Genomic DNA, 137,491 nt, shown 5'->3' with positions numbered 1-137,491 from the left:
GTAATGATTTTTAAATTTATTTATTTATTTAAGATTTTATTTATTTATTTGACAGAGAGAGACACAGTGAGAGAGGGAACACAAGCAGGGGGAGTGGGAGAGGGAGAAGCAGGCTTCCCAGGGAGCAGGGAGCCCAATGCGGGGCTTGATCCCAGGACCCTGGGATCATGACCTGAGCCAAAGGCAGATGCTTAACGACTGAGCCACCCAGGCGCCCCTAAAATTTTTTATTTTTAACATGCAATACAGGGGCAGGGCGCCTGGGTGGCTCAGATGGTTAAGCATCTGCCTTCAGCTCAGGTCATGATCCCAGGGTCCTGGGATCGAGTCCCGCATCGGGCTCCCTGCTCCTTGGGAGCCTGCTTCTCCCTCTGCTTCTCTCTCTCTCTCCCCCTCTGTCTCTCATGAATAAATAAAATCTTTAAAAAAAAAAAAACATGCAATACAGGGGCACGTGGAAATCAGAGGAACACATGGCTCTTGATCTCAGGTTCATGAATTCAAGTCCCATGTTGGGTATAGAGATTACTTAAAAAAATAAATGAACTTTAAACATATGATACACATATAAAGTAGCAAATTCAGGTAGTACAAATAAAAATAAGTCTCCTACCTCAGCCTCTCAGTTCTCCCTATAGGTAACCAGTATTACCACTTTCTTGTATCCTTCCAGAAGTAGTTTATATGTGTGCATGTTACAGTTTAATTCTGTACTGATTTTTTTCCGTGGTTCCCCTCTCACTTCTCATGTGTTTTCAGCTCTTCTTTGAAATTTTTATCCTCTTTGAATTTTTTTTTGATGTTTTTTAAAATCCATGTTTTCTTTGATTTCTTTGAAAATGTAGGTAATTATTACTTGTTACCTCTTCTCCGGGTATATCTTTGCAAAAGTTTTCAATTGGGAGCAATTCTGTCTGAAATCACTATTTGTTTAAAAATAATGGATGGAAAGAGAGGTGGTAGGAGCTCATGTTGGGAGCTTTTAAATCAAATATTTTATCTCCAAATATTTTCCATCCCATTTACCAGTCTGGTAGATGTTTGTTAGGGAGGTATTTATACCTCTGTATTCATTTTTCTGCTTAAACACATAAAAGGTAAGTGACGTGTGGATCTATGTGCATGTTTTTCCTCTCTCATTTCTTCCCTAATTTTAGGGAGTTTTGTTAATTTCAGTGGATTTCTGGGACAAGATCAGAATGGATACAACTGTACTCTGTCATCTTACATTAGTGGTTGCCTATAAATAGGTTTTCAAGTTGGCTTCTTGTGGACGGGGTAGAAAAAGACCGCTTTCTTTTGTTACATCTCTCCCTTTTTCAGGAACTCCATTCTAATGATCCCTCCCCTACTTACATTCTTTGTGTATTACTTGAGTTAATCCATTCTGAATGCATACAGGTTCCCATTAGCTTGCTTATATGGCATATCCTGTTTGGTGTGATGACTAGCTCCTGGCTACCTTCCTTTGCTCCATGTAAGCAGAAACCTTACCACATTTGCTTTTTATGTACAATATGTAGTCTAACACCTTACTGTAATAGGTACTCAGTAAAGCAGAGGGTCTCAACCTGTGAAGTGGTTTTTGTTTTTATTTTTTGAGGGGAGGATGGGTGTGCGGGCGGGGGGTGGGGGGGGAGCCGAGGGAAAGAATCTTAAGCAGTCTCCATGCCCAGTGCAGAGCTCAACTCGGGGCTTGATCTCACAAACCTGAGATCATGACCTGAGCTGAAATCAAGAGTCAGACACTCAACTGTCTGAGCCCCCCAGGCGCCCCAGTGAAGTGTTTTAAAAATGGAGATGCCCAGGCCCCATCTCTGACCTCCTGAATCATTCTCTGTGATGGTAAAGTCTGGACATTGGTGTTTTTTAAAAAGTCCCCCTAGGTGAGTGTATGGTATAACTATTTTGGAGACTATTTGGCAGTATCCACTATCAACATAATCCTGCGCTGTGACCCAGCAGTCCCACTCTTGGATATATCCAAGAGAAATGAGTTCTTGTGTCCATCACAGTATGTATAAGAATGTTTATAGTAGCCTTATTCATAAAAGATAAATTATAGTATAGCCACAAAATAAATTCCACAGTAATTAGGAAGAATACTGATATATAGGCAACATAAATGAGTTCTTGTGTCCATCACAGTATGTATAAGAATGTTTATAGTAGCCTTATTCATAAAAGATAAATTATAGTATAGCCACAAAATAAATTCCACAGTAATTAGGAAGAATACTGATATATAGGCAACATAGATGATGCTCAGAGGGATTATATTGAGCAAAAGAAGCCAGCACATACATGAATTCATACTGTATGATTCCATTTATGTGAAAGTCAAGAATAGGCAAAACCAATTAGTGGGGGTAAGTCTGAATAATATTTACTTCTCAGGGAAGGGTTTTTTTTTTTTTTTTAAGATTTATTTATTTGAGAGACAGCATGCACAAGCAGGGGGAGGGACAGAGGGAGAGAGAAACAGACTCCCCACTCAGCACAGAACCTGATGTGGGGCTCGATCCCAGAACCCTGAGATCATGACCTGAGCCAAAGTTGGACACTTAACCTACTGAGCGCTCTAGGCACCCCGCTCAGGGAAGGGTATTGACTGAGAAAAGGCACAACGGAATCTCCTGGAGTGCTGGAAATCTTTTATATTTTAATCTGGTTGTGGTTCATAAATGTGTATATAGGTAAAAATGTATATGCACTATACACATTTTACTGTGTATATTTCCTCTTGCTCCCATAACAAATACCACAAACTTGGTGGCTTAAAACAACACAAATATATTTTCTTAGAGTTCTGCAACTTAGAAATTGTAAATCAGTTTCACCAAGCTAAAGTCAGAGTGTTGGTAGGGCAACATTCCTTCTGGAGCCTCTAGGAGCATCCCTTTTTAGCTTTTTCCAGCTTCAAGAATTACATTCTTTGGCTCATGATCCCCTCTTCCATCTTCAAAGCCAGCAGTGTAACATGTTCAAATCTCTGTGCTCTGTCATATCGCCTTTTCCTATGTGGTCAAATCTCCCTCCACCTCTCTCTTATCAGGACACTTGTAATTACATTTAAGGCCCTCCTGGATAATCCAGAATGATTCATCTCCCCAAGATCTTTTTTTTTTTTTTAATTTGAAGTAATCTCTACGCCGAACATGGGACTTGAACTCACAACCCTGGGATCAAGAGTCATGTGCTCTTCCAACTGAGCCAGCCCGGCACCCTTGTCCCCAAGATCCTTAACCACATTTGCAGAGTCCCTTTTGCCATAGGAGGTAGCATTCACATACTTTGGTTACTGGGGCCTGGATATCTTTGGGGGCCATTATTTAGCCCAACCACAATTTTATACCCAAGTAAAATAGTAAAATAAAATAAATAATTGCCACAGTTGGTTCTAATGAGCAGCCAAGGAAGGGAATCATTAAAATAATTGTTTGACTTGAATTAAACTAGTATTTTTTAGTCCCTTCTGTGCAAGAGTTAATGAGTTTAAATTGAGGTATTCTTTACTATTGCTGAAATAGTGTTAGAAGGGAGGCTTCAAAATCTTAATTATTAAAGATCTTTTAAGAGTGGGAAAAGCTTGGGGCACCTGGGTGGCTCAGTCAGTTAAGCAACTGTCTCTTGATCTCAGTTCAGGTCTTGATCTCAGAGTCATGAGTTCGGGCCCTGCATTGGGCTCCATACTGGGCATGGAGCCCACTTTAAAAAAAAGTAGGTGTGAATAAATTGTACACACATACACAACACGAATAGGAAAAGCTTTACTTACCTCATTGGGAAGAGATGAGGCACAGCTAAATTTCTAAACTCATGGCCCATGGAAAAGAAAAAAAGCTCTGTATTCAGAGTAGGTTTGGATCTCAACTCCACGACTTAGAGGCTTTGTCACTTGGGACCTTAACCTGACAAGTTATTGATTAGCAGTTATGCCTGGCACATAGTCGGGGTTCGATAACTGAAAAAGTACCTACATTTTTAAGAATCTGATAATTACCCAGAACCTACCCTTTTATGTAAAAAGAGAGTAACAGTGGTACCTACCTCATAGGTTTATTGTGAATATAAAGTGGGGCAGCTGGGTAGCTTAGTCAGTTAAGCGTCTGCCTTCGGCTCAGGTCATGATCCCAGGGTCCTGGGATCGAGCCCCACATCGGGCACCCTGCTCCGCAGGTAGCCTGCTTCTCCCTCTCCTGCTCCCCCTGCTTATGTTCCCTCTCTCACTGTTTCTCGCTGTCAAAGAAATAAAATCTTGAAGAAAAAAAAAAGAAAAGAAGAAAAAGCATGTTATGCCTTTAGGAAATATTTTGGCACATATTAAGTATTCACTGTGGTAATGCTTATTATTATTTTGATTAAGCTGTAAGTGCATATCTTGTTGACTAAGTTGTGCATATTGTCAGGGTCTCTGCTTCATTTTCTGATTCACAATTCTTCCTGGAAGATGAATTGATCATTGGAAGACAAGTCTGAGCAACATTTTGGACTCCATTTTTGTTTTTACTCCAGGTTGCCACATTCATCCTCCAGAAGATCCTCTTAGATGACACAGGTTTGGCATATATATGTCAGACATACGAGCGTTTCTCCCACGTTGCCATGATCTTGGTGAGTTCTTTTGTCTACTCGCATTATAGTTACTTCTGATCACACAGCTTAGTCCCTTTGCAGCTGACACTGAACAGCTTCCTGGAACCTTGTATAATGATTCTTAAAATATCTGATCTCTGATGTCAACTGGGATTATTTTGTGTTTGTGTGTTTTTTTTCCTACCCCAACCCATTTTGGGGGAAAACAGGGTAAGATGGTCCTGCAGCTATCCAAAGAGCCTTCCGCCCGTCTGCTGAAGCACGTAGTGAGGTGTTACCTTCGACTCTCAGATAATCCCAGGTAAACATTTACAGGATTTATAGGACTTTGGGGAAATACTCTGGTGAATAGTTGCCCCATTTCATGGCATAACTCCTGTATCTTTAGGGTAGAGAAGGGATATAACGGTAATTAGTCTGACAGAACTTGATTAAATCCTTTTAAAATCTGAAGTGCTAAGTTTTAAAATCCATCAGAGTTTTGGGGGCGCCTGGCTGTCTCAGTCAGTAGAGCATGTGACTCTTGATCTCAGAATCATGAGTTCAAGCCCCACATCGGGCATAGAGCTTACTTAAAAAAAATCCATCAGAGTTTTATCTCTGTAACTCTGTACCCTCCTCTGGAATTCCAGGGAGTCCAGACAGTTCCCAGGGAACCTTATGATACATTACTCCTGTGGTTTGAGCTTTCTGTTGCTACCCCAGGTGGTGAGAAAGAGAAGTATATTTTCAAAGATCTCTTAAGAAAGGAATGGATCCCAGAGGGTGCTTGAATTATATTTTCAGTTCTCTGATTCCTCTAAAGTCCTTGAGCTAATTATCTTATCTCCCTATGTTCATAATCTTTCTGTTAGAAATCATATATTGTAGATATAATGCATTTTAGAAATGTTTGACCTTTTGCTTTGTAAATCCATAATTCATGCTGAAAGCCACTTGCTCGGGTTCTGCTAAACCACATAATGGGGCAATTTCTGTGTTCCTAGGAATGGGGATAACTCGATTTAATGTGAACGCAGCCTTCTGCCACTGAGGTTATTCAAGCCCTAGCTATTTCTTCAACCATTTTGTCCTGTTCTTCAGTGGTTCCTGTTTTCATCAGTTTGAAAATATATTTCTTTAAACTAGTCTGAGTACAAAAGCTGTAACAAAAGCTGTAACTTTATTTAAAACAGCTTTATAAACCATTAACATTTACTGTTTTGAGGTTTTCAGATTTGACTTTCCACTGGTCATCTTTTAAAGAAAGAACTTATTCTTTTAAAGAACCGTGGGGAGGAATGGGAGGCAGGAGAAGGGTAAAGCCAAAGCCAACTTTCAAATGAACATTTGAAAGTTCACTTGATAATGTTGCTACCATAGTTTTGTTTTTACTTCTCATCTCTTACTAAGAATTTTAACTATAAAACTGAAGCAGGAGCGTCTGGTGGACTCAGTCAGTAGAGCATGTGACTTGATTTCAGAGTCATGCGTTTGAGCCTCACGTCGGGCATAGAGCTTACTTTAAAAAAAAAAAAAGGAAATAAAAAAACTGAGGTAGTTTTTGGAAAGATTCAAATTTATATTAATTTAGAATTAAAGTTCACTAATTTATCATACTGTGAGTCAGGTTGTCTTTCCCTGTTCATGTACTGATTTTGGAAATGTTCCGTTTACTATAACCCATCTATTTTTACCATGAGCATATTGACAGTATTGACTGTAATAAATCAGAAAGCAGTTTGAATTCAACTATTGCACCATTTCATTCCATTTTGCGGTGTCTTGGAATTCCACATTGAGACATCGTCCTGAAAATGTTCACAGATGACAGATCATGGAGATCTCTGAGCCCATGCCTAAGACAAGTTTTAAAGAATTGTTATGGATTCTTAAGATAACTTGACTGAACCTCATATTCCCGGGATTCTGTATATTTATGTCTAAGAAAGGGCCTTTTCCCTGTCTCCCAAATGTGGGTTTATTTGCTGGTCTCCCCGGTTGGCTTGTTTGTCTCTGACGTAGGGCACGTGAAGCGCTCAGGCAGTGCCTCCCTGACCAGCTGAAGGACACGACCTTCGCCCAGGTGCTAAAAGATGACACCACCACGAAACGCTGGCTTGCACAACTGGTGAAGAACCTGCAAGAGGGCCAGGTCACCGATCCCCGGGGGATCCCCCTGCCCCCTCAGTGATCCTCCCCTGCCCCCTTCTACCACTCCCCCGAGTTGGGGGAGGGAGGGGAAATCCTCGAGGAAAACAGCTCAGGTTTTACCGCCGACCAGGAATAGACAACCTCAATGCTGAAGTGCACTGGAGAACAGGGGCAAGGTCGCCCCGCTGGGGTGAACGGGCTGCCTCTGGGACCTGGGCTCCCTCCGCTCCTCCCAGGAGATGGGCTCCTGACACAGCAGCCTGCCACCACAGCTCCAGGAGGGTGTCCACACCAGCAAATGCTGTGTTTGCAGCGTGCCTGCGATGGCCCTTCTCCCCAACCCGGACCACCTGCGGGCAGGGCGGGGCCGTGGCTGTGGCTGTGGCCATGGCCGTGACCGTGGTAGCACGCGAGGCATGCGCAACACCTGGGACCAAGCCGGGTGGCGGTCTTTTATTTTGCCTTCCTGGAAGACTCAAGACGTGTCTCTTCGTCCTCTCTCTCAGTATTTGTTTACTTGGGTCTTTTGTTTTTGATGTCAGAGAGAGGTGTGTTTAGTGGACACCAGCTGTAATACTCAGCAAAACTTTGTCAATTGGCACTGTTTACAAGTCTGTTAGCTGCATAAGCTTAATAAAAAGTTGGTCTGGGCATTGCATCCCCTCTAGCAGGCCAGTAGCTGCATGAACTGTGGGGAGGAATGGGAGGCAGGGGAAGGGTAAAGCCAAAGGACGACAGGACCCTGCTGCCTCTCTCCCTTCCCTTTCCGTCCTTCTGCCCCCAGTTCTGGATGCCACAAGGACCCTCACCTTGTTTCTGGCTCTAGCTGCTAGCTCTGCCAAATCTCAATGCTTTTCCCTTTTTCACGTCCCTCTTATTAAACTTCAACAGACGTCTTATTAATTCATCAGGCTGTCCTGGAAGGGTATTGTATTGGGGGAGGTAAGGCGGCATGGACTTCACCTTCAACTCCAGTCCTCACATTTTCTGGATGACTTTTAAAGGTGCCTGGGATCAAGATGACAGGCTACTTGATCCCATTCTTTAGTATGAATTTCCGCAGCGCCATCTGTGTTCACGATTGTACTGGAAGTGGTATTAGCTGAATGAGTTCGTTTTATTCAGATTTAAGATAGAGGGTTTGACTCTGCTTCTTTGCTGTCTCTTTTTTTTTTTTTTTTTTTGACACATTCCCTATTGGTCTATGGGAATTACAGGGTAGCCACTAAAATACTTCCACTTGTTCATATTGAGTCAGTGAATCCCCCTGCCTTCTTTGGCACTATCCAGAGACTCGAATCTGTAACACAGTGTAAACTGCCTTGCTTTCCCCCAATCCTTCCCCCTGCCAACACCTGCTCGCTCTCTCTCTCATCCCCATCTCCAAAGATGGGATTATTAATCCAATGCTAGAGAGAGACAGAGTTTCCTGTCCACATCTCACATAAATGAAGGTATCTCCGAGCAAGTCTGGGGAGGCTCTGTCTGTAAGGAGCAAGCTCAGAGAAACCTTCGCAGAGGCAAATTTGCCAACCAAGGGCTCTTTCAAGCCCACTTTCACAAAGGGGGCCGGCATTGTTAGTTGGCTTCTGTCTCTAGAGCCGAGAAAATAGTAATGAAGTAGCCTAGATGTAGGAAGGGTAGAATAAAGCACTTACTCCCCTGCCTTCATCCTCAAGATGAAGAGGAGAACCAGGTGAGCTCTCAGTCTCAAGCCTGAAGAGAAGAGGTCTTGGAGAAAGCAGAGAACAGCATGGACTGGATAGGCGTCTGGACTTCCCTCAGCCCGTAGTTTTGTGATCTGGAGAGTCCAGCTGAGGGGTCTCTGATTTCTGCCCACTGCCTTCCTGCTGAGCCGAAGTTTTCTCATTCCCCCTCCGCTGGGGAAGCAGCTGAGACCCAGGGCCTTGCTCCCTGGGGAATTCTCTTCTCCATCTTTTGGTGTGCTGGCCACGTCACTGTGCCAATAGTGTCTTAATTCCTGTTCCATCTATTCTCAGCTGTCCTTGGACCCCACCTAGGAGTTGGGGGAGGGATGAAAATGGGTATTATTCCTTGTAGTTGATCCTGATGTCATGTGTGTATAAAGAGACCCCTCCCTTCATTTTTTTGTTTTCCATCCCTCTCACTCCCTAACAGGATTGAAATAAAACCTGTTTCTGTTTTTATAAAAACAATTTTTCCTTTAAACTGGAGATTTGATTTTGTCAATATGGAGATCTCGAGGCACTCTGGTCACATGATCCTTGTCACTCCTGCCTCTACCATCTGTTGGACACAAACACACCGTTCTGCCAAGAGGGCATTGACGGTTCCCCTATGGCTAGGTCCTTTGGGAAGAGTCCTGCTGCTGGATAAGAGCTGTTAGGGAGGCTGGGGTGGTACCCTTTATCTGATAAAATGTCTTTTGCTGAAACAACCTCACTCCTGGCTGTCATGGCCAGAATTTAGTATGGTGTGGGAGAGACTTGAAGTGAAGAGGTAGTGCTGGAAACATTTAATCACAGACTTTAATATTCATTTCCTCCCGAGGTTCAAGACTTAGCACACATCCCCAGAGTTTCTGTGCCTGTTTCTGGCACTCAGCGGGACAGAGCCAATCTCTGCTTCCAGCTTTTTTCCAAGGCATCAGAGGGTCTATGACTGAGTGGTGGAACGGGGCAAGGAGAGGCACTGGTAGACTTCAGACCATGCCTTCCTTACTGTCTATATATAGCATTCCTTTGCTCACTACTCCTGTTGCTCAAAGGCTGGGGGTGGGGGTGGGGGGCGATATACACAGGTATTGCTGTCAAAAGCCCAAAGAAAACATTTAGAATAGGAAAGCATAGAATGAAATGAAATTCCTGAATGCTGTGGAATTTAATTTTTAAAAAAATATTTTAATACATTTATTTCAAAAGCCAATATGACATAAGTTGAACAACACAAGTAACAAACCTAACTTAATTGACAAAAAGAGTAATGTACTCTAAATCAGCGTGCATAACCTCTTTAATTACGCCAGAAGCATTTACAGAAATTGGTCATAGTGGACCATCAGTCCTCAAAAAATTTTTAAAAAGTAAAATAATGGTTCTGTGAACATGGGGATTAAGTTAGGAAAAAGAACTGGAAATCCCTAGCTAAAAATAAACAGACAATACAGTTCTGAATAACCCATGGGTCACAGAAGAAATCACAAAGCTAAAAAAATTGATAATGAAGATAATACCATATCAAAACCTTTGGTATACAGGTAAAGTAATAATATAGCTTTAATTCACATGTTACAAAAGAAAGGCTGAAGTCTGTGATCTAAGTTTTTATGTCCAGAAACAGGATAGCAGATTCAAAAAAATAGAGGAAAATACAAAAAAAAGCGAAAGTCAATGAAATAGAAAACAAATGTCCAAGAAAGAAAATCAGTGAAGTAGGAAGTCATTCCCTTGAAAGCATCAATAAAATTGATAAAACCTTAGTAGACCTTAGATCAGACCAAAAAAATGTTAGAAAAAGGGACATCACTCATATTTTACTAATCTTCCATGAAGTTCTGGAGACTCTGGAATGAGGGAACAGGTCCCTATTCACTTTTGAAGCCACCAAAACCCATTAAGGATATCACAGAGGAAAACCAGGGGCTGAACTCTCCTTTGAAAGCAGATGTAAAATTCCTGGAAAAAATAGGCAAATCAGATCTAGCAAAAAAAAAAAAAAAAAAAAATGACTATGCACCATACCTAATCTGGGTTTACTGTAAAAAACCAAGATTGATTCAATACATGAAAAGTGATCAAATCTAGGTAGATACACAAAAGAACACTACAAAATTCAATACCTATTCATGATTAAAAGAAAAAAAAAACTTCGAAAACCAGAAATAGGAGGGCACATCCTTAATCTAACAAAAGGTATCAACAAAACGCTATAGTAAACCTCTCAATGAAAAACTGAAATCCTCCTCCATTAAATGAGGATCGAGCCAAAGATGTCCACTGCCACACCTCCATGTATTATTATACTGGTCCAAGCCTGTGTGATAAACCAAGAAAATAAAAGGATTATAAAGGAAAACAATTTTTGCTGACAACATGACTGTGTACATTGATAATCCAAAAGAATATGCAGACTTAGAATGAAATGGATTTAGCAAGGTACCAGAATACAAAGTCAACATGCAAAAAAATCAATTACGTGTTTCTAAATACAAAAAAAAAAAAAAGGAATTTCAAAAATACAACGGGGTACCTGGCTAGCTCTTTCGGAAGAATGTGTGACTTTGATCTCGGGGTCGTGAGTTTGAGCCCCATGGTCGATGTAGAAATTACTTAAATTGAAAATAAACTTTTAAAAAATGTAGCATAAGTAGCTCAAAATAGATAATATTGAAAGATATGCAGAACCTTTACATTGACAACAACAAAACATTCTTGAAAGAAATGAATGGAAAGATATATCTTCTCCGTGGATTAGAAAGTAATATTGTAAGGATGCCAATGTTCTCAAATTGATCTGCAGGTTAGACTCAATTCTAAGTAAGATCCCAGCAGGTTTATTTCTATGAAATTGGCAAGCGGAGGATTCCAAAATCTATATGGAAATGCAAAGTGCCAAAACAGCCAAGGCAATTTTGAATAAGGACAAAAGTGGAGTCTCTGTTCCCAGATATGTTCCTTTAACTTTCCACCTTTTTGTTAAGATTTATGCAGCAGTTTATTTTTTTAACGCCTTTCTGTAGACATGCTTCTTACAAATAGCACATACTTGTATTTTGTTTTATGACCTTTTCTGAAGGTTTTGTCTCAGTATGGAATATTACACCATTTGTATTTTTTATTCTAATTCCATCATCTTGTTCTTTGATGTTATACCTCCTTTTCCCCTTCCCCTTAGTTTTCTGTTTCTAATGTTAAGAATTGAGGAATGGCTATATATTCTCTGGTCTTCTGAAGTTAGGTATCCTGTCTTTTAATTCCACAAGTGATCTCATGTTGATGATTTTTTAAGTGGAATTTAATATTTTGAGCTGCATTTTTGACCACGAAGAAGATGGGCTGTATTTCAGAAGTTTGAGTAGTTTAGCTGGATGGACTGGAAGCTGGTCTCTGACTCTAGTCCCGAGAAGGAAGATATTTAGGGCACCTCCACTGTGTATAAGGAGGAAGGTCTAGGTTTGCGTGGCAGTGGACAAGGACAGTGTTTAGGTCTCCCTCCTTGCCAGCTGCCCCTTCATTTCAATGTAGGGCTTCTGGGCCTTTCCTGGGCATGGTTCCCTGAAAATCCCTCTGCTGCTGCTGCCCTGATCAAGTTTCTGGATCTGTTAATAATAGACAACAGTGGGGGAGGGCCAGGATCATTATGGAAATAGGAACAACCAAAACCACATGGACAGTTCCTGTACCACCCCCCACCCCCCCATCTGTCTGCTCCCTCCCTGGATCTAAAGATCGCCCTGCAGCAGGGATGTCTTCTAAGCCACTCTTTGGAGCCATTCTGACCTTGTGAAGGTCTCCCTAGTGCCTGCCCACAAAAATCAGAACGCATGATCTGGGGAGGATTGGTATGTTTATGAAAACACTGAAAAAGAATATTTAAGATCTGAACTCTCCCAGAATCCAGGAGGAATAATACCCCCACTGAACCCCCCAGAAGGGAAGGAAGTTTGGCAGCAATTAGGTGAGGCAGCAGAGGCAAAGCGTACATAATCCTGGAGTGTAGAAGGAGGGAGGAATGTAAGGGGGAAGCATGGAAAACCAAGGACATGTTGATGTTAGGGGAGTAGAAATGGGAGAGGAAAACAGGGGCTCTATTAAATAAAATGTGAAGTCAGCACCATTTAAATTTTGATGCCCCCTTAATCTTTCTATTCCCCATGAATGGCCTCCCTCTTCAGCCTCCCCTCCCTGCATATTCCTCTTTCTTTCTTTTTTTTTTTTTTTTTAAGATTTTATTTACCTATTTGACAGAGACACAGTGAGAGAGGGAACACAAGCAGGGGGAGATGGGAGAGGGAGAAGCAGGCCTCCTGCGGAGCAGAGAGCCCGATGCGGGGCTCGATCCCAGGACCCCGGGATCACGACCCGAGCCGAAGGCAGACGCCCAATGACTGAGCCACCCAGGCGCCCCCATATTCCTCTTTCTTTATCCAAACCTGCTCTCAGGGACGTCTGGCTGTCTCAGTCAAAAGAGCATGGGACTCTTGATCTCAGGGTTGCAGGTTCAAGCTCCACATTGAGTATAGCAATTACTTAAATAAGTAAATTTAAACAAACAAAAAACTCTGCTCTCAGGAGAATATGGAAACTCAACCAATGAATTGTGGAAAACCAATAAAGCTTCAGAAATTACCAGTTGCAAAAATCAGAAACCCTCTTGTTGTAAAATATAACACAGATAGAGAAAAATACATAAAATGTATAGTTAGGGGTACCTGGCTGGCTCAGTCGGTGGAGCATGCAATTCTTGATCGCGGGGTTGCAGGTTCGAGTCCCACGTTCGGTGTAGAGATTACCTAAAGTACTGGAGCATTTGGGTGGCTCAGTTGGTTGGGCTGTCGACTCTTGATTTCAGCCTGGGTCATGATCTCAGGGTCTCGAGATCGAGCCCTGCATCAGGCTCCACGCTGAGCATGGGGTCTGCTTGAGTTTCTCTCTCTCTCTCTCTCCTTCTGCCCCTCCCCCTGCTCCTGTGTGCTCTCTCTCTAAATAAATGAATAAATAAAATCTTTTTTAAAATTACTTAAAAGGGGGCACCTGGGTGGCTCAGTCGTTAAGCGTCTGCCTTCGACTCAGGTCATGATCCCAGGGTCCTGGAAATGAGTCCCGCATCGGGCTCCCTGCTCAGCGGGAAGCTTGCTTCTCCCTCTGCCACTCCCCCTGCTTGTGTTTCCTCTCTCTCTGTGTCTCTCTCTGTCAAATAAATAAATAACATCTTTAAAAATAAAATAAAATTACTTTAAAAAAAAGAAAGGAAAATGTATAGTTGAATAAGTTATAAAGGGAAGACCCTCGTTAGCACCCAGGACTAGAAATTAGAACTTGGCCAGCTGTTTCAGAAGCCAGCTACGTGCCCGATCCTATCACAACTCTCCCTCCTCCCCAAAGTAACCACAATCCTGACATTTATGGTAATCACTTAGGAGGATTTTATTTTAATGGGACTAAAGGTTTAGCTATAAATAATCACTAATGGTAGAATATTAGGCACTCAAAGTGTGTTTGGGGGAGCCATGAGAGGTAGCCAGACCTCAGCACACTTAAAATCGCATCATTTCATATAGTTAGTTCCCCCTATGCCTAGATTAAAACACACCTCATTGGAGAGGATCCACGGAAGTCCAAGTCCAGGGCTGTGCCCTGTGCCCTCAGCTGCCTGACTCCCACTGACTGGGCCAGAAAGCTCCAAAACCCACAATCTTTCCAAGGCAGAGCAAAAGTAGGTCCCAGCTCACAGTGTTTGGGAGAGCGCCAGGGACTATTCGTCTCTGCTGCTAACATGTGAGCCCAGGACATTGCCAAGACTTCCCTGGGTCTTGGTCTCAGTGTGTAGTATGGGGCCATAATGAGGCCTTTTACAATCCCCTATATTCCTCTCCTAACTTGGTCCCCTTTTCCTCAGTCTCGGTTTCTATTACAGCCACCTGTTCATTCACCTTGCGAGAAGCTCATCACCTTTCTCTCCCCCTGGGTGTCTTTCCAATCTTGTGCTCCACTCTTTGCCCTTGATTCTTAAAATACCGTGAGTCCGCATCATCTCTACACACATCTTTATAAACACACACACGTGTCCTTGCATATTGGAGGAAGAAACGTTCCTAGAACGCATACATGTAAAGAAAAGAAGAAATGAATTATTTCATGCATTTATGTATGCATTCCTTCAATATTTAGTGAGTGCCCAAAATATACAGAGATACTAACTAACCCGTCCCTCTACCCTCTAGGGTCATTCCTCTCCTCTCTTTCTCCTCATCTTCCTCCTCCCCGCCCTGGTTCTTTTTTCCTTACCCTGTGCCACAGAGCTAGACTGAGTGCCCTGCAAGGCAGGACGCAGAGAGAAGCAGAAGCCGGCCAGTGGAACCGACACCCTGGAAAGGAGCCAGATGAAATCAGGGCAAAGACAGCTGTGTGACATGCAGGGAGAAACCGTGCGGAATGAAAAGCAGTGATTCACGGAGCACCGCAACTCAGACACTCCTTGGGTTTCACCGGGAGAGCTACTGCAGGATTGGGGTCAATGAGGGCTGGCATCAAGATGAAGAGCAGCTGGGCTCCTCCTCCTTTAATCCTTGTCTCACCCCCGCCTCCCGCAAAACTCCCTCCCTTTGACCCGTGTCCTGGGCCTTTAAGAGTTGGAAGAGCTCACACCTCTCCCCTCCCTACTCCTTCCCTTTGGCTGCAAGTCTGCCAGTCACAGCAGCAAACTGCGGTAGAAAAGGGGAGGAAGCCAGTGAGCGAGCGAGCGAGAGAGGAGAGAAAGAGCCCAACTGGGTTTCCTCGTCCCACAGGAGCGAGCATCGCACAAGCTCAGACACCGGACCGCTATCCTGCCCACGGTAAGGGCCCGGAGGCTCTGACCAGCCTCTGCCCCAAGCTCTGCCCTGCCTGAGTCCCTAACTCTGTCCGCCACATGTTTATCCCCCCTGATTAAACTGTACCCCGGACTCCTTAGCCCTAACACGTCTGCAAGGCTCCCACCTCCTGGTTCTCTCTAGCCCTTTGATTTGCAGCTTTCCTCCTGGCTGTGGCAGTCACCCCTTACATGGGGACCTCTTAGCTACCACTCAGAAGTGAGCCCCATCCTAGTAAGGGAAGAGAGAGAATTGGAGTAGAATAGATTCATTAGCAGAATGTTGAGGATTACCGAAGACCCAGGGAAGATCATACAAACAGTAGAGTTATGAGATTTTCTTAGAAAGAGCCCGGGTTTGAGCTCTATACTTGTTCTTAGCCTGCTCCATGGGCTAGGGCAGTTTGTTGGCATGCGCAAGTGCTGTGCTGGGAAGAGCACCTGCTTCTAGTCCTGATTTTGCCGCTAACCAGCTATGTGACTTTGGACAGCAGCTTCCTGATCTGTGGTAAGAATTTAGGGTTTCAAAAAAAAAAAAAAAAAAAGGAATTTAGGGTTTCCCAGACTTGCTTGTGTAGTAGGGGTTCTTTTTTAAAATAAATATTCCTGAGCTCCGTCCTTTTGGGTGGCGCTAAGGAATCACTATTTGACCTAGGGATATCAGTATAGCCAGGAACCTCTGGATCGGCTGAGTTATGAAAGAGTCTTGAAGCTTTAACATTTGGAAGGCTACCTATGACCAGAGCCATTCTGCCCTCTTTCTATGAATGAAGTCACCCAATAATCCTGCTCAGAAGCAAGAGAGTAGACATAACGATTCTCTTTCTTCCTGCCCCTCAGCCCTGAGACACGCCGAATTTCACTGTAATGCCATTGGCACCTTTGGCAACTCTGCCAAAGTCCATCTCTTACAGCCACCTGTAAGTTGAGGACCAAATCTTACCGGGCAGCCCTGGCCACTTCCCACCTCATTTTATGTCTTTATTCTCTCACCTATATTATAGAGGTAATTATCTGTGTCCTTGAGGATCTCCACATTCACGCCCAGGAGAGAACAGTGAGGACTCAATCTCTTAGTCTCAGGCTTCATCCTCTGCTCCTCACCTCTTGCTCTTGCTCCCACTCCCAATCCTTGGTTCCTTCTCTCCTCACTGCACTGCATCAGCTGTGATGTCCTTCCCATCCTACCTTCAGACGCCAGAGGCCACACCAAGACCTAGAACACCTGGGTTCCAAGTCGCATTCTCTGAGCAGTGTGTTCAGTCTCCTAGGATACGGGGGAAGCGAGGCTGAGTGGAGGGGTGTGCTCCTGAGTGTCCTCCGCCCTCCTGGACCCCAGGGTCAAAACCCCCACAGGGGACGAGAACCCGACCTACTGGGAATTAGAGGAGAAAGAAAAGGAGGAAGAGGTGAGGGGAGAAGGGGTGGGGAGAAGGAAAAGGAGAGGAGAGCACAGAGAGGTTGGCGGGTGAGCAAGTAGGGAGGCAGATGGGCTGGGGAGAGAAGAGTGAGCTGGGCCAAAGGAAAAGGAAGGCACCAGGTTGGGGAGAGGAGAGAAATAGGAAGAAAGGAAAGAAAGGCTATTAAGTGGGACATGGTGGGGGCAGAGAATGACAAAAGTGGGGAGACAAAGCATCCATGTCCCTTGTTGCTTCTTAGCCCTGCTCTAACCTGCTTCCAGAGTTTCCTTTTAGAAAGAAAGGGTTTTCCCTTTCTTTTTTTTTTAAGATTTATTATTTATTTTAGAAAGAGAGAGCAGGGGGAGGGGCAGAGGGGGAGAGAGAGAGAGAGAGAGAGAGAGGATCTCAAGCGGACTCTGTGCTGAGTGTGGAGCCTGATGCTGGGCTCAATCCCACAACTCTGAGACCATGACCTGAGCCAAAACCAAGAGTCGGATATGCAATGAACTGAGCCACCCAGGCACCCCCAGAGAAAACCCTTTCTAAGGGCAGAGCCTTGGTGAGATCTCTGAGCTGGTCACAAGGAACCATGGTTCTGGTCCCACTTCTGCCACGTAATTCATTCGATGACTCTGGCAGTTCAGCTAATCTTTCTAGCCTTTCTCCATAAAATGAAGTCCAGCTCTGACATTCTGTGGCTCCTCGAGTTGAAATCGGCCCTCATATGGCCACATGTCACCTGGATATAAGTTTAAAATAGTGAGTCAGGAATGGGAGCAGGATTGGAAGAGCATGCCAAACCCTGGGGTTGGAAGAGTTTGACCAAAATGCATAAAATGATTTTCTAAGGCTTTCTTGAGAGGAGATAGGCTCCAAAATAGGGGTGTCCCAGCACGTTTCAGGACATGATTGTGAGGCTCCTGGACACAGGTGTAAGGAAAGGGCATTCTGTCGTCTCCCAGGGCCGAGATCCACCCCATCCCAAGGTCCCTATGCTCCAAACATGGGAGCTGAAATTCAAAGAGGAGGTAAGGAAGGATATTGGCAAGGGGGATCAGAACCCCAGGCTTCCCCCTTCCCCTGGAGTCTGGGGACCTGAGACATTTAGGAGGGACCTGTTACTTCACTCTTCATTCAGTTTTTGCGAGCCTTAGATTCCAAGCGGGGCTGCTTTTCTGCCGCTCATGAAGCACCCTAGGTCCCTTCTTCCATCCAGAGGCTTCTTCTGATCTCACCCAGGCTCACTATATTCAGCCTCAGCCAGCAAAACCTTTGCTTTTTGGAACTGTCGCAGGATTCTGTCTCTCCTGAGGGCTGCCTTGAGTTATCTTTCCCACTTAGGTACAGTCTGGCTCCCCAACCTTCCCCTCTCCCTCTGGGCCCCTGCATATTGCTACTCCTTTAAAAAGCCTTCTCTAGGTCCTCCAGTCAGGGGAGCTGTATTTTCAGTGACCTCTGCATTTTTCCTAAAGATTTAGTCACCCTTGGGTGACTTGATAGGCTCTTCCAGCTAAAGAGAAAGAAGGCACTGAGATGCCATGTGACCTCAGACAAGTCACAAATCATTTCTGGACTTCTGCTTTTCGTTGATGAGATCTAGCGAGTGGAACTGCACCATGTTCTAATGGAGCACCAACTGAATGATTGCTTTAGAGACGCTTTTCGTGTTTTAGATGCTCACCATTGTCAAAAATTTAAACTTATCAATTAAAAAACATAGCATTTCTATTCAAGGGCAGTTCCTTTGCTTTCGCAAAGCATTGAGCTCTATGTTTCTTGCGCTTTGCCAGTTCCAGAATGATTTGGTCAAGAGTTGAGAATTTCTTAGAGGGGCTGAGCTAGAATCAATGTGGCTGCATATCAAGTCTTCTGGCTCTCTCTCTTTTTTTTAAGTTATTTATTTATTTATTTATGAGAGAGAGTGAGCGAGAGAGAGAGAGAGAGAGCACACAGAAGCAGGGGGAGGGGCAGGCAGAGGGAGAGGGAGAAGCAGACTCCCCACTGAGCAAGGAGCCCAACCCGGGTCTCAGTCCCAGGACTCCGGGATCATGACCTGAGGCGAAGGCAGACACTTAACCGACTAAGCCACCCAGGCGCCCCTCTTCTGGTTCTTTTCAAGAGGAGTTTGTTCTTACCTACTAGGACAACTTAACCAGATCCTAAATTAGCATGCATCTTAAAGAGGGCTCTCTTTTTCAGGAGGCAAAGGAAACTTGAAAATGCATTTCTAAGACACGTAACTCACCTGGTCTGTTAAGCTGTTGGGAGTAACTGTTATGAAGAGTAAAGTGTGCTTTACCATGGGAAGGCAGAAGAATGTGGCTTATGTAACAAGCATGGTACTAAGTGTCACCGAAGAGGCAAAAGTAGCTTTCTGCCCAACACCCCAGAGTCACACCCTTCAGCTCATTATTAAGGACCACCATCTTGCTGGCTGCCCCCTTGCAGAACCTGGAATCTCTCTATATCCTAGCCTTCTCTTCTCCAGGGGGAATCACCTCAGCTGCTCTATCTTGGGAGCCCTCTCCATGGTCCCGTGCAGACCCCCCAGTTCCCAAGGGGCCAAGGCAGAATGCTAGTAGTCCTCTCTGGTGATGGCTATGGGAAACAGCAGACGCTGTGGAATCAGACATATTTGGCTCTAAATTCTGAATCCTTATGTGATTTGATGCAAGTTTCTTAGCCTCTCTAAGCCTCAAAGTCATCAAACTCAAGCGAAAAGTAAAAAAGAGCTAAAGACTATGTAGATGAAGTGCCTGGCACACTGTGGGCCGTCAGGACGCACGGGTTTCCTTCTCTTCCTCCTTTGATCTGTTATTCTAAGATCACCAGTATTAACCCAGAGCCTTTTGGTCCTCTGTGCTCCTCCAGGTGACTCTGGCACCAGCTGGCGGAGCAGTGGGTAATGATGTCTCTGATGCAAGGCCGTGAGTACCCCAGTAGGAGAGGAGGGTTTCGGGAGACAGCCCAGGGATGGGGAGGAGGGGAGGAGTCTGGACCCCTGTTCAAGAGCTCCTCCTGGGCCCTCCACCCTTCCCGCCAGCTACCCAGCCAGCCCCTTCTTCTCCTGGCCCAGGGCTGCCCATCAATCCAGATTTGCTGCTGATGCAGAAGGGCATGCTGATGCGCAAGGTGAGGTCCAAAAGCTGGAAGAAACTGAGATACTTCAGACTTCAGGATGATGGCATGACAGTCTGGCATGCCCGGCAGGCAGGAGGCACTGCCAAGCCCACCTGTGAGTCACGTGGATGGCTAGGCGTGGGTGTGGTGGGGGGATCAGACTCTGAAGAGCCCAGGTGCTTGAGAGCAGGGGAGGGACCAGGGTCCTACAGTGTGTCCTTGCGCATCTACCTCGGAGGCTGGAAAGTGGGAATTATAACAGTACTTGCCTCTTAAGGCTATTTATGAGGATTCAATCAGTTACTGCATGTAAAAGGCTTAGGAGTGCCCTGGCACATAATAAGGCTCAATAAATCCTAGGTTTTATTTATTATTATTATAGTGAGAGCATGATCTCACGCATCAGACTGCCCAGATCAAAGCCCTGGCTCTGCTACTTTCTAGCTGAGTGGCTTTGGACAAGTTACATTAAACTTCAGTTTCCTCATCTGCAAAATGGGGATTGAATAGTCCCTGCTAGAAGGTTACGGAGACTCAGTAAGTTAATGTACAAGCACCTGGCGTGGCCCCTGAAGCCAGGATGCATTTCACCAATTAGCCACTATGAGGAATATTTTTAAATATCACAAATGCAGCACAACAATGTGCATCCTGTTGACCAGACGCTTTATGACCCCTCTAAAAACGTGATCACAGGACACATCTGAGAGAGCCTGCTTTAGAGACATAATCAAAGCTCACGATCCACAGCAACCCCAGCTGAGGAAAGGGGGTGGAAGAATTTCTCTGGTGCTTTCTTAGACATCTGGAAAGAGGAGGCCCTCAAACCTGGAACGGGGAAATTGAACTTGGACATATCATGCTTTGGTGTAACCGCTTCTACCTTTAAGTGTGTTTCCATCCCATCAGCCCCGCAGTGGTCACCATGTGGACTGGCCATAGAAGGGACCATCCCCTATTTCAGACGAGGGTACTGAGGGGTTAAGTCATTTTGGTCTGTGTCACACTGCCAGCCAGTGGCCTGAAGCCAGGTCTTGCCACTCCCAGCACGGGCCCCTTGGCATGCTGCCTCTGAACATGGCAGCGACTCATGGGGAATCCTGAATCCCAGGGGTCTGCATCTCCCTGTACCCAGTCTTTGGGGGTTTCATCCTGCGGAGGGAGGTTGGGTTTCCTCCTCCCTATGGCTCCTTAAAGGGTCCCTAACCCTTCACCCCTGCAACTCGGCGGACTCTCTTCCCCCCCCCCCCCACCGCGCCCCCTTGTTTCCTCTCTGGTAGTCTCCATCTCTGATGTGGAGACGGTGCGTGAGGGCCACGAGTCCGAGCTGCTGCGGAGCCTGGCCGAGGAGCTCCCCCTGGAGCAGGGCTTCACCATCGTCTTCCACGGCCGCCGCTCCAACCTGGACCTGGTGGCCAACAGCATCGAGGAGGCCAAGATATGGATGCAGGGGCTCCAGCTTTTGGTGGAATTTGTTACCGGCATGGACCAACAGGAGCGGCTGGATCAGTATCAGCAGGATGGAGTCGGAAGGGCTGGGGGGGGGCGGGTGGTGGTGCCAGGGGTCACTGAAGGAGCCAGATGCTGCAGGGCTAGAGATGGGGCCGGGGGTGGGGTGGGGGTTGGCATGCTGTGCTAGGGAGGCCTAAGAGTCCAGATGGGGTGGGCAAGGACAGCTCAGGCCACTGTGAGGCAGAGGATATTGAAGGTGTAATGGAGGCTTGGGATGACAAAGACATAACCAGGCAGAGGGTAGGCAGAAATCAGGCCCTTCAGGACTGGTGGGAGGGATGGTGAGAGACAAAGGACCAAACAAGGTGCTGATCTTGAGAGCCGATCAGAAGATCCCAGTGGCATTAGCTACCGTAGGACTGGGAAGCAGAACTTTGTGGTGTTGACTCATTCAGGTTTCCTAGATTGTATTCACCTTCCATGCCAGGCCGTTTATTCATTTGTTCGTTCGTTCATTCATTCATTCATTCACCATCTATTGAGCAGAAGGTATCAGGCACTGTGCCAGGCTTTAGAGGTACAAATATTAATGAGACTCAGGCATTGTTTTAGTCAGTGGAGAAAATGGAATTGTGTAAATCATCGAAGTACCCTAGAAGTGTTATGGGACTGAAATTATTTGTGGGTGTTCAAAGGAAGGAGAAATATTTAATTCTAGCTGAGAGAGTTCTGAGAAAAACATCAGGGAGGAAGTTGAGTTTGAGCTGAGCCTTGAAAAAGAGTAGAACTTGAACATAAAGAAAGGAGGGGGAAGGCTCTGCTGCCTGAGGGAACAGCATGAGAAAAGTCTCAGAGATAGGACATTGAAGAGCAGGAGGGAGAGTCTGGCTAAAGTACGGGGAGGACAGAGGTCTGTTGAGAAGGCTGCGTGGGGGCCAGATTGTGGGGGTGAAGACCTTCAATCTACGTTAAAAAATTTGGGTTTCTTTCTGCAAGCAACAGGGAGGACCCTGCAGGCACCTGAGCCATGCAGGGACAAGACAGATTGGTGCTCGGGGGAGATTATTCTGGAAGCTAATATGGAAAATGCATTGGCATGGAGGAGAGACTTGTAGCAAAGCTAGGGGAGGCGATGTCAGTGGATGAACATGCACACACATCTGCACACACAAACACACACAGTGCTTTTGCCTTGACTCACACCTGGATGGCTGAGTGACTGGTTCCAGCGTGGAGACAGGAACCAGGATGGTAGGATGAGTTTCCACGAAGTCCAGCGGTTACTGCACCTGATGAATGTGGAAATGGACCAAGAATATGCCTTCCAGCTTTTCCAAGTGAGTCTTTTAGGGAAGGATTTTCAGAAGCCAGCCAAGGCCGTGTTCTCACGTGGCCAGATGTACCTGGCCCTATTCAGCATCACTCTTTGTTGAATCTCTCCTATGTGCCCTACCACTATGCCAGGCTCGATGGAAAGTGTAGGGCATGGTTCTCACCCTTCAGTCTTCTTAGAAAGACAATTCATAGTCTTATGAAGGGTAAACAACCATACGTTACTGTGTCAGACCTCAAGGACCTCTCTGTCCATGGCCAGAACTTCCCAGGTGCCTAGTAACAATGGAAAAGTCCAACTGGAATGTGAATAAAATAGGAGGAGGGATTTTTAAACTCTTAGGCACTTGTTGGGGCATTTAACCCTTTCTGATTGAAAGTTTTCTCTACCAGCAAATGGTACGGCTGCCATGTTGCTTTTTACTTACCGAAGCGGCTTCTATGAACACAAAGTGTCAGGAGTTCTGGGAGAATTTTGCAGAAAGATGTTTGTATCCACCTGTCAGCAAGATTGCTCTTACAGGACAGGTCAAAGCCACACAATGTGCTCTTAAAAGGATTTTTTCACCATCCTCTAAACCCTTGCTTGCAGGCAGCAGACACATCCGAGTCTGGGACTCTGGAGGGAGAAGAGTTTGTAGAGTTCTATAAGGCGCTGACTAAACGTACTGAGGTGTACGAGCTGTTTGAAAACTTTTCGGCTGATGGGCAGAAGTTGACCCTGCTGGAATTTGTGGATTTCCTCCAAGAGGAGCAGAAAGAAGGAGAGCGAGCTTCTGACCTTGCTCTGGACCTCATCGACCGCTACGAGCCCTCAGATAGTGGTAAGAGGGCCAGGGTGGAGAGGCACTGGGCATGGGCGAGGAGGGGGGACCTTAGAAAGGTCCAGAGACAAGCCACCTTCTGCCTAACTCAGGGAAGGCTGAGCCCACACCTGCCCCAGCCCCTGTGCAAGCATCTTCATCTCATTCAACTACTCCCTGGGAAGGAGAGCAGCAGTTTCCTGCCCAGATAAGACAGGAGTCTCCTCTGTAATGCTGTATCTCTCAGGAGGAAGAACATTCCACAAGTCTCCTTTCCTCCACTATGCTCATGCTTCACTTTCAGAATCAGTTCGTCCTGATGTCAGCATTTGTCCCCAGCGGAAAAGGGAGATCCTTGGTCCTCTACTCTTGGCTTCTTCTCTTCTAGCGCCTAATTCCTTTCTTCCAGCTCTCTTCATGGTTCCTGTTTGCTGTCTCTTTAAATGCTGGCTCTCTGCCCCTTCCTGGGCTTTCTCCAAATTCTCCAAGTGGTTCTTGAGTGGCTAAGCCTCTGGGCCAGGAAGCTAGTCAGTCCCCGGCTGAGGGGGTGAGGAGGAGGCTTTCTTTCAGCAAAAGCACAGCTCAAATACGCCCTTTCTCCTTGCCCCTTCAATAGACATCGCCCTGCCCTCCATTCCCTTCAGAATATGAGGAATTTACATTAATAATAAATGATTTACAAGTTACTTTCACATCACTTACTTCCTCTAACCTTCACTACAATCTTGTAAATCAGGAGAATAATCCTTATTCAGCCTCTGCTAAGTATCACATTAATGTGCTAACATCTCTACATGTCTTTTCTCATCATTCCAATGACCAGTTGAAGTGGCTTCTGTTATTAAGTCAGTTGTGCAAAAGAGGAAAACTCGGATTTAGAAAGATCAAATGACTTGCTCAAAGCCAAAGCCTAATGAGAGGAGGAATTGGGATTCAAACCCGGGCCACCTGACCCTTACCTAATACCTCTGTTGAGCATGAGGATTAGAGATGAGATGGATGAGAGGCGCCTGGGTGGTTCAGTTGGTTAAGCGCCTGCCTTCAGCTCAGGCCATGATCCCGGGGCCCTGGGATCTGAGTTCTGGATCAGGCTCCTTGCTTAGCGGGGAGTCTCTATCTCCCTCCCTCTCCCTCCGCTCTTCTCCCTCTGCTCCTCGCCCCTGCTCTTGTACTTGTGCACTTGCTCGCACACACTCTCTCTCTCTCAAATAAATAAAATCTTAAAAAAAAGAGAGAGATGAGATGAATGAGAGCTGGATAAATGACCCACATTTCCTAGGTCTCAACTCCCACTCCTTTTATTCATTCATTCACTCACTACTTCAGCTAACGCTTATTAAACCCCTGTAATGGGCCAGGACTTTTGCTCAGCCCCAGAGATACAGCAGAAGGTCCGACAAGAACGCTGCCCTCATGGAACTGAGACTCAAACAGAAAGGGTTGGAATCCCTGATTCCAGATTCATGTCTGTGCTCAGAGAAGAAAGGGGGCTGTAAAGCAATCATTTCGGAAAAATGAATAGAATAAGAATGCCTGAGGATTAAGAAATAGGATCTTCTTTTTTTTTTTTTTTTAAGGATTTTATTTATTTATTTGACACAGAGAGAGAGAGAGGAATCACAAGTAGAGCGGCAGGCAGAGGGAGAGGGAGAAGCGGGCTCCCTGTTGAGCAGGGAGCCTGATGCGGGGCTCAATTCCAGGACCCTGGGATCATGACCTGAGCCAAAGGCAGACACTTAACTGACTGAGCCACCTAGGCCCCCCAAGAAATAGGAACTTCTATCTCCAGTGCAGGATCCAGTAGACATCAGTTACATTTATTCTACCACCTGCCCCTCTGGGTGGTGTTCCCTCCCCTGCACTCAACCGTCAGGTACAATATTCTGGCTGCAGAGGATAGTCTGTGCCAGGAAACCCGGGCTCAAGGCCCCACTCTGCTGCTTACTAACTGAGTCACCCTGGGCAAGCTGCTTAATCTAGCAGGGGCTCGATTTTCTCATTTGTAAAATAATTGGTGATCGAATGAAATGACATACACGAAAAGTATCTGGCAACTGTGGATTTTCTCTCACAATTTAAGTTCTTACTGTTAAGAATAAAACCTCCTGCCTGACTTCCTGCCGCTCTCCACCATCTGTAGCCTTGTCAAAGCGGGAGCAACGAAGCTGGTCATTAGAGTCGAGTTGCTCCACCTCCCACGGGAGCCCCCCTGCAGCAATGTTGCCCTCAGTGAGACTGCACGGCCTGGTGGGACTGGCGTGGCTCAGACACCTGACGTCCGGGGTTCAAATCCCAGCTCCTTCACTTACTAGTTATGTTACCTAACCTCTCAGGGCAGATTATATTCTATCTACCTCATCACGTTGGCGAGAACACTAAGAGAGATGCTGCACGGGACGTCCTGGGCACAGAGCAAGTGCTCAGTACTAGTCATTGTTGTTGGTATTGTATGAAGCCCATGCTGACATGGGTGAGGGCTGTGGCAGGAGTGACAGGGCCCTGCCCTCAAACAGAGGGTGTGTTGTAGTCCAGGGGTATATTGGATGACCACTCTGCAGAACACCATATGGGAACTGGTGAGAGGAAGAAACCCTCAGGTCATAGTTGGCATCAGCCTCACAGGCCAGGGAATAAAACACAGGTACCTTGGTCGTGTCGCTCAAGAGTCTTCGACTTTGTTCCTCTCTGGGCTCAGTTTCCCCATATATAAAATTAACCCTTTATACCGAATACTATGCTGTCCTTTATGGTAACCATGAGCTCTTTGTGACTATTTTTTTAAAGTTTTTTTTTTTTTTTTTACGATTTTTATTTATTTGAGAGAGAGAGAGAGAGAGAGATAAAGAGCTTGAGTGCGGGTGCTCACATGAGCAGGGGGAAGAGCAGAGGGGGACGGAGAGGGACAAGCGGACTCCAGGCTGAGTGCAGAACACCGAGCCCGATATGGCGCTCAATCCCACAACCCCAAGATCATGACGTGAGCTGGAACCAAGAATGGATGCTCAATTGACTGAGCCGCCCCACTGTGTGACTATTTAAATTTAAATTAACAGGGTCCTTGTGTGACTATCAGTTAAGCTTCGGACTCTTGATTTTGGCTCAGGTCATGATCTCAGGGTTGTGAGATTGAGCCCCGTATTGGGCTCTGTGCTCAGCAGAGTCTGCTTGGGATTCTCTCTCTCCCTCACCTTCTGCTCCTGGCCCCCCGCTCTTGCGCACACGCACATGCATACATGCTCTATCTAAAAAAAACAAATAAAATCTTAAAAATAACATAAATTTAAATTAACTAAAATTGGGGTGCCTGGCTGGCTCAGTTGGAAAAGCATGCGACTCTTGATCTCACTTTAGGTGTAGGGATTACTTAAATGAATAAATAAATAAAAAGTTGCAATTAATTAATTAAAATCAAAACTTTAAATTCAGTTCTTCAGTCACACAGCCACATCTCAAGTGCTCAGTAGCCATATGTGCCTAGAGGCTGCCACACTGGACCGCACAGGACAGAACATTTCCATCATGGCGGAAGGTTCTGTTGGATCTGGTGAACTAGAATGATCTTAATGCCTCTCCTCGTAGCTTTAACTCTCTCTGAGGGTGGGGATGATTGAAATGACAGACAGTGGGTGGGGCACGTTTGGGATCTGGAGGCTGAGAATGGACACCATCTGAAAGGCAGGACCCTGGAGAGGGGCGAGGTGCAGGATGGGCTAGAGGTGTGCTGGGCTGCCCTCGCTCAGAGCTTCTCACTCTAGCCTTCCCCTACTCCACACCTTAGGCAAATTGCGACATGTGCTGAGCATGGATGGCTTCCTCAGCTATCTCTGCTCGAAGGATGGAGATATCTTCAACCCGACCTGCCTCCCCATCTACCAGGATATGACTCAACCCCTGAACCACTACTACATCAACTCCTCTCACAACACCTACCTCGTGGGGGACCAGCTTTGTGGCCAGAGCAGCGTCGAGGGATATATACGGTGCAGTGGGAAAGAAGGGGAAAGGGCTCCAGTTCATGAGAAGTGGCCGTCTGTTCTATCAGTGGATAACAGGGAATGAAAAGATGTTGTGGGGGGCTTGGGGCTGAGGACCCCTGGATACGTGAGAGACTTGGAAGAGATGTTGAAGACTGACAGGAGAGTAGTATTGAAACTCTGTGGGCAAATGGAGCTTCTCTCTCTTTCATAGGCTGTGAAACTCTCTTGGAACTCAGAGGTCCTGGAAGATTTATTTTGAACAAATAAACTAAACGTTACATGGAAGGCGGTATAGAGCATAGAAGTTAGAAACATAGGTTCTGGAGTCAGACCATATGAGCTCAAATCCTAGCTCTCTCACTGGTACTCTGGTTCTAAGTATTTAACTTCTCTGTGCCTCAGTATCCCCATCTATGAAATATGATAACATTGCCTATTCTGTCTGAGTTGTTTTGAGGATTAAATGAGATAATCCATGTGTTAATAGCTAATAAGTGATATCTGCTTTTATCGTGATTAATCGTGGATTGGATCAAAGAGTCAAGATATCTTTGCAGTGGCAGCAACTGAACTAGTAGCTTCAGGGTATAAAAGATGAGTGGAACATATTGCTTCTGCCCTAGGAAGTCTAGTAGAGAAAATAAAGTATAAATTTACTGAGAGTTTGAGGGGCGCCTGGCTGGCTCAGTCGGTAGAGCATGCAACTCTTGATCTCGGGGCAACTCTTGATCTCGGGGCAACTCTTGATCTCGGGGTCCTGAGTTCAAGCCCCATGTTGGGCATAGAGCTTACTTTAAAAACAAACAAACAAACAAACAAACAAACAAACAAAATTACTGAGAGTTTGACTAAGTCAGGTGTTGCAGAATGATATACAACCAGAACACCAGAAGCATCATGAGGCAGTATGTGATGACTTGCTGAAGGAAGATTGTGAGTTGGGGAGGGTGGGGGGTGGAGGTAGTGAGCCATAGCAGTATCTTGGTGGACAGAGAAGGGTCTGCGGAGATGTAGCTTGAGGGGGCCTTGACAACTAAATGCCAGTGAGCACTGCTCTCTCCAGAGTAGGGAGAGAGTCCCTAGACGGAAGATAAGAGCTTGACCTCTCTGTCCCTGGGGGCTTGGGGTTCTTGCAGGGCCCTGAAGAGGGGGTGCCGCTGCGTGGAGGTGGATATATGGGATGGACCTAGCGGGGAACCTATCGTTTACCATGGACACACCCTGACCTCCCGCATCCCATTCAAAGATGTCGTGGCCACTGTAGCCCAGTACGCCTTCCAGGTAGGAGTCCCGGGATGGGCGTACTGGTGAGGGAAGATGATCTGAGGGAAGAGTGGCTGGCTCTGCATCTGGGGAAGGTAGATGGATGCAAGGGAGGTTATGTCAAATGGCAGAGATGTTCAAGAGATTTTAACTGTGAAGCATCAGGCAAATATTAAGGGATTATGAATAAGGGTTGGATGTGTCACTAGTAATTAGTAGTCCTAGAGGTAATTGCTAGAGCTCAGTGACTATTACTTCTAACAACTGTCACCCATCTCGGAGAGGGTGGTTAAGGAAACCGAGAAAGTGGTGGGTAGGGCTGGGGGAAAACAGGAGTCTGGAGAGGAGAGTGTAACATGAACACATAATCAGGGGAATGGCCTAGCTGTCCCACACTGAGCCTAAAAACTCAAAGGTCCCAGAGGGACCTGGGTCACACCTGGTATAGGTCTGAGATTTGGGATCCCAACAGTGACTTTGAGATGTGAGGTGGGCCCCAGACCCAGCAAGACCTCCTTGATGTCCCGAATCGGGTCAGAGAGGGGTTTAGCAATCAGGGTACTCTGAGTGAGTCACCGGGGAGGGGGGGGTCCGGAGAAGCAGGGAGGTTGCATGCTTTAGACCTCTGGCTCTAGCGTTCCTTCCCTTCCCCATCAGACCTCAGACTATCCAGTCATCTTGTCCCTGGAGAACCACTGCAGCTGGGAGCAGCAGCAGGTCATGGCCTGCCATCTGACCGAGATCTTGGGGGAGCAACTGCTGAGCACTACCTTGGATGGGCTTCTGCCCACTCAGCTGCCCTCACCTGAGGTAGGCGCCCTGTTCCCCCAGCCCGGGCTCTGCTGTGGCTTGCATTCCCTCCCTACTGTGCCCCTCCGTGCCCCTCCTGTTCCCTTATTCTCACCCTTACATGGACCATCTTGCTCTTTAATATCCTTGGAGACAACTCTAATTTTCCAAAAGTCCAATAAAATGCAGAATTGTTTATCGTTTTCTAAATTTGAAATCAATTGTTTACTTCTTATTTCTTTTTTCAATGGAAATATCTTGATTTTTTTCCCCAGATAGTTCATAGTTGTTGTAGAACGTACAGACAATAGAGAGAAAAGGAAATCCCCCCACCATAATCTCAACCTCTCCCATAACAGGTGTTAAGAGATTTTTGTAAATGCTTATATAAACATATATGTGTATATATATTCACACTTTAAAAAATGCTTGGGGTCATTTTCTATATCCCTTTTATATCTCACATACAATATATATCATGGATGTCTTTTCACGTATAATTTTTTTCCTTTTAATAGCTCTGTGGTATTCCATTTTCTTTTATGAACCATTATCTATTCAACCAGTAAATGGTAAACATTCAGGTTGTTGGTAATTGTTCACTTGTACATACAGCTTTGTCCATCTACTCTTTCTTTCTTTAAAAAGATTTATTTATTTGAGAGAAAGAGGGATAGAGAGTGCAAGTGTGCGGGGGTGGGTGGGGAGGGGCAGGGGGAGAGAATCTCAAACAGACTCCCCGCTGAGCACGGAGCCTGACACGGGGCTCAATCCCACGACCCTGAGATCATGACCTGAGCCAAAATCAAGAGTCGGATGCTTAACCAACTGAGCCACCCTGGCGCCCCATTTACTCTTTCTTTGAGATGGACTCCTAGAAGTAAATTGCTGGGTTGAAGAGTTTGCATGTTGATATTTTGGTTGTTACTGCCAAGTTGCCCTCTGGAAAAAAATAGCAAATTGCACTCTGACCAACAGTGTAAGAGACGGGCCACACATATCTCCAGTAGTAAGATGATTCATAGTGGCAAATGTGGAAAGAAAAAAGTCAAGTTTTTAAAAAAGAAAAGTCTATATTTTCTTCTTTTGAATTAATTGATATTATTTACCCACTTTTATTGGAGTTTATAATCTTTATTGGTATATAACAAGTTTTTAAATGTTAAAGACATTGATGCTTTGGGAAATTTGTTTTTGCATTCTTTGCTTTTGTCTTATAGCATCTTCTGCCCTATAGAGGATTTTAAGCTTTATGTAGTCAAATTGGCCAGTGCTTTTTATGCCTTCTGAGTTATCATCTCCTGTTTCTTTTCTTTTCTTTTCTTTTCTTTTCTTTCCTTTTTTGAGAGAGAGAGAGCGGGGGGGGGGGGTTGGGGGCGGACAGAGGGAGAGGGAGAGAATCTCAAGCAGACTCCTTGCCGAACGCAGAACCCAACACAGGGCTTGATCTCAGGACCCTGAGGTCATGATCTGAGCCAAAACCAAGAGTAGGATGCTTAACCGACTGAGCCACCCACACACCCCTCATCTCCTGTTTCTAAAGGCTTTTCCCACTTTAAGATTATTCAAAAAGATTCTCTATTTTTTTTTAAAGATTTTATTTATTTATTTGACAGAGAGAGACACAGCAAGAGAGGGAACACAAGCAGGGGGAGTGGCAGAGGGAGAAGCAGGCTTCCCACGGAGCAGGGAGCCCGATGCGGGGCTCGATCCCAGGACCCTGGGATCACGACCTGAGCCGAAGGCAGACGCTTAACGACTGAGCCACCCAGGCGCCCCAAAAAGATTCTCTATTTTCTTCTAATACTCTTGTGTCCATTATATTTACATGTAAATCTTTAATCTGGGAGGAATCTCTCTGTGTCAAGAGTGAGATATTTTTTGTTTTGTATTGTTTTCCAATTGGATGGAGATGTGACAAGTTGGCTTAACAATAGGGAATCCCTACTGTGTGTATCAAGCGGCCCTACTGTATCAAGCGGCCCTACTGTGTATATCAAGCGGCCCTCCTGTGGGGACTTCTGGCCCCTCACTTCCTCTGCCTGTGAGAACAGTGGGAGGTGCATGGCCCCCAGAGCAGACAGGTAAAGGAGTCCCTTCATTTCTGTCTCCAGGAGCTTCGGGGGAAGATCTTGGTGAAGGGGAAGAAGTTAAGGACACTTGAGGAGGATCTTGAGGAAGAGGAAGAGGAGGAAGAGCTAGAGTCTGAACTGGAGAGAGAGCAGGAAGCTGACCCGGAGCTGGAGGCCCAGCTGGAGGCTGAGCCCCAGGAGTTGAGCCCACGCAGTAAGGACAAAAAGAAGGAGAAGGTGGGCCAGGAGAGTGGTCTTTCTGCTCTAGCATTTGGTCAGTCTGTACTATAAGCTGAGTTCATGTGTGGAGAGACTAGAGCCAGGCAGGGTGGAGGGCCGAGGAGCAAAATGCCCCTTGCCCCCAATAAAAGAGGTGTAAGGATGCGTGCATGACATCACGACATATTGTCATATGTAGATAGATTACAGTGGCTTTCCAACTTCTTTGGGCCATGGAATCGTTTTTGAATGAAATCTTATATGAGAGCTCTGTATACAAAAGAGATCAATGCGGAGCCATCCTAGTTGAAGCACCCATTTGGCTCTCTCGGGTCCCCTGTCGACTCCTGAGACATCTTTGTACTTCTTCTCAGTCTCTTTAAATTAAGGCCAGTTTGAAAAACACTGCTGTGTGTGTGTGTGTGTGACAGAGAGAGAGAGTGTGTACACCCTGCACTGTTGTATTGGGGACGTAGGGCTCCTGAAGTGACTGCTGTGACCTCACCTGAAATGGGCTTAGAGAAAGCTTCTTGGAAAAGGTGAGTCTGAGAAGGGGCCAGAAGTAGCCAAAAAGGAGGAGCAGAAAGAGTTGGGGAAGGTGAAGGCTCTACGAAGACTGTGCCGAAGTGGTCTGGTTCATCTCCCTGTGGGGAAGGGGTGCCATTGGTGGGGCCGCCAAGATCCTGGTTAGAAGTCTGCCTTTCTCCTCGTGCACTTCCCTGACTTAGCTGACTAACTTCTAGCTTACCCTCTCCTCTCCGGGGCTGTGGTGTCTAACCTGCTACCATGTCCAGGGAAGGAAATGGGAATGCAGAAGATTATAACGATATTACCCTGGGACCCTCACATCCTTCTGGCACGACTTTCCTGGCCATTTGCATACCTCGACATATCTGTCTGGGTCCGTGTACATTTTGACCAAACTATACTATTAAATTGTTTTAAAAGATGAGAGGTAGAGAGGAGGACACCTCTCTGCTTAAAAGTAATCATTAAGAACCTGTTACCCAGAAAGTAACAGTAGGGCAGACCCTTTAAGCCCAGAGGATGAAACCGATCCCATGAGGGTATGTAGACTGCCTTTATTCCCATTCCCATCCCCAGGTTGTGATGTGTCCGCTGTTTTGTCCGCCTGTCTGTTGTGAGGTTGTGGTTCAGGCTCCTATTTCCAAGCCTGGGCCCCTTCTCTTTCCCAAGCAGGTGAGGCAGGAGGGAGAACGCAAAGGGGAGGCAGCGGGCAGAGGCTTAGGTTGGACGGGGAAATTCAGATCCTGGCCATCGCTTCTTTCCTTCTCAGACCCCTGAGGGTTCAATGCCGTCTTCCTCTCTACTTTCTCTTTTTCCAGAGATCCAAACCCATCTTGTGTCCATCCCTCTCTGCCCTGGTTGTCTACTTGAAGTCTGTCTCATTCCACAGCTTCACTCATTCAAGGGAACACTACCGCTTCTATGAGACCTCATCTTTCTCTGAAACTAAGGCCAGAAGCCTCATCAAGGAGGCTGGTCAGGACCAAAATGGAGGGCCAGGGAGGGAAGTAGGATGGGTAGGGTCAGGCTGCTGGGCAGGCACATGAGTCCCAAGAAAGAGGACCAAGGGGCTGAGGGGGGATGAGGGAGCTAAGCGACTCCTCAGAGCAGGTACAGGGTCAGGAGCTCTGAGCAGGGGGCCCAAGGCTCCAGGGGGGAGGAGAGCTGGGGGAGACGGTCAGCATGGAACAGACAGGCCCAGTGAAGCTTTCTGGGCCTGGCCTCAGGAGATGCTGGAGACAAGAGTCAAGTGGGTAGGTGGTGAACCTGAGGCCAGGGAAGTGGGGGGGGGGTCATCTCCCCACTACGCCCTTTATACAGGCAATGAGTTTGTGCAGCACAACGCCTGGCAGCTAAGCCGTGTGTATCCCAGTGGCCTGAGGACAGATTCGTCCAACTACAACCCCCAGGAACTCTGGAACGCAGGCTGCCAGATGGGTGAGGGGGTGGCGGGGACAGGGAAGAGGGAGTGGAAGGGCAACAGGGGGGGTTACCTGCCCCGGTGGCAGGAGGGCCAGGGAATGCTTTGAAGGGTGCTAGGCGAAGAAAGATGCAATCTGGGGGGGGGGGGTTGTTCCCAGCGGGCCCTTTGATACCCAATCCATCTCCTTCATTCCCTGAAAGAGGGGCTAGAGGGCTCCTGAGATGTATGCTTCCCTTCCTCTCTCCTGGGGCCCTCAGTGGCCATGAATGTGCAGACCGCGGGGCTTGAGATGGACATCTATGATGGGCTCTTCCGCCAGAACGGTGCCTGCGGCTACGTGCTGAAGCCTGACTTCCTGCGTGATGTCCAAAGCTCCTTCCACCCCGAGTGGCCCATCAGCCCTTTCAAAGCCCAGACCCTCCTAATCCAGGTACCACGGAGAGAGAAACCACAGGACGAACCTAGGGTAGCCAGGATGGGTAGCCGGGGGCAGGGCGGGGGGGGGGGGGGCGGCGGTAGCTGGCAGGAACGTAGTGGGTGAAGAATTCCTCAAGAGAGGCAGGATAGCCTGACTGTGAACCGTGGGGATCTGGGAGCCAGCTGCCTAGGTTTGAACCCATTCACTAGTCGTGTTAACTCTGGGCAAGTTCCGGAACCTTGGGCTCCTCACCTGCAAAATGGGAGGAATGCCACTCCCCAGCCTACAGGGTTGCTGTGATCATGAGTCTAGAGGTGCCCACAACAATGCCTGGGGCAGAGTCAGGGCTGTAAAGGGTTTGCTGAACATACCTACTTTCAAACCTCGTGCAATTTCTACTCGGGTGCATCTTAAATTGCAGCTAGGTTACTAGAAGAGAATATATTACTCAAAGCCAGAAGCTATAGCGCCAGGTCCTGAGACACCAGCCCCCGCCACCCCCCTCCCCGCGGGGCTGGGATGAACAGGGACTAGTGAGGTCCCAGAGTCCTGCTTGCAGGTGATCAGCGGGCAGCAACTCCCCAAGGACGACATGAGTAAAGAGAGGTCCATTGTGGATCCACTGGTGAGAGTGGAGATCTTTGGCGTCCGCCCTGACACAACCAGGCAAGAGACCAGCTACGTGGAGAACAATGGTGAGGCTGGGCGCTGCTGGGCAGGGTGGAGGGGCGGGGGGAGGAGCGTGGCTGCTTCCCTACCCAGCTGCCCTCCATGAAGCACAGTCCCTGTCCCCACCCCCTCTCCCACCTCCATGGGAGGCAGTGTGGAACGGGACAAAGAATGAGGGCTTGGACATCTTGGATCTGAATCCTGGCCCCTCACTTACGTGCTCCGGTGACCTGGGCAAATTGCTTACCCACTCTGCACCGCAGTCCCCTCACCTGTAACATGCCGATCGCTGTGAAAATTGTGGGACACAAGGATGCGCCTAAAGCAGCCAACAAGGTCTATTCCTTCACTCCCTCTCTCCCTCACCCCCACCTCAGGTTTTAATCCATATTGGGGGCAGACGCTAAGCTTCCGGGTCCTGGTGCCCGAACTGGCCCTGCTGCGTTTTGTGGTCAAGGATTACAACCGGAAATCCCGAAATGAATTTATCGGGCAGTACACAGTGCCTTGGACCTGCATGCAGCAAGGTGGGCCAGTCCTTCGACCCCTGGCCAACGCCACCCGGGCTCTGGCTGTCCTTCTAATGCCCTCCTCCTGTCCCTCTCCAGGCTACCGCCACATACACCTGCTCTCCAAGGACGGCATCAGCCTCCATCCAGCTTCCATCTTCGTGCATATCAGCATCCGGGAAGGGTTGGAGGGGGATGAATCCTAAGGTGGGCACTTCCTGGGAAGGGTGGGTGCACTGGCCTGAGGTGGTAAGAACAACCTGGAAGGATGCTCCAGAAAGCAAACCGGGGTGGTAAGAATCAAGTTTTGGATTGTGCATTCCTAAGCACAAAATTACCTCACCCTTCCTAACAAGCCAATCTAGGACCTGATTTTTCACTCTCTCTCTTCCCCTTCTTCGTTTTTACAAGTCTGTGGTATCATTTCTACCCCCTTCCTTCACATACTCTATACTGGACTTCCTTCCTTTCTCTTGCCATAGGCTCAATCCCCTACACAGATCTAGGACTAATCTCTCTCATCAACCCTGGCTCAAAGGCTGGCTGCAACCCAGAGAGGGGCTTGGAGCAGAAGGACACAAAGAGGCATTATCCCCTCCACCCTAACTTCCTCTAAGCCCAGAGCCAAGGAAAAGATCAATCAAGCCTCAAGGCTCCCCAGGCAAAGGGTGGGGAAGGACACCGTACCCTAAGACCATACTGTGACATTCAGGAGAATACTGCATAACCCTGAGTCCCCACTGGATTGCTCTCTTTTGGCGCCACCTGTATAAATAGAGCTTTTCTACCCAGTTTGGCTTGAGTATGGTCTGTTGCTGGGCAAGAAAAGGACATATGAAGGTTGGGGGACATTTGAGGAAGACAGGTGGGGCAGGGAAAGGGTAGAAAAATAAGTTTCCAGCACCCCCCCCCACATGTGCTACATAGAAGGGTACAGAAATATGGCTCTAAGGGCAAAAGGAGGAGACAAAGGGTTATGTGATCCAAGCCCTCCCGAGAGTTCGCCTGGAATAGTCCTGGTTTATGTCTACTGTCCCGATATAATGATTAAAAGTACCCTTCTTCATTTTCCCAGTGTGTCCCAGTTTCAGTGATTAAGCATACGGTCACCGTGAGGTACTCACAGAATTCTGGATTAGAGGTTCTCCCTGGACCCCCCGTCTCCCCCAAGTCCCATGCCTTTCACACTGTCTTGTGCTTTAACTCCCGTGCAGCTGCCGAGCCAGGCTGAGGATAGAGGCTGAATTAAAGCTGCTTCCAGGGGCAGGGAGGGCTTCTTGGGTCTACAGGTAGACCAAGGGGCTCAGAAATAAGGAGCAGGGAAAGGGCCAAGACAGGCTCAAGGACAGAGAGAGAAGGCAGACCCGGGAACGTTTCGGAATCCCTCAGCGAAGATGAAAGGAGACCAAGGGGAGGCAGAGGTCTGAGAAGGAACCAGGGCGGACCGGCAGGACAGCCTGGCCGTGTTCAGTCACGGACGTGGACGCGTCGCTAAGCCAGGAACCATTCTGTTTAACATGCTTTAGAGAGTGGGAGGCGCAACAGCACATGCAGTTAGCTGCAACTGTGTGGACTTGACAGAGCAAGGGGGAAGGGGAAGAGAGAACAGGTAAAACCGAGGTCGCAGAGCCAGGGACTCTGGGGGAGCGATGAAGGACTTGGGCACTCACGGGTTAGAAACACAGTGTGCCCCAACCAGAAATCAATTTGTGGTCCGTGTCACTCTTGTATATGGCCATCAACGTCACAGTACTACAGCCTGAGTCCCTGGAGGCCTCCGGCCACCCGGGCACCTCGAAGCCAGCCCTTCCTTAGGCCCCTGAGCCGCAGGCGAGCTCTGCTTCCAGTTGGCACGTCTCGGACCACGCCCTCCAAGAGGTCGGGCAGGCTCTCAGCCCTCGGGCCCGGTTGGGGGCGCGGCGGGAGCAGGAGGGCTGGGCTCCTCCAGCTGCACATCATGCAGGTGCACTGTGGGGGTGGTGGGGTCTTTGCCCACTCCTTGGTTGGGGTCGGCCTGGTCGGGGTGGTGCCGGCGCACGTGCTTCACCACCTGGAACTTCTGCTTGGCCTTGTAGCTGCAGAGGCGGCAGAAGAAGGGGTGGCGGTCGGTGTGGGTGAGGGCGTGATGGCGCAGGCCGGCGGCCCAGCGGAAAGCACGGTGGCACACATTGCACACGTAGGGTTTGGCCTCGCTGTGCTTGCGGAGGTGGGTGCGCAGCAGGAAGCGTGTCTTGAAGGCCTTGCCGCACTGCTCACACATGAAGGCCCGCGCCTCCCGGTGCCGTGTCTCCTGGTGCACGCGCAGCGCGTCGGCCCGGTTGGTACAGTACTCACACTCGGGACACTGGTATGGCTTCAGTCCTACAGGATGGGGCGGGGCCAACGAACAAAATTACTGCCGAAGGTAGGGCGGAGCAACGTTTAGTGGGCCCAGGAGTCACTGAGATCCTGGGACGTGACACAGGCAGCAAGCTGACTCAGGACTGCATCTATGGAACGCTCCAGCCCCGTCTGACGTTTCTGTGCCCTCCTCCCAACACAGCCCCTTGTGTACAATGAGTGCCCCATGGACGCTGATAACTAACTGGACCCCTGAGTAGCCACCTGATAGCAATGAATACTCACTCAGATATCATAGGGTTTCCAAACGGGAAACTCCAACCCCCCCTTTGATCATGGGGTACTCATGGAATTTGGGAATCCATTTAAATAGAACTCTTTGTTCAACTCAAGAAGTAAAAGAAAATGCTTAAGAAGGAAGGGGTAGAGGCAAGAGGGTGGCCCTCACAGATGCAGAGTGCCCTGAAATGCATCTGGTTATTTCCTTGACACGAGGGCATCCTATGCATAATACAGGCACACCATCATTAGCCGTTTTCTGAGCACCTAAAATTCATGGACTCCACACCCAAGAGAAAAAAAGAAGTTAACACAGGTGAACCTTCCATGTTCTCCTCATTACTCCAAATAGTTCCATCGTGTCTGCCAGAACTAAGCAGACCTCTGTCAGTCACATGTTTAAGTTGGGGGGTTCTCACTGGGGGGTGGGTGGCCTAGAGCCACGGTCAGCAGGGAAGCTTTTACAAAGTACACATGTCCAGGCCCTCAGGCTCACCTCTCTCCTGATTCTCATAGGTCTTCAGTGCGTTGGGAAGCTATTCTGGCCAGTCAGCCTCCCCTCTACCCCTAATGTGTGCCCTGAATCTGAGTAAGGGCATCCGCCACCTCAGGGAGGTTGGGTGTGCCAGGGAGTGGGGGCTGGGGGGGCCCCCTTGGGCCCGTCGACAAGTGCCCCACAGACTCACCTGTGTGCTTGGTCATGTGGTACTTGAGCTGGTTGACCCACTTGCACTTGTAGCCACAGTCAGGGCACAGATACTTCCGTTCTTCCTTATGGATCCGCATGTGGTACTGGAAGGGGGGAGAGCAGAGTATGCCCAGAAAATGCGCACCCTTGGTCCTCAACGGAGGTGCTCCCGTCACCTAGCGGGCTGCCTGGTCTGGCCACTCTGACGCCACCCTAACCCACTGGGCCTACCTCTCGCTCTACCCTATCTCAGCTCTCCACTTACGCCCTGTGCCTTTGGGTGCTTACCCCCTAACTCTCAGTCTATTAATCTATAAAATAAGAAAGAGCAAAGGTAACTAGATCTCCTGTTTTGTGAGAATTAAAATTACAGCGTCCAGCGTGCAGTAAGTGCTCAATAAATGCTAGCCGTGATCATCTAGATCACCACCGAACTACTACATGCCTTTGTCACAGGCCAAGCACGCATACTGGAATTTCACCTTCACAACCACCCCAGGAAACCCCCCACCCCCTGCCCCGCTGTCACAGGGGAGGAATCTGAGGCTTGGTGGCATTAAGGGGCTTGCCGGAGGTCCCAGAACGAATTAATAACCGGGAGTCGGGATCAGAGAACCCAGGGAGTGCCCTCGGCGGCCCCCGGCCTTACCTTGAGGCGGGAGGGGTCAGCACAGGCGTAGGGACAGAGGTGACAGCGGTAGGGCTTCTCCCCCGTGTGGATGCGGCTGTGCCAGGTGATCTTCTGCCGGTTCTTGGTGCTGTAGGCACAGTCGGTGCACTTGTAGAGCCGGGTGCCGCCGTGCCCTTTCACGTGGTGGTCCAGCACCAGCTGGTGGCGGCACGCGAAGTCACAAAAGGGGCAGCGCAGAGGGGGCTGGCCGCCGCCCCCCGCCCCTGCCGCCGCCGCCGCCTCCCCCTCGTGCCGCTCCAGGTAGTGCTTGACCAGGCCGGCGCGCTCCCGCGCGGCGAACTCACACAGCTGGCAGCGGTGGCTGAAGTGCCGCCGCCGCCGGTGCTCATCCAGGGCCGGCCGGCTGGGGAAGGCCTCCCGGCAGGCCCCACACTCCAGCCGCGGGTGCTGCTTCCGCGTGTGCCCCCGCAGGCTGGCCGGGCTGGGGCACAGCAGTCCGCAGCGCGCGCAGCGCAGGGGGCCGGCGGCGGCGGCGGCCTCGGCGGGGGAGCCCGGCGTGGCGGGCGGCGGCTCGGGGTGGCGGCGCAGGGCGTGCTGCTTGAGCGCCGTCTCCGAGCTGAACTGGGCCTCGCACTGGGGGCAGGCGAAGGAGGGGGTGCCCCGGTGGCAGCTGTTCACGTGGCGGGTGATGTCGTGGCGCAGGTAGCCGCTGTAGTCGCAGAGCGGGCAGAAGTGGGTGGGCGTCTTGTCATGGACCCTCAGCCGGTGCAGGCGGAGTTTCGAGTTGGTACCGAACGTCTGCGGGCAGGCGCTGCAGGGGATGCGGCCGACACCCGTGTGTCGGGACTGATGGGCCTCCAGCCGGTACCGTCGGGTGGTGGAGAAGTCACAGAAGGGGCACTGATGGGGCTTCACCCCCTCGTGCTTGAGGCGCCGGTGCTGCTGCAGGCAGCGGCTCTGTTTGCAGGTGAAGCCGCAGTCGGCGCACTGAAGCGGGGGCCGGGGCCGGCGGGCCGGCGCAGCGGCGGCGACGGCGGGGTGCCTCCGCTGCTGGTGGAGCCTCAGGGCGGCGGCGGCGGGGCTGCTGAAAGAGCAGAGGCCGCACTGCAGCTCTCCAGACTCTTCGAGGGGGCAGCCCCGGCTCTGGTGAGTCCTCAGGGCCCGCTCCTGCTGGCAGCTGAAGGGACAGGTGGGGCAGGAGAAGCGAGCCCCCTTCTGCTTTGGAGCCAGAGCTGGGTCCCCACTGCCGGGGCTGCACTCCGTGCCCCCCCCATTCGCGGAGGCCGAGTCCCCGTTGCTCAGAAGGGAGGCCCCTCGCTTTGCTGCCCCGCCGCGTCCCCCCCGGCAGCCTTCGGCCACGTGAGAGGTGATGGAGGAGAGCCGAGAGCACAGGAACGAGCACGAGTTGCAGTGAAACTTGCCCTGCTCGAAGTGGAACTTCTCGGGGGTCTCTGCGGGTGAGGCGTTCCCCGCGGGAGGGGCTGTGGAGACGCAGAGCGTGCCAGGAGGCTCCTCTACTTCTTCGGGCTCCCTAGGAAGCGCAGGAGCAGCATCTTTGGGGAGCACCAGCTCTACTTCTAACGGTGCTGGTGGGGGCTTCCCACCTTCTGCATCCTCGGAGACCTGGGTGCCTGGGGGCAGGGGATGTGGAGGGAGGGGTGAACCCGGTCTGGGCAAAGCCTTGTTCTTTCTGAGCAGAACGGGGCACTTCTTCAGCAGGTGGGTGCTAAGGCCGCGCTGCTGCTTGAAGCTGGCCCCGCACTCGGGGCACAGCAGGGGCTCTCGGCGGCCCTGGCACCCCGTCCTGGAGTGCACACTCAGGGCCTTCTCCCGGCGGGTAATGAACGGGCAGTGTGGGCAGCGGAAGGCCCGCCCCTCTCCCTGGATCACCACCATCTGAACCCGCCCCTCCAGCACCAGAGCCTCGGCTTGCTCTTTGTCCTGCCTCCGGAGGGCCCTGAGTAAGGACTCTGACTCAGGGAACTGGGGGAGGGGGGCGCTCTCGGAGGCCAGAGCGGCCTTGAAGGTTCCCGCCCAGCTGTCAGGAGGCTCCTCTGAGGAAGAGGCATTTCGGGGGGCCTCAGGGACTGGCTTTTCCAGAACGGGCTTTTCTTCGGCACCCAAGCCAGAAGTTGCGGCACCTTCGAAGGTAGACAGCTCTGTCAAAGTTTCCTCTGGCCCTTCCAGTCTCAGGGGCCCTGAGGCATCCAGGGGCCTGAACGCCACAGGGGCGGGTTCAGCCATCTCCTCAAGGGGTGGCTCGGCCACAGGTTCCAGCTCTACCCCCAGGGCCTCTAGGTGTAGCGTGCAGCCAGCCTCATCGACCTCCGCCGGACTGGGGCTGCCAACCAGCTCGTCCCCCTGCGGAGCCTCACCGCCATCCCGTCTCCCCGCGCTCTCCTCCTCACTGGTCTCCGGCGGCGCCGCGTCCAAGGGGGGCTCCACCACGGGCCCAGGGTCACCGTCTGGCCCCACAGGCTGGGCGGGTGGCTGGCCCGGGGGCTCGGAGTCGGGTGGGGGGGTCGGGCACGGCCCGGGCCCCTCTGGCTCCTGGCCGCCATAGCGGAGCTGCCACACCTGGTCGCCGGGCACGTAGCCGTGGGCCTTGCGCTTGTGGAAGAAGAGGGTGGTGTTGCTGAAGGTGCAGTAGTCACAGAGGGCGCAGCGGAACTCCCGCAGGCGGGTGTGCTTGCAGTTCTCGTGGCTCAGCAGCGCCTGCTTGTGGCGGCTCTGGTAGCTGCAGTAGCGGCAGGGGTAGAGCGGGGCCGGCGCGCCCGGGTGGTGCTGGGAGGCCATGTGCTTCTGCAGTTCGTACTTCCGCTTGCAGGCGAAGGCACACACCTCGCACATCAGGGACTTGCCCTGGTGGCGCAGCTTGTGGCTGCTCAGCTGATCGGCCCGGTGGCAACGATAGGAGCACTGGTTGCACTGGTATCTGGTGAGGAGGAAGGGGGGGGGTGCGGCAAAGTCGCCGTGATAAATCTCCCGTAACCAGCCCCTAAGGACTTCCTGTGGACGAGGCTCTATGCTCAGCGTCCTACTCGTGTCATCTAACTGATTCTTTGCCGCTACCCTCCGACATCAGCATCTACTTCCAAGTGAGGGGACTCAAGCACAGAGGTCAATAACCTGCTCAGGTTACAAAGGAAGTGAAGGGCTGACAGCCCAGCTTCAGGGCTTGTGTTCCGACCCCTACTCTACGTTACTCCCCACAGGGAAGACAGCATGAATCCGCCACCCACCGTGGACTCGGAAGGAGCTGCGGGGCTGTGGCCCCACGGGGCAGGTGTCTGTGCCTAGATCCTGTTCTCCCACAGAGGCGTGAAAGCTCAGGAGAACGCCCCTGGCCAGCCGTGCCCCAGCATGGAGGGGAGCTTGCCTGCATGTGGAACGTGGCTGGGATTGGGGTTGCAAGTGCCGTCTCCCGACTTCCCCAGGCCCGGACTCTGTGAGAGCTCAAGGGCCACCTTCACATCTAGGCCTGGACTCTGGGTCTGTGCTCCCTTCCCTGAGCCCAGGGAGCTCTCCCTGTGCAGACTGGGCCACAGGCACAGAGGCCAGCTGCAGGCAATGGAGCAGACACGAGAGGGGCAGAGAGGGGCACTGGGAGGAGTCGCTCTGGGGCCAGGAGAGCAGGCTGAGCTCAAGAGGACGCTGGCTTAGCGTCAGCTTCCTGGGCTAGGGAGGGAGGTGCGCGCGCTCCTACCTGAGGTCCCCCGCGTGTTTCCGCATGTGCACACTGAGGTAGTGCTTCCACTTGGTGACATAGCCACACTCGGTGCACATGTAATCCTTGGTGTTGGAGTGGGTCAGCATGTGCTTGGACAGGTAGCTCACGTCTCGGCACGTGAAGTCGCAGAGCTCACACTTGTGAGGTTTCTCACCTTGGGTGCGAGTGGGGGTAGGGATGGAAGAGGCGGAAACATGGGTCAGACGCAGATGGAGTGAGCACACAGACCATCCCCCACCCCACCCCACCGCCCCCACGCCCGCAAGCTTGCTGTGATGCCGAGCACGAGCAAAAGCTCTTCCCGGCCCTCTCCTCTGCTCCGATGCGGAGGAAGCCGGGGGGGCAAGTGAAGACCATGCTTTCCACAACCAGCTGGCAAGTCTACCTGGATTTGCTGTGGAGCTTGTTGGCACTAATGGCCAAGTGCTCCACTTACCACAATTCCCTCCAGTTTTGCAGAAGAGGAGAAAAAATTAGGCCATACAACACAGTGGTTAAGAATTTGGACTCTAGAGTCCAACCCATTAATAAAGATATTAATAGCTAACAGGTACAGAATGTGCATTACAAAGTGCCCTTGAGCACTTTATAAAAATGCCCCCTTTTGGGGCATGTGGGTGGCTCAGTCGGTTGGTTAAGCCTCTGCCTCCGGCTCAGGTCATGATCCCAGGGTTCTGGGATCAAGTCCTGCATCGGGCTCCTTGCTCAGTGGGAGGTCTGCTTCTCCCTCTCCCTCTGCCTGCCACTCCCCCTGCTTGTGCTCTCTTGCTGTCAAATAAATAAATAAAATCTTAAAAAAAAAAAATGCCCCCTCTTGCTGACTCTTCCCAACAGCCCTATGAGGGCAGGTGCTAGGACTGCCCCATTTTACAGAGAAAGAAGCTGAGGCACAGGGAAACCACAGAGCTAGGAAGTGGTGGTTCAGATCCCAGCTTACTACTACTATGTGGCCTTGGACAGGTCCATATAACCCCTCCCAGTCTGTTTCCTTGCCTCCAAAGAGGGGGCAACAAAAATACTGCTGATGGTTGGTGAGAAGATTAAATGAGACATCCCAAAGTCCTCCGTGGTGCCCAGCAAGAACACAAGGAAGAGCTGTCTGTGGAGTTGGGCAAGAGCTCGCACTAAGGGGGCACGCTCCTTCAGAACCCTTCCCTGTGATCCCTGCCTACCCATTTAGCCCGTTTCCCTGTGGTAAAGGCAAGCGAAATGGTGTTCTGGCTCCGGTTCTAATACTAGCTGTGTGATCCCAAAATGGGCCATTTAAATGTTCAGTTTCTCTCCTTTACCTGCCTTCCTTGCAAGACTGTTATTACACATTAAATGAGATAATATGAAAGAAGTCGGCAAACTATTAGAGCACTGTAGAGATGGGAGATTTTATGAAGGGCCTCAGAAAAATGAGGTCTGGTGACTAAAGCATGCACAGAAATGAACTCTTCAATGGGAACAATGGCTTTGCCCCAAGCTGCCTAAAAGCTGTCCTCCCAAACTAGAGTCTTTGATGAGATTTTTTTTTTTTTTTTTAAGATTTTATTTATTTGACAGAGACAGCAAGAGAGGGAACACAAGCAGGGGGAGTGGAAGAGGGAGAAGCAGAATTCCAGCCGAGCAGGGAGCCCGATGCGGGGCTCCATCCCAGGACCCTGGGATCATGACCTGAGCTGAAGGCAGACGCTTAGCGACTGAGCCACCCAGGCGCCCCTTTGATGAGATTTTTTAAAAAAATGTCTTGTCAACCCACTGATGCTTGCCTAGAGATCACAAATGGGATGCTGCTGTAGCAGGAAGCTGAATTTGGTTGTCAGTCAAAGCATTGGTATAATGCTGGCAACCAATTAAGAGTCCGAGTTGCCTGCCAAGGCTCTCCCGGGTGTGGATGGCTCAGTCTCCCCAGTCTCTCATTGCATGTTCTGAAAACCTGAATCACCAAGGAAGGTATCTGACCCCTCCAAACCTGCCTGAGGGTGGGCGGCACTGTGGTTAGAGCATGGGAGGAGACTGCCTGGATTCCAATCCTAGCTTAACCATTTTACTAGCCCAGGGACCCTCCACTTAAGGCTCCTTTGTAAACTACAAATGGTAGATTTAGCTCTAGGAACACGGGGTCAAAGAAAACGACGGACGCAGAGCCCTTCGTGTGTCTTCGGCATCATGGTCGGGTTACTGTAGGGGCTATGGTAGGGGCGACTATAGGGGTTACTGTAGGGGCGGGAGGCAGCTCACCAGTGTGCAGCAGCATGTGGCGGATGAGCACCCTCTTGTGGGCAGTGGCGAAGTTGCACTCGGGGCACTGATGGATCTTCTCGTGGGCGTGCATCTTGCCCACGTGGTCCTGGTAGGCCACGGGGTTGAAGGTGGCGAAGGGGCAGAAGGTGCAGCGCAGCTCTTCGCTGCCCGGGTGGCCCTGCTTCTTGTGTTTGCGGAACAGGTGCTTATTGGAGCAGGCAAAGTCACAGTGCGGGCAGTGGAAGGCGTAGTGGCTTTTGTGGTGCGCCTCCATGGCCTCGGCCGTGGCGAAGAGCAGGGGGCAAGAGTGGTGGCGGCACTCCACGGCCCGCGCGCCGTGGGTCTCCTTCAGGTGCTTGACAAAGGCCTTGCGGTCGGGGGCCGCGTAGCTGCAGCCCTCCTGAAAGCAGCGAAGGGGCAAGGGCCCCGCGGCGGCTGCTGCCGTGTGGCTCTTGAGGTGCTCCTTCAGGGCCTGGCTGAGGCGGAACTCCTCCCGGCACACAGGACAGGCATAGGTGTCCGAGTAGAGGTTGGAAATGTCCTCGTGCATGCTAGCCATGTGGCGGTTGAGCGCATTCCTCTCCACCGCACTGTAATGGCACAGAGGGCAGTGGTGGGCCTTCTGGCCCAGCTCCCGCAGCAGATGGGTCTTGAGCTTGCTCTTACTGGTGAAGAACTTCTGGCAGTTGGGGCACTGGAGGCTGGGGTCTGGGAAGTGGAGATGCAGGTGCTCCACCAGGTGCGTCCGCTTCTTGAAGCAGCGCTTGCATTCTGGGCACATGTGGGTCTTGAAGAGGGACTCGGTGCCAGAAGCCACATCCCCTGGGAGAGGGAAAGGTAGAGAGGGTTGACAGAGAGATTGTGTGAGGGCGGGGGCTGCCCAGATAACGGGAGAACCACCATTTGCCCAGATGCAACATTACGTGGCCTTTCCCTTTTCTCTGCAGGAAACCTAACAACAGCATCTCAAACAGCGTCGTCTCAAAAAAGAGATGAGAAATTCAAGTACTGGAAGAAGCAAAATCACAAGGGTTTCTCTGACCTTGTTGTGGGCCCATCTGAAGTGCTTTACCCAGCCACCTACTGTTCCTAAGCCTATGTCTAGAGGTGCTCACGAGAATAATCTGGATGAAGCATTCTCGTTCTTCCTGCCCTCATTCACGGGAGTATGCAGCGGGACCAGCAGGGTTGGTTGGAAGGAAAAGAAACCCACAGGGTGTGTAGAAGGGAAGAGAAGAAGGTCAAGTACTCCTGCTTCTAAACACTGGTTCACTGAGTTCTAGATCGTAGAGAACTGGTCATAAATACAAATCAGATCTTTTCTATTCACTTGACAGTAAACGTGCTCCCTTGTGGGATGGATGGGTTTCAAATGTTCTAGTGAGCTGGAAAACCGGGAAGCAAGGGTTCAGAAATAAAATCTTCGTGGGCCCAATGCCAGACAAGACAGCCTGCTGACCAATAACCTCTCGCACTTTTATATGATGAATATCACCCTCTCCTTCCTTGCAAAAGAGTTTTCTGCCTGAAGAAAACCAGCCCAGGAGAGCAAACTCTTATTGACCCCTACTCTGTTTCTACAGTCTTTACCCATTTATCATTTCCCCACTAGGCAAATCAAAGTGTAAGGTTAAGAACAAAAGACTATAAACGAAAGCCCAGAGCCACGATCCATTCCTCCCCACCACCAAGAGGTTCAAGCCTAACCACGTCATTACTTTTTTTTTTTTAAGATTTTATTTATTTATTTGACAGAGAGAGACACAGCGAGAGAGGGAACACAAGCAGGGGGAGTGGGAGAGGGAGAAGCAGGCTCCCCGCTGAGCAGGGAGCCCGATGCGGGGCTCGATCCCAGGACCCTGGGATCATGACCTGAGCCGTAGGCAGTCGCTTAACGACTGAGCCACCCAGGCGGCCCACATCATTACCTTCTAACTGCTGAGCCCCCTGGCCTTTCTCCAGGGCTTTCTGGGTGTCCTTCAGTGCCCCACTCTCCTCTTCTTCCTCCACGTCCTCCTCGTCCGCTGACTCCTGCCTGGGCAAGGGCGTATCTGCTCGTTCTGACGGCTCTCCCTCTCTAGGGGGCAGTTTGGGAGCTGGAGACACATAAAACTTGAGAATGTCTACAGGAGCCAACGACAGCAGTGGCTGCTTGTACTGCTGCTCTTCCTGGCTGGCAGGACCACCCCATCCCCATTTAGTGGAAGAGAACCTTGCACTTGGATTCGAGGTCTATACATTTATTACCACTCAAGGCAGACAGAGGAAGACCAGGAGCTAAGCTATCATTAATGCTCCAACCTAAAGCAAATCAAACCTCAGATAACACCATCCTCAGACCCCTTGAAGGCAAGGGCTTTGAGATCACTGCAGGGGGGGGAAGGCGGCTGGAAGGTACAGAATGGGTAGACTGCACTTCCCTCGCTCGGGTTCCCAGGGCTAATGGTCGGTGGCCCAGTGAGGTGAACATAGCCTGACCTCTAAACTGCTCTACTGGGAAGCCTAACTCAGCAATTCAGGGTCACACCCTGTCCCCTCCAATTCATCGCTTCTACCTCTCCAGAGGCAGTTGCTTCAATAAGGCAAAGACGTAGAACTATTTCCCAGGAAAGAGGGGTCTTCTCTTTGGGAACACAGCACCAACCAGTCTTAGCAAGCCTAGGTCTCTCAGCAGAATCCTGGCCTCTCCCGGCCTATTTCTTCCTCCTCCTCCTCTATTCATCCCATGCCTTCTTTTTGAGACCAAGAGGAGTAAGATTCAGTGAGGTGCCACCCCTCATTGAAGGCTTCTTTTTAAAATAACTCCAGCTTCTCTGGCCCCATCCCACTTGCTCTAAAAGGAAGTCTACAGTGGCTATAGCCGCTGACAACATTTTAGCTTTTGCCCTCAGAAAGTTGTGAAATGAATCAAAAAAGAATAGTCATCAAGTAACTTCAAAGCCACAGTGTTGCCAAAGCCAAATTTCACTCATTGTCATGGACAAAGACTTCCTTTTTGTCTCATATATTCTGACTGGCGCAAGGTTTTGAGAGGCCTTCCCATGTCTATCAGTAATTCTGCCCTCCTGAACCACTGCTCCAGAGTCCCTTGCATTCATGCACACGTTCATGGTACCGGAACCAACTGCCTCTCCTACAGGACTGACCGTGGCCGCGTTCCAGGCAAGGGACTGCTGGACCCTGGCCTCATACCTGGCAGCAGCTCCTGGGATGGAGGACTCTGCTGGGCAGACAGTTCTCCCTGCGTCCTGGCCCCATGGTTCCGCTGATGCTGCCGGAAGAGCTTGACGTTGGAGCCCATGAAGCTGCAGTGGTTGCAGTGGAAAGGGTAATGGGCCTGCCGGTGCAGCTCCATGCCCTGCTGGCTCCCAAAGAGCAGGGGGCAGCCCCGGAAAGAACACGGCACAGGAACTGCGGTGTGGGCCAGCCTCAGGTGGTGCTGCAGACCCTTGCGATCTTCTGCCGAGAACACACAGCCAGACTCCGGGCAGGGGAAGGTGTCAGGAGTGCCCCGGTGACTCTTGAAGTGGCTCTTCAGGGCCTGGGGTTGGCCAAACTCCTGTCTACACACAGGGCACGGCAGGGGGCTATCTGGTGGACCCTGGCCCTGCGGAGGGCCAGAGAGAGGGAGGTTGCTGGGGGTCAGCTCTACAGAGCATGGAGGGCCAGAGAGGTCCGGCAGAGGCTGTATAAGGGTCTCGGTGCACTGGTGCAGGGCCAGCAGAGCGGGCTCTGCGAAGCTCTGCTCACAGCGCTCACAGAAGTACACCTCCACCACCTTTACCAGGACACCTGCAGGCAGAGGACCGACAGAGGCACGGAATCAGACAGAACGAGACTCACAGGCATTAGCTTCTAGTAGAAAACGTAGGTGAATCTTTTAATGTTGGTGGAATGGAGATGGACCTTAAGTCTTATACCCGGAGTGTAAGCCCCATAGGTCAGGGACAGTCTATTTGCACACGTACCTGGGTTCCCAGTAGGAAGCACAATATTTGGCATAAAACGGGTATTTAATAAACATTTGCTAAACGAATACAATAAGCAGTAACCAAATCCAGAAAGCATTAAGAAAAGGCAATACGTTTTGCCCACAGGAAAAATTAGGAGATTTCAAAAGAAGAAAATGACAATCTGGGGATAATATCTGCAGTTTACATGACAAAGTGTTACTTTTTACATTCTGTAAAGAGATTTTTTTCAAAGGCACAGTAATTCCTAAAATGGAGAACATCTGTTTTCAAAAGACCCAAATCATGTTCACAGTAATCACGGTCATTTCTTAAGCAATGGGCAGGACCTTGATAAAGAAAGGCTTAGGAAACACGCACTTGGTCTTCTAGCTGCCCTATGAGAAGAGGGACCCAGAGTTCTGGGAGGTGAAGGCTGTTGCACTTGTTAAGACCCCAGCCCAGGTTTGTGCCATGTCTACTCTGGTGGTTCTTTTTTTCTTTATCATTTCTTTGTTTAAAGAAAAATTCAGTGCAACAATTCAAATGACATGGATGTACCTACAGAAAGAATAACCAACCCCACCCTTAACACACAATTTGGTCTATATTGTTTTAGACCTTTCTGAGTCATTTCTCTGCAATTTGCTTCCCCCCGCCAACTTGCTATAGATCAGATACTTTCTTCTATGCGTACCTTCAGATCTAATAGTTTTTTGTCCAGCTCATAGTACTTCCAAGCATGAACAGGTCAAAATGAGGTCTTGCCTTTACTGATGGACATTTGGGTTATTTGCAACCCTTGTAAATAAAGCGGCTCTAGACATCCTTACCCCTGTATTCTTGTGCATGCGTGTGAGCACTTTCTAGAGGACAGAGCCCTAGGAAATGGAATTACTGGGTCAGAGTATGCATATTTTCAAATCTGTTACGTAGATAAATTGATCTTCAAAAGATTATGCTAAATTTATACTCTCTGTAAGCTATAAGACAGTATCTGTTTTCCCACCAACACTAGATATTATAAAAAATGCTTAATTTTTGCCAAAGTTGAGAAACAACAGTGGCATATCATAATTATTATTATTTTTTTTAAGTTTTTTTTTAGTAATCTCTACATCCAACATGGGGCTTGAACTCACAACCCTGACATCAAGAGTCACATGCTCGGGTGCCTGGGTGGCTTAGTCAGTTAAGTGTCTGCCTTCAGCTTGGGTTATGATCCCAGGGTCCTGGGATTGAGTCCCATATCGGGCTCCTCGCTCAGCAGGGAGTCTACTTCTCCCTCTGCCTCTGCCCCTCCTCCCTGCTTGTGTGCTCTCTCTTGCAAAAATAAATAAATAAAATCTTAAAAAAAAAAAAGTCACATGCTCTTCCAACTGAGCCAGCCAAGCACCCCTCGTAATTATTTTTAACTAGAATTTATTTGTGTGTTAGTGAGATTACGCATTCTTACGGTTATTAACTATTTATTCTTCTTTAGTGAATTGTGTGTAGGTTTCTTTTTCCCTTTCAAAAAAAAAACCCCCCAAAACAAAACACCCTTTCTTTTTCTTATTATGGAGCTCTTTGAATTTCAAAGAGATTAACTCGGGGTGCCTGGGTGGCTCAGTCGGTTGAGCTTCAGCTCAGGTCATGATCTGGAGGTCTTTGGATGGAGCCCTGCATCAGGCTCCCCGCTCAGTAGAGAGCCTGCTTCTCTCTCTCTGCCCCACCCTCCTGCTCTGTTCTTGCTATCTCTCTCTAAAATAAATAAATAAATAATCTTCACAAAAAATTAAAGAGAATAACTCTTCCTTATGTATTGCAAATGTTGTCTATGGCCATACCACCCTGAACGCGCCCGATCTCGTCTGTATCGCAAATGTTTTTCCCATGTTTGTTCTTTCTTTATTTGCTTTACCACACAGAAGCTTAGAAACACTCTATGATCAAATTAGCTAATCTTTCCCAGGATTTGTTGTCACTATACTACACTGCCAAGGCAAGTTGTGACAACTGTAGCCGGAGGATGGCAGTTAACAAACGGGGAAGTCATCTAAAAATAAGAAGTTGTAGATATGGGAAGAATAAAGGGGAGAATCTTTTTTCTAGCACAAATATAAATGCTCAACTCCCACTCTTGACAACATGCCTTGGATGAGTTACGGATGTTACACATAAGAAACTAGGGCAAGGAAATACCGGATTACCTCCGGGAAGCCCTGCCAAGCCCAGGGTGGTGGAGACACTGGGCCTTTTGCCTAATCCCTGGCTGCAGTTCCCGAGTGGGAGGGTCGATATGCTATAGGAGTAAGGATTGGGTGGAGGTGTCAAAAAGGTCTTCCCTTCTGGATTCCTGCCTAGCAGACATGAAGTCCTTGCACGGAGAGACTCTGCCAAGAGCTTGGTACCAGGTTGTGAACCACCTTGCCAGCCTTCAATCAACATTCACCAACTGCAAACCAAATGACAACATCTCTAAGAATAAAAATAAGATGCTACCTTGTGTTCTCATCATTATTTATACAGAAGGGTCAAAAATAGCACAGAGAAACCCTCAGGGCTGATTGTCCCAGTGGCCTGCTAGTGATTGGGTTGGTACCTGGGGTCTCTCCAGGAGCACCTGGGGACAGGTTTCCAGCTACTGCTTCCACAATGATCTCCATGTTCCCTGTGTCCTCTTCAGTTGCCGTGGCCTCTACCAGTAGACAGCCTGGGTCAGCAGGCAAAGGTGTGGGGTTCCCAGCAGGACAGGGGCTCTGGACGGGCTCCAGGATCCCACGGTTAGAGAGAGATGGGGGGATCAGCAATAGCTCAGGGCACAGTCCATCCATCTCCCCAGTGTTGCTGGTTGGCTGTGAGTCCAACACGGAGTCTGTCATCACCACTGACTGGTGTTCTGTGGTCTCCTTATGTGCTGAAAAGCCAATGGAAGAGAACCCAAACAAAACAGAGTTAGAAATCTCACTTTCTTCCCTGTTGGTGTGGGGGCACGGCCCAGTGTCTGCCCACTTAGGCATTTCCTTGCATGGCAACACGCCATACCTAGCTAACCTAGAAGTCTTTTTACAACAATGTTCAGAACAAAAAGTATATAGATGCTAATAGGGATCAGCATTAGGAGAGAGCCAACAAGTTTTGGCCAATATATTAAAGACTGAAGGTTATGTTTCTTGGAGCTAAGTGACCTTGGTGAAATCGTTAAGCAATCTGGGCCTCAGTTTTCTTATCTGCACCAAAACTGGGGCCAAGGGATCTCAGAGGTCCCTTCCCCTCCTAACATACTATGATTTCACTGTTCCTTAGTATGGGTCTAAGGCCCTTCCTTCAGGATCTGACCCTGCTGACCTCTCCAGACTCATCTTCCACTTCTCCCCTTAATAGACCTCTGACCCAGCCATATCAATGAGCTGCCACACCCCAGGCTCACCACATCCTCTTTTGCTCCCATACCTTCACACATGCCCCCCCCCAACCTGATGGGCCTTTTCCCCTTCTCCATCTCTCTCATCTGGCTAATCAACTCCCATCCTTTAAGAATCTGCACAAAGGTCACTTTGGCTATGGTTTCTTGACACTGTTTATAGAAGTTACTCTCTCTGGGGTCCCACTGGCACCTTGTACCTAGCTCTGCCAGAAACTCTGTCACACCACGTTGTTACCTATCAGTCTCCCTCCCTAGACTTGGAGCTTTCTGAGTGGAATTGACTGACAATATCACTTCACTGAACACAAACCACAACAATCTTCGCAAGTCAGACGGATGAGATTCTAGTGAAGAACTGCTGACACGGAGATGCATCAGAGGAAAGCTAGATTTCTACAAAGATAACAAACCAGTGGTTCCTTAGGTATAAAGTAACCCACCCAGAGAAATATCAAACTCATTGACTATGGCCTCATATTGAAAACACTAGAACACAATCAAGAAATGAATGGCAACTAAACTGCATATCCTGTTTACAGGGCTAAAATTAGCTGAAGCTGAATAATTAGTAATGTATAAGAATGACGGTAATAGCTTCACGAAATTGAGTCATGCCCGTTGAGTGAGGGCTTAGTGCTAGGAAATCAGGTTGCAAGTGAAAACCCTGCAACTCAAAACCTCGGCTCAGGGGAAGGGAGCTGGGAAGTGCACTTCCACGGTCAGAGGGTTCTCTGGAAACCACAGCCTTCACTTACTGAATATTATCACCGCTCTGTGGGGAGCCGAGGACTAGGTCCTTCTAGATGGAGAACCTGAACCGTCAGCCGCTGGAAGGCGGGTGAGGTGGGAAACAGGTAGTCACAAGAGGAGAAATGAGCATATCTTTGGGGCAGAGGCATTAAGGAAGAGAAAGGACAAACTAAGGTGGAGAGAGGGCCTGCGGAAAGAATGAGACCCGAGGCACCCGGGATTTCACCTGCCTTTGGGCTCTGACTCACCGCGTAGCCTCAGACAGACACAGTCACCTCGCTTCCCAGGGCCTCAGCTTTCCTATCTGTAAAGTGGAGGTGATGACAGCGTCCACATCGTTGGGCGGGAGCGAGAATCACAAAAGCCAGCAAATGGGAAAGGCGTTTTTGTAACCTGCAAAGCTTGGGATGGCGCATCGTCATGATTACGGTCCTGAGGAGAGGCAGCGGGTAACCGGGCGGGGTCCAGGGCAGTGACGCGGCTGGGGCACCGGGACTGCTGCTGTGATGCGCCGGGGCCCCGATCGTCGGCGTGCTCCCTTCAGCACCTCCTCCCGAGTGGTCCCGCTGCCCAGGCCCACCCTCATCCTGGGGCTCGAGAAACTTTTGCCTGCGGCCCGCTCCACACGCACCCACTACTACTTCCCGCCCGGCAGCTGCTCACTCACCTCCCGGCCCAGGGCGGGCGGGAGCCGAGTCTCTATGGTCCGCCACGGGCTGGAGCGGCCTCCCGGGACTCCCTTTGTGCGACCGCCTCCGGCCCAGCCACCTCTAGGACTTCGGGGCCGGTGGAGGCCGCTCTCTCTTCCCCTCGTCGGCTGACGGGATACTCTATGGTTTTCTCTGGCGTTTCCCCTCGCCCCTTCCCCCAACCGAGAAGCTCAAGGAGTACCATCGAGAGTTGTGGGGCAGAGCGGCAGGGCCCGCTGGGTGGGTGTGGCGGGAAGTAGGTGAACGAGCGCGGGGGCGGGGCCGAGCGGCGCTTCCCTCAAGTGCGCAGGGCTGAAACCATCGAGAGGGAGGGCCAGAGAGTCATGGCGGTAAGGGGGCGGAGTGACGTGTTATTCCAAACCACGCTGCGGGAGGCGCGAGCTGGGGTGTGGAGGGGGTTTGGGAGGGGGCTTCTGGGAGTCCGACAAGGGCCAGGAGGGGGGAGGGCTTTGTCTGTGGCCTTCCATGCATAGATATATTGGCATTCTGGATTCTACTCTGACCCTCGGCGGTGGTCTCGGCCGTCGGTTCACCGCTCCGCGTGCCCCCTGCGCCCCGCGCAAAGTGGCAGGGGCCGGGAAGGTGTACTAGAAACGACGTAGTCCCCTATTCCTCGGGATCTCTAGAGTTAGACTCGGTCACGTTTTATTGAGGCGGGGGGAGAGGTTCGGGAAAAATCTCCATGGAGGAAGCAGCAAATGGACAGGTCTTCAATTGGAGGGAAGGAATCAATTAGAATGGGCATTCCGAGTAGAGACCTGCTTGAGCAAGGAGAAGGTTGTTTGCATATTTGTACAACTGGGAGTGTTAGGCACTAAGAATGAAAGATAGGCGGGCGCCGTGCTGTGGGCGGTTTTGAGTACCAGGCAAAGAAATTTTTACCTAATTCAGGGATCTGTTGAGAGCCAGCCATTGGAGGTGTTGCGGTAGCCAGAGTAATAGGATTGAAACGGACTTTATGAAGAATGTTCTGGATCCCTGTGAGGCGATTTGGTGAAGCAGTAGGTAGAGAGACCCATTAAGATGACATTTCAAGAACTAAAATTAATTTTCAAGGGGCAGTTGGGAGGTAATAAAGGGCTAAACAGGACATTAGCAATTGAGTATGTGAAGGACAGGATATTTGAAGGACATTAATCATGGTGACAAGGCATGAGGTTACTGACAGGTCAGTGGAAGAAAATAGCTTCTTCCTCCCCTGTTCACTCTGGCCAGTGCGCCCCTTTCTATCTCAGCTAATCCCAGGGACCACAAACATTCTCTCCATTATCCTGATGAGAAGCTGGTTACATCACTCTCATGTTTAAAGAATCTTCAGACCTAGTCCTCCTGCAGAAAATGAGATACGAACAGGATAATGAAGGGCAAAATGGAAAGAGGGGCCTGAAGTCTCAGCTCTTGCATTCCAGCACCTCCTCCAGCCCACAGAAGATATTGAAACACCCAGTAGCACTGACCTGTGCTACCTGCACTTGGCTTTTGCGGAAGGGAGCGGGCAAGGGTGAGGAGGGATTGCGGAGTCCAGTTTCTGAACTAATCTTGTGCTTTGTCCCATCTCCGCTGCTCCCTTACCCACAGGTTTTGAAAATGCCTCAGAGCCTGTAAGGTTGAGTGTTTCCCTCTCAAGATGCCCCTCTCAGACTTTATTCTGGCCCTGAAGGACAATCCTTACTTTGGGGCTGGATTTGGGCTTGTGGGTGTGGGCACAGCCCTGGCCCTGGCCCGGAAGGGTGCCCAACTGGGCCTGGTGGCATTCCGGCGCCATTACATGATCACACTGGAAGTCCCTGCTCGAGACCGAAGCTATGCCTGGTTGCTTAGCTGGCTCACCCGCCACAGTACCCGTACTCAGCACCTCAGTGTTGAGACTTCGTACCTTCAGCATGAGAGTGGGCGCATCTCCACTAAGTTTGAATTTGTCCCCAGCCCTGGAAACCACTTTATCTGGTAAGGTTGGGAACCAGGGAGGGCTCAAAGAGTAGAAAAGGAGAATGAGGGGAGCTGGATTTGACCCATTCATTCACCCCGCCTTGACCATTTTTATCCAGGTATCAGGGGAAATGGATCCGAGTGGAACGAAGCCGAGAGATGCAGATGATAGACCTGCAGACAGGGACCCCTTGGGAATCTGTCACCTTCACAGCTCTGGGCACTGACCGAAAGGTTTTCTTCAACATCCTGGAGGAAGGTGTGGGATGGCACAGGCTGGCCTTACATGGGGGTTGCAAGGATGGGGGCATTTGACATCGGAGCAAGGGAAGCTTGGAGAGGAGGATCTCAGCCCAGGGGGCCAAGAGGGAAGCTGTTCTGGCACAGCTCTGCCTAATTGTGCGGCAAAGATCTGAGTTGTAACTTGTCTCATCTTCCCCCCTACTAGCTCGAGAGCTGGCCTTGCAGCAGGAGGAAGGGAAGACGGTCATGTACACAGCCATGGGCTCTGAGTGGCGTCCTTTTGGCTATCCACGTCGGCGGCGGCCGCTGAATTCTGTGGTTCTAGGACAGGGTCTGGCTGACCGAATTGTCAGAGACGTCCGGGAATTCATCGATAATCCCAAGTGGTACACTGACAGAGGTGAGCAGCAGTTGGGGTCTTGGCCAGGATGTTTTTGATGTGGTGTCAGAGCAGGGGGAAACAGGCTGGTCTCTGTGGCCAGACAGGCAAATATAAAGCTCTAGCCTAATTCCCAGAAATTTAAGGGGAAAGAAAAGTTGCCGTGGAGGGTGATTTCTTCCCATCCCGAGGTCATCAGGACACCAGGGGGCAGGGTTGGGAATGAATGTGGACTTGGGGGTAGAGTGCAGGAATTCATTTTAGGTCTTGATCCTCTTGGCTGTATTCCTAGGCATTCCCTACCGACGTGGCTACCTGCTTTATGGGCCCCCTGGTTGTGGAAAAAGCAGTTTTATGTGAGTAAGGTCACATTCTCTCTTAATCCGTAAACTGGAGAAAAAAATCGGCCGTGGGGTCAGATAGGGAGTTGAATGTGAGGACCGGGGAACAGGATAAATGTGGGACATGAGGAGCGTTCGACTCATAGAAGGGTTAGGTCTCTGACACCCACCCAGGACGGTGAGGACAAGCATTTGGGCCCGAGAACGGCTTCCCAGGTTGCCCAGCTCCTGTCTTCCCGTCCTCCATAGCACAGCCCTGGCAGGGGAACTGGAACACAGCATCTGCCTGCTGAGCCTTACGGACTCCAGCCTCTCCGATGACCGGCTCAACCACCTGCTGAGCGTGGCCCCACAGCAGAGCCTGGTGCTCCTGGAGGACGTGGATGCAGCCTTTCTTAGCCGAGACCTAGCTGCAGAGAGTAAGTGGGGGGAAGTTTTGAGGAAAGGGGAAGCATTTCTAAATGAAGGTAAATGAGATGCAGGAGTAAGCGAGGAGCAGTGGAAGAAAGTGGAAATCCAGAGGGCTGACCAAAGATGCCTGGGGTTGGCAACAGGAGTCCACAAGAGGCACTGATAAGTCAGGGAATGTGGTGGGGGGTAGAGAGTTTAAGCAGGGTCATGACCAGCCACACTTCTTTATCTCTGCCTTCCTCTAGACCCAGTCAAGTACCAAGGCCTGGGTCGCCTCACCTTCAGCGGACTGCTCAATGCCTTGGACGGCGTGGCATCCACCGAGGCACGCATCGTGTTCATGACCACCAACCATGTTGACAGGTAAGGAGGGGTGAGGCCCTCTGAGGCTGTGAGGCAAGATCCCACCCCCTCAGCGCCTTGGGAGGATCAGGAGGTTCCGAGGGACTGTCATTTCTGGAGGGGGGGGGGTCCTGGTGGTACTTGTGCCTGTGACTCTGCCTTTCCTGCCTTGTCCCCTTAGGCTGGACCCTGCCCTGATACGCCCTGGACGAGTAGACATGAAGGAGTACGTGGGCTACTGCTCACACTGGCAGCTGACCCAGATGTTCCAGAGGTTCTATCCAGGGCAAGCACCTTCCTTGGCTGAGGCCTTTGCAGGACGTGTCCTTCAAGGTACAACTCAGATCAGTCCTGCCCAGGTACAGGGCTACTTCATGCTGTATAAAAATGATCCCGCAGGGGCAATTCATAATGCTGAGTCTCTGAGGACATGAGAGCAGGCTGTGCTCAGCTCTCCTCTAGATCAATAAACACCTACCACACCATTCTGGTCTGACCTCCCTGTGTTGGTACTTAAGTAAAAAGCAGGAGCCCTCAGGCAGCCACAGAGGCAAGTGCTGGGGGCATAAGCTAAGGCAAAGCTGAAGAAACACTATGGTAAACAGGGAAGTACAGTCTACCATGTAAAGGCATTCAATTTTTTAAAAAATGTGTATGTGTAAAAACATGGATGTATACGAAGTGGGTGTGTGCATGTTATGTTCCCACATGTTCTGCTTAAATGGTGGCATCTACCAGTTTTCCTGAAACCCACCACACTAGCTGGTATGTCAGACCTGTCTTTATTCAGACCCTGATCTCTTGGGAAAATGGGGCTTTAGAGCAAAACTGGGGCTATTCTGCCACGTGTCAGTCTTGCTAGAAATTCAGAAAGAGCCATACTGTACAGGCTAGGCACTACTAAGCAAGCAAAGAAAGCCAAACAAGGCCAAATCTCTTTATTGCCCCCCTGCCCCCCCAAGTCCCTGCCCCCCACAGTACTGCTAGGAACCATCCTCAGACTCCAGGCTCAGGGGCTCCCTTCGAGTACCAGGACGATAGGCTCCCCGACCCCGAGGCAGGCGGGGGTAGGAGGAACCTGGTGTCCGACCCTTGGAGCGCTCCCAGCGAGCACAGTCCCGAGTCCTGCGGGGTGGGGGACCCTGCCAGTTGCCAGGGCCCTTCTCTTGGGGAGGACCTTCAACCCCTTGGCTACAGGATTCTGGCTTTAGGTCCATGGGCTCCTTGAGGGGCCCCTCAGGAGGTGGCAGTTCCTGGGTGTCACTGGAACCTCTGTGGGCATGGCACTCCCCTCCCTTTAGGTGCCTCCGTTCAGGCTGTTTCCAGGGGCCTCGACTGGCCCGGGGGGGGTCTAGCATAGCTTTCTGGGTCTCGCCCAACCTTTGCTGATTTCGCCCAGCCCCTGCAATCTTCTCACACATGTACTGGGAGGCCATGGGCAGAGGAGCTGATGGGTTGGGTTGGGCAGCTGATGAGGTGGACAGTTCTGTGGCAAGGGCACTGGGTGGCTGGGATCCTCTGGAGGCCTCTATAGCCGACTCAGGCTCCACAGGGGCAGGAGGCTGGAAAGAAGTGCGCAGATGCAGTGAGGGAGATGTAGTTCCCCAAAGCAGGGAACTGCAGGCCTCTCACTCACTACAGGGGGTGACCACCATCAGCCTATAACCTCAAGGGTAGAACAAAGCTCACCCCAGGGCCATGGCAGTCTGGGAGGAGTGAGAAAGCCTTCCCTCACCTGCTGGAGGCTGATGAAGTACCGGTTCCGCTCAGCCTCAAGGTCTATGATGCCCCCCCGCTCCTGCTGCCTCTGGTAGAGCTGCCTGCGCTCTTCTTGTTGGCGCAAGCTCTCTGCGTTGGGCTGGTATAGCTCCTGGAGGGAAGGGAGCAGAGTAGACAGGAAGTAGACTCGAACCCCTGCTTTCAGGACTGCCCCAGGTGATCTGCACGAGGTGCTTGGGTGTGTCCCGCAGATTTGGGCTCCCAGAGCCCTTGCCTAGTGGGGGCTACAGTTCTGCAGAGAGGTCCCAGGGCGGTCCAGCCCAATTCCAGAGATCCCATTCGAGGCAAACAAGATGCCATCCCTCCCGCCTCAGAGAACGCCATTATTCCTGGCTCAGATGAGAAGGGAGTCCCCTTACCATGGGCTGTTGGGGTTCGGGGGCTGCTTTCAGTGAGGCAAGATCATACACGAGGGGCTCTCTGCACACCGGACACTGCACACCGACTGCCTTCTAAAAACAGAGGAGAACTCCCAGCCCTGCTTCCCAGCGCAGGGTGCTCGCCAGCGGCCCAGCCCCGTCAGCCAGCCTAATCCGCACAGTGCGGGGACCCAGGGCAGGGGCACACCGTTCAGGGAAGCAGGACGGCGCGGGGCCTGCCTCTCCAGACAAAGATCCGGGGACTCTGAAACTGCACGCAGTGTGTACATAGGGATCTAAGAAGGCCCTTTTTTCTGGACGGAGATGAGCTTTCGTTAAACAAAAAGGTATCTGTGACCCTAAAAAGGTGAGCAGCCACTGGAGTGGGGGGACAGGAAAGGGTGTGAGGCAGGGGGCCGGGGGGGGGGGGGCGCAGGGCTGGCGTGCTGACCTGCTTGGTTGCGGCATGTGGCCGCTCCTGCTCCTGGCCTTGAGCCTGCAGCTCATGCTCCATGTGCTCGATGTACCGAGCGAGGCAGTGGCAGTGGAAGTAGTGGTAACACGGTGTTTTGGTAAAGGCCTCCTTCTCCTGAACGGACAACAGACACAGGGCATGGCGCCAAAGCTCTCATGAGTCCTCTGCTGCCCATCCCGGGCTGACCCCAGGTCCCAAGAGAGAACCCCACCTGGAAACCATAGAGGCAGATGACGCACTGGCCGTGGGGGATGTTGTTGTCCGTGAGGATTTCCTTCCCTTTCTGAGAGAAGAGAAGACACTGTTCAAACAGGGAGGCAGGGGCAAGAACTGTGCACAAAGCCTGTCACTTATTCCCAGGAGTGACCACGGGACCGTCTCCTACCAAGCCGGTGTGGTACTTTGTGTTCCCGCCTGTCTCAGTGAGGCTCCCTCTGCCTGGAATCAATCCTCCATGTCCCTGCCCCTCCCACCCCATCCACCCAGCTGCAAAACCCGATTTCACTTTCTCCACACATTCTGTCACCTTTAATACATCTCAGGCATGAAAATGATCTACCTGGGGAGAACAAAATGTTCTGTTGATGCTCCTATCTTCTGGGACACCTTCCTTGGTTCACCCCCTCTGATTATCACTCCCCTCAAAAGGCTGTTCTTGGAGGCAGCTTTCAGAAAAAGTCAAGGCATGGACAGCCCCAACGACGGAGAACTCAAAGGCATCAAGTTGGGCTATGAACTAACTCATGTGCACTGCTGTCTGAATAAATTCCACAAAGCTCAGTGCTGCATCGTGGAGGCCGGCCTCAGCGCTATAACGCTCTAAGCCGACCCTCTGACTCCAGGCCGCCCACCTTCATTCTTCTCTGGACATTTTTCTTCAAAACTTAAAGTTGAGGAAAACAAGACCCGTACTTAATTGTGTGTTTGTAATCTCAAACAACAGAAGTTTTCTCTGTATGTGAACTTGTAGCTCGGGATGGTCCCTGTGGATTGCTAACATCATTAGGGTAGAAGCTCTGAGTGAAAGAACCAGGTCTTTTTCAGTCCACTCCAAAGGCAGGCTAGCCTTCAAAGGTAATTCGTGGTGAGACCCTCTAGGCAAGGTCCCTATCTCTGGCTACTTTTAGTTGCCAGTGCCAAGAGAATGCACTGAAACGGGATCAAGAAAAGTACAAGTTAAACAGGAAAAGTCGTTTTCAAGATACTGGCATAAGCCACTTGGGGAAGCTAGAGAACTGTCTTTTGGGGGGGAATTCTTGGAAAGAGAAGAAAATCTTCTTTCTGGACTTAGGCCTCACCTAAACAAGGACTAACTGAATGTATAACTCCAGATGTATTTAAGATTCTGGGCCCACTACCTCCCTTGAGAGAAACAGCTCTCGCAGTTTCCCGAGCTAGCACACCTCTTACCTCGATGAGTTCATAGAGCATGGCGGTACCCAGCCCAGCGTTGGCCACATGGCTCAGTGCCTGTGAAATCCTGGAAAAGGGCAAAGCAAATGTTAGGCCTGCCCTCTCCCCTCACCAGACTGAGCTATATCCTGTTTTCCCTGCTCTGACCGGCCCGACTTACTTGTGGATCTGTTCATCCGAGAGTCCTCGGGGGTTACGGATAGAGATCTGTGGCACCTCATTGGGGTACTAGTGGGAGGAAATAATGTTACTGCTAAAGCACTCCACCCCAGGGCCTCTCCCCTTCCTCCCTTTGCTGCCGTAAAGCAGGGGCCTCACCTGTGCTGGGACCTGAAGCACCAGAGTGAAGCATACATACTGTGAATCCTGGTCTTCTGCAGTGGCAGGGTGCAGGGTGATGTAGATCTCCCACGGTGAAGATCTGCAGGTGGATGAAGTGGGGACCGGGCATGTGATTGAGCAGGAGTTTGAGGACCGGGGAAGATGGGGGTGAAACAGTAAAGCAGGTAGAGGAAGTGAGCACTGGGCTCTTTCTTTCGGGGGCAATTAAAGAAGTCGTCTTTGTCTCCATGAGAACATTTTCTCTGAATCAAGGTTCGTGGATTCTGCATGGAATTCTCTCATTACTAAGGGGACTCCTGCCCACCTCTAGTCGAATACGTACCTGCCGTTTCCTTTAACCACCTGTAGTTCATCCAGATAGATAGACTCTAGCACCTCGACTTCAGAGGGAAGTACCCTAGGGAGACAGGAGGAGACTGACTCACCATTATAGCTCTCCCCGTTAAAGCCTGCTAGAGCCCATGAAGGCTGGCTTTATAGAAAACGGGCAATCTGCCTGAGTGCATGCTCTTGCTAACCTCCATAGAAATGGGGGAAATATGTTTTCTTAAGTTGTCAAGTGGCCAGGTAGGAAGCATGGGAATCAGAGTTTAAGGGACCATTTCTGTCAACAGATGAGGAAATGGATTCCCAAAGGCAGAACTAGAACCAGAGCCAGGTTTCCTGACTCCCTGTTTTAAGTTTCATCGCGCTGCTGGTTGGCCATTTCTCTGACCCAGAAATAAGATGTCCATCGGTTCACATCACGGTTACCAATACCACCCCTGGCTTTCCCTACACCACTGTTCACATCGATCCCAGCGTCTACACATACAGCCAGTATCAGTTGCCCTAAGCCTACTCAAAGGACATACCAACTGAACAGAAAAAGAGATCGAGGTGGTATTAAAGGCCGTAATGTAGAAGAGCCATCAGCTGTGGAGTAATAGGTACCAATCACTTACCAGCTACATGATCTGAGTAAGTATCTCTGTAAGCTTGAGTCACACTGTCTACCATATATAGATAATACCACCTACTCTCCAGGGTTATTGTGAGGATAAAAAGTTGTTTATGAAAGTACCTAATAATATCTTGGCCATAGTAGCTAGCCTATGTTCTCTTTTCTCCTATTTGTATATAACTTTCTCCCTTGAAAGAAAGAAGGATATAGTTAGTATTCAATGTATTTATGACCCTTGTTATCTGGTTGATTTAGATCAACCTGTTTAGGTCAGGATCTGGTGGTCTTGATGTAAATGAGAGGACATACATGTTTAATTATAGAAATAGCCATTGTAATGACATTGAAGGTTAGTGATAGGCTCAAGTCCATAGCTCTCCCCAGGTAATGCATGTAAAGACGCATGCTTGCTTTCCTTTCTTATACTGTTCTTTCTTCATCAAGAGCAGGGTTGCCCTAGCATGACCCATGTATTACTGGTTCTCAAATTTTCTTTTTAAGTTTTAGACACCTCAAAACATAGAAGAGATAACTGTGGAGTAGTTTTGGTTGACTTAAGTGTGGGAGTCTCAGAGCACAAGCTAGCTGTGAGATCACTACTGCCCTCTCCATGGCTCAAATTGTCTCCTCAGAATCTTACAAGTTCCGCTGAACAAGGTGAAAACGATGAGCCCAGGTGGTCTCAAAAAGGCCAACACTGGCTGGCCTCCCTGAACCAACAAAACACTGAAGTGTAACCTCCATCAAGAGGCCCTTCAATACTTCACCCACCCTAGCTGGGACTTGGGCCCTGGATGTGAGGTATGGAATGGGATGATGGTAAGGCGGTGACAAAAAAAAGGGGGGGGGCAGGGGGATTGTATAATGTCCTAGAACTAAAAACTAAGATGCATGGAGTCAGACAACCTGGATTCCTAGTCATAACTGTGTACCTTTTTAGCAAATCAATCTACCTCTTCAGGCCTCATCTAGGCCCCTCAGGGGCCCACACCTCAGTTACAAAAAGGAGGCTTTTATGTTACAAATCCACCCTGATCCTATCAACTATTCTATGAGTAGATGCCACACCCACTTTTTTACATCTGAGGACACTGACTCACAGAACCTGGGTGGCCTGGTCAGCGTCACACGCTAATAGAATCTGGAGTGAACCCACATTTATCCTATTTCCAATCCCAGAGTCCTTCCAGGTTTTGGTCTCTTGTTGAGAATGCTTCAGAGAAGGACTAGGAGAGCTTTTTGTGAGGTGTAAAGGTTTATTCAGATAACAGTCCTCATTAGTGCTGTCGGGGAGGGAGACGGCTGAGGAAAGCCTCGGCAGAAATAGGCTGATCCAAGGGAAAGGGGGTCGAAGGCTGGAGGACATCGGTTCCGGGAGGTAAAAGGGAGGTGGGGAGAGCTAATAAGCAGGCATCCTCCGGGACCCTGAACAAATCCACTTCAGGAGAATGGGACGAGTGAGGCCGAAGAAGAGGGGATCAAGCCAGATAAGGCGCAGCCCGAGCTGGCCTGGCCGGCGCAGATCCGGTCTCCTCTCCCATCAGATCGGTGCCCCTCCACCCTCCTGATCCCCAGTACAGAAGCTCTCTTAGGAAGACATGTCAGCGTCTCTGTCATCCCTTATCCCTCGCTCCGCCCCACAGGCCCGCCGTACGGACCGTCCGCGGCCACTACTAGTTCCCCGGACCGGATCCAGGCGGCCAGCCAAAGCCCATGCCCCCAAAGTTTACCAGTCCTCCTCCCCTGCAGCCGCCGACGCAGTCGCCGCCATGTCTTCTCCGGCCCACAGCCGGAACCGGAAATACACTCAGGAAAGTCAGGGGCCGCAAGTTAAAAGGAGGGAGGGAGGCAGGGAGGCTAGCGGCCGTTTCTAGGCAACCATAGACTCCAGGTCCTTAGTGGCTCCTGATGCCCAAGAGACGGTTCCGAAGTGCCCTAGGAAGTGCCTATGGGCGGTCCGCCGTCTCTCCCAACACCTGTGAACGCCTTCGTCCTCTGAACCTCTCTGACCAGTTCCAACGAGTACAGCTGGTAACAATGGGAGTCTAAAGAGACCGGCAGTGAGGGGGGAGAAGAACTATAAGTCAGGCAAAGTCTGCAGGCAGCCGGAAGGGACGGGGCTGAAGGCCAGGGTGGACGTCTCTCGGCCTAAGGAGCTTGAAGCTCCTAGGCTGGGGGTGAGAGAGGGGCTCCGGTCTGCGAAGCGCGCGGGCAGGGGCCGTGGGAGGCGGTGCTGAGGAGGTTGGCGGTGGCAGGAACTTGGGAAAGGCTGGAAGGGGCGGGGTCGGGTGGGCGAGGCTGGATTGAGGGGGCGGGGTCGGGTGGGAGAGGCTGGGTGGAGGGGGCGGGGCCGAGGGGCGAGTCTGGGTAGAAGGAGGGGGAGGGGAGGGGGAGGGGAGGGGGAGGGGAGGGGGAGGGGAGGGGGAGGGGAGGGGGAGGGGGGCTGCGTGGAGGGGGAAGGGGGACATGGGGTCCGGTGGGAACGAGGTTGGGTTGGGGGACAGGAGGTGGCTGAAAAGAAGGGAGAACGACAGGAGGCGCTCTCTTTGCTCCAAGATCTTATTTTTCCATCCACTTCGCCCTACGATGTTTTTGACACCTGGATTATTATGAAAAAGGAAAACGCAAGGTGGCTAACATTAACCTTTCTTCCATGCCCGAACCAGGCCTCCTAGATGTATGGAACTGTCCCTGGAGCTGTAGCCCTTCACCACCATCTCTACCTCCTTCCTTCTGAGGGATCCTGAAACCTCTGTCATGGAAAAGTACCACGTGTTGGAGATGATTGGAGAAGGCTCTTTTGGGAGGGTGTACAAGGGTCGAAGAAAATACAGTGCTCAGGTGGTGAACAAAGAGGGGTATCTCTTGGGTGGGATTCTGTACCTCCAACCACGGTGGAAAATGGGACCAGAATACCGACCTATATTCCTGAGGCACTGACTTCCTCATTCCTCTTACGGAGTATGAGCCCTAATATTAGATTACTTGGGTTTAGATCCTAGGTCCACCACTTTCTAGCCTTCGAACTGTGGACAAGTTACTTAACCTCTCAATGTCTGTTTCCTCATTTCTAGAATGAGGATAATTATGAACAGTATCTGATTGATGGGGTTTGAGGATTAAATGTGATTCACGCTGAATTACTATACTAATACAGTGTCTGGCACCTAGTAAACAATAAATAAATTTTATATTTATTGTTTTTTTCCTCTATCATACCATACTGGAAGAGAGAAACCACCTGAACTCAATTCTTCATTTTTTTCTTCCTTCTCTTTTCCTTGAATCTCTTAAATCTTTACCCGGAGTTTTTTACCCAGATCAGAACACCTCTCCCAGAATCCACTAAAGGGATCTGTCTGGTGGAGGCTGTTTTCTCCTAGGGCAAGTTGGGGGCGGGGGAGGCCTGGATAAGGCCAGGGTACTGTGGGGAAGGGGAGTAGGAGACTAGCAGGTAATGAGAATTTGCTCCAACAATCTAAAGCCTGAGTTCTGGAGCTCTGAGGTGAATGTTTCAATAGTGTGGTTAGGCCTTGACTCTTCTTCATCTTACCACTGACAGGTGGTGGCCCTGAAGTTCATTCCAAAATTGGGACGCTCAGAGAAGGAGCTGAGGAATCTGCAACGAGAGATTGAAATCATGCGGGGTCTGCGGCATCCCAACATTGTGCATATGCTTGACAGCTTTGAAACTGACAAAGAGGTGCACTTCGGTTTTGGGTCACCCTTCCCCAAGAAGAAGGGTCCCAGAAATTTCCTGACCTCAGAATGCATAAATCTGGAGCCATCAGAACCGCCTTCTCCCTGCAGGTGGTGGTGGTGACAGACTATGCTGAGGGAGAGCTCTTTCAGATCTTGGAAGATGACGGAAAACTTCCCGAAGACCAGGTATGTTTCCTGGCTCAAACCTCTCCCCTCCCCTGACCTCTTTTCAGCTTAAGGACTGGTAGGGAAAGCTGAGGGCACTGAGAATCACCATTTTGAAAACTCCCAAGGAAAATACAAGAGTCTGGGTGTATGTGGAGACAATGTGGTGTGACAGGAAAGTATGTGAACACTGGAGCCAAAATCTCGGAGTACAAAGGTTGACCCTGCCACTTTCTAGCTGGATCTTCGGGGGCAAGTTACTTTAACCTCTTGGTGCTCAGTTTCCTGATTTAGAAATGGATGTAATTATAATGTCTGTCGCATGAGGCTAGTGTGAAGATGAGTGAATTAATTCATGTAAAGTGTTTAAAAGAGTGCCTGACATGCAGTATTCAACATAGTTAGCTATTATTATTATTTTTAAAGATTTTATTTATTCATTTGACAGAGAGAGCATAAGCAGGGGGAGCGGCAGGCAGAGAGAGGGAGAAGCAGGCTCCCCGCTGAGCAGGGAGCCCAATGCAGGCCTCGATCCCAGGACCCCGGGATCATGACCTGAGCCGAAGGCAGATGCTTAACCAGCTGAGCCACCCAGATGCCCCTAGTTAGCAATTATTAATGCTGCTGCTATCACTAGGCACCTTTAGTGTGTGGTACCAGAGGGGGCAGGAAGGGATAAGGTTGTGGTTAAGGCAGGATTCACCAGCAAGATCTAGTGGTTAGCAGTGGGATGGTCGAACACATTCTCCAGCCACACTTGTTCTAGAGATTTCTCTGTACCCTAGCGAGTAGACCCCCCTCCTCAGGATTTCCTGTTGCGGCATGCCATCTCCCTCTGAGCATTATTATTTGTAAGTTATCATCTTGCTCATTTTGTGTATCTTATTCATTTGACCACTTCTCTTGAGAAAGAGGACTTTGTCTTGTTTAATAACAGCTAATGTATATTGAAGGTTTACTAAGTGCCAGCCACCATTCTGAGCATGGCATGCTGTAACTTAACTTAATCCTTGCAGTAACCCTATAAGGGAGGTGGTGGTATTATCGTCAGCCTATAAATGACGCATCTGAGAGGCACGGGATAATTTGCTCATCCATGGTCATTTTTCTTCAATGAATGAATGAACAAATGAAAGAATGAATGAATGGGGGGGCAAGAACTAAGGAAGATGTCATGGGAAGCTCTGGAAAAAAGAAAAAGTAGAGATCACATCAGTAATTTAGGGAAGTGTCTTTGGGCTTGTCAGTAGGCTCCTTCCTCTGACCTCTCCTTTCTTTCTCCCACCTGTTTGACCCCTAGGTTCAAGTCATTGCTGCCCAGTTGGTGTCCGCTCTGTACTATCTGCATTCCCACCGCATCCTCCACCGAGACATGAAACCTCAGAACATCCTTCTTGCTAAGGGTGGTGGCATCAAGCTCTGTGACTTTGGGTGAGGAGACTGACCTTCCGTCTCTGCTTCTCATTCTGCAGGGAGTCTCAGACCATATGCTTGACTTACCTAGGCCTCATTTTAGAAGCCAAGCTGGAGACTGGGATTCCTGTTGGATCTTTAGGAAGGTGCTCTCTGTGTGGGTTTGGGATAGCTCACACAATGATAGGTAGTAGTCACCAGGCCTAGTTTGTGTATTGATTACGGTCTCTCGTCCCATTTCCGTTCCATCATCTCCTGCAGATTTGCCCGGGCGATGAGCACCAACACGATGGTGCTGACATCCATCAAAGGCACACCACTCTATATGTCTCCAGAGCTGGTGGAAGAGCGTCCATACGACCACACCGCAGACCTCTGGTCTGTGGGCTGCATACTGTATGAGCTGGCTGTAGGCACCCCTCCCTTCTACACTACGAGCATCTTTCAGCTGGTCAGCCTCATTCTCAAGGACCCTGTGCGCTGGCCGACCACCATTAGTCCTTGCTTCAAGGTAATGAACATAGAAAGGGAGATTACTTGGCATCAGAAACCTGTCTTCCTCTGCCTCTGTTCCCTTTTCCAAAATCGGGGGCAAGATTTTGCTGTTACTGAATGAAAGCAGGAGTTGGGCCCAGCTGCCTTGCTTTTCTACTGCAGGGGCTGATTCTGGGAGGGTGTCCTAAGGTCCGCCAAACCTGGGACTAGCAGCCCTTCCTTGGGGCAGGTTATTCTTTATCACAATGAAAAGGTAATTTCAAGCCACCAGGGACAGATGCTGTCCTTTTACACAGTCTCTATTCCACTTATTTCCTATCAGATGCAAGGTCCAGATGATATCTAGATTTGCCCACAGAACTTTCAGTCTTCCTGAAAGAAAGAATCTTAAGACATTCCGACAGCCAGAGCAAGTGGGGCCAGCTCAGCCAATAGGGACAGGTGACACAGGTGGTGCCTATTGATTGCAGCTAAGTCTCAGTGGGCGAAGGAGGGTTGGAGGGAGGGAGGAAAAAGAGTTGACCCTTTTTATTTCTTATCTAGGGCAAAATTTGGACCCTCAATGGAATTTAAATGCAACCTTTTCCCAGAGTGCAGTCTCATTATAATTTTCCCTTGCTCTAAGATGAAAAGGGACAAGTTTCTCCCCAACCTATTTAGTTGGGGAAGCTCAGTAATTATCAAAAAGAATCTAAACAAAAGAAACTTGAGTGGGTGATAGGCATAGGATATTCCATTCTCCCTTAGGCATCTTCATTCAGCAAGAGCCACAAATGACACCTTGCTTTAGAACAGTGGTCATCATCTACCAGTACCTTCTATTCCCATTTTAGGCCCAACTGAGGATTTTCCCAAGGATACCTCATAACAGATGTACCCTTTTCAGAGGCAGTCTCCCTTCCCCACCACCATCTGAAGACTTGCTGAAAGATTTCTGTTTTTGTGTGCTCCCAAACCTATCTTTATGCAATGACTTGTGTGTGAGTGTGCATCTGTTCCTACCCAGCTGCAAACAAACCCACAATCAGAGGGAAGACACAGTGAGCCATTTGGACCCCTTTGAATGTTTGCTTTCTGAAGATGATTGTGAAGGTGACAGAATGTCTCTGGACAGGATGTGGAGCTCTCCAGGAGGGGAGGCAGTGAAGTCTGTTCCTGGAGCCAGGGAAATGAGGCCTAAGGATAGGATTAGAGAGGATGTGGTTAAGACCATCCAGTTTGCTGAAGGAATGGACTCAGGAGTCTTGGTTTCCTGCTTCTGCTGGTGACTTAAAGAGAGCCTGTAGGAAAGCAAAGACCCATGGGGTATTTTTTTCTCTCCACAGAGCTTCCTGCAGGGACTGCTCACCAAGGACCCCAGGCAGCGTCTGTCCTGGCCAGACCTCTTACATCACCCCTTTATAGCTGGTCGTGTCACCAGTGAGTCCTTATGGTCCCCAGGGCTTTTGCACTTCCCTGGGCTCTTTCTAATCTACTCCCTTCCCCAGCGTCTGGATGCAGTGCATCTGCTTTACCTTACCAGCTTGAACTTTCTTCCTAGCCCTTTGCCTAACCTTTGCCAGTTCCCTTGCCACCCCACTTCCTCTTTGCCATGTTGTCAAGATGGTCTCCTTCCACAGAAGCCTGAGGACACTGATGTCGTCTCTGGCGCAGTGGAGATGGTGGCGCAGCTCTAGCGTGATCATGCATTCTCCCTCTTCCTTCCCTACAGTAATAACTGAACCAGGAGGCCCAGATTTGGGCACCCCATTCACCAGTCGCCTACCCCCAGAACTTCAGGTCCTAAAGGACCAACAGGTGCATCAGCTGGCCCCCAAGGGCAATCGATCTCGCCTCTTGAGACAGGCCTGTAAGCGCATGGCTGAGGAGGCCAAGCAGAAGGTATGTAGGACAGAGGGGATAGGGGATATGACTGGGGAGGTTGGAGAAGGAAGGTTGATGAAGGGCCATGAATAGGATTCATGCTGCCCTAAGGCAACCAAATAGTTTTGATTCAGTGTCTCCTGCCCACTTCCCACAGAAACACCAGAACACAGGACCTGCCCTTGAGCAAGAGGATAGGACCAGCCAGATGGCTTCTGGCACAGCCCCTCTGCCTAGACTAAGAGCCACTCCTCAGGAACCAGGCCTCTCGGCTGAGATCTTGGCCTCAGAAATGAAGAGCAGCTGGGCTGAGTGGGGGGCTGGAGAGGCCCCCCCTGCACCTCGGTGAGGAGGGGGTAGCCAGGAATTTATAGGCTGAGGTATCTTGTAGATCTTTGACTTTTGCCAAAGCAAATACAACATGGTGCCGGTCACTAGCCACCGCCTCATGGGGACAGGGCCCTGGGAGTCTGAGTCCTGGGTTCTTGAATTCTGATTCTGGCTATTTTCCTGATTCATCAGGAATCGTGGGAATTTTCCTTTCTCTATGCCTCAGTTGCACATTAACTGAGAAGGAAAGAATTGTTTCCATGCAAAAGGGAAGATTATTTGAGTTGAGAGCTACAGGTGAAAACTGCCAAGGTAGACTTGACAGTAAGATCCAAAGTGGAAGGGTAGTCAAGGATACGTGTGGAGTGGTCAACATCCTGTCCTGGCCATATCCTAGAAGAAAGCTCTCCCCTATCCAATCCTGTATGGCTTGTTCTTCATTCTTATCTTGGACCTAGAGCGAGGGACATGTTAATGAACCCTGAGCCTCACAGGTCAGTAGGAGCCTCCTACTCCCTGTTCCTCTGGCAGGGAAAACCAGATCACTCAGGATTGTGAACGAGTTCTCCCAGAACTGAGGCCAGAGGTGGTGGGCCAGCGGAGCATTGATGCAGTGGACCTAGAAAATGAGGTAAGCCATAGAGGCTCCACTTGGCCTTGACCCTGCCATGGGATGTTGGGTCTGGGTAGATGTTTTTCTAGAACAGTGATTCCCAACTATCCCAAGTATGAGCTCCCCTTCTGTTAAAAATTGATTTCTTATTATCAGTTTATAGATTTTAATTGCATAGCATCTGAACAGGTAATTATAAAAAATTAGAACATACGGGTAAAAATGAAAGTCCCTCTTGAGCCTTACCCCAATCCCAGTGATGTCTGCTGTTATTAGTTTTGTCTTTCTTCTTCCAAACTTGCTGAATTTTTAGATACGTACATGCACACACAGAAATCTGTAGTTTGGCTGCTTTTTGTTACTGAGTTCACACCACATGTACTGTTTTACATCGTGCCTCACTTACCATATGATCTGTTTTGGAGATCCTTCTACATCAGAACATGTCATTTTTAGGGGGTTTTAACTTTTTATTTTGAAATAGTTTCAAACTTAAAGAGTAATTGTGAGGCTGCCACAAAGAATTCCTGTATACCCTTCACACAGATTCACCAACTGTTAAAATTCTGCCACATTTGCTTTATGATCCTCTCTCCCTAGATATCTGCATATGGGTAAATCCTCTTTCTTGAGTCATTGTAGGGTAAGATGCAATCTGTCTCTTTACCCCTAAATACTTTAGTGCATATCGCTGAAGAACAAGATCATTAATCTACACCACTATAGTATAGTTACAGAAGTCGGAAATTTAATACTGATGTGATTCCGTTACTTCATCTACGATCCATATTCAAAGTTTGCCAGTTGGTCCAATAATGTTCTTTATAGGGAAAAAAAATTTTCCCAGCCTATGCTCCAATCTGGTGTTAGGCATTGTGTTTAGTTGTTATACTTCATTAGTTTCCTCTAATCTGGAATAGTTCCTAGTTTTGTTTTTCATGACTGACAGTTTTGAGGTACAAAGGCCAGTTATTTTGTAGAATGTTCCTCAAATTCATACTTCCTCATCATGAGGTTCATTTATGCAGTTTTGGTGGGAATATTGCATAGGTGATGCATCCCCAGTTCTATAGTCTTTTTAATAACTTCATAATATTCCTAAGATGGATGTGCCATGATTTATTATTCCCTTACTGATTGGCTTTATGACGTTTCCAATTTTTTTTATCATAAACCATGCTGCAGTAGACCTAATTGTAGGTATCTCTTTATGAACACGTGCCAGTATTCTCCGAGAGACTTTTCAAGACCCCTCACATACGGCCAACTCTGCCTTTGTAAACTGGTTGTTGAAACATATATATCTGTGCCGAAGAATTCACTGGTTCTTGTGTTTACTCCATGATTCCCCAGGTTGGGTGCTACTACCCTTAAACCTGACACGCTCCTCTTTCACGCCCCTATACCTCAGGAGCCAGACAGCGACGATGAGTGGCAGCACCTGCTAGAGACTGCTGAGCCTGTGCCCATCCAACTGAAGGCCCCTCTCACTCTGCTGTGCAATCCTGACTTCTGCCAACGCATCCAGGGCCAGCTGCATGAGGCCGGGGAGCAGGTAACGGGCACATGTAATGGGATTTTAGACTATTGTAATCACAGATGAGGCGTTAAAAAACTTGAGGAGAAAAAGAAAGTTTGTCCCTTTTCAGTTCTCTTTCAATTCATCTATTTAATTCAAGATTTGCTAGCTTCCTTTAGTAACACAGAAAGAACAGGCCTCGGCTCTCTCAATTAAATAAATCAATCTTTAAAAAAAGGGGACGCCTGGAAGGCTCAGTCAGTTAAGTGTCTGGCTCTTGATTTCGGCTCAGGTCATGATCTCAGGTTTGAGAGACCCAGTCCCGCCTCTGGTTCCACACTCAGTGGGGAGTCTGCTTGAGTTTCTTCTCTACCTCTCCCTCTGCCCCTCCACGTCCTGAGCATGCACGCTCTCTCTTTCTCTCTAATAAATAAATACATCTTTTTTTAATAAAGATTTTGTTTATTGTTTAGAAAGAGAGAGAGAGATAGCAAGAGAGAGAGCATGAGTGGGGGGCAGGCAGAGGGAGAAGCAGGCTTCCTGCTGAGCAGGGAGCCCGACACAGGGCTCGATCCCAGGACCCTGGGATCATGACCTGAGCCTAAGGCAGATGCCCAACCGACTGAGCCATGCAGGCACCCCCATAAGTAAATAAATCTTAAAAAAAAAAAACAAACCCAAAACAGGCCTGGATTTTCTCTTTCTGAAGGGAAAAGCATTCATTTAGAGCAGGGATTGGCAAACTCGGATGGTAAACGTTTTGGGCATCAAAGAGCAAGAGGCAAAAATGGAGGGTATTATTAAGTACTTCTGGAATGAGAGAAAGCACTTTTCCACATAATTTTTATTGATGATGATGTGACCAGCACTGGGTGTTATACACAACTGATAAATTACTGAACACTACATCTGAAATTAATGATGAACATATGTTGGCTAATTGAATTTAAATAAAAAAATTTTGTTGATGAAATTAAAAATATAGATATGTGTATAAGAGCTTCTGATACAGGTATACTAATGAGAAGAATGAGATTCTTTTTTAAAGGACAACAATTTGCTTAATTGGCATTCATAATTAGTGTTGTTTATTCACCAATTGAGGGACATTTGAATTGTTTCCACTTTTTGGCTTTTATGAATAATGTCGCCATGAACATTCACATGGAAGTCTTTGTGTGGACGTAACGTTTTCTTTTTTCTCCCTTGGATATCTAGGAATTGCTGGGTTGCATGGTAATTTATATTTACCATTTTAAGAAGCTGATAAACTATTTTCCAAAGTGGCTGCCTCATTTTGCATTCCCATCAGCACTGTGTGAGGGTCTCTGTTTCTCCACATTCTTGCCAGCATGTATTGTCTGTTTTAATCACAGCCCATTCTAGGGAATGTGAAATCGTGTCTTATTGTCATTTTAATTTACATTTTGCTAATAACTAATGTGGAGCATCTTTTCATGTGCTTATTAGCCCTTTGTATATCTTCTTTGGTGAAATATCTATTCAGTTCTTTTGCTTATTTTTAAGTTGGGTTGTTTGTTCCCATGAGTTGTAAGAGTCCTTTGTATATTCTGGATAGGAGACCCTTATCAGATATGTGGTTTGCAAATATTTTCTCTCAGTCTATGGTTTGTCCTTTTATTTTCATAAGAGTGTTTTTTGAAACACAAAAGTTCTGAATTTTGATGACGTCCAATTACCATTTTTTTTCTTTTGTGGATTATGCTTTTGGTGTTATATGGAAGAAATCTTTTCCAGACCCAAAGTCTGGAAGATTTTCTCCTATGTGTTTTCTAAAAGTTTTTTTAGTTGGAGCTGTAGCACGTAGGTCTCTGGCCCATTTTTTGAGTTACTTTTTATATGTAATGTGAGGTAGGGATCTAAGTTCATCTTTTTGCATGTGGCTATAGAGTCGTCCCAGCACCCTTGGTCCAAGACTCTCCTTTCCCCATTAATTGTCTTGGCACCTTGCACCTCCCTTCTGGGCCTTCCACGCTGTCCTTGTAGTGGGTGGTAACTTCATTAGGGAGGCAGGAGAAAGGCTCTGCCTCCAGGGTGAGTCTTGCGGAGTTGGAATTCCAGCTGAACTACTCTTCAGCTGTGTGATTTGACTCCTTATCTAACCTATCTAGAAGATTTAGTCTTCTCATCTGTAAAATGGATAATTGTTTACTCTGCACGGTGATTGTAAAGAATAAATGAACAAATAAGTGAAAAGATTTAGAAACAGAGGATGACATATTATAAAGCACTTGATGTAAATGTTATTCTTGTTTGAAGAGTAGTTTTTTAAAGAATAACCGTTTAAAAGTATCATAGTGCCCTTTCTTGCAGGTTATATATAAATAAGTGATGGACTGGATTTGGCCTGTGGGTCATAGTTAGTCAAGTCTTGATCTAGAGTTAGATAATTCATTTTATCTGTTTGGAGTTGAATGACATTGTTTTGTGTCTGTTGTTTTAATACTTGGAAGTATGTGCGCGCGCGCGCACGCGTGTGCGTGTGTGTGTGTGTGTGTGGGCGCACGCGCGTGCATGCGTGCCTGTGTGTGTGTGTTTAAGGCAAAGGGCTGGAGAAGGGAGGGAGCAGATAGGAATGGCACTGGATCCCACAGAGACTGAGGGGAGGTCCCCTTTCCCTTGGTCACTTCCCTGGCTCTTTCCCTTTTTCTCTGTTTCCTTCCCTGGGTTTTAGAGTCCCAAAGAAAGGAGTGAGAACATTTGGTCTGCTTTGCCAGCTCCTTGGGGACTGGTATTTGTCACTCTCCTTTTCCCTCTGATAATATCGATTACTATTTGTTTCCCTCATGTCACCCAGATCCTGAAAGGCATGCTGGAGGGTGCATCCCGTATCCTTCCGGCACTCCGAGTCCTGAGCAGTCTTCTGTCTAGCTGCAGTGACTCCATTCCCTTGTACTCCTTCTGTCGCGAGGCGGGCCTCCCCGGGCTCCTGCTCAGCCTGCTCAGACACAGCCAGGAACACAACAGTATCCAGCAGGTAAGCCCTACGCCGGGGGCCTGGGAGCCTCGGAAGACTTATATAGGAGTTTCTTCACCTCGGATCTCTCTTCTTCAAATTTCCTCTTCTTCAGTTTCTTCACCTTGGATTTCTATTCGGCCCCCGGCATTTTCTTTTCTTTCCTCCTGTCTAGTTAGTAGATCATGAGTTGCAAACTCTGCTGCCCTCTGAGGCCAGACAGATCCTGTCAGGTGGGGAAGTAGAGTCTGTGTGACCATATGAGTAGTGGGGAGTACGATAAACTGGAGAGCTTGTGCCCAAGCTGAATGGGACATCCCCTCAGCTCCAGCTCACTGCTGCCACATGGGGGAACATGGGCCCCGTGTCACCAGATCTTCCAGTTTTCTAAGAGAAGCTAGAAATCCAGATTTGTATGCACAGTTTCCCAATCTTTAGAGCACTGTGTTTTGGAATGTTAAATCCTAGGCTTTCGTTGCCCTGCTTTTATAGAACAGAGTACTGAAATTCAGAGATTCGCCAACTTATACGCAGGCACTAACTTGTAAATGGTCGCAGGAACGATGAGTGGAGGAGCTAGGATTGAGGCTCAGTGTGTCTGAAGCTGAGTCCCTCCCTCCCCCTACTGTGTTCTGCTGTGGCCAAGCTGAGAGGACAGAATACTGAAATGTTTAATGGGGCCTCGGCTCAGGCAGCTGAAAGCTGCGTTCTGCTCACGAGTACTAACCTTGAGTGTTTTTAAGGAGTTTAAAGAAGAATTTGAGCTATTTTGAAAAACAGCCTCCTAAACTCCCAAATCCTATTCCAGCCACACAGGACATGTTTTCAGGCTGCTTATTGCCCCCTGGCCGCCACTTTGTGACCTCTAGATTTCTCCTTTCTGTCTGGACGCTCTCTTCCCTCTGCCCCTTCCTGTTTGGTCAACCTGCCCTGGATGTTGGACTTTTTTTTGTTTGTTTGTTTTTTTACTGCTTTTTCTCTTTCTGTTTCTATCCTCCTCATTGCCCTTACTTTCTGTCCTCTTGCCTGGCAGCAATGTTGGTATGGGACCTTCTCACGGGACCTGATGGCTGTGATTCAGGCCTACTTTGCCTGCACCTTCAATCTGGAGCGGAACCAGACAGGTGACAGGTGCGATGAGAGCCAGCTTTGCTCCGTTGGCCACTTTGGCTTCAATTTCTACCCCTATTTCTTTCCCTCTCTGTTAGGAAGAGGCTAAGTAAGAAGAAGCCAACAGGTTAGGGATCAGCTGACTGACCACTGAGGGTCTAGCTAATCCTCCTAAGGACCCTGAGACCCCTCTATGTTCACCCCAAGGCTTGCAGGTTCTAAGGGTCACCATACACTAAATGGAAGGGTCACAATATGAATAACCTAGAGAAAATGGCAAAGAAGGGGCTAGGAGGGTGTGTATAGAGGACTGTGTGTGTGTTTAGCAGGGGAGAGGGGAGGGAGCATTCTGAGATGTTCCTTTGCAGAGATTCTCCTACCTGCCCAGAACTGACCCATTTACCACATGTGGGCTTTTAGAGAGATGGGCAATTTTTTCCCAGCCTACAGGTGTTTCAGGAGGCTGCCAGCCTCTTTCTGGACCTGTTGGGGAAAGTGCTGGCCCAACCAGATGACTCTGAGCAGACCTTGCGGAGGGATAGCCTTATGGTAATCTGCTCCCTTGTCCAGATTTCTGTCTTTGATGTATTTCCCCGTGTTTCTCCCTTCCCCTGTCTTATAACTATACAGGATTAGGTCAAGGTAATACAATAGACATTTACTGACTATGTGCCATATGAGTAAGAGAAAGTCCCCATCCTCAAGGGACTAGAAATAGTCTAGTAGGGGAGATGAAAAATGATCAAGGACAATAGCGTGAGAAGTACATTAGAACTTACATAAAACTTGTATGAAATACAGAAGCACCACTGAAGAACATATGATTAATGCTACTTGCGGAGTCATAGAAGTCTTGAAGGAAATCATCTTTGCTAGGATTTGAAGAACTCATAGAAGTTTGCCAGATGGGTGAGGCAGGAAGTAGGGAGGACATTCCAGGCAGAAGAAGTAACATATATAAAGATCTAGAGGCATTAAGCACTGTGGCCTATTTTCAGGGAACCACAAGTTGAAGTATTCCTTTTTAAAGAGCCTTGCAGATGGGCTAGTATTTCCCAAACTTATTTGGCCTGTGGACCAGTAAGCTAGTGGGTTCTCATCCCTGGACTGTGGAGATGAGGGACAGGAGAATGGAGGATTGAGCAGGAGGATAGCTGAGTTCTGACTGATCTCAGAGGAGACAGAGAGGAACATCAGCAAGGAAGTAAGCAATTGCCTAGTCATTGTTCAAACTGGCAGTGGGGGACACAGCTCTGGACTGCATTTCTGCTTCCAACTAGCAGTCCATTCACACTCTTCTAGTCTGAGAGCCTATTTTAACATCCCTCACCCTTTCGAGTCAGGAAGCTTTTCCAACGCCTAACCTAAATTTTGGCCATCGGCAACTTATGTTATTGGCCAGCATTTATCCTATATGTCATTGTGCAGCGAGTACATAGGGAGTTTGGAATAAACACCCCACCTCCCGAAATTCTGAACCAGTAGGACTGGGTTGGGAGGGACGCAGGAATCCCCAGGAATCCTCATACTCATGGTCCATAGATAACACTTTGAGGAACATTATCTAGGAGGCAGCTGATCAGAGAATAGAAGGATTGACACCTAAACTTGCCATTCTTTAAAACGTGAGGGTGATTATAATGCATTTTCTGTGCGAGGAACACTTTGAATGGCACTGCTGGTCCCTCTGGGTTTTCTCCTTTTTGCTCAGGTTCTCTGGGGGATTCTTGCTCCTTACCCTAAGCCCCGTCACTTTTCTGCTGCCCTCATGTCAACCCCGCCCTTGTCTCCCTTAGTGCTTTACTGTTCTGTGTGAAGCCATGGATGGGAACAGCTGGTCCGTCTCCAAAGCCTTTTACTCCAGCCTGCTGACGACTCAGCGGGCGGTCCTGGACGGGCTGCTCCACGGCTTGACAGTTCCCCAGCTCCCTTTCCACACACCCCCAGGTAACCAGAGTAGGGTGCGGAGGTTCTCTTGACTCCAGAGCAACTCTGGCTCTGCGCCCTGCCCCACCCCTGCCTCGACTGCCATTGCCTTGAATAACTCCTGGCATTTAGTGAGCGCTCAGGAACTAACTGTGTGCTGTGTGCTAGAAGAATGAACCGGGAGCTGAGAGAAACGACCAGACCACACCCTGCGTTCTTTGCCCTTTCTCCATAGGAGCCCCCCAAGTGAGCCAGCCGCTGCGGGAGCAGAGCGAGGGTCTGCCTGGAGCCATGTCCTGTGCGTTGGCGGCCGTTTGCACTGCTCCGGTGGGGCTGCCCAGCTGCTGGGGAGCCAAGGAGCAGGTCTGAGCTGCAGTGTCTGCTTCCTCTCGTCCGGGTTGCTGGAGATGAGGAAGCTGGCCTCAGTTTCTCAGAAAGGCAGAAAAACGAGCATTTATACTCCTCCTTACCCTGTACTTCCAGGAACAGATGCTCCTACCCTGGGTCGGGGCCACTTGTAGAACATGATGTCACCCAAATCCCAGAGCCCTTGGCCAGCTGGTTAGAGAGCGCGGTGACAAACCGTCCGTGTGGCAGGGTGGCTGACCCGAAGCCACCCGTGATGCTTCCTCAAGGGCTCAGGATTTAGATTTCCTACCCCCTTTTTGGCCAGCAACTCTTTCCTCTGTACCTGCCTACGCTAGGGCTAAACTAGGCCATGACCTTTGGTTCTCCTCTGGCCATGAGGACTGGGGATGGGATGGGGTCTGAGGTTCCTGGTGAATCTGAGGGAGAGTGGCTAGCAAGGCGTTGAGAAACCTGATTCGTTGGAGCTAGGAGAGGAATAGGATGGGAATCATGGGAATGCGATGGAGGCTTCATGTATGTTCCTACAGATCTCCCGGCATTTGGCGAATCAGCTCACTGAAGACAGCAACCAACTGAGGCCGTCCCTTATCTCTGGCTTGCAGCATCCCATCCTGTGCCTCCACCTTCTCAAGGTACTGCCGGTCCAAAACCCTTGGGACTTCAGATTTCTTTTCTTTTTCTTTTTTTTTAGAGGGGGAAGGACAGAGGGAGAGGGAGAATCTTAAGCAGGCTCCGCACTGGGCGTGGGACTCGGGGCTGGATCTCATGACCCTGAGATCATGACCTGAGCTGAAATCAAGAGTCGGACACTTCACTGACTGAGCCACCCAGGCGCCCCAGATTTCTTTTCAATCCCCAGGACCGAGAGAGAGAGAGAGAGAGAGAAAGACACTGAGAAAGACAAGAGACCCCAGAGGGTCCCTTTCTGCTTTTAAATCTATTCCACTGAGATGGCCTCACTGTCAGCCAGTCCCCTCCAGAGCCTAGAAGTAGCCTGATCTCACTGTCTTATAGCAAGAGGTGGAAGTGGCCTGGATTTCTCTACTACCTCCACAGTGGATGCTATAGATCTGTTGAGAGGTCAGCCTGCTTCTCAGCTCAGGGGCTGCTCAGCCTCGCTGATTGCTTCCGCCTTCCTCAGGTTCTCTACTCCTGCTGCCACGTCAGTGAGCGCCTGTGCCATCTTCTAGGGCACGAGCCCCTGGCCTTGGAGTCACTGTTGATGTTGGTCCAGGGCAAGGTAGGCCAGCAACACAGGCGAGTATATCGTGGTGGCCCCGCCATCTCAATCAGAAGTTGCTCTGCTATCTAGGGTTTCCTTTGTAGGTAAAGGTAATGGATTGGGAAGAGTCTACCGAAGTAGCACTCTACCTCCTCTCCCTTCTTGTCCTCCGGCTGCAAGATCTACCTTCTGGGTAAGTCACGAAGTGGGGTCTCTCCACTGGAATCTTCCATCCCCACAGCTCACCCTGTTACAGAATATGGGGGAATGGCACCTTGTAGCCTATCCTTAGGAGGGATTGGGATAGAGAGAGTGAAGTCTTCTCTGCAAAGAGCAGAGCTAGCTTCCCACCAACTCTGTGTCTTGGCAGTGGTCGTACAGCCTCTGTGGAGAGTGCCGTCCAGCAGGGAGGGAGGCCACTCGCCAGCCTCCTTTCCCCTGGCTGCACCCTTTGATGTATCTCCTTTTTCCAGAATGGAGAAGCTGGGCAACGAGATTGCTACTCTGTTTACCCGTTCACACATCGTCTCTCTCGTGGTGAGTTTTCAGCTCTCTTCTTCCTCCCCTTTGCACCCCGCCGTCCGGCCCTTCAGGGAGTACGGGCGTCACTGTCCCAGTAGCAGCCGGTCCTGAGGCCGTCCGTGGGGCCGGACAGAGATGGAAATCCTCTCTGCCTGTCCTGCCTGCTGTGCAGGTTCAGACATTCCTTCTCCTCTGACTCCTCTCAGAGCGCAGCAGCCTGTCTGTTGGGACAACTCAGTCAGCAAGGGGTGACCTTCGACCTCCAGCCTGTGGAGTGGATTGCGGCAGCCTCACATGCTCTGTCTGCCCCTGCAGAGGTGAGGCGGGCCGGGGAGGACACAGACCTCTCTGACCAGACCCAGGACTCCATTCAGGGGAAAAGACTGTAGCGCCAGCCTGCCTGGGGCAAACCAAGGGGTGGGAAGGGAGCCAAGGGGTCTTTCCTTTCCTCTGTGTCTGCCCCCAGATAACAGCCCCCTCTGAGCCCAGACTCGCAGGCAAGGAAGGAGAGAGGGAGGGAGACCCGAGTTACCCGAGGATGAGACCTCCCTGCCTGCTCTAGTCCCCTCCTCCAGCAGCTCCTGCTCCTGTTGTTTAGGTCTTTTCAGAAGCTTCATCTCTTCCCCTCTGCCTGCAGTTTGCACTCCCTGGCCCCCTCCTTCTCCTTAACTGAGGTGGAAAAGGTGGCTGGCATCCTGAGAACTCTTCAGGAATCCCATCCGCCGTGTAGCCTCCTTTCCGCTTTCTCCTTTTCCAGGCCGTCCGCCCCCCCTCCTTTTTAGATACTTTGGAACCTGTATTTCTCTCATTCCGTAAAAAGAAGGATAGACTTCATATTCAGATGATTGTCATCCTTACAGACACAGAATTCCTTATAACTTAGAAAGCACTTCACATGTCATCCCACAGCATGCTTGAAAGAGAGACCACATGAAATGTAATGATACTCACGTCCTTTTTCCAGATGAAGTTGAACTTCAGAGAGGTGGTAGGGATGGCGTTCCCATTCATCCAGGAGCCCCAGTCAGAAACCTGGGAGTCCTCATAGACTGTGCCCCCTGCTCCATTATTCTGCCATCTAGATGGTTCCCCCAGGCCCCAGGTGCTCTGCCTTCCTGTCATCTCTCAGATCTTTTGCTGCCTGCCACCGTCATGGCCCTGCTGTAGTTTGTGGGCATATCATCGATCTTGCACTGTGGCACTTGCCTGCTGAAGGATCTCTTTTCTAGACTCCCTCCTCTCCAGTCCATTCTCTTCACTGCCACCAGAGTGAGCTTTCTTAAAAGTCCAGTCATTTGTTCAACTAGTAAGTATTTAGCACAGAAATATGTATTGAGGACCAGACACTATTCTGGGCTCTGAGGATACTGCAGTGAATAAAAGAGACAAAAATCTTGCCCGTGTGGACATTGTATAAGTCTTCAGTGGCTTCGCACTCTTTCCGGGATAAAGTCCAAACTCCTTTACCTTCTCCTCAAAGCTCATCTATTTCCTCTGGGCTCTATATTCTTGTTATACCAGGACTTACCACTTCCAAAGGTCACGTATCATCGTTCATGAGCTGCTTTATTTATGCTATGCGTTCTACTTGGAATGCTGTTCCTTCCTACCACCTCCTTCTCTTGACTGCCTTTTAAACTTTTAATTCATCAGTGTTCTACCTCCAGAAGGTAGAGTTAGGCCCTCTCCACTGTGTCTCCACCCCCACCCCCACCCCCAGCCTCTTGTCTAGCAAGTATCTTCCTACCCCACCAGTCTATGTGTCTTTGGGGCAGAGGTAGTCGTTGAATGAACAGTCAGGAACCAAGACTCCTCTAAGTCCAGAAGAGCTCTCCCCACTGCCCTGGGCTGAGGAAGAGCTCTTTCTGCCTGACCAGGAGTTGCATGCACAGGACCTGCATTCTCCCTGCCTCTCTCCAACAGGTCCGGTTGACCCCACCAGGTGGCTGTGGATTCTACGACGGCCTCCTCATGCTCTTGCTGCACCTCCTCACCCAGGTATGGGTGCCTCCTGGGCTAATGAGCCGCTAGACAATAGGAATGAAGAAGCAACCCATACTTGCCTCTTCTGTCAAATTAGGGTGCTCGTGATAGCCTTCGAATGGGCCTACCTGCCCTCAGCATGGACCCTTTCAGGGGAATCACCTCAGGATTCGGTGGGGGAGGAGAGCCATAATTCCCTGGTTTCCAGCAGACACACACATGGGTTAAGATGTGAGAAGAAAGGAACTCAGACAATAGGGAAATCCCAGGTTTTTGGGAAAACAGAGGAATTATTTCTAGGACTCTCTTTCCTTGGAGGTCAGGGATGAGAGTGGGGGGGGAAAAAAAGGCATTTCGAGGCCTGACTTCGACCTCCCTACCTACCCTCCTTCAATTTCCTCTCCAGCCAGAGAAGGGTAGCCTGATAAGGGATGTGGTTAGCTCAGAAATGTGGACCGTTCTGTGGCACCGCTTCTCCATGGCCCTAAGGCTCCCTGAGGTGGTGTCTCCACAGGAAGAGGAGCCGTCGCTGTCTAGGCCACAAAGCCCAGAGCCAGACTGGACACTGATCTCACCCCAAGGTATCTTTCCATCGGCACGGCCTCCGTTGTAGGGCCACAGTGTTGATCCCTCTTCAAGAGGAGGAGATTGCCGCGACCGTTGCCGCCTGGGAAGAGGATGGCGTGGGCCACGCTGGGTGGGAAAGGGACTAAGCAAGTGGAAGCCCCAGGAGCCCTGGAGAAGCAGGAGCACCTGGGCCTCTTGCCTGCTCCACTGGGTCTCCATTCTGGGTGTTTCCAGGCGTGGCAGCCCTGCTGAGCCTGGCCGTGGCCACCTTCACCCAGGAGCCCCAGTTATGCCTGAGCCACCTGTCACAGCATGGAAGTATCCTCATGTCCACCCTGAAGCATCTGCTTTCCCCCAGCTTCCTGCATCAGCTGGGCCGGACGTGAGTCAGAGCTGGAGGAGAGAGTCGGTAGGGCAGGGTGGGGAGGGGGAGTCAGGAGAGCTGTGGCTGAGAACATGAGCTATGAGGGGGGCAGTGGGATTGGTGAGGTTGGGCAGGCGGAGCCGGGATTTGAGAAGGGGGCGGAGAATGGTAAAGGGCAGGTGAGCAAACCGAGTCGGGCCTTCCACGCTGCCCTCCTTAGGCCTCACGGGCCTGAGTTTCTGCCGCTCGTGGTGCTGTCTGTCTGCCGGCTCCTCTGCTTCCCCTTCGCCCTGGATGTGGACGACGACCTCCTCGGAGGTGTCTTGGCTGACTTTGGGGCCTCAGAAGTTGCAGCCCACCTGCTTCAGGTACTTGGGAAGCTTCTCAGGCGCGACAGTCGGGGAGGAAGATGGCCAACCCTGTGTACTCGAATTCACTTGCCAACAGCTCCAAGGCTCTCGTGGGCCCTGGGGAGAGTGGAGGGTCTGACTCCATCTAAGAGCTGGGAGTGGAGAAAGCATCCAGGCCTGAGCAGAGGCATTGTTTGGAGCTGGGGCTGGCACCCCGCCCCCTCCATCAGTCCCTCTTCTGGATCCGTTGGAGCTCCGTGGGGAGGACATCCCAGTCTAGGCACTGGAGACTCAGCTCCTCAGCCAGGAATCACCTCTCTGGCAATTCTTGGCGCTAAGCAGTGGGCCTCTGAAGGCAGAGCAAGCTCATCCTTGCAGAGCAAGGAATGATCTTGCACCTGTTCTCCTGGGCTCCACACTGGGTCTCACGTGGCGGGCTTGGGTCAGGTTTTCCGGTTCTCTGTGGTATTTCGCAGCATAGCTTGGCTTTTCTCTCTGCCAGAGCTTGGGCTCCTTCGAGCTACCTCACTGCAGTGAGTGCTCCCTCTCCCTGAACCCCTTTTGCCTACTGCCCTGCCCCTCTGTCCCCAGGTCTGCTGCCACCATCTTCCGCTGCCTCAAGTTGAGTTGCCTGTCAGTCTCCTCACACGCCTGGCCCTCACGGATCCCACCTCTCTCAACCAGTTTGTGACCGCGGTGGCTGCCTCCCCTAGACCTGTCATCTCCTTCCTCTCAGTTGCCCTCCTGGGTGACCAGCCACTGCTAACCTCCGACCTTCTCTCCCTGCTGGCCCACACAGCCCGAGTGCTGTCCCCCAGCCACTTGTCCTTTATCCAAGAACTCCTGGCCGGCTCTGATGAATCCTACCGGCCCCTGCGGAGTCTCCTGGGCCACCCAGAGAATTCTGTGCGGGCCCGCACGTACGGGCTCCTGGGGCACTTGCTGCAACACAGCTTGGCCCTGCGTGGGGCGCTGCAGAGCCAGGCGGGGCTGCTCAGCCTCCTGCTGGTGGGGCTTGGAGACAAGGACCCCGCTGTGCGGCGCAGTGCCACCTTTGCTGTGGGCAACGCAGCCTACCAGGCTGGTCCCCTGGGGCCTGCCTTGGCTGCCGCCGTACCCAGTATGACCCAGCTGCTTGGAGACCCTCAGGCTGGCATCCGGCGCAATGCCGCGTCGGCTCTGGGCAACTTGGGGCCTGAGGGGCTGGGGGCAGAGCTGTTACAGTGCCAAGTACCCCAGCGGCTCCTAGAGATGGCGTGTGGAGACCCCCAGCTAAATGTGAAGGAGGCCGCCCTCATTGCCCTCCGGAGCCTCCGACAGGAGCCCTGCATCCATCAGGTACGCCCCTGGGGACTCGTGGACCACGACGGTGGGGTTGTATTTCACAACATTTTTCTGAGGTAGTCTTTTAAGGAATTGGGACACCCATAAATCCCCCTGTCCGGAAGTGGGAGATGACAAACTCATCTCCCATCTCCCACCATGGGGAAGGGAAGGAGTACAGGGGAGGGCTCCGATGAGTGGGAAGTGCCTGGGGTCTCAAGGACCAGGCTTTCTGTCTTGCTGTGTGGGGTGGAGGTGAGGACACACTAGGCCATGTTGAGGCTTAGTGGGATTTCATCCCGGGAGCCGTGAAGCAGCTAACCATCTTTTTTCAGCCCTCACCCTGTGACAAGCAGCATGCTAAGCATGTTACCTTTGTTACTTAGTTGAAGCTATTGTAGTCCTCATTTTGCAGGTGAGGACACTGAGGCACTAAGAATTTTAAGAACTTGTCCAAGTTACAAAGCTAGTTTGGGGGACTGGACTTCTGAGCTCAAGGGTCTGAATCCTGAGCCCCATACCTTAACCACTGCTTCATCCTGCTTTTTCTGCCCGGTATATGAAATAGCCGAATGGAAATCACACATCTACCTGTGATAAGGCTAAACATCCAAATTATTATAGCGCAATGTGGTAGCATTGGATGGTGCATGTGGGAACAGACATTTTGACAGGATGGCGATGATATAAATTATAGGGTTTTCTGGCAATCCCTGGGGGGAAATAATGAAAAGGATTCTCAGTGGTAACGAGGTTAAGGCCCACTGGTCAGGACCTACTGCTGGGAATCCCACTTTTGACTGCGTGTCCGCACAGCCTGTATTACCCTTCTTGGGGCCAAGCCCGTGGATCCCTCGGTGCCTTGATTTCATGGTGTATAACCGAAGCAAATGGGAGTAGACCTCCAGTCTTGATGAGCCCCATCTCCACCGTTTCTCTTTCCCCACCCAATCTAGACTGAGTCCCCAGAAGCCCGTTTTCTTTTTCTTTCTTTTCTAGAATGGGAATTGCTGGGCCATGTCGTGTTCTGTCATCTGCTCTCTGTCCCACAGGTGCTGGTGTCCCTGGGGGCCAGTGAGCGATTAGCCATGCTCTCTTTGGGGAATCAGTTACTGGCACCCAGCAGCCCCCGGCCTGCCTCTGCCAGACACTGCAGGAAGCTCATTCACCTCCTGAGGCCAACCCACAGCATGTGATCTCAGATTCCTGCGGTCCGTCCTCCAGCCTTTGTGGCCCCCTTATTGCCAACCTCTCCTTTTTCTACTATATGAGCCACCAACTCAACCAAGAGCTAAGGAGACTAAACAAAAGAGATAAGCTGCAAGTCAACTATTTGAGAACAAGAAACTAGAAGAGATTTCTGTATAAAGCTCCCTCCTTTCCCCAGATACTGATTTCAACCAGTAAACCTCATTGATGTTGGTGCCAGAGAAGATTCCTTCCTTTTCTACATCGAAGGCTTTTTCTCCGATCATGTGCCTTTAATCCCAAGAACATGCCTCCTGGACATCAGGGAGGCATCTTCCATCTGAGAGCTCTCTTCCTTTCTGGAGCTCCTATAATCCCTCCAGCAGGTTCCTGCCTTAGTGCACTGCCCCAGGACAGTGATGAAGACAGAGCCTGTCTCCTCTCTAGGTGATAAATGCCATCAGTCCCTGCTGGTGGATGATTCTCTGACCCGTAGCCCACATTCCCATCCATGGGTTAGGGTGGAGAGTCTTTTCTTTCTTTTTCTTTCTTTCTCTTTTTCTTTCTTTCTTTTTCTTTCTTTCTTTCTTCCTTTCTTCCTTCCTTCCTTCCTTCCTTCCTTTCTTTCTTTCTTTCTTTCTTTCTTTCTTTCTTTCTTTCTTTCTTTCTTTCTTTCCTTCCTTCCTTCCTTCCTTCCTTCCTTCCTTCCTTCCTTCCTTCCTTCCTTCCTTCCTTTTTTCCTTTCCCTCCCTCCCTTCCTGCCTGCCTGTCTTCCTTCCTCTTTCTTTCTCCCTCTCTTTCTTTCTTTTTCTTTCTTGCCTTCTTGCCTTCCTTCCTTCCTTTTTTCTTTTCCCTCCCTCCCTTCCTGCCTGCCTGTCTTCCTTCCTCTTTCTTTCTCCCTCTCTTTCTTTCTTTTTCTTTCTTGCCTTCTTGCCTTCCTACCTTCCTTCTGCTCACCCTTCCTCTGTTTGTAAACCCTTGTCATAAAAGGTATACCTCACCTTACTTGGAGCTGCCAGGGTAAGAGGTTGAGGGGCTCAGCTCCTCTCTCAGCTGCCGTGTTGTGTTGCAAGCACTTGTGTCCTGTTCACAGAAGATCCTGTTTGGGAGCTTATTTATTCTATCTCTTTCTGCCTTCCAGCTTCTTCCAACCCAGAGGAGCTACATGTGGCCACCTATTTCCAAGCCAGGGCCAGTGGAGCTGAAATAGGGAGGGATAGGATTAAACAGAGAGGTACATTGGATTGCTTTGTGATCTCAGCCTTACTGATGAGTTTTGATGTTTGGTGGAGTTTCAATGTTTGGGAAGCCCAGCTGCTTGAGAAGGGCAGCTGTTTATGGACATTGTGCATTTTACCAGAAAGAGATGTTTGGCAGACCCATTAGTTAGAGTCGTGATCCAGCTGGAAACATACTAGAAAGCTTAAACCTTGCAACAAGCTTCCCAGAGCCCTGATTTCTCCATCTGTAAAATGGGGAGACTACTTTCTGTCCTTCCTAAATTCCAATTGTTTTTTGAAATGAAAGATGAGTAAAGTGTCCTTAATTTTTTTTAAAAGGTTTTATTTATTTATTCATGAGAGACAGAGACAGAGGGAGAAGCAGGCTCCCAAGGAGCAGGAAGCCCAATGTGGGACTCAATCCCAGGACTCTGGGATCATGACCTGAGCCGAAGGCAGCCGCTTAACCATCTGAGCCACCCAGGCGCCCTGTCCTTAATTTTTTTTAAAGATTTTATTTATTTATTAGAGAGAGAGAGAGAGTGCGTGCATGTGCACGCGCACACGCGAGTGGGAGGAAGAGCAGAGGGAGAGGGATAAGCAGACTCTGTGCTGAGTGCAGAGCCTGAGCCCGAAATGGGGCTCAATCTCATGCACCTGAGATCAGATCACGACCTGAGCCAAAATCAAGAGCTGGACACTCAACTGACTGAGCCACCCAGGCACCCCATGTGCCCTTATTTTTATAAGTAATTTGATTTAGCCCTCATCTTCATTGTGCATTGTCTGTTTATATTCTAGCAAAAATAACATTTTTTTTTCTAGAGACCACCATAATTTCCTCCTATCCAGATTATTTCATTCGGTTCACCATTGAGTCCTTTCTCTGTGCCAGAGGTACTGTTCTAGGCACTGGAGATAAAGCAATGTGTGTTCGCCATAGAGTTTCCATTCCGGGCGGGAAGACGACAAACTTACTAAAATAAGTGAATTCTGCGTAGCATGTAGAGAGGTGAGAAAAGCTCTGGAGAAAAATTAAGCACAACAAGAGGATGAGGAATGCTGAGTTGGATGGTCAGGTTAGGCCTCCCTGAGATGACCTTTGAGCAAAGACTTGAAGGAGATGAGGCAACGAGCAGGGCAGCTATCTGAGGGAAAATCTGAGGCAGAGACAATAATCACTTCAAAGGCCCTGAGATAGAAGCATGCCTGGTGGGCTTGAGGAGCTGTACGGAAGGCCAGTTTGGATGCAAGATGTGAAGAAGGGGGAGAATAGTAGAGAAGAGCACAGGAAGATAGTGGGGACCAGATGTTATAAGCCTGCAGACCTAGTACTTTGAGTAAAGTGGGCATCTATTGGAGAGTTTTGACAGAGAAGAGATGTGATCTACCTTATGTTCTGAAAGATTACTCGTCATTGTCGTGTCGTGCGTGGACTGTAAGGAGTGGGGGGCGGGGCTGGGAGGCAGGGTGGCAGCTTAGGTGGCTGCCGTGGTACCAGTGGGATGGTGAAAAGTAGATTTTGAATATATTTTGGACATGGAGCAAATAAGATTTTTTAACTGATTGGATGTGAACAAAGGAAAGTAGACAAGGATAACTCCCAGATTTTTGGCCTAAGCAATTGGGAGAACGGAATTGCCGTTAACTAAATGAGGAAGGCTATTAGTGGAGGGGTAGTGGGTGGGAAAATTCAAGTTCAGTTTTGAACGTGTTAAGTCTATTGGAAATTTTTTTTTTAAGATTTTATTTATTTGACAGAGACACAGTGAGAGAGGGAACACAAGCAGGGAGAGTGGGAGAGGGAGAAGCGGGCTTCCCGACGAGCAGGGAGCCCGATGCAGGGCTCGATCCCAGGACCTGGGGATCATGACCTGAGCGGAAGGCAGACGCTTAACAACTGAGACACCCAGGCGCTCCAGCTGGAAATTTTTAAACACACAAAAGTAGAGACATGAATTCAGTGAACTCCATTATGTTTCCAACATCTGCCATATCTATTCTTTTTCTATTCAAGTATTCAATTTTATTTTTTTTTCCCTTCAAGTATTTGAAAACAAATCTTGGGAAACATATAATGTTACCCATAGTACTTTGGTGTATATCTTTAACAGATCAGAACTTCTGTTTTTGTTTTTAACAAAACCACAGTACTTCTCTAAGACTTGTCTGGATTCAGGCAAATACAGTATTGTATTTTAAAATCTAGACCTCTTCCCCCTAAAAGATGAACTAGGAAGAATTACCTTAGGAAAGAATTATTTTTTCCCCCAAATAATTCATTAAATACTAGCTAGAAATACCATGCTTGCCTGGTACATAAAAAACTTGATGTAGCGAAATTAAATATACAAACTTTTTAGGTTCTCACATAAAACAATAGTTAATCATTTCATGAGGAAGCATAATAAGAAAACACGTTTCCATCCTTGGGAGCATATAACCTAAGGGCTTATAAATATGTAAACAATCTCACTTCATTTTATATCATTGTACAAAGTGCTGAGAGGATTTGACATGAATGGTCTGAGTAGTGCCTGGAATTCAGAGAATGTCTGGAAGGTTTGAGGATTTATGCCTGTGTTTGGTTTTGCATGTGTATGAGAGTATATGTGTTTTAACTCTTCTGGGGTGAGAAGCAGGTTAACGTTTTCAAACATTAAAAGTAGAGGGGTGCCTGGGTGGTTCAGTCGTTAAGCCTCTGCCTTCCACTCGGGTCATGATCCTGGCGTCCTGGGATCGAGTCCTACATCAGGCTCCCTGCTCGGCAGGAAACCTGCTTCTCCCTCTCGCACTCCCCCTGCTTGTGTTCCCTCTCTCACTGTGTCTCTCTCTGTCAAATAAATAAAATCTTAAAAAAAAAAAAAAGGAGAGAGAATGGCATAATAAGCTCCCAAACCCTGATCCCACAGATTCAGCTGTTACAAACATTTTGTCAAACTGGTTCTACCTATTCCTTCTTAAATTTTGTCATTGTTATAGTTTAAAAAGCACTCTATTTTGAAGTAATTTAAAATTTAAAGAAAAGTTGAAAGAACAGTTACAAAGAACTTGCATACACCCATCACCCAGAGTCACTGATTAACATTTTGCCACGACTGGTTTTACAATCTTTTTCTGAACTATTTGTTAGTAAGTTGTAAATATCATGTCCTTTTACCTTTACATACTTATGTGGCAATTTCTTAAGATCAAGGATATTCACTTATATAATCACAACATGATTAGCAGAATCAGGAAATTTAACACTGATATAATACTATTAACTAGTGTGCTACCCATATTCAAATATTGTCAATTGTTCCTATATATATATTTTTTTCAAAATGGTTATTTTTTTTTTCAAATTTCTATTTAAATTCTAATTAACCTATAGTGTAATATTTGTTTCAGGAGTAGAATTTAGTGATTCATCACTTACATATAACACCCAGTGCTCATCACAACAAGTGCCCTCCTTAATATACATCATACATTTAGCCTAACCCCTGCCCACCTCCCTCCAGTAATGTTCTTTATACCAATTTTTTTTTCCTGGTCCAGGATCCAACCAAAGATCATGCTTTGTGTTAGTTGTGTTGTCTCTAATCTAAAACCATCCATCATCTTTTCCTTTGCCTTTTTGACATTGGTTGACATTTTGAAGAATACAGGCCAATTTGGGTATATCTGATGATTTCTTTGTGATTTGATTCAGGTTATACATTTTTATTTTTATTTTTTTTAAAGATGTTATTTCTTTATTTGAGAGAGAGATAGTGAGAAAGAGAGAGATCCTGAGCAGTGGGAAGGGGCAGAGGGAGAAGCAGACTCCTCACTGAGCAGGGAGCCTGACTCCAGACTCCATCCCAGGACCCTGGGACCATGACCTGAGCCAAAGGCAGACGCTTACCCAATGAGCCACCCAGGCACCCCAGAGGTTATACATTTTTAGTAGAAACACTATGTAAATGGTGATGTGTCTCCTATATCTTTATCCGAAGCTAATGATGTTGCTTTTTCCTATTATTGGTGAAGTACCTTTGATCACTTGGTTAAGGTGGTCTGGGCAGATTTCTTTTGATGTAGCTTTTTTTTTTTAATAGACTTTATATCTTAGAACAGTTTTAGATTTACAGAAAAGTTGAGCAGATAGTAGAGAGAGTTCATATGTTATGCTCCTCCCCTACAGTTTCCCTTATTATTAACATCTTACGTTATTATGATACATTTGTTATAATTAATGAACTGATATCGATATATTATTAACCAAAGCCTGTATTTTATTCAGATTTCCTTAGTTTTCTTAACTGATTTCCTTTTCTGTGCCATGATCTCATTACACGTTACATTTAGTTGTCTCCTTAGGCTCCCCTGACTATAATGGTTTCTTAGAAGTTTCTTGTTTTTGATGAATTTGTCAATTTTGAGAAGTACTGGTCAGGGATTTTTTAGGATTCCCCTCTATTGGAATTTGATGTTTCTCATGACTAGATGGGGTTATGGGTTTTGGGGAGGAAGATCACAAAAGTAAAGTGCCATTTTCATGACCTATCAAGGGCGCATACTATGTATCTGATTTCTGACTGTTGTTGTTGACCTTGATCACCTGGCTGAAAGGTGTTTGTCAGATTTTTCTACTGTTTCTACTTTTGCCCTACTCCACCCTTTCCACCTTTTCTTACTGTGCTCTTGGAAAGAAGTCACTTTGCACAGCCCATACTTAAGGAATGAGGGAGTTATGCTTCCCCTCCTTTAGGGCTGAGAATCTACATAGTATCTACATTTATTTGGAATTCTTCTGCACAGGAAATTTGTGTATTTACTGTGTTTATGAACATATTGAACCATTTATTTATGCCAGGGACTCATACATATTCGTTTTATACTTTGGGTTATAAACCACTACTACTTTATTCAGTTTTGTTGCTCAAATTGTTCCAGCTTTGGTCACTGGGAGTTCTTTCAGTTAGCTCCCATGACACACACCCACCAATGTGGTTTTTCTTTCTGGCACTACAAAATGCTTCAGGCTCATCTTGTATATTTCTTACCCCAGTCCTGGAATCAGACATTTCTTCAAGGAGCCCCTGTTTTTTTTAATGGAGAATGGTATTAGAAAGTAGGACCTGGGTGCTAGGTGTGCTCATTGCCTCTAGAGTGTTTGCTATCAGTATTTTAAAGCAAAAGCAAACCCCGGGCATCATGTCTAATCGCTAAAAAATATCTGTATGTGAAAAATAAGAGTATTTTCTTTTTTAAAAGATTTTATTTATTTGACAGAAAGAGAGTGTGCACAGGCATGGGGAGCAGCAGAGGGAGAGGGAGAAGCAGGCTCCCCACTGAGCAGGAAGCCTAATGTGGGGCTTGATCCCAGGACGCTGGGATCAGGGCCTAAGCCAAAGGCAGACACTTAACCCACTGAGCCACCCAGGCGCCCCAATAAGGGTATTTTCTTAAATAACCAAAATGTCAAAGTAAACTAGCTGCCACAATAAATTACCTCAAATTTAATGGCTTAAAATAAGAGACATTTTTTCTTTCACAGTTCTGGAGGCCAGAAGTCCGAAATCAGGCTGTCTTAAGGACCTCCATTCCCTCAGAAGGCTCTACGGAAGAATCCACTTCTTGCCTCTTCTATCTTCTGGTGGCTCTAGGCATTCCTTGGCTTGTATCCACATCAGTCCAATCTCTGCCTCCTTGGTCACATTGCCTCCTCCTCTTTTCTTTTCTTCCTTTTTTTTTTTTTTTTTTTAAGATTTTATTTATTTGAGAGAGAGAGCACAAGGTGGGGGAATGGTGTGGGCTCGATCCCAGGACCCTGGGATCATGACCTAAGCCGAAGGCAGACACTTAACCGACTGAGCCACCCTGGTGCCCCTTCCTTCTCTTTTCTGTGTCTTCTCTCTGTCTGTCACATCTCCCTCGGCCTCATGAAGGACACCTGTTATGGGACTTAGGGCCCATTCAGAAAATCCAGGACAATTCCTTAATCCTCTCAAAATCTTTTTGCCATATAATACTTACAGGTTCCTGGAATTAGGATGTGGATATATTTTTTTGGAGGGGGCACCATTCAGTCAACTGCATAACAGAATTAATAATGGTTTCCTAACATCTTTGTTCTTTATGTCCCCAGTCCATATTCAGATTTCTCCATTGTCTCAAAAATATCTTTTACCTTTTACAGTTGGTTTGTTTGAATCAAGATCCAGACAAGGTCCACTCACTGCATTTGATAGTCTCTTAAGTCTCTTACAATCTAGAACACCTCACTTTTTTTTTAACTCTGAAATTGTTGAAGAAATGAGGTCATTCGTCTGTACATTGACCCACATTCTGGATTCGCCGGATTGCTTTCTTGCAGTGTCATTATGTCCCTTTATTTCCTATAAACTGGAAGTTGGAGCCAAAAGCTTGATTAGATTCAGATTCAACTATTTTTTGACAAAAATACACTACTTCCTAAATATTGTATAGTTCAAATTGCATCACATTAGGAAACATAATTTATAGCTGTCCTGCATTTCGTGATCTAAGATTGGTTAAAATCTAGAGGTGATCCTTCCAAGGGTAAAATTCCCCCAATCAATCCTCTAATGGTTTTAGCATCTGTCAATACTGTTGCTGAAGTCAATTATTCATTAAGCTTCCTTTGCACTGGTCCAGATTGTTTTCATTAGGTTAGCTTCACTTTTATTGTGCCCTTTATTTCTGTAGCCTACTGTTTAGAAAAGACCTTTTCACCCTCCAGCTCTCTTCCGATTTTCTTTTTCTTTTTTAAAGATTTTATTTTTATGTGAGAGAGACAAAGAGCACCCGCCGCAGGATCAGGGGAAGGGCAGAGGGAGGAGAAGCCGACTCCCTCCTGAGCAGGGAGCCCGATGTGGGTGGGGCTCGCTCTCAGGATCCCAAGATCATGACTCCAGCCGAAGGCAGACGCTTAACTGACTAAGCCACCCAGACACCCTTCTCCTTTGATTTTCAAATCCATTATGTCTAGGGACATCTGGGACTAAGAGCATCCAGGGCACAGTCTGCCTTGCCTAGGGAGATGATGAATTGAGTCAGTGTTTCCTAAAGTTCATACCTGAAGCCCATAAAGCAGGTGGTTGTAATAGTACTCTACTGAGTAGATTAGAGTTAGGAGAAAGTGGGTTGGAGGGAAACAGTGGATCTGGCGGTGTCTCCTTTCCTGGGGTCAAATTCGAAAGACTTCTGCTGAAAAGGACTACTAAGAAACTTCTTTAATAAAGATTTGATTTTAGAGGAGCGAATTTAAGGCATGGACAAAGAGTTCATTCAGGTGAGGTGGTATCAAGGCCCAAAGAAGAGAATCCTGGAATCCCAGAACATAGTCTTTCACGGTGGTGGGGGCGGGGGGCGGTGGTGTGTGTGGGTGTGGGTGTGTGGTGTGTGGGTGTGTTTTAATCTCAGGACTACATCTCCTGGAATCCCAGAACGTAGTCTTTCACGGTGGTGGGGGGGGCGGTGGTGTGTATGTGTGTGGGGGGGGTGTGGGTGTGTGGTGTGTGGGTGTGTGGGTGTGTTAATCTCAGGACTACATCTCCCAGAATTCCGCTCGCTGGGTCTCACGCGCTCTGAAGCGCCTGCGCATGCGCGAGCAGGTGACGGCCTGCCTTCCCAGGCCCCACAACCCCCGAGATTCCGCGCGCCTGCCTCCCGCCCGCCCGCTGCGATCGCCCCTTCCAGGCCCTCGGTCTGTCCGCTGGGGGCGCGCGCAGTGCCTGGCAGGCGGCCTCGGCGCCGGCGGCTGGGAGCTCGGGTCGCGTGGCGGTGCGTGGTTGCTAGGGGCGTCTCAGGCCGCCCGCTTGCCCAGCAGGCCGAGGGAGGAAGCAGCGCGGAGCCGGCGCCGAGCCGGGGCGAAGCTGGGTCCGCTAGGTGAGTGTGACGGTGAAGCCGTGGGAACGACCCTCCGCCCGCCGACTCTCCCGCCCCTCCCTCTGCCCGGGTCCTTTCACGCGGGTCCCCAGCCCCCCGGCGGCTCCCGCCCCTGCCCCGCTTCCTGCCCGCCACCTCTCCATCTCCAGGGAGGCGAGGGGGCTGCGGCCTTCCACCCGGTCGGGTCTTGGCGCGTCCTCGGGAACCTTCTCCCCCTCCGCCACGCCCCGTGAACTTAGCCCTGCCTCTGGGTGCCTGAACCCTGCAGCATCTCCTCACCCTGGGCCTCCGTGCCTCCTCTTTCCCGCCGCGCTGCGGTTTAAATTCTCCTCGCCTGGGTGTGAGCCCAAGCTCCTCTCAATTCGTAGCTGAATTGAACATGAATACCCACTTTTTTCTTTCTCCATCTTCAGTAGCTGTAGGGAAATACTTTCCTAAACTGTAGAGTTTCAAACAGAATTTGAGATCTTGTAAATTTAACTCTTCATTTATGCACCCTTTATGTAATCAGTCATTCAACAATTTTTTACAAATATCGGCATATATTTAGTGAAGCCAGGGCACTATGGAAGGCGGTGGGGTGATAACAGTGGTGAACAAGGCACGCATGTCTTCCCGGAGCTTATAGTCTAGGGTTTAATCAAGTAAACAAGTATTTGCCATACTGTGTGGTGTGTGCTCTGATAAAACATTAGAAAGATAGTTAACCCGGACTTGCCTAAAGTATATTATCCCCATTCCCTGGTCTTCACATTCTCATTCTGGATCTAGGAAATATTTTAATCATTCTTTATGGAGTCATTCTTGCTCTCTCAGATAGTCCAGCTCACATCTTCCTCAACTTCATCACCTGTTGATTTAGCCAATCAGCAAGTAGCTGGGGGACTTTTTGGGATAGTGTTCTGTCCATCCTTCATTTCTTGCAGTAAATACTGGGACACTGCATGAGACCTACCCCCTTGACGCTGAGAAAGTTACCAGCTGCTTATTGGTTAGGCTGGATGGAACCTTGAAAAATTATCAAGCGTCCTCTGGGAATAAAGAAGTTGAGAGCACACTCCAGAAACAAAGTAGCTTTAGAAAATATACAGCAAGGCCTAAAAAGAGAATTGAAAACAGTTTGACAGACCTGAGCTGGGTTTGGAGGTAGCCATCCCATGACAAATAGGAAGAGGAAAATTAATAGAGGTTAGATCACAAAGGGCCATAGATGTTTTGTTAAAGAGAACAGTATCCTCAAGGTTTTCAAGCAGAGTGGTTGGGGCCCAGGACTTCCAAGGAATACACCTGCACATATAGCTTTAGAAGAATCAGTTTTCAGATCCTCAGCTTCCAAATGAACTCTTCGGAAACTGACCTTACAAGAAAAGGCGGGGGCGGCAGGATGTTATATCCCTCACACTTCCCAAATTATAATGTTGTCCCAAGCGTAAAAATGTCAGGTTGTGAGGTGCCTGGGTGGCTCAGTCGGTTAAGCATCCGCCTTCAGCTCAGGTCATGATCCCAGGTCTGGCTCCCTGCTCAGTGGAGAGCCCGCTTCTCCCTCTCCCTCTGTCTGCTGCTCCCCCTGCTTGTGCTCTCTCTGTCTCTGTCAAATAGATAAATAAAATCTTAAAAAAAAAAAAAAAGTCAGGTTTCCAAGTGTAGTATTAGGAAATACTGATTTCAGGAAGGCCTCCTTTGATGATTAAATTACTTTGAAAACTCAGAAGGCTTCCTGTCTTCTCCTAGTACACATTGCTGTTAGGGTGAGGCTTCATTCTTATTGTGATATTCTGAATACAGATGAACTCAACAGTTAAATGTGGCTAGAATGTTCTTTGGGACCATGGGTTTTTCAAGCTATAGCATAAAACTTGCATAAAAACTTTTAAAGAGATTTCTTTTAATTTAGGTGTGCATTTTTCAATAAGATAGTTAAAAATTATTTTATCAAATCATGAAATGCTTATTTGAATTACAGTTAATCCTTAACTTAGTTCTTTTTATAAAATGTTTAGTAGATTCTACCACCTTTTTAACAAAAGAATAAGCATGTTTAAACTTGTGATGAAAATCTTAGAATTAAACTTTAATGTGCAAGGAATACATGATTTAAATTCTTTTGGGGATACATGAGTAAAACCATTTGAAGAGTGTGTTGCAGGAAAAGCATGGAAAGATAATTAGCAGGAAGATAACATTAGATTTGTGTTTGAGGTTACTATAGCATCAGAGTGTGGGTTGAATAGGGAGGATTTTAGACTGGAGGCAGGGAGCCAGTGAGAAAACTTGAGACCAGGCTAGAGATGCTGAGGGCTCTATGTTGGTTGCAGTGGGAATGGAGAGGGTTTAGAGAGACGTTAAAGATGATAGAGTGGACAAGGCCTGGTGGCAAAATAGATATACAGAGAGTGGGACAAAGAACAATCTGGAATGATCCTAAGTTCCGACTTTAGTGACCAGGTGGGTGGTGATGCAGGAGAAACTATTAGGAGGAAGGGCAGCTTTGAGGAGAAAGATAAAGGGGTTCACTTTGGACATGACGAGTTGAGGTCCCTACAGCACATCCAGGTAGAGGCCCAGGAGGTCGTTCTGTAGGTCTGGAGTTCATGACAGAGGTCTGGGTGATGATAAAAAGTTGAGAATGGAGGAGGTGGTCGTAGTCATGGGATGGAAGAGATTGCTCTAGGAGAGTTTATTGAATATTGACTATGTGCCAGGCAGAGTGAGAAGACTGAACTCCTAGGAACACCAATATTGAGAGAGTGGACAGAGGAAAAGGGATGAAAGAATTTATAACCAAATACAAAAATGAGTGTGTAAATGAAAAGTCACTTGCTGAACAGCTGTATCTGGATGAAGCCTTAACTTCAGGATCTGATACTCATGATCTGGAGTTGAGTTTAGCTTCCCCACAAGATTCCTTTGTGACCGTGAATTGTCTGATTATAGGCTCCCTGGATTCCAGCATGGCATCAGATGCTTTGATCTGTCAGTGAAATGCAGAGAAAAATTTTCTTAAGTGCCCTGAACTTCTTACCTTCTCCCCTGGCAGAACTGGAAAACCAGACTGGGCATTTGGGAATAAATATGGAGAGTGCTAATTTCTCTTAGGCCCTGAAATACAGAGAAATTTGTCTTTAGGAGCCCTCCTGGATATTCTGGACAGGCAATTGTATTTTAGACCAGAGGTGCTCAGACTTACTGCTTTTAGGACTCTTTTATGCACTTCAAAACCTCTTCGGGATCGTCAATATATTTTTTAATATGGGATATATAATCTTGATATTTGCCATATTAGAAATTGAAATATTAATTCATTTATTTTTTCATTTTTTTATTATGTTCAGTTAGCCGCTGTATGGTACATCATTAGTTTTTTTTTTAATTTTTTATTGTTATGTTAATCACCATATATTACATCATTAGTTTTTGATGTAGTGTTCAGTGATTCATTAGTTGCATATAACACCCAGTGCTCATCACAACACGTGCCCTCCTTAGTACCCATCACCTGGCTACCCCATCCCCCCACCCTATTAATTCATTTAGAAGTAATAAATACATTACAAGTTAACATAGGTAGAATTTTTATTTTATTTTAATTTTTTAAAAGATTTTATATATTTGAGCAAGAGCTTGAGAGCAGGGGGGAGGAGCAGAGGGAGAAGGACAAGCAGACTCTATGTTGAGTGTGGAGCCTTAACACAGCGCTCGATCTCGTGACCCAGAGATCATGACCTGAGCCGAAATCATGAGTCAGACACTCGACTGACTGAGGCACCCAGGTGCCCCCCATAAGCAGAATTTTTAAAATGAAAAATGATACTGTTTCAAAAAGATTAGTGAGAACAGTAGATTTGTTTTTGCAAATCTCTTTATTGTCTGGTTTAATAGAAGATAGCTGGATTTTCATATCTCTTTCTGTGATCAGTCAGTATTGATGTGTTGTTTTGGTTGAATTATTAAGAAAATCCAGCTCGGGGCACCTGGGTGGCTCAGTTGGTTAAGTGTCTGCCTTCAGCTCAGGTCATGAGGGATTGAGCCCTACTTGGGGCTCCCTGAACCTGCTTCTCCCTTTTCTTCTGCCCCTCCCCCCGACTCGTGCTCTCATTGTCTCTTTCTCTCTTTCAAGTGAATAAATGAAATCTCTAATAATAAAAAAAAAAAGAAAGAAAGAAAATCCAGCCTCACAGACATTTAGTTGGTAGTTGTGGGTATTCTTTGGTATTACACAAAAGTTACCAAGGGATGGTTTTATGATTATTGCAATGTGGAATCTGAAATTAACTTTTCATACTTCGTTACATTAAAATCCATTGGTCTGTGTCTCATTTTGACTGGGTCTTTTTTTCTTTTTCTTCCTGTTTGTTTTTGACGGGGCCTTTTTTTGACGGGGCCTTTTACCCAGACATGATTCTGTCACATTGTGATAAGTATCTGGACAGCACTGTTTTCATTGAGTTAAGCAGCTCTTCCAAATGTTGCCACATTTTATTAACAGTATCCCCCCCCCCAAAAAAAAACATTCATATTATCACCACACTTTCATCAGAAAAATCCTTAACTTTTGGGAAGCTGTCAAGTTTATGGTGGCAGATACAGTTTTGCCAGAATTTTAATTTTTCTCTTGGAAGCTGAAATTTTATCATTGGCAACAAATACTGTCAGTTGTTTTTCTTGAATTGACAGACTCACTTTGTTTTGTTTTCTAGAAAATGTTTGCCAAATGCCAAAGTCTAAATAACCCATCACTTTCGTGTCATTTATTCTTTCAAGTGAATATAGTGTTCCACAGAAAAATTTTGCAGTTCAAACACACAGTGCTTTCCTTAGAGACGGCCATCACCTTGTGTATGCACAGAAGTGTTTTACACGCACTCCTTGTTTGGTCACACAGAGCATTAAAAAGGTGCACTCCAGAATTGAGATGTAAGATAATTTTTATTGTGTCACCAAGGACGTTCTTGGGTAAACCTGGCATTCTTTGTGTGGTGAGGAAGCGTGTGGTGGTCAAGGATCCAACTTGGTGTGCTATTGTCTCAGTTCTTGCTCAGGCACCAACAGTCTGACCTGCCATTGCTTTTGTACCATCATGGAGAGACCAGCACAATTAAAAAAGCAAATCACCTCTTAGTTTTGTTAGGAAGCTCGGTTCCCCAGCAGAACCTGTGTACTATACCCTGAGGACCACTGTCCCCCCTCAGGAGGAGGAAGGAGGTTCCTTTCTGAAGGTGATAAAAGCCAAGGCTCTAGGAGAGCTAGTCACCTAATTATGTTGAGCCTTCAGCAGTTGTTACTTTTCAGTAATTTGTAGATTGGCCCCTCTCAGCTCTAGGTGCTGTAAGTTATATTTTTCTCTCAGCTTGGCCACCTCCTTTTGCATTGCTGAACTGTGTTCTACAGAAGCCATCTATCTTAATTAAAACCCTCCCATCTCATAGGGTTGGGGTATTGACCTTCCTTTCTCAGTAGGCCTTCAAGAAGTTCATTGCCCCTCCAACTTTTTTTAGGGAGACATAGCTAGGGATTTATCTCATAAGAGAAAATGAGGATGATTCCTACGATCCTCTCCAATCTTCCAGGATAAGTTCCAGGTAAGTCAGTTCCATCTTCTAAAATAACTACTGAGCAATTAATCTCATTAGAGATCCTTCGAATTGTAGACTCTGAACCATTTCTGATGTCCTGAGTTCCCCTGGTGACCGAGGGAAGCACCTAGGTGGAGGAGGGAAAGGAAACTGCAGGTCCCAAGAGCCACACACACACACTCCTGTAATACAGGAGAGTGATTTAATCAGTGGGCAATGAATAATTGCTTTCTGTAGAAATAGATACCTTGTCCAGGTTGGTCTGGACCTGGCCTCTAGAGACTTGGTGGTTTGAAACAACAACCATAGGTTTTTCTAGCATAGGCTGCTCTTCATTCACTCTCGACTAAGGAGGAAACTTGAGGCAAAATTACATCTCAGAGAGTGGAAGGCAGAATGAGATAGGCAGATTCCGAGTGTTGTATAAAGATGACAAAGCAGGTTGGTGTGATTCCTGAGACTGGCTGTAGAGGTTGTAGGGAGGGACGGCCGTCAGGCTTCTACTGCAAGAGTTCTGCACTTGGTCAGGTGGGTGCTCGGAGGGCTAGGGATTGGGCTGAGCCAGGCATGTAAATAGAAAGAAAGGGACGTTTGAGGCCATTTTATCTTTAGACTGCTCTGCGGTTCTTTATCCTCCTTTCTTATCCTTTAGTCAATTTTTTTTTTTTTTTTTTGGTTTTATTTTTAACAGCTTTGTGGAGGTATAACTGATATGGGACATATCCATCACCCCAAGTCAATTGTTTTTGAAACTTTGTTCTAGGGACCGCGTGCCCCATGAAGTTGTTTGGGGAGGGAGACATGGCCGCCATGGCTGAGAAGGAGGACCAACTAGGGCAGTGATCTTCCACCAGATTAGCTTTGCACCTGTCTGTTAGAGGGGCACAGGGATTCCCTAGGAAAACCATCCATGCAGCTTAGGAGGCATATCCATGTGAAAAGAGAACAGTGGTGAGAGTAGCCTTTGTAAAGTACCAAATTAGAGGGGTAGATATGCAAGAGATATTCATGGAGAGAGTGGGGCTTGAGCTGTGCCTGGAAAAGGTAAATAAAATATTAAGGATTCAGAAGGAAGAGGTTTAGTGGAGTAAAGGCCTGCAGATAGGTTTGAAAGGTTTATTCTGGGAGTTTAGTGTTAAGACCAGCACAGTTCATAGGGCAGAGTTCAAGGTGGAAGGAGATGGAAATAAGCCTTTCCAACCCAAACTAAGAAACTTGGATTTTATTTGCTGACTCATGTGAGAATCATCTGGAATGTTTGTTAAAAATGCAGATTCCCGGCCCTACCCCCTGACCCACTGAATCCACTTTGAAGATGGGGCTTGGGAATCTGCATCCCATGTTCTGTTTTGTTTTTTATTATTATTATTTTTTATTTCGAGTAGGCTCCACACCCAGCATGGGGCTTGAACTCACAACCCTGAGATCAAGAGTTGTACATTCTACTGACTGAGCCAGCCAGGCGCCCTGCACCCCATGTTATTCTGATGCAGGTGATTGGTGGGCTACTGTGATATTTAGCGAGGACTCCTAGGAAATTTTTGAAAGGGGAGTAACCCGATCAAGTATAATCAAGCAAAGTTAATCTGGAGGCTGCCTGCAGGGTGGGCTTTGGAAGGGGGGGACCCTGGAAACACAGACCTCAGTCTGGAGTTATTGCAACGGTCCGGCTGTGCGGAGGGAGTGGGGGAATAGATGGAGGAGGCATGCTAGCAAGGAAGAATCTCTCTTAAGTTTTATAACTGGCGTGGCTTTGGAGAATATGGGAAAGGAAGAAGTCACAACTGGCTTACGTGTTCTTCTCAGGTGACTGAGAGAAAGAAGGTTTCACTGAAAGCAACTGAAGGTCAAGAGTGCAGAGCTGGTGTGACAAGCTTGAAGTGGTTGGATATGCACGTGGAAAAGGTGACACAGACGGTTGGTGATGAGGGCATGAAGCTTGAGAGAGGTCAGATCTGAAGAGTGAAGCTTCTACAGATAATGGTTGAAATAGCCAGAGCAGATTGGTTGGACGTGGGAGGGAGGATAAATCAGGAGCCATGGAGGACTTTGGAGGGGGCCTCCTGGGGAGGAGAAGGCACCCCCGAAGGAGGTGGGTTTGGCTGTGGCCGAGTTCCTGCACTGAGTAAAGAAGCAGCGACAAGGAGATGGTGGTAGGAGAGGAGCACCTGTTTAATCTGAAGAGGGCCTGCTGTGGCTATGCTGGGTTTCACTGTTGTGGATGCATGTATGTATTCAGCAAATATTTACTGGGCCCTGATTACATTTCCAGGGCTGGGCACAGACTGTGTAAACAAGGCCCCAGTTCTCAAAGAGTTTTCATTCTGGAAGAGAAGATAGATATATAACAAAGGAATGCATAAATAATTGAAGTTTCTATTTTAAAAATAATGAACAGGGTTTTTGACTAGGTCATTCATTTATATAGCCAGAAGTTAAAATGATAGAAAAGGTATACACAGGTCTCATACTCCATTGGTCATCTTTATAAAAAATCAGTTCCTACTTATTCTTCCACTGTTTCTTTAGGCAGTTATAAGGAAATACTAACATAAAGTAATTTCAGCTAGTGGAAGAATGAAACAGATTAGAATAAGGTAATGTGATAGGGAATGATCAGGGGTGGTGCAGTATTAGTGTGGACAGGCTCTTTGGGGTGGTGATGTTTGCTGAATGCTGAGTGAGGGAACTGAGCTGGCCATTCAGAGATCTGAGTGTTTCAGAGGGAACAGCAAAGCCCCTGGGAACACAGGTGGGAACACGCCTGCAGAGGAGGAAGAGTGACTTGCAGGTCAGAGAGATAGGAGTCAGATCACGTGGCCTTGGAGCCACCAGATAGCTTTAAGCTACATTTTAAAAAAAGAGCACCTCGACCACAGTCTGGAGAATTGATTATAAAGAAGGCGGGGGAAACCAGCAGGTGAGAGGTGATAGTGGTGTGGACTAAGGGAATAATGGTGGAAACGGAGAATAGATGGCTCCAGGGACATATATTGGAAGCTGGAAAGACTTGTTGATGTTGAGTGAGTAGGAGTGAAGATCTGAGTTCGGGGTGAAATCATTACCCAGGGCATGTTGGGAGTTTTGGTGTTGCATGGACACCTGTCCCAGGGACTTAGCCCCCTCTGCCTGTGTATATAATTTTTTTTTAACTGAAGTCTTTTTGTGCAGTTGCAGCTTATTTACTGCTCCTGACTTTAACAAGGTTAATTGGCTCTAAAAGTGAATCAATTAAGTGAGGGATATGATTGATGCATTCTTATCTCAGCCCTGCTCCCATTCTCCTTAGCATGACTTTATTAAAATCTGACATTCTCATCTAATTCAAGGAGATTAAGAGAAAGCATGTTCCCTTCTTCAATAGCAGGGGTCATAGAAAACCTGGAGTTTCCCATTTTGTCTCTTTGATCCCTTGAGTCTAGCCAGTCCTTATCTCAGCCTCTAGGTTTCTGTTTCCCAGATGGTGCTGGCAGTAACTGCCTTCTAGGTTGAAGTCAAGACAAAGACTTGTGTTTTGTTGGGCAGTGATATTTTCACGTAGAATCAGGTTTAAATGGCATTTCTCCCCCTAAAAATTGGAGATGTCCCCCGACATTGTGTGTTGATGGGCCCCAGAGAAAGTGCTGTTGGATATCATCTGCCAGGCTCTGGTGTTTGCCTTCCTCCTTGAACGCCCCTTAAGCCAGAGTTTGCAAATTCACTGGCAGATTAGAGCGGAGTATGCTGGGTGGCTAGTTCATATTAAGGTGGCTACACTGAGAAGAATTATGTACTGGGGAGGCCCTTCATAAGGCATGTGACTTCAGTTCTTGTACCTTAGTGATGACAGGCGGATCCCCAGTCAAGCCTGCTTCAGGTATGGAGCAAGGAGTGAGTCTTACTTCATTGGCTGGAATCACTCCCTGGTAAAATCCATTCCTGCCAGTCTTTTTTCAAAGAATTGAAGGTGATTGTGCGCTGCCTGCCTCCTGGTCTGAGGAAAACCAAGCTTCCTTTTAAAAGTAGTTAATAACCTTTTTTTAAAAAAACCTTTTTCATTTTGAAATGATTTCAGACTTGCAAAAAAGCTGCAAAAATAGTACAAAGAATTCCTATTTACTTTTTACCCACATTTATCAAATGTTACTATTTTACCACACTTGCTTTAGTGTTCATATGTGAACAGTGAATTGTTTTTTGAAATGTTTGCCAAGGTGCGCCTGGGTGGCTCAGCCGGTTAAGCGTCTGCCTTTGGCTCAGGTCATGATCCCAGGATCCTGGGATTGAGCTCCGCATCGGGCTCCATGCTCAGCGGGGAGCCTGCTTCTCCCTCTCCCTCTGCTGTTCCCCCTGCTTGTGTGCTCTCTCTGTCAAATAAATAAATAAAATTAAAAAAAAAAAAGAAATGTTTGCCAATAAGTTGCAGGCATGAACCCCTTTACATCTGAATATTTCCTAAAAACTTCTAAATGTTTCCTAAAACAAAGATATTCTCTTAAACTGACACAGTATATTGATCAAAATCAGGAAATTAACGTTGATATAATACCATATACTATAATGTTATTATCATATCTACCTTATTCGGATGTTGTCAATTGTCTTGTCACTGTCCTTTGTTTTAGGAGCACACATTGCATTTGGTTGTCTTATCTTTTGTCTCCTGTAAGTGGAATAGTTCCTCAGCCTTTGTCTTTCATGAGCTTGACACAGTTGAAGAGTATAGACCAGTTATTCTGTAGAATGACCTTCAATTTGGTCTTGTCTGATATTTCCCTTTGAATTCAGGTGGTGCATTTAGGTCAGGAAATCACAGATGCGATGATGTGTCCTTCAGTGTGTCCTGTCATGGGGTGCATAATGCCAATTTGTGCTCTTACTGATGATAGGAACTTTGATCACTTGATTATGGTCGTGTCTGCCTGGTTTCTCCACTGTAAAGTTATGGGTTTGTTTGTTTTCTTTCAAGATGTATTTATTTATTTGAGAGAGAGAGTGCACGTGACAGGGAGTGGGGAGAGGGAGAGAGAAATGAAGCAGACTCCACACTGAGCGTGGAGCTGATGTGGGGCTTGATCTCACGACCCTGAGATCACGATCTGAAGCAAAACCAAGAGTCAGAGGCTCAACCGACTGCGCCACCCAGGTGCCCCAAGTTATGTTTTTTTTCTTTCATAATTAATAAATATGTTGTGGAGAGATGTTTTGAGACAATATAATTATTCCATTTCCCAGTAATCTCTCACCCACCAATTTTAGGATCCACTGATGAGTTTTGCCTGAAGCAGTTATTACCATGGTGGTTGCCAGTGGTGAGTTTCTATTCTTATCAGTTGGAATTCTGTTGTAAGGGGGCGTTGTTCCTTCTCCCCAATTTATTCATTCATTCTTTTATTTATTTGTATCCCTGTGGATTCATGGATTCTTGTTTAGATAGTCTGATACTCATTTATTTTGCTGCTCAGGTTGTCCCAGATTTGGTTAGAGGGAACCTCTTTAAGCTGGCTCCTCTGTCCTTTTTTTTCCCTTCCACCTCTAATGGCTTTATTGAGGTATAATTTACATACCATACAATTGATTCGTTCACTATAAAGTAGAGTTTGATCACTTGTAGTAAGTTTGTACATTTGTGCAACCATTGCCACCATCTGGTTTTATTTTTTATTTTTTTTAAAAGATTTTACTTAGAGCGAGCGAGAGCACGCAGAGGGAGAGTGACAGACAGGGAGAGGCAGACTCCTTGCTGAGCAGAGAGCCCGATGCAGGGGCTCCAACCCAAGACCCTGAGACCTGAGCCAAAGGCAGACACTTAACCAACTGAGCCACCCAGGTGCCCCCACCATCTGGTTTTAGGACATTTTCATCACCCCATAAAGTTCCCTCATTCCCAGTTATAGTCATTCCTTTTTCCTACCCTCAGCCTCAGGCAACCACTGATCTACTTTCTATCTCTATAATTTTGTCTTTTTTAGAAATTTTATAAAAATGGAATCCTACAATATATAGTCTTTTGTGTCTGGCTTCTTTTTCTTAGCAGAATGTTTCTGAGGTTAATCCAGGTTGTTGCCTTTTATTGCTGAGTAGCATTCCATTTTGTTTATTACTATACCACTTGATGGACATTTGGATTATTTCTAGTTTTTGCCTATTAAAAATGCTGCTATGAATATTTGTGTGTAAGTGTTTGGACATAATGCTTTAATTTCTCTTTGGTAGATACTTGGGAGTGGAATTGCTGGGTTATTATATATTACAGTTTTTATGAAACTGACAATCAGTTTTTCAGAGTGGCTGTATCATCGTATATTCCCATCAGCAATGTAGGAAAGGTCTAATTTCTCCATATTCTGGTCAACACTATTATCAATCCGTTTGATTATAGCCATTCTAGTGGGTGTGTAGTAGTATCTTACTGTGGTTTTAATTGTCATTTTCCTAATGACTAAAGCTATTGATCATCTTTTCATGTGCTTATTAGTCATTTATACATCTTCTTTAGTGAAATACTTATTCAGATATTTTGCCTATCTTTAAAATTGCCTATTTAAAAAATTTTAATCGGGTTGGTTTTCATCTTCTTCTTGAGTTCTGAGAGTTCTTAGCATATTCTGGATACAAGTCCTTTATAATTGCAAATATTTTCTCCCAGTTTATAAATTTTTCTTTTCATTCTCTCAATAGTGTTTTTCTAAATTCTTCATTGATATAATCTAGTTAACAGCTGGACTGTTACCACATTTTCTCTTAAAATTTGTCAATTGCCCAAAGTCATAAACATTTTCTCCTATGTTTTCTGCCAGAAGTTTTATAGTTTTAGTTCTTACATTTAGGTCTCTGATCCAGTTTGAGTTAATTTATGGTGTAAGGTAAGAGTCTGAGTTCATTTTTTTGTACATGGATATCCACTTCTTCCAACATCATTTGTTAAAGGTTATCCTTTTCCTCATTAAGTTGCATAGGCAACTTTATTGAGAATTAATTGACCATAAATATAAGGATTTATTTCTAGACTCTATTTGGTTCCATTGATCTATATGTCTGTTCTTATACCAATACCACATTATCTTGATTACTGTAACTTTATACTAAGTTTTGAAATCAGGTAGTGTAACAATTTTGTTCTTTTTTTTTTTTTTTTCAAAATTGTTTCTGGTTGTTCTAGGTCTTTTCCGTTAACATATAAATTTTATGATCAGCTTGTCAATTTCTCCAGAAAAGCCTGCTGAGATTTTGATAGGAATTGCGTTTACTCCATAGATCATTTTGGGAAGAATTACCCTCTTAACAATGGTACTTCCTCTCTTGTCTTTTCCCAAACATTCCAGCTGTGTGGTTTCAGCACTGAATGAATTCACTGTTCATCAGAGCTCTGTTTGACAGGAGTTATGAAGGGGTGGTAACTGCTGATCCAGCATGGCTGTGAGGAGTGGTAGAGCCCTGGAGACTCTTGGAATACTTCACACAAGTTACATGTGGTTGGTTGTTGTTTGTTTTAAAAGATTAAACAAGTAAACTGGAAAAGGACCCCCCCACCCCTGCCCCATCCTCATTTCACCCCTCTCCCCAAGGTATCTGCCATAATAGTTTAGTGTATATTCTTCCAGACCTTTGGTGTTTGGTTGTTGTTGTTGTTGTTGTTGTTTTAATTAATTTATATTAGTTTTTTTAAGTAGGCTCCATGCCCAGCGTGGAGCCCAACACAGAGCTTGAACTCATGACCCTGAGATCAAGACCTGAGCTGAAATCAAGAGTCGGATGCTTAACCGACTGAGTCACCCAGGCGCCCCCAGATCTTTGTTTTGGCATAAACATATTCACGTGTTCTGAGAGCTGCTTCAGAGAGACTTTCCTTCCCAGGAACCCGTTCCTCAGCTGCTCTGCCCTAAACTAACCTTTCTTTTCAGCTGGGCATTTCCCTGTTTGGACCTTGATTGAGGAACTTAACCAGAAACAGGCTTGTTTACTTCTAAACTTGAACTCCGCAGGCAATAAAATAGTGTTTGTATCCCCTGTTCACCCCTTAAGTCCTCCTATTCCCCAGGGATAATGTGTAGGAGCAAGAAAGATATAAGATTAATAGCTCTGTGAAATGTGTTAGATTGTTCAAAATACTTTTTTCCAGATGAGGTCAGTGTGTTGGCTCCTAAAGTAAGTTCCTCACAAGCTGTCGATTGGAGGGTCAACTGATGGTGGATCCTTTAGGCTTAGTCAGAGAGAGTAAGTATGAATGCCTTTGCTTATTTTTAAGTAGTAGACGTATGTGGCTAAAAAGTATATGTAAATTGAGTGAAAGTAATGGAATTTGTGAATCCTTTAATTTATATAATCACCAATTACTCTAAGTTTAGGTTTGCTTCAGTTCGGTGTTTTTATTCTTTTATTTTTATTTTTTTAAAAGATTTTATTTATTTATTTGATAGAGAGCATGCAAGCACAAGTAGGCAGAGAGGCAGGCAGAGGGAGAGAGAGAAGTAGACTCCTTGCTGAGCAGTGAGCCCAATGTGGGACTTGATCCCAAGACCCCGGGATCATGACCTGAGCTGAAGGCAGACGCTTAACAACTGAGCCACCCAGGGGCCGCTTAGTTGGCTCTTTTTAAAACAAGGCTTCCATTAGTAGCCTCTCTGAGGCCTCCTACATATATAAATACCTTTCCTTCTTGTTCTCTTGCCTTTGATGTCTCATCCTAAAATATTTCCTGGGAGATGGGCAGCCCGTCTCTGAGATTCTGTAGGCACACACACAGACACACCAAGTTTGTGTCATCTCGGTGCACTTAGAAATTTGAGGGAGATGGGGAGAAGGATCTCCCAGACATTGTGTCAGGAGCCCAGGGTATACCACAGGGGACAGGTTTTATGACCTCAGGGAAAAACGACCTTCTGGGTGTAAGCTGTCTGTGGGGTCTGGCTGCCAGACCTTATTTGGCAATCTAGACTTTGACTTTATGGCCAGAAACCACTACTCAGTGTGCTGTATTTTGCAACTATTTTCTCATTTCCTCTACTTACATTTTAGACCACCTAGGCCTTTTTAAAGTTTGTCACTCCTCGTTTCTGTAGGGAGTGGGGTCATTCCGTGGCACTTGAGTGGTAGTGCTATTAAGGGCCACATCTGGGAAAAGGTGGCCTGTGGCAGCAGTCAGAGGTTCCCGGGACCCAGGTTGCCTGAATTTTCTAGCTAGGTCCCTGCTTCCCCTTCACATGGAGTTGTGATTTCATCAAGAATCTCTGTAAGGAGAAGGAAGAAGGTTGCTTTTAGCAACCATTTCCTCATCTAAACCAGACACTGCTTCTGAGGCAGAAACTGTGGTACCAGGTCAGAACGTTTGTATGTGGTACTGTTATGAGTGATACTGTTTACTTCATGTTCTCGAGTCTGCTCTGTGTAGATGATCTGACATGACAGACTTGTTTTGCTTGGCAGTTCCCGACAGTCATCTTAGCCAACCCTGGCCGTCTTTTACTAGCAATGGAGCTCTTTCCCAGAAAGAGACTTTTACAAAACCGTCTCATCATCTGCTTGGCCCCTGTGTCCAGATAATGCTTCCTTAGGGAGACAGGTGGCTCTATTCTAAGCTGCCGTCCTATACATCATGGGGACTATGGGGGAACAAGGAGTGGGGAACAGCCATTGCAAAGACATACGAGTTCTGGAATCCTGTTAGTCAGAGAGAGGAGAATCCACTTGACTCTGGCGCTTGCCCAGCTGGCCTGCTTCACGCTCTGCCTGGGAGCCGGCCATCCGCAGCCTCTGAAGAGGGTGGGAGTGTATTCTTTGCTTCCCTCTTCCTCATTTGGATTAGAAGTCAAGCTAGCCAGATGCCAGGCCACTCGCGTTCAGTATTCCTGGCCCTGAGGATTCATATGATGCAATGCAGAGAGGCAGACACTGCATGGTGGGAGGGTTCTTTTCACCCAGCCCTGGGGTAGTGTGCAGTGGGCATCCACAGCTACGGGGGAAAGTGAGATTGGCCATGGTGATGATGAGAACACATGCTCTTACAAGCTGCAACCCTGAAGGGGTTCAGTATAAACTGGGAGAGTGTTTCCAACCTGGGTTTTGTCTTGTCCCTGAAGCTTAAGGATAATTGAGGGGACAGGGACTAAGCGTGTGTTTCATTTAAGAGGCATGTGGAGTCAGACAAACTCGAGTTTTAATCTCGGCACCACTCATTATTGGTTGTTTAATTATAGAAGAGTTACTTAGCTTTTCTGATTCTCAGATTCATCGTCAGTAAATTGAGTGTCAGGTTTTTGTGAGGATTAAATAAGACAACAGAGGCAAAGTGCCTAGCACAGTACCTGGCATTTGTTAGGTGTCCAAATTAGTATTCACCACTGCTAGTGTGTTTCCCCTTCATTTACTGAACTTTTGCAGTTTATCCGTTCCACAGAATATTGAGCACTTACTGTGTTCCAGACGCTGCTGGGGACATGAGCTAGCAGAAAACCAACATGTGGCTCCTGGTCAGATGAGTGGTGCATTATTAAAGTTCAGTGTGGTAGAAGCGGTGATGGTGGCCCGCACGCGGATGAGGCATCCTGTTCAAAGTGGAGAGTCCGGGAAGGCTACCTGGAGAAGGGGGTGTTCAAGCTGATGACCTTTAAGTCTGGTGAAAGAGAAGGAAAGGACTCCAGGGAGGAGCACTTGTAAAGGCATGAAGGTTGGAGATAGCGGGATGCATGTGAGGAAGCGCAAGTGGGGTATTTTTCAGGCTGCCCAGGGCAGTTTCATTTCCTTGGTTCTTTTCTCCCATCACTTTGGTGTGTCGGGTTGCATGGGTAGGGCAAGACATGGATTCCTGAAAGAGGATGACGTGAGTTGGGATTGTGAATCTGTTGGGTGTACACAGCACACACATGGGGTCTGGTAAAGTCCCTGGCGGGCTTTGACTCTTCCCTTGTGTCTGCTTCTCTACCCTAAACGCACAGAGTGTAATCAGCCCCTGCACGGGATTTCCATGGTTTGGACTGGGTGGAGGTCCATTTTCTGTCTCCTTAATTTAAGGTTCCTGGCATCAAAATCTAGTTTTAGAACTTAGGCTGTTTTTAGCCCACTGTCATATTGAATACTGGCAGCCATGAGTTGTGGTTTTTGTACTCTCTTCTTGAGAAAGAATCCACATGGGTCAGCCTTTGCAGGAAAAGTGGGTGACGTCATGTGGCTTCTGCAGGCTTTCTGTTGGTCGACACCAACAGTTCCTATAGATGTAGACAGGAATCATGGATCTTCCTTGGCCATTAGTCTCTTATCAGAATATGAGGTCCTCTCCCCGTTGAAGTTTGTGGGGTTTTTGTGTTTGTTTGTTTTGTTTTGTTTTTAAGATTTTATTTATTTGAGAGAGAGAGAGGTGCGCGCTCGGGCACAGGTGGGGGAGGGGCCAGAGGGCGAGGGAGAAGCAGGCTCCCTGCCGAGCAGGGAGCCCCAATGCGGGCTCCATCCCAGAACCAGGGTCCTGGGATCATGACCTGAGCCAAAGACAGCTGTTTAACCAACTGAGCCACCCAGGTGCCCCAAAGTTTGTGTTTTAAAAGTAATTTGAACAAAAAAATTCTCTGCTAATTCTTTCCCTGTAGCTACTACAAAAACATTTCCTTGGTATGGATGCCAGGATTCCATTCAGAATTATCCCAGATGAGTGACTTCTTATAGAAGGGTCTTGTTTTTCCAACCCTCTGGATGCTGTCATTTGTGAAAACTGGAGATTATTTTGTGACTTTGATTTAGAAAGTAAGTGACCATGCTTAACAGACTGTTTGGAACTCGGAATTACTGGCTGGTTTTGCCTTAGAGGAAACATCGAATGAGGGAATGTCTGAGACAGGCCCTACCCCCTGAGGTCAGCCCAAACTGATGCTTAGGGCTTGGGGTGAAGCAAGCTCTCCTCCTTCCCCTGTATTCTACTCCCTGAACTCTTCCTGTCCCACAATGGCTGCTGGAAATAAGGTCACTTTAAGTAAAAATAACGTTGGTGTCCAGTTCCATTTTGTTTCTTTTTCCCATCAACACGTGTGATGGGATTTAAGTCTATATAGCTGGCGAGACACTTGGAGAGGTGAAGTCAGTGTCTCAGCTTCCGAGTGAACTCCAGAGATCAGCAGGGGAATTCTCTGCTTCTATCTCAGCTTGTCACACCTAGCCATGAAAAGCAGACCACACCAGGGGCCTCTGAGAGTTGGTCAGGGATGAGTAGATGTAAAATAGGTTTCTCAAGTAACCCCTGACCTTTCAGAATTGGTTGGTGAGGAGGAAGATAATTGGCTGGTTTCTCTGCCACCCCTGGACTTGCCTTATTAGGAGAGAGAAGGAAGCCGCTCAGTGAAGTCACAGATGGTGAGACAGACAGATGCATTTTTCTTCGGAGAGAGAGCAAAGAGCTCCGAGGGAGTGGGAACCTGTGAGTGGACTCCTTGGTGGCCCAGTCCCTGATGAAGCCGGCTCTGACTGCGTGAGGGCAGCCGGAAGACCGCTGAAAACACTGGAGGAGTCTAATGTTCTTCTCTGGGGCTCCTAAGTGACAGCCACGGCTGGTTGCCCTGGGGGTTGGGGGGTGGGGACAGGGGTGGGGCTCTGTTGCTTCACCGAGGACCGCCATAGCACGCGGTCTGTCCTCCTGGGACGGTAACATTCCCAACGGCTTCTCTTCCCTCCAGGCTGACGGACTTCGAGAATGCAGCCGCAGCTTCTAGAGGTGCGTGGCACCTGTTCCGAGTTGGGCCACGAGGCCACGCGGCCATGATGGGGGCCCCTCATGGCCTCTGCAGGAACAGAGCACTACAGTATTGGCCTCCGCCAGGGAACCAGCTTCAAGCAGAGTGGCCCCTCCGGCTCGGTGCCTGCCCGGCCGCTGGAGAAGCCCTCTGAGGGCAGAGGCTGGGCGCAGGCCCATCAGCAGGTGAAGCCAATCTGGAAGCTGGAGCGGAAGCAGGTGGGGACACTGTCAGCGGGGTTGGGCCCTGGCCTCTTGGGTGTCCCAACCCAGCCAGCGTATTTCTTTTGCCCTGGCACTTTGTGTAGCTCGGGGCGCTCGGCTGTCATCGCGGGCCACAGCGGCTCCTGTTCCCTGCACTCGCTCCCAGACTTGTTCAGCGGCACCTTGCTATACCGCCGCGCCAGCTACAGCCACAAATCCTACCAGCAGCTGGAGTCCTTCTGCTTGCGCTCAAGCCTGCCGGAAAAGAGACCTTTCTCTCTCCCTCCAAAGAGCCTCCCTGTCAGACTCACTGCCACTAAGGCCCCTTCTTTCACGGTCTCCCCCATGGCCCAGCCCATGGCGTCCTCCACAGATCCGTACCTCTCAGTGGGCGCAGCTGGAGAAAACCCTTCGGGGAAGAGCCTGGCCTCTGCCATCTCAGGGAAGATCCCATCTCCGCTCGCCTCCTCCCACTCCTCCTACAAGCCCGTGCTGAATAACAACTCCTTCATGCGGCCAAATAGCACTAAAGTGCCTTTATCGCAGGCCCCAGAGGGCCTGAAGCCAGTACCCTCACCCAAGGTCCATCTTGTCCCCTGGCATCATTCGGGGGGCACCGGAGACTGTGCACTCCAGCCCGTGGAGCACAGGGTGCCCAAGAGCGATGGCACTGTCCCAGGTGACGCCCCGGCCCCTAGCACCCTGTCAGCCCCTCGCTCTTTCGACACTCTGACCACCAATGTTGCCTCTTCCCAGTACAACTGCAGTAACTTAGCCGCAAAAGCAGAGCCGCATCCTTGTGGCCTGGATGGCGACTTGGTTCCTCAGGCTCTGACTAAGGAGGTTCGGTTCACTGAGGCCGTGAGAAAGTTGACTGCAAGAGGCTTTGAGAAGAAGCCAAGGCAAGGCTGCCAGTTTGAACAGTCTTGTTTCCTGAGCCCCGGCTTGCAGTGTGATCTCCTCAACAGGACCCGGCAGTGGAAACCTCCCATGGTAGGCCAGCAGTTCCCGCAGGAGGATGCCGGAGCAAACAGTAGGATCCCCCCTAGCGCCTCAGACACCTTGGAGTTGGACAGTACGGTCTTCTGTACCAAACGCATCAGCATTCACCTCCTTGCCTCCCATGCCAGTGCGCTCAGCCACAGCCCTGCCTGTGGATCTGCGATGGACTCCCTACCACTTGGAGAAGAGAAAACTTCTGTTCTGCCTTCTCCCCCTCAGCTGCTTGGTGTAGCCGACGTGGCCACCCGCCTCTCTTCCATCCATCTGGGCCAGCTTGGGAAGGAGGGGCCTAAGGAAGCCAGGGGACTGGACTCCCCTGCTAGGGATATCGGGTAAGTTAGAGAAAGTTTTTGATGCCTTTAGAGGCAGTAGAATGTATACTCCATAATTTGGTGACACTGACCCTATGTCTCTGAAGGTGGTTTTATTTTTTTGGCTGCCCTGGAATTTTGGTTTTCACTTTAGGGCAGAGGTTGGCAAACCTAGACCAGCATGCGGGCCAAATCTCACCCACTGCCTGCTTTTATGAATAAAGTTTTATTGAAACGCAACCTCACCCATTCGTTTATTGCTGTCTGTGGCTATTTTCCTGTTACAGTGGTAGGGGTGAGTTACACCAAACTGAATAGCCCACAAAACTGAAAAGATTTACTGTCTGGTCCTTTAGAGAAAGAGTTTGCTGACCCTGCTTTAGGTTATAACCAGGAAGAAATAATATGAAACATTGGGGCCTGTGACTTTTCTACTTAATTCCAAACCAAATCAGGCTCTCTGTCATTCCTTGTTTCATAGCCATTTCAGAGTTAGGGCATACACAAACCTGGCTCCTTCTCTTGTGCCTTGTTACTTCTCTGGAACCTTGGTCCACCAAGGCCTTGTTCGGAATTCCCAGAGGTCCAGGGATCTGTGAAGTCAATTACCAGACATTCATTGATGGTATTTTGTATGCAGAATTTTGCACTGAGGTGCTGTGGAGGGACTTCAGAGAAGATGGGAGACAGAGTGCCTCTCTGCACAACAGGGGCTGTAGGGTTGAGGAACTATGGCTAGACCTAAGCTCTGAGGGCAAGAAAAATGAGTTGTGAGATCCGGGCAAGAGACGGCAGGTTGGTGAGTGGGGAGGAGACAAATACTGGGAGGTGATGAAGGAATGAGCATCTAGCTGTGACCTCTCTCTTACGGACTGGGCTGGGGCATGGTTCTTTCTTATAGTTCACCTACAGACCCCCAGCTAGACCTGGGTGAGGCTGAAGATCTAGAAGAAGAGCTAGTAGCAGATGGTTTGGAGGACTGCTGCAGCCATGATGAGAATGAAGAGGAAGAGGGTGAGTAAGGGACCCTCTCCCCTCCCAACTGGGAAGTGGTCGCCACCCATGTGGGAAGGGGGCTGACAGTTGTATACTGGGTCCTTGACTCATTTATCCCCTACCGTAATCATTTGCCTTGTGGGTGTAAGGGCGGTAGTGGCTTCTGGGAAATTGGTTCACTAGCCCTGCGGTCCACCAGTCTTCTTTCCTCTGTGCTACTGCCAAGCTCACGGAAGGCAGTGCAAGGCGGCAGGGTGGTGCTCGTGGCTCCGCAGGAAGGCTGAGGCAAGATGCCCAAGGAAGAGATGCCTACGCTTGGTGGGTTTGCGTAGCAGCCTCTCTCAGTGGGACGTCTCTGCTCTTTCCCCTCCAGGAGACTCAGAGTGTTCCTCAGTCAGTGCTGTCTCCACCAGCGAGTCAGTAGCAGTGATCTCTCGGTGAGTGTTGTGTCGATCGTTGGTACAGGCTCATTTGCTCTCTCTTTAAGATTATAAAGAGGGGGGCACTTGGGTGGCTCAGTTGGTCAAGCTTCTGACTCTTGGTTTCAGCTCAGATCATGATCTCTGCACTCAGTGGGGAGTCTGCTTGAAGATTCTCTCCCTTACCATCCCCCCACCCCCCGCTTGCTCGCTTGCACACTCTCTCTCTCTCTCTCAAATAAATCTTTAAAAAAAAAGATTATAAAGTCATTAATGGCCCTGTTAACTGTAACTCATTTTTACCAGATTTTTACATTTGGGACTTCAGTTTTCAAACAAGGACCAATGGAAGTCTCTTCATGTAGGCCCTTCCTTTACAAAACAGGTTGTTGGAGGATGCTGCATAACTGAGATGGGAGTCAGGGGAGAGGAAGGAATGCAGGACTGTGAGGAAGTTACAATAAACGAGGGCGTGTCATTGTGCTAAAGATCTTTGGAACTGGCTAAAGGGTCATATATGGCATCTTTCGGGTAGAAAGTTAACACGCTTCATTCAGCATAATCTTGTTCCCCTCACCGCTTCCCACCTTGCCTCATTATGTATTATGTTGGTCTATTAAATATTATGAAGAACCCCCCTCCCCAAAGTACTAAACATTAAAGTTTTGTTTTTTTTTTTTAAATAACTTCTATTGAAAATGTAAAAAAAAAAAACAAAAACCCCCGAAGTTCAAGTATTGACAATTGGTGAGTTTTGTTCTGTTTTTCATGCAAAATGTCTCTTTATTTTAATGAAAAGCCACCTGTGTCAAGGCTAACCCATACCTATCATACGCAGCACCCACACTCAGCTAGCTTTTCTCTGCGTCCGCTGTGCCTCAGATGAAGCCAGGGGGACCAGGAGCCTTCCATGCTTTGGTTAGTGTGGACAAGGCCAGCTGCGGCTCTGTGCGTGTGATGGTGGCGGCGACTGTATCAGTTTCAAAGCGCCGAGCCAGCAAGGGGGGAGAGCTGTTTGCAAAGTGGAGAGACAGAAGTAGGGCTTTCTGTGAAGGGCGATAGAAATCCTGTCTTAGGTACCTCGAGTCTGGTGCCTTGGTTCTGTGACTTAGAGCCTAAACTGTCCTCCTTCCAGAAAAAAAAAAGGTACATCTGGATGTTGCCCGAGGACCTCTGCTCTCCATAAGAGAAGGGCATTTATTATGTGATTGACTTGGAGTCTCATGTTTTCCATACTTAAGGGTGCTCTAGGTTTGTCCCTCCTTTGAGACAGCTGCATGGCCCTTTACTTAACTTTTTGGATTTATAAGATAAAATTCACCAAAGGTGTTTATTCATAATTTGTTTCTTGGTTAATCTAACTCCTACAAGATGTACTGTCTTTATCTACACCAGGCTTAAATGGATTTTCACACAAATGAAGGTTGATGAGTTCCAAACCACTTTGCATTTTAAGGATGACTAAAATCAGAAATACTTTTGGATTGTTAAAATCATTTTCTCTGAATTGTGAGAGAGGTATATATTTTATTATAGAAAAGTTGACAATTATAGAAAGGTCATTGAAAACACTGTTTCTGTTTCTCTACCTAGCAATAGTTTATTGTCTTTCCTGTTGCATATTCTTTTTCTCTAAGAATCACTTAATTTTAGGGCTGGAGGTCATTAAGTCCAGACTCTTTTTTCAGATAATGAATATTGAGGACCAGAGAAGTTAACTATTGTGGGGTCATAGTTTCCAACACTGCTAGACCAGAAGCCAGGCCTCTTGAGGATGATCAGTCCAGTACTCTTGAGAGGCAGCTAACAAAGATTTTCTGCCTTTTTTTTTAATTAAACTTTTGATTTTGAGACGATTACAAATTCACATGCAGTTGTAAGAAATGATACAGAGATTCCCCTCAACTCTTTACTCAGTTTCCCCCAGTGGTGACATCTGGCAAAACTAGGGTGATGTAGTATAACCAAGATAGTAATATTAGTCAAGATACACATACGTACATCACTGCAGGAATCCCTCCTGTTGTCCTAATCGCCATACCCACTTCCCTCCTATGACTAGCCCCTCCTTATAAGATGCTTGGCAACCACTAATCTGTTCTATAATTTAGTCATTTTAGGAATATTATACAAATAGAATGATCGCCGTGTGTAACTTTTTGGGAGGGGCTTTTTTTACTCGGCGTATTTGCTGCAGATTTATCTAGGTTGTTGCATGCATTGAGGTTTTTCATTCCTTTTTATTGCTGAGTAATGTTGTGTGGTGTGGATGTATGTACCACAGTACATTTGCCTGTTGAAGGATATTTGGGTTACTTCCAGTTTGGGCTATTACGAATAAAGCTGCTGTAAACCATCATGTACATAATTTTTTAAAAAATTTTTGTTTTTTTTTAAGTAATCTCTACAGCCAACGTGGGGCTCGAACTCACAACCCCAAGATTAAGAGTCATAGGCTCTACCGTTGGAGCCAACCAGGCGACCCTCATGTACATATTTTTGTGTGAACATAAGTCTTCATCCCTCTGAAATCAATGTCCAGGAGTGCAGTTGCTGGGTCGTATGGTAGTTGCATATTTAGTGTTTTTGTTCTTTTCTTTTTTTTTTTTTTTAATTTTATTTATTTATTTATTTTAGAGAGTGAGCACTAGCTGGGGGAGGAGCAAAGGTGGGGGAGAAGGAGGGGAAAAGAATCTCAAGCTGACTCCGAGCTGAGTGCGGAGCCCGATGCGGGGCTGGATCTCACAACCCTGAGATCATTACCTAGTTGACCGACTGAGCCACCCAGGCACCCGACATGTTTAATTTTTGATGGCTATACCATTTTACATTCCTGTTTTGTCTTTGTTTCTAAATCTTAACTCCCTGATTTTCAGCAATCTTAATACTCTGTAAATTAAAAGCCTTCGAAATAAAATATTTTGGATGAGGAATTAAGAGTTGGAATTATTTAACTGAGAATTAGTATTTAACTTGACCCAGTAACACTCTTTAAAAATCTTTAAGATTTTAAACACTGAAATGGTTTCCATACTAGTGCCTCTTCTGTTGTGCTGGAAAATAACAGGCAGAACGGCTCTTTATAAGCTAAAGATTAATCGTAAATAGTAATTTTTGTGGGTCATGTCAGCCCAGTAGAGAGAGTAATAACTATTTTCTTCTTCCTCAGTGCTATTTAAAGACATGGTCTGGGTCTGTCTGCTTGTACCTGGCACATAGTTGAGGTGTTCAGTTTTTAGAGGCCCTTGAGATCACCTTGGCTGAGCCATCTGCCCCAGATTCCCAGTCCTGTGTTATCACACTGTTACATAAAAACCTGATGTCCCGGGTCATTTCCAAAATGGAGAAGAGCCTTCATCATCTGCATATCTTCAGATTAGCCTAAATATAAAACGAGTTAGAAGTATCCCTATTTCTTTCCTTTCTGTTGCTTTTTCTTTCCTTTTGGTTTTTAAAACTGTCTATACGTCTTCTTAGGTCTTTTCTGCTCTTCCTTATTTTTCATTGTCCGTATCAATTGTTTTTGCTCCTCATTTACTCCTCTTTCTTCAAGTGTCGCATACCTGCTCTCAGAACCACTCTTTCCAGGGGCTTCCCCTGCCTGTGGCCTGTCACCGGAAATTTTGGGGCTATATCACAGAAGGAAGTATTGGAAAGTCTGGTCTTTAGGTGACATGTAACGGTGCTGGCCCTGGCACAGTATGGATTCCTGTTTGCAAAATAATTACTGAGTACTTGTCTTTGTAGAATCACAATGTGGAAGACTGGACCCTGAAGGAAATGATGGAGTAACAGCCCTTCAGGGCTGTAGCCTCCCCTTTCTCTACCACACGTCTGTTTTGCATCCTAGGAGCTGTGCGGAGATTCTGACCAAACCCCTCTCCACTGAGAAAATTGTCCGGCCAGCCCTCATCTACAGCCTCTTTCCCAACGTGCCCCCTACCATCTATTTTGGCACCCGGGATGAGAGAGGTAAACCCGGGCAAGTGTCTAAGCCCAGAAGTGCCCCCAGGAGTAGGATGCTAGCGAAGTTGGGAGGAGGTGGCAGTAGGGTGCAAGGGGCTTTCCAGAATGACCTTTCTGGTGCTCAGTTCCCCGGTCTGATATGGGGAACTTTTCCCTGTCCGTCCCTGAGCTGACCCTTGTCAGCCCCATAACCTGACCTTGTTTCTTCTCCCTTCCAACCTCCTTCCTGTCCGTGTTCCTCGACCTGCCATTTCTCCCACCAAGGGTGCTCCTTTGAAACTCTGGCCTAGAACACTCCTTAGTGACTTGTCTCCCTAGTGAAGGTTGAGCACCTGTGCCACCTTTCCCCTTCTAACCCTGACTCTCCTGCTCTTCTTCATCCCCCATCCCCTTTCCCCAGTGGAGAAACTTCCCTGGGAGCAGAGGAAGCTGCTCCGGTGGAAGATGAGCACAGTGACCCCCAACATTGTCAAGCAGACCATTGGACGGTCCCACTTCAAAATCAGCAAGAGTAAGTCACCTGCCTTACTGCGAGCCTGTCCTCTGCCCTGACAGATGGGCTGTGGGCGGGAGGAGGGCCCTAGGGACCTCCTGCTCTGCGGGGACCCTGACCTGGAGTTTCCACCTCCTAGGAAGACATGGCTCTGAAGTCCTTCTGAGCCGGAGCCTGGTCCTCAGAGTTAGAAGACAGAGAGCTGTTGTTCTCTTTGTGACCCCAGGGTCTCATGTAGGACAGCTCCATGGCAACTCTTAGAAAACGGGGTCTGGGAGCTGTGCCCAGGCCTGGCAGTATTTCTGGGACCTCTGAGCCTCTCTGTCCCAAGGACTGAGCTGCTAGCAGGATTGACTCCCTGATGTGCCTTCTGTAGGAAATGATGACTGGCTGGGCTGCTGGGGTCACCACATGAAGTCTCCTAGTTTCCGATCCATTCGGGAGCATCAGAAGGTAGGTGTCCTTTCTGGCGAGCCCTTCCCCTGGACTTCGGACCAGGCAGGAGGAGGTTGGTGTGGGCAGGGGGGCAAGAGGAGGATGACCACGAAGCCAGGAACATGCATAGAGGAGCGGAGGCGGTACAGGAGGAGGGGGCAGCGGGGCCCTGGCGGGTCACGTATGTCTAGTGGCGCAGCTGCCGCCTCCCAAAGACACTTTCTCCTCTGGTGTGTCTTGAGATGCGGCACGTGTTTCCATGAATCATATCTCTCCTGTGACCACTGTGCATTGCCTCCGGTCCTCCAAGCTGGATATGCACAAAGAGGACTCTGGTCTTATGTTGCAACAAAGGAGTCCCTTGCCCCCAGACCTCATGAAGGCCAGGTGCTTTCCTGTCTTTGCTCTGCAGGCTGTCACGGCAAAAGACACTTAAGGGGAATATCATGCCTGACCTCACGGTTCTCTGGCTATTCATGAGCTATCAGCTCCTCGGGGGCACTACATTTTGGTGTTTTTTGTTTGTGTTTTAATCATCTTTTGGTGAGTGCTCAGCAAGGGAGTACTTACCATCAGATGGTGATGGTAAAGATGGATCAAGAGCTCAGAGCATTGCTAAGGAAGTTGGAAGGGCACCAGTGAGCCTTGCTGTCTTCCTCCTGGTCTCACCTGGGCCCTCTCCCTGCTCTCACCCTTTGTCCCTTCTGTAGCTAAACCACTTCCCAGGTTCCTTCCAGATTGGGCGAAAGGACCGACTGTGGCGGAACCTGTCTCGCATGCAGAGCCGCTTTGGCAAGAAGGAGTTCAGCTTCTTCCCCCAGTCCTTCATCCTGCCCCAGGATGCCAAGCTCCTGCGCAAAGCCTGGGACAGCAGCAGCCGGCAGAAGTGGATTGTTAAACCGGTGGGTGGATCGCGGTGGGCGGCGGGCCGTGGTCTGAGAGTGCGGACGATGGCATACTGGGCTGGCAGCACAGCTCATCGCCTTTCCACTTGACTTCTAGCCAGCGTCAGCCCGAGGCATTGGCATCCAGGTCATTCACAAGTGGAGTCAGCTCCCCAAGCGAAGGCCCCTCCTGGTACAGAGGTGAGCCTGCCTCCAGCTCACATCCGCTCCTCATTCTCCCATCTCCTCAGCCCGGGGGTTCCCTTTTTATAGTGAGTGTTCTTCTGCCCTTTGTCCTCCCAGCCATCGACCTCCGTCAGCCAGCGGTTTTAAGGTCTTTGCCTCGGGGACTGTTGACTGGCTCTTGCTGTTTTACCCACCGAGCCCTGTCTTGTCGGTCCTGTCCCTAAAGCTGGCCCTTCCCTATTTAGGTATCTACACAAACCCTACCTCATCAGCGGCAGCAAGTTCGATCTGCGAATCTATGTTTACGTCACCTCCTACGATCCTCTGCGGATTTACCTCTTTTCAGATGGACTCGTCCGCTTTGCCAGTTGCAAGTATGTGGTCGTACTGAGGCCTCACACTGACAGCTCTGGGGATTTGTTTTCCTGAGAACGAGGGAAACTGGAGGATGCCAGGCAGAAAAACAACACATTGTGGTAGTTTTTGTTGGCAAAGGAGAAGGAGGGGTGTATCTGGAAAACCCAATCTTCCTTTCCTCTTGTGTGGCTCCTATTACATAGAACACTTCACTTCCGCCACGTCTGGTCAGCGAATGCGTGGGGCTCTTCTCCACAGGAAGCAGTTCTCTGCAACACCAGCTGGGTATCCTGCATTTTAACTCCCCTTCTGACACTGGCAACGCGCCCCCTCCCCCCTCCCCCCCCCCCCGCCAGGGTCCGAGCTCCCAGCTTGGGGCTCTTTCTCACGAGGTTGCCCCTTCCTCCTGCTTCAGATGCCTGTCACCAATCCGGGTGCCCCCTGTGCTTCTCATTGGTCAGCTAGAAGTCAGAGGTTCCTGGGACCCCCTTCTCAGCTTCCATTAATTTGCTAGAGCAGCTCATCATAAGAGGAGATGGTAGTTCGGTTACAGGCTAACGTCCAGATAGAAGAGACGAGGTGGGGTGTCAGGAGATAAGGCACAGGACAGCGTGTATGGCAAGGGGCACAGAGCTCCCCTGCCCTCTCTGGGCACCACTCTCCCAGCACATGCCACAGGCTCACCCACCCAGAACACGTACCCTGTACTTTTGGGGTTTTATGGAGGCTTCATCACATAGGCATGATTGATCGTTAATTCTGTTTTCAGCCCTTTTCCCTCTTAAGAGGGGGGGCAGGGCCGAAAATTCCAAGCTTCTAACCATGGCTTGGTCTGTCTGGTGATCAGACCCTATCCGGGAGCCCACCCGAAGTCACCTCATTAGAACACAGGACACTCCTATCACCAGGAAATTACAAGGGTTTCAGGAGCTGGGGTCAAAGACCAAATATTAGTCAAAAGATGCTCTTATAGTGCTCTTCTCACTGAGGAATTTATACGGGATTTAGGAGCTCTGTGCCAGGAACCAGGGGCAGAGACACACATGTAAGTTTCTTGTTATAAATCGCATTGTCACATGGGGAAGAGGAAATGAGAAGGTTCTCGACCTCACTGAATGTGGGGTGAGTCTTCCTGCAGGACTGAGGTGGGATGAAGGAGATGAGTCCCACATACCTTGCCCTACACTTCTCTTCCACCTGGCTGGTCCTCTGTATCCTTTGTTGTCTCCTTTTATAAGGAACGAGTAAACACAAGTAAACTGGTTTCCTGAGTTTTGTGAGCGGCTCATGATAAAAGAGCTGTGGTATTCTAGAAACCTTACCAATAGACATACGTCTCAGGCTCTTGCGCCTGAGATCTGAAATCTGAAAAGATCTGAAAAGATCTGTCTGTTTGTCCTTTACTGCCTCGGGATTTGGGGCAATGTCCACCTGCCGTTTCCCTGTCTTACCTCTGCCTTTCTCCTCACTTCCAGGTACTCCCCTTCCATGAAGAGCCTTGGCAACAAGTTCATGCACCTGACCAACTACAGTGTCAATAAAAAGAATGCCGAGTACCAGGCCAATGCCGATGCAACGGCCTGCCAGGGCCACAAATGGTACCCAGGCGGCGTCCCCGTCAGGCGGAGGCCTAGGGGAACACAGGGTTCTGGGCTTTGGGGAGGTTCAGGGGCTTGGGTCAGTGGAGGATTGATGTAAGACCCAAAGGTTATGTAAACACTGGGCAATTCAGAATTGGTCTGTTTCCGTCCAAGCTCCTCTCTTTCTTAATTGAAAACCTCAAAAGAAGAGACATGGAGAGAACGCCTTTGGACCTCTTACTCCTTTTTCTTTTCTCTTTTCTTCATCACCCGTTCATAGAATATAACCCCAGACACTCCCTCCCCTTCCCCCCTGCTTTGCAGGGCACTAAAGGCTTTATGGAACTACCTGAGCCAGAAGGGAGTCAATATTGATGCCATCTGGGAGAAGATAAAGGATGTTGTTGTCAAAACCATCATCTCGTGAGTCACACTACCACCCTGGGTGTGGGGCCTGCCGCTGCACCCCTTGGCTCATGGGCCTTCACACGGCTGCGCCCCAGATGCCGACCACGCTGTGCGTGAGTTTCTGAGGACAGGGACTAGGAAGGAGTGGATGGAATTCTGCTCTTTTACTGAACTTCCTCTCCAGAAGCTGGCTCCAGATCAGAGGCATCTCTTGGGAGCTGCTTTTCCTGGGGTGCTTCTGTTCTCCCATCTCTGGGCAGCTCCCCCGGTCCGGGCAGTGTAGGTAGGGCTCTCCGGGAGGAGCTGGGCTGAAGACTTGGCCTTCCCCGTGACCAGGTCCGAACCCTATGTGACCAGCCTACTGAAGATGTACGTGCGGCGGCCGTACAGCTGCCACGAGCTCTTCGGTTTTGACATCATGTTGGATGAGAACCTCAAGCCCTGGGTCCTGGAGGTCAACATCTCCCCGAGGTAGGTGCAAGTCTCAGGGCGCTCCGAGTACAACCCTGCCTGTATCCTCACAATCCTCTTGCCACTCTGGCCTCGCTGACTTTGGGAAGACCTTTCCTGCGCTAGAATTTGTGTTTTCCCTTCGTGATCTGTTTTTCGCTCCTTCGCTCATTCTTGGCCATGATCTCAAGCTTCTTTTGAGGATGGAGAGAGATTGTTAAAAGTTGCTCTTTCCAGCTTGATCCCTACCACATGCTTTTCCCCTAGCAAACGAAGGTCGTAGTCAGGAACCAGGTTATTCACTCTCTGGGGGGGGGGGCAAGGAGTCCCCCACGGTGGTGCTCAGGAGTCGGGAAGGCAGGGTACACACAGGGCTAGCACTGACTCGGGCGCATAGCCGGAAACCGCTTTACTACTCCTTGTTCCCTTTCTCCAAAGCCTCCACTCCAACTCTCCCCTGGACATCAGTATCAAAGGCCAGATGATCCGGGACCTTCTGAACCTGGCAGGCTTTGTTCTGCCCAACGCAGGGAATGTCGTGTCCAGCTCCAGCAGCTCCGGCAGCTCCAGCGCCAGGTCAGCCGGCAGCATGAGCAGCCCCCTGAGGACTGTGGGAAGGAAGGGTGCCCGGGCGCCGCCTCCTGCTGGGTCTCCCGTGCTGCGCAGTCTGCCCCCACAGTCTTCCCACACACCTCTTCCCACGTCAGTGCCCCTTAAAAGCATGGCTGGTTATATTGTTCCCAGCTCAGAAATCTCCACAGGGCCTGGGGAATCAGCTTTTAACTCCTCACAGGGACATTCGGGGCCCCGGCCTCCTTTCCCCAGGTGCCCCTCCCTTTACTCCTCTTCCTGGCTCCTGTGCTCTGACAAAGCAGTCACTCCTAGAACCTCAGAGTTGGAAGGGTCAGCGAATCGAGTCTCCTCTCTGAAATGTGTGTGGCTTCTCACTGTCCCTCCATAGTGTCCCCTCCTCTGCTCATGGGGTTGCTTCCTCCCGACATTCCCCTCCGTCAGACCTCCCTGTTGGGACCTCACCCACCCACGGGAGCCTAGCTGAGGGCAGCATCTTCATGAAGCCAGCTCCACGTGCGCTGTCTCCACCACAGCCCCGAACCTCTTAGAACCACTCTTGAGGGAAGGGAGCTAATATTTAGTTGGGACCTGCTGTGTGTAAGGAGAAACCTGTAGCTTATCTCCACCACAACCCCCTAAGGTTGGTATTAGTATCTTCAGGTGACAGATGAGGACACGAGATCCCTGGGATTAGGCAGCCCACCCACGGTTATTCAGCCACAAAGTGGTAGAGCTGGGATTCCAGTCCTGGTTTGCTGGGAACAGCACTTGCTTTCCACACCACGCCTTGTAGCCTCCGGCGTGGCTCTGTGCCGTGGCTGTCCTTTGACCCCTGCCGTCCTGTGAGCTCTGTGGAGGCCGTCTTCGTGTCTCTCAGCAGTAATTGTAGTGATGTGGGTGAGGACGCTGGGCAGGGAGTCCTGTAGTGTGCCCAGGGCCACACACCCAGTGCTGAGCTGGGTATTTCGGAGGTGTCCACCAAATCCAACTAAACTGACCTACGCAGCGATTATTCCAGAGTCCTCTTTTTTACCACTGACATGCAACCCAGCGAGCGTGCCTTGTGCTCTTCTAGTTATTCTGTGGTATTTGATCTTTGATGCTCAGACAGGCTGCTTGAGTAGAGTGCACTGCAGTCTCATCTACTTGAGTAACAAATATCTGTTCAAACTTCTTTGTCTTCTCTTGAGAAGGGGGTGACTCCCACCAACAAACCACTTAACCTTGGTGCCCCAGTGAGTCCCCTGACCCCAACCAAGAGTTGTCTTCCTCCTCCAGCTAAGCTAAGGGTCCTGAAATGGACCCTGTCTCCACATGTCCTCAGGATGTGAAGCTGCTGACCTTACGCTTTGCTTTCTTTCCATCCACTGTGTTAGCCTGCCCAGCTCCCCCAGTGATAAATGTCGAATGGCCCCGGAGCATTTCACTGCACAGAAGATGAAGAAAGCCTATTATCTGACCCAGAAAATTCCTGATCAGGTAGGAGATTACCCTCCACCCCCAAGTGCCAACAGAAAGTTTCCCTGGTGAAATATTTAGGAGCGCAAGGCAAGCAGTTTTCCCTCTCTCTGACCCAGCTCCGGGGTCCCTTGGTGTGCAGGGATCTGCTGGCATATGTGTGGTTCCAGGGGAGAGTTGATGGCCTTTATCACGTGGTCAACCACTGCTCTTAGCCAAATGCTATACTAGCCATCCCCTGTTGTCAGAGCTGTAGACCCTTTGGGTTTCTTTCTTGAGGTGCAGTGAGCCCCGGGGAGGCTTGATGTCTTCTTGGAGCAAATGAGAGTAGTAGACTGAAGGCAGATGCCAGATCTCAGTTGCTAGATTCTGGGCTTGACTCCATCCAGCCAACCTCTTAAAACCTCCGTGCTCCAGGGGCTCCCCCGCCCAGACCAAGAGTATCTTCTCCAGACAGCAAAGCTCAGTAGGCTTGGGAACAGACAAGGTCCTGAGCTGACCCACTAGTCAGCCTTGGTGTTCCCTTGGGAGTCCTGGAGCCCTAGGACCTCAGAGCTGTGCTCACCGTCCCCCAGCTTTTTGATCCTCTGCCTCCAGCTCACACCCTCTTGTCACACTCTCTTCCTCTCCGTTCCTTGGGCCTTAGGACTTCTATGCATCTGTGCTGGATGTCCTGACGCCAGATGACGTTCGGATTCTGGTTGAGATGGAGGATGAGTTTTCTCGCCGTGGTCAATTTGAACGAATTTTTCCTTCTCGAATCTCCTCTCGCTATCTCCGCTTTTTTGAGCAGCCACGATATTTCAACATTCTCACCACCCAATGGGAACAGAAGTACCATGGCAACAAGCTCAAAGGTGATGTGTCCTCCTTGTCCACAGGAGGCCATGTTTAATGAGTGATTAAATTCTGGTACACAATGGGGCCTCCCTGACAAGGAGAATTGACCAGTTGATTCCACCCTCTTAAGTCCCACCCCTGCTAATCTTGTCCTAGGAGTAGATCTGCTTCGGAGTTGGTGCTACAAAGGGTTCCACACAGGAGCCATCTCTGATGCGGCTCCAGTGGTGAGTGACGCCATTGCAGGGGAGGGGGGCAACTCCAGTCGGCACCCTCAGTCCTCCAGCTTAAGAGCGCAGCATGGGTTGGATGTAGGTTCAGACCCTCTCACTTCTCCGCTAGGCCCTGTCTCTGTGTCTCCCGACCTTTCCCTTTCAGGGAATAGTGGCCTCCAGGATTCCCTGGGTGCCTTTCTTTCAAGGGTCAAAGAGTGCTTTGTAGCCTCAACTTCTTGTCTGAATCTGGAGAAAACAGAGATTCTTGTCCCAGATGGGCCCATGCCTGAAGGGTAGGGAAGAGGAGAGCCCCATGATCACTCAGAGGTAGAGCCGGGAGAGAGTCCCAGGACCCTAAACACTCCCGCCTGACTCCTGCCTAGCCCTTTTGGCCTCACTGCTTCCTTTGTTTTTAGTGGTCCCTCCCAACATCACTTCTGACCGTCCCAAAGGGGGATGTGGCACTCAGTGCTCTCTCCAAATCAGAGACTGACAAGCTGGGGTGAGTGCTGTCTGGGCAAGGGAAGGGTGTTGGGTGCTGCTGCGAGTTCAGGGAGTTTTCTTCTTCCTCTCTTCCCACATTATGATGAGATCAGCGTTCTCCATTTGGGGGGGGTCGGCGGCTCCTCTGCCTGGTGGCTCCCCATCTGCCCGGCCCAGTCAAGCCGGAGCGCAGGGTTAACCTCTCAGCTGTGCCCACTGCCCGTGGGCTCCTTGAGGTCTCCTCTCACACGTTCCCGTTTGCACCAAGCTCCCCAGCCTTCAGATAAAGAAGATGTATTTTATGGTTCTCTCTCTCTCCATGTAACTATGGTGTGTAGCCCTGTCAGGTCGTGAATGCCTGCTCCAGACTCTGAGGGCAGATCACAGGCTAAAGTCCCAGCTACACAGCCATCTCAGCCATTTCTTTCCCCACCCGTTTCCTTCAGAAAACACAGCTTCTCCGAGGGAAGCATACCACTCTCTGAAGACGGGACCATCCCGAAGCCCAAGAAGACCCAAGCTGGCCTTTCTCCTCTCCCCAGGAAACCCAGTTCTTCCAAGGACAGTGAGGACACCAGCAAAGAGCCCAGCGTCTCCACCCAGATGTTACCTCTGATGAAGTACTCTGGGCAGACTTCGAGACTGTCTGCTTCCCCCACCTCCCAGTCAACCGGTGACTCACTCCTGGCTGCTGTGAGCCCGTGACTGGCCTCCCTCCACTCGCCCCTGCCTAGGAGCACCGGTATTAGCTACCTCATGGGAACTGGCCGGCCGGCTGGCTGGTCAGCCAGCCTGAGCCCCAGCCCCTTCCTCAAAGTTTTTTTTGTTTTTTTTTTTTTTGAAGTGGTTGAATTGCAGAGATGGGTATCTGGAGGGGTGGAGGGAATGTGGAATGGGGAGAAGGTGAGGAAGGTTCACTGGCTGGTACCTCATATCTTCGCAGAGAAGCCACTGATGGCCACTCAGCCTTATAAAGCAGGGTTTGGTTTCTAACTTCAGAGAGCCGTGTGTGGTTTGTTTCCGACCTTGGTTCGGCGATTAAGTCACAGCTCTGGAGGAGAAACCGCACTGAACACATTTGGGCCTGAAGTCCTTTGCCTGTAATTGAGGAGGTCCCTCCAAAGGTCCTTATCTCCTCAGGTCTCACCCTCAGTCCCGGCACCCCACACCCTGTCCTGAGGACACTTTGAGAAACCTTGAGTCTTCCTCAGTAGGCAGGCAGGGAGAGCCCGCACACGGATAAACCCACTTCTTGTCGTCCTCGTCTTAAGGGCTTCACTTCCTCCAGCACCCAGCGGCCAGAAGTCCTGAGCCTTTGTATTCTGACCTCACGTCACGACCTCTCCGACCTTCTGGACTTCTCTCAGGGATGTTAGTTCTTGGTGCTCTGTGAGGTGAGAGGTCTCGTGAGCTTTGCAAATTTCCTGTGGCTCCAGTGAAGGAGCCCAGATAATCAGTTGCTATTGTCTCTGTCCATCCATCGAAGGACACAGTCCAGGGCAGGAGCTCTGATTTCATGTCCCCGCAACACAGAGGGAGTCTCGGCTTCTGCTTACTCCCGTCACAGTCTCTGATTAGCGGGGTCTGGCTCCCAGGTCATGAGGGCAAGTGGAGTCTGGTGGCGTGGCAGGTGGGTTTCAGGAGTAGTCACCCCTGTAGGATGGCTTTCTAGCCGGACCGCTGACGAAACTCTCGTAGTCTTAACTGAATCTGCCTCCCCAAGACCCAGTAAGATGGCAAGTGTGGGATAAATGTCGACTGAGTGAACGGTGCCTATGAAGAACACGAGCCCCCGAGCCGGGCGTTCTGCTCCTTTCCTGGGGCAGAGTGGTGTCCAGGGGAAGTACACAGTGTGATAGTGTGGATCAGAAAGGTGCTTTTCGGGCGCCTGGGTGGCTCAGTTGGTTGAGCAACTGCCTTCGGCTTGGGTCATGATCCTGGAGTCCCGGGATCGAGTCCCGCATCGGGCTCCCTGCTCGGCAGGGAGTCTGCTTCTCCCTCTGACCCTCCCCCCTCTCATGCTCTCTCTCTCTCTCTCTCTCTCTCTCTCTCTCTCTCTCTCATTCTCTCTCTCAAATAAATAAATAAAATCTTAAAAAAAAAAAAGAATTAAAAAAAAAAAAGGTGCTTTTCCCTCGAACTGTGCTCCTCCTTGACCCAGCACTTCCTGGGAGCTGCTCACTCCTGCCCCAGCCCTGCGGTTTCTTTACTTTGGTTTTCTAGCAATGGTGCCCAAGGAGCAGCCCCCTGGCCCCAGGCTCTCTGCCTTCATTCTCCGAGTTTTGGAAAGACCATCACCCTGCTTCGTGGCTCCTGGAGTTCTAAGTGGCGAGTTGGGATGGAGCCATAGAAAAGTCACTGAGAGGCCTGCCTGGGTTCAAGGCCACCCAGTAGATGGCTACACTGGCCAGTCGGAAGGCCATGTTGACAGCTGTGAAGAAAGCTTGGTGGCAAAGTCCTCAGCAGCAAGGACGTCAAAGCCAGGACCAGCAGAGAGGCCCGGCAGTCTAGTTAAAACCCTTCCAATAGAATTGAAGCCAGCTCCGCCCCCCACCTGCATGCAGTACCCTAGTGCCAGGTCAAACAAACCTTGTGATGGGGGGAGGACCCGGCCTTCCTAACGGAGCTGGCCACCTGCTTCAGTACTTTTGGGGTGGCTGGTCTGGGGTGAGGGCTTTGGTCCGGAGGGCCGGCTGTGCTGGTTTGCTCCTTGGAAAGCAACTTGAGGCCTTCAGCCCACCCTCTGAGAGTCCCCAGACGGCATTCTCCCGTAATGAGAAGGGGGAGGGGACCGGCGTTGCGGCAGTGTGGGCTTGGGGGGTGGGGTGGGAGGAGGGCTTAATTAAGCAAGTAATGAAAATAAGTGTCCTTAGTAGTTTAAAGCATCTTTGTACGGACATTATTTTTAATTTCCATCCCATCACAGCATCTGAAGGTGTGAGTGTTTTGCCAGATGGGAGAAAGGAATGGGGCTTATAGTCCCCCTTCACCCTTGAGAGAAAATTGAACCTTGCTTGAGCATTCAGCATACATGTTTAGCAATGAATACCCACGGTATAAGGTATTCAGCTAAATAAAGACTTTGGGGGAAATAATGAAATTTTTCAAAAGTTTTAACTTTGGAGCTATAGTAGGGTAAGTGTCAGAACGTGTCCACTGTTTTTCTAAATTGATGACTTACACCCAGTCCCTGTTTGGAGACTGGGGAGAAACACGGGGTATTTCCGGATCAGTGGAGTGGGGCGCTGGGGTGGGGGCATGGAGGGTGGTCACTATTCCTGTTCACTTCAGATTCACTCAAGATTGATCAGAAACTAATTTAGAATGCATACTGATAAAGAGGTGGTGTTGTGATAGGAAGAGCGCATGGACCTTGTAGTCTGACCTTGGATTCTAATCTCAGTTTTGCTGTGTGACCTTGGGCATGTCATCTAACTTTCTAAAGTCCGGTGTTTTGTTTTAAGATTTTATTTATCTATTTATTTATGAGAGCACACATGCATGAACAAGGGGCAAGAAGGAGAGGGAGAGAATCTCAAGCAGACTCCGCACTGAGCGTGGAGCTGGATGCGGGGCTCAATCCCACCACCCCGAGATCAGTACCGGAGCTGAAACCAAGAGTTGGATGCCCAAGCAAGTGAGCTACTCAGGCACCCCTAAAGTCACATGTTTTAAATAACATGAAAATGATACCTACATTGCAGGGCTGTGAAAATTAAGCAAGCCATAGTAAAAGTACTTAGGACGTAAAGGGAACTTAATATATAACACGGTCACTCCTTTCTCCATTTGCTGTCCAAGCCCTGTTCCTCGGCTAGGGGAATGCAGGCGAGAAATGTAAAGCCCTTTCCACAGGGAAGTGAAGCAGCTGAGACATTTTAGAGGTGAGGAAGGCCAGAACAGGCTTTATATGCCTCATTACCCCCACACAAACACTACCAGCATTATTCATTCTACTGTTTTACTCTTCATTGAGGGTTACTTTGGTTAATGTTTTACAGAATACTTAGGGCGCCTGGGTGGCTCAGCTGGATAAACGTCTGCCTTTGGCTCAGGTCATGGTTCCAGGGTCCTGGGATCGAGCCCCGCATCGGGCTCCCTGCTCAGCGGGAAGCCTGCTTCTCTCTCTCTCCCTCTGCCTGCCGCTCCCCCTGCTTGTGCTCTCTTTCCATCAAATAAATAAAATTAAAATATTTTACAGAATACAAATTCCCTGGGACAGGAAACACATTAAGCATTGCAAGTATGTGAATTGAATGAAATTATTCAGCCCTATCCCAAGAGAAACGTTGATGGAAAAGGAAGAGCAGGGGAGCACTAGGGACCAGGTGGCTGGAAGGGGGAGGAGCAGGGTCCAGAAAGCGGGAGATCTTGAACTGGAGCTGGAGCCAAGAACATGCACAGACCCAACAGCTATGCCAAGGACAGTTGTTATAGGTGCATTCTTAAGCTCTTAGGCTATTTGTTGAGGGCGACTATCCCTCTCGCCATGGCTGAACGACACACCTGGCTGCCCCCTGAGTCCATCCAACCCTGGGCCAGTGAAGGAGGTGGATAACCCAGCACATGGTAGGTACTTCCATGTCCTGTCAGCTGAATTAGTTAAATAAGGGGGGCACCAAAGGCAGCTGGGGGACCTCCCCTTCTCGTTTCCCCTGGATTTGTCCTTTTAAGACCTAAGATTAAGCTGTGTGCTTACTGGTTGAATCCCCCAACTGCTTTGAGACTTTTCAGAGATGTGTAGCTGAGGGACCTCTGTCTCATGCCACTTGTGATTCTGATCCAGCCTCTCAAACCTTCTTGGCCTTTGGACCGCCCCCAACCCCCCACCAGAGTTTTCATCCTCTTTAATGTCCAGGGATCAATAGATGCTCTTTTGACATGACCTTTCATCAGCTTCGGAGCAATGAAAGCTGCAAGCAATCATATGTTGCTCTTGGCAGATTTCTTACATAGATGAAAGCACACGAGAAGGATCAATAGTTGTTTTCTAAAACCCATTTGTGCCTTTATTATAATGGACTTGGACACAGAATGCTAGGGACTGTTACTGGGAAAGCTAACACAATTTGAAAAACTCTTTTCTCTTCATGCTTCAATTAGTGAAGTGGGGAGACCAAACCATACTTCATTGGCTAGTTATGAGGGTTAAATGGGGGGGAGGATGTATGGAAAAAATTAGGCAAAGTGATAACATACAGTTCAGATTTAAAATAGATTCTAGGGGCTCCTGGCTGGCTCAGTCAGAAGAGCATGTGACTTTTGATCTCCAGGTTGTGAATTAAAACCCCATGTTGGGTGTAGAGATTACTTAAATAAAACTTTAAAAAAGGGGGGGTGCCCAGGTGGCTTAGTCGGTTAAGCATCTGCCTTCGGCTCAGGTCATGATCCTAGGGTCCTGGGATCGAGTCGCACATCGGGGGAGCCTGCTTCTCTCTCTCCCTCTGTCTACCATTCTGCCTACTTGTGCTCTCTCTCTCTCTCTGTGTGTGTCAAATAAATAAAATCTTAAAAAAAATAAAACTATAATGATGCAGGTTCAGAGATTTGGTGTATGTTCTTCAGTGAGGAGCCAATGGGGCGAAGCTACCATCTACGAATATGACTGAACCTCTAAGAATGTTACTGAGGCCAAATGACGGGGCAGCGTGACTGGGCCTCCACCCGTTCTCCCAGGTGCCTGCTGCAGGTGCACCCTGGATGGCGTCCTGCGTGGACAGCCGCTCCTCCAGAGACACGGGTGTGGCTGGAAAGGGAGCCTTGCCCTTGCATCCCATGCAAGGCACATTCAAGGAGAACCTGGTGTTAAACTATTGTAGAGGACCTGCTTCTGGGTCTGGGTTGCTACGTAGCTGAGCAGTTCCTTCATTGGGATCTATTGAAAGCCAGACCTTGACATAAGGGGATGGGGATGGGAAAAGGGCAAAACAAAAGAAAGCCAAAATACAAGAAAAACTACGAGGAGACACCACTTACGTAGTAAGATAGCTCACATGAAAAAGGCTGAAAATACCATGTGTCAGCGTGGATGCGGAGCAACTGGAATGCATACATTGCTTGTGGGAATGCAAAATGGTACATTGGAAAACAGCTTGGTAGTTTCCTGTAAAGTGAAACATACTCTTAGCATATGACCCAGCAATTCACTCCTGCATGCAAATGTTCATAGCAGCTTTATTCATAGAGCAAACACTTGGAAACAACCCAAATATCCAACACCTACTGAATAAATTGTGATATATCTGTTCAATACTACTCAGGGAAAAAAAAGGAATAAACTGGGGCTCCTGGGTGGTCTGGGTGGCTCAAGTCAGTTCAGTCTCTGACCCTTGACTTTGGCTCAGGTCATGATCTCAGGGTCCTGAGATCAAGCCCTGCGTTGGCTCTGTGCTGGGTGTGGAGCCTACTTAGGATTCTCTCTCTCCCTCTGCCTCCCCCAGCCCCCTGCCTTGGCATGCACACTCACATTCTCTCTCTCTCTCTCTCTCAATCTCTCTCTCTCTCAAAAAAACAACCAACTGATACATGCAATAATATGGAAGAATCTCAAGAGTATTGTGCTAAATCAAAGAAGCCAGAAACAAAAAACTATGTATGTTATTTTATTATTTATTTATTTGAGAAAGAGAGAGAGAGTGAGAGAGCCCAAGATGGGGGAGGGTCACAGGAAGAAGCAGACTCTCCTCTGAGTGGGGAGCCCGATGCAGGGCTTGATCCCGGGACTCCAGAATCATGACCTGAACCTAAGGCAGCCCGCCAACCCACTGAGCCACCCAGGTGCCCCAGAACTATGTACAATATGATTCCACTTATATAACATTCTAGAAAAGGCAAACTGTAGTGACAGAAAGCATATCAGTGGTTGCTAGAGACTGTAGATGAGGGTGGGGATTGACTGTTCAGGGGCACTTTGGAAATACTTTATTTTGATTGTGGTAGTGGTTGCATGACGGTACATTTGTTGAAAGTAGTCGAACTATACACTCCAGATGGGTGAGTTTTATCATATGTAAGTATATGAAGCTGACTTTCTAAAAAGGACAAGGAGATACCATTTCATCATGCATATACAAATTAAAGACAATGAGATAACACTAGAATAATTAAAATTTAAAAGGCAATCAAGACCAAATGTTGGAGAGGTTATACAATTGGGGCTTTCACATCTGACGCGTGTGAGTGTAAATGGTACAACTGCTATGAGACACCAGCAGTTTCTTGTGAGTTATCATATATCTACCTTCGATTCAGCATTTCCAGTCCTAGATAGTCCCCCCGCAATAAAACAATATGCTCATCAGAAATGTTTGTTGCATCTTTCTTCAACATAATAAAGAGTAGGAAACAACCCAAGTGTCTCTCAATAGAAGATCAGATAAACTGGTCTGAAGTATTACCATTCATCAATAAAAAGAAATAAACTACTGGTTTATTCAACAACATGAATCTCAAAAAATTTATGCTGCATAAAAGAAGCCAGTTGCAAAAGAGTACACACAGTGCAACTCATGGAGTTCAAGAACAGAGAAAAATAACCTGTGGCGATTAAAATCGGGGCAATGTTTCCTTCTGGGAGTTAATAGTGTGGTAGGAAAAGGGGTACCAGGGAACTTTCTGGAGTGATGGCAATGCTCTATTCTTGATAGGGGTCTTGTTTACACATGTAATGCACTAGTTAAAACTCATCAAGTTGTGCACTTAAAACCTGTGCATTAATTTTAAGATAGCACTTTTTTTTTAGAAATTGGGGTGACATTGACATAAAATTAACTTTTTTTTTTTTAAGAATTATTAGAGAAAGTGCAAGTAGGGGGAGGGCAGAGGGAGAGAGAGAGAGAGAATCCTCAAGCAGACTCCCCACTGAGTGCGGAACTTGATGTGGGGCTTGAATTCAGGACTCCAAGATCATGACCTGAGCCAAAATCAAGAGTCAGCTGCTT

The 137,491-nt window shown here is 48.6% G+C and overlaps 7 protein-coding genes across 20 annotated transcripts in view; 5 read left to right on the top strand and 2 right to left on the bottom strand.

The window, feature by feature from the left end:
* CNOT9 (CCR4-NOT transcription complex subunit 9) overlaps window positions 1-8,906 on the top strand; it is a 30,359-nt gene extending 21,453 nt beyond the window's left edge. Inside the window, exons 6-8 of one of the 2 annotated variants that reach the window (XM_028092204.2) lie at window positions 4,516-4,614; window positions 4,806-4,897; window positions 6,601-8,906. In XM_028092204.2, the coding sequence (XP_027948005.1) occupies window positions 4,516-4,614; window positions 4,806-4,897; window positions 6,601-6,769 (360 nt within the window). In that variant the 3' untranslated portion in view covers window positions 6,770-8,906. Of the gene's footprint in view, window positions 1-4,515; window positions 4,615-4,805; window positions 4,898-5,582 lie in introns of both variants that reach the window. The other variant, XM_028092205.2, reaches the window with a different exon arrangement.
* A 10,678-nt stretch (window positions 8,907-19,584) lies between these two features.
* Window positions 19,585-36,038, top strand: PLCD4 (phospholipase C delta 4). Of its 4 annotated transcripts, XM_088021555.1 has the most exons (17): window positions 19,585-19,606; window positions 19,756-19,914; window positions 21,080-21,308; window positions 22,277-22,278; window positions 22,455-22,588; window positions 23,176-23,407; window positions 27,165-27,366; window positions 28,500-28,644; window positions 29,284-29,436; window positions 31,530-31,724; window positions 32,811-32,906; window positions 33,053-33,209; window positions 33,555-33,671; window positions 33,915-34,087; window positions 34,623-34,770; window positions 35,122-35,271; window positions 35,353-36,038. In XM_088021555.1, the coding sequence occupies exons 1-17, from the start codon at window positions 19,585-19,587 to the stop codon at window positions 35,457-35,459; spliced, it is 2,421 nt and encodes an 806-aa protein (XP_087877681.1). In that variant the 3' UTR covers window positions 35,460-36,038. The 4 variants fall into 4 exon arrangements, with proteins under 4 accessions (XP_087877681.1, XP_087877680.1, XP_087877682.1 ...); XM_088021554.1 differs by lacking the exon at window positions 22,277-22,278 and having other exon boundaries at window positions 22,459-22,588; window positions 34,635-34,770; XM_088021556.1 differs by lacking the exons at window positions 22,277-22,278; window positions 32,811-32,906 and having other exon boundaries at window positions 22,459-22,588; window positions 34,635-34,770.
* A 707-nt stretch (window positions 36,039-36,745) lies between these two features.
* Window positions 36,746-54,180, bottom strand: ZNF142 (zinc finger protein 142). Of its 3 annotated transcripts, XM_088021553.1 has the most exons (10): window positions 53,927-54,180; window positions 53,508-53,660; window positions 51,685-51,999; window positions 48,343-48,942; window positions 47,079-47,246; window positions 45,148-45,972; window positions 42,898-43,075; window positions 39,210-42,126; window positions 38,559-38,664; window positions 36,746-37,614 (listed from the first exon to the last, which is right to left on the bottom strand). In XM_088021553.1, the coding sequence occupies exons 3-10, from the start codon at window positions 51,962-51,964 to the stop codon at window positions 37,145-37,147; spliced, it is 5,544 nt and encodes a 1,847-aa protein (XP_087877679.1). In that variant the 5' UTR covers window positions 51,965-51,999; window positions 53,508-53,660; window positions 53,927-54,180; the 3' UTR covers window positions 36,746-37,144. The 3 variants fall into 3 exon arrangements, with proteins under 3 accessions (XP_087877679.1, XP_027947940.1, XP_027947941.1); XM_028092139.2 differs by having other exon boundaries at window positions 53,653-54,180; XM_028092140.2 differs by lacking the exon at window positions 53,508-53,660.
* Window positions 54,181-54,245: 65 nt separating this feature from the next.
* On the top strand, window positions 54,246-58,099 carry BCS1L (BCS1 ubiquinol-cytochrome c reductase complex chaperone). 3 transcript variants are annotated; one of them, XM_028092143.2, is made up of 8 exons: window positions 54,246-54,298; window positions 55,548-55,916; window positions 56,018-56,157; window positions 56,347-56,541; window positions 56,813-56,876; window positions 57,111-57,280; window positions 57,518-57,635; window positions 57,796-58,099. In XM_028092143.2, exons 2-8 carry the CDS (start codon window positions 55,597-55,599, stop codon window positions 58,046-58,048), a joined length of 1,260 nt encoding a protein of 419 aa, XP_027947944.1. In that variant the 5' UTR covers window positions 54,246-54,298; window positions 55,548-55,596; the 3' UTR covers window positions 58,049-58,099. The 3 variants fall into 3 exon arrangements, with proteins under 3 accessions (XP_027947944.1, XP_027947946.1, XP_027947945.1); XM_028092144.2 differs by lacking the exon at window positions 54,246-54,298 and adding an exon at window positions 54,311-54,355; XM_028092145.2 differs by lacking the exon at window positions 56,813-56,876 and having other exon boundaries at window positions 57,116-57,280.
* Window positions 58,100-58,537: 438 nt separating this feature from the next.
* Window positions 58,538-64,736, bottom strand: RNF25 (ring finger protein 25). 2 transcript variants are annotated; one of them, XM_028092147.2, is made up of 10 exons: window positions 64,656-64,736; window positions 62,305-62,379; window positions 61,959-62,061; window positions 61,801-61,868; window positions 61,638-61,707; window positions 60,439-60,510; window positions 60,204-60,341; window positions 59,753-59,845; window positions 59,350-59,484; window positions 58,538-59,176 (listed from the first exon to the last, which is right to left on the bottom strand). In XM_028092147.2, the coding sequence occupies exons 1-10, from the start codon at window positions 64,694-64,696 to the stop codon at window positions 58,598-58,600; spliced, it is 1,374 nt and encodes a 457-aa protein (XP_027947948.1). In that variant the 5' UTR covers window positions 64,697-64,736; the 3' UTR covers window positions 58,538-58,597. The 2 variants fall into 2 exon arrangements, with proteins under 2 accessions (XP_027947948.1, XP_027947949.1); XM_028092148.2 differs by having other exon boundaries at window positions 59,753-59,842.
* Window positions 64,737-64,773: 37 nt separating this feature from the next.
* On the top strand, window positions 64,774-87,537 carry STK36 (serine/threonine kinase 36). Its single transcript, XM_028092146.2, has 27 exons — window positions 64,774-64,956; window positions 65,592-65,766; window positions 66,488-66,628; window positions 66,736-66,813; window positions 68,093-68,223; window positions 68,467-68,716; window positions 70,026-70,119; window positions 70,412-70,581; window positions 70,721-70,908; window positions 71,425-71,524; window positions 72,918-73,061; window positions 75,844-76,023; window positions 77,036-77,133; window positions 77,556-77,661; window positions 78,909-79,059; window positions 79,274-79,401; window positions 79,935-80,039; window positions 80,549-80,647; window positions 80,734-80,822; window positions 81,103-81,166; window positions 81,358-81,468; window positions 83,075-83,149; window positions 83,541-83,715; window positions 83,936-84,083; window positions 84,286-84,433; window positions 85,007-85,753; window positions 86,791-87,537. Exons 2-27 carry the CDS (start codon window positions 65,683-65,685, stop codon window positions 86,932-86,934), a joined length of 3,948 nt encoding a protein of 1,315 aa, XP_027947947.1. The 5' UTR covers window positions 64,774-64,956; window positions 65,592-65,682; the 3' UTR covers window positions 86,935-87,537.
* An 8,235-nt stretch (window positions 87,538-95,772) lies between these two features.
* On the top strand, window positions 95,773-130,544 carry TTLL4 (tubulin tyrosine ligase like 4). Of its 5 annotated transcripts, XM_028092185.2 has the most exons (21): window positions 95,775-96,027; window positions 102,986-103,093; window positions 103,407-103,505; window positions 114,236-115,829; window positions 116,710-116,822; window positions 117,178-117,241; window positions 121,074-121,195; window positions 121,590-121,700; window positions 122,059-122,135; window positions 122,828-123,019; window positions 123,120-123,202; window positions 123,433-123,561; window positions 125,020-125,142; window positions 125,449-125,547; window positions 125,869-126,003; window positions 126,421-126,558; window positions 127,932-128,034; window positions 128,660-128,870; window positions 129,010-129,080; window positions 129,485-129,570; window positions 129,998-130,544. In XM_028092185.2, the coding sequence occupies exons 4-21, from the start codon at window positions 114,334-114,336 to the stop codon at window positions 130,254-130,256; spliced, it is 3,612 nt and encodes a 1,203-aa protein (XP_027947986.1). In that variant the 5' UTR covers window positions 95,775-96,027; window positions 102,986-103,093; window positions 103,407-103,505; window positions 114,236-114,333; the 3' UTR covers window positions 130,257-130,544. The 5 variants fall into 5 exon arrangements, with proteins under 5 accessions (XP_027947989.1, XP_027947986.1, XP_087877678.1 ...); XM_088021552.1 differs by lacking the exon at window positions 102,986-103,093; XM_028092188.2 differs by lacking the exons at window positions 102,986-103,093; window positions 103,407-103,505 and having other exon boundaries at window positions 95,773-96,027; window positions 130,094-130,544.
* Window positions 130,545-137,491: the final 6,947 nt, after the last annotated feature.

This window comes from Eumetopias jubatus, unplaced genomic scaffold (genome assembly GCF_037043125.1).
Source record: "Eumetopias jubatus isolate StellerSeaLion01/CBP00866 unplaced genomic scaffold, mEumJub1_p1.0 scaffold_3, whole genome shotgun sequence".
Lineage (NCBI taxonomy): Eukaryota > Metazoa > Chordata > Mammalia > Carnivora > Otariidae > Eumetopias > Eumetopias jubatus.
Note: the sequence above shows the minus strand (reverse complement) of the source record. Positions and strands in the feature narration are given on the sequence as shown.

Excerpts from the sequence above, each read along its gene's own strand:
- PLCD4 (XM_088021555.1), top strand. The coding sequence starts at position 19,585 with ATGATGTCTCTGATGCAAGGCC. Across the intron at positions 22,589-23,175 it reads ATGCCTTCCAGCTTTTCCAA|GCAGCAGACACATCCGAGTC; the intron begins GTGAGTCTTTTA and ends CCTTGCTTGCAG. Across the intron at positions 33,672-33,914 it reads GAACGCAGGCTGCCAGATGG|TGGCCATGAATGTGCAGACC; the intron begins GTGAGGGGGTGG and ends TGGGGCCCTCAG.
- ZNF142 (XM_028092139.2), bottom strand. The coding sequence starts at position 51,964 with ATGACAGACTCCGTGTTGGACTCACAGCCAACCAGCAACACTGGGGAG. Across the intron at positions 47,247-48,342 it reads ATCCCAGGAGCTGCTGCCAG|CTCCCAAACTGCCCCCTAGA; the intron begins GTATGAGGCCAG and ends ATGTGTCTCCAG. Across the intron at positions 43,076-45,147 it reads CCACATGCTGCTGCACACTG|GTGAGAAACCTCACAAGTGT; the intron begins GTGAGCTGCCTC and ends CTCGCACCCAAG.
- BCS1L (XM_028092143.2), top strand. The coding sequence starts at position 55,597 with ATGCCCCTCTCAGACTTTATTCTGGCCCTGAAGGACAATCCTTACTTT. Across the intron at positions 56,877-57,110 it reads TGTGGAAAAAGCAGTTTTAT|CACAGCCCTGGCAGGGGAAC; the intron begins GTGAGTAAGGTC and ends CGTCCTCCATAG. Across the intron at positions 57,636-57,795 it reads ACCACCAACCATGTTGACAG|GCTGGACCCTGCCCTGATAC; the intron begins GTAAGGAGGGGT and ends TTGTCCCCTTAG.
- RNF25 (XM_028092147.2), bottom strand. The coding sequence starts at position 64,696 with ATGGCGGCGACTGCGTCGGCGGCTGCAGGGGAGGAGGACTG. Across the intron at positions 62,062-62,304 it reads GTGGTTAAAGGAAACGGCAG|ATCTTCACCGTGGGAGATCT; the intron begins GTACGTATTCGA and ends ATCCACCTGCAG. Across the intron at positions 60,342-60,438 it reads TCTGCCTCTATGGTTTCCAG|GAGAAGGAGGCCTTTACCAA; the intron begins GTGGGGTTCTCT and ends TTGTCCGTTCAG.
- STK36 (XM_028092146.2), top strand. The coding sequence starts at position 65,683 with ATGGAAAAGTACCACGTGTTGGAGATGATTGGAGAAGGCTCTTTTGGG. Across the intron at positions 81,469-83,074 it reads CTCTGTCTGCCCCTGCAGAG|GTCCGGTTGACCCCACCAGG; the intron begins GTGAGGCGGGCC and ends TCTCTCCAACAG. Across the intron at positions 84,084-84,285 it reads CTGCATCAGCTGGGCCGGAC|GCCTCACGGGCCTGAGTTTC; the intron begins GTGAGTCAGAGC and ends TGCCCTCCTTAG.
- TTLL4 (XM_028092184.2), top strand. The coding sequence starts at position 114,334 with ATGGCCTCTGCAGGAACAGAGCACTACAGTATTGGCCTCCGCCAGGGA. Across the intron at positions 117,242-121,073 it reads TCAGTAGCAGTGATCTCTCG|GAGCTGTGCGGAGATTCTGA; the intron begins GTGAGTGTTGTG and ends TTTGCATCCTAG. Across the intron at positions 121,196-121,589 it reads TGGCACCCGGGATGAGAGAG|TGGAGAAACTTCCCTGGGAG; the intron begins GTAAACCCGGGC and ends CCCTTTCCCCAG.